Source organism: Typopeltis vanoorti, chromosome 1, assembly GCF_054136105.1.
Source record: "Typopeltis vanoorti isolate ZY-2024b chromosome 1, IOZ_Tvanoo_1.0, whole genome shotgun sequence".
Classification (NCBI taxonomy): Eukaryota; Metazoa; Arthropoda; class Arachnida; order Uropygi; family Thelyphonidae; genus Typopeltis; species Typopeltis vanoorti.
The window spans coordinates 76462323-76584218 of record NC_143549.1 but is presented as its reverse complement, the minus strand read 5'-3'; the positions used below and the strand labels follow the sequence as shown (position 1 = coordinate 76584218).

The window sequence follows — 121896 nt, the reverse complement described above, 5'->3', positions numbered from 1 at the left end:
AAATTGGTTACTTCCACTTCTCTTATGCTGCCTCCACAATGCCCTTTTTCTGTGTATTGCATGCTTAATCTCTTTATTCATCCATCTCACACCTACCTTATTTAACCTTCTCACCCTTGGAATACATTTAGACATTGAATCTACTAGATAGTTTTTGAAAATCCCCCAAGCTGCATTGATCTCTTTCACAGCTAACTCCTCATTCCATGCTACCCTTGCAAGCTGTCTCCTGAGCTCTTCATAATCACCCCCCTTGTAGTTCCACATATACCTTTTTTTCACAGGGGTCCTTGCACTGCTGGCAACCACCCAAGTAATCACCTCATGGTCACTTTCACCGATTGGTGGATGATTTGATACCTCATTGATAATTACATCCTCCGATGAGATGACCAAATCCAAGACCCTTAATCCTCTTGTGCCCTCTGTTACATACTGTCTGATGTAGTTATCCCTCAAAAACTCAAGAAACTCATTTTCTTTACTTCCAGTTGCTATCTCTTCATTCCAGTCTATATTGCCATAATTAAAATCACCCATAATGATCACCCTTTTCTTATTTGCTTGGCTTATTTGACTATACATTTCTCTATCACCACCATCCACATTACCAGGTCTATAACAACATCCCACCAAGTATTTGATTCTATTCACCTCTATCTCACACCATACTGCCTCAAAACCACTGGCCCCGTTTCCCTCTTGCATCTCTACCTTGTATGGACATAACTCTTTCTCTACCATCAATAGCACTCCCCCTCCCTTTTTACCCCTTCTATCCTCACGAAACACATCATACCTTTCCATCTCTATTCCTGTCAGGATGTCATCCTCATCTAACCATGTCTCACTTATTCCGACAATCTCTGGGTGCACAGATGCAATTAGTGCAACCATTTCATCCGCCTTGTTTCTTATACTTCTAGCATTGGTATACAAACACAACAACTCATTTCTGGATCTACAGCTAGTTCCACTGATACCACTCACTCGATGTGATCTCTCCATGCCGGACTGGGGCCATTTCCCTTTCTGCTTCTTCATTTTAGAACCCTTTGCAATTCCATCTGTTTCCTTTTGATCCCTGATCATCCCATTACTTTCATGCCTACACATGCTCTCACCTTCTCTTGGAGCATCCACCTTTCTCACGCTGTGTATCCCTGTCCACCCTGAGCCTCCCCGTTTCCCTGCTCCTCTTGCACACCCATTCTCTCATTTTCTATACTCATACCACTCACTTCCCCATTCATTTCCACTTCTTCAATCTCTCCTGTCTTACTCTCCTGCTCTTCCACATCACTCCCCTCTCGATCTGATTCATTCTCTCTATTCACTTCTCCACTTTCCAGCAACAGTCTCTCCAAGCGACTCACACCATAACCACTCAAATGCAGTCCATCGCTCCCATTCAGCTCACTTCGTCCCTCAAACTCATTCCACACATTAACAAACTGTACTCCCATCTCCTCACGCATTTCAGCCAGAATATCATTCATAATCCTTGCTCTCTGCCTCATTTCACCACAATCATACCTAGGCAACACACTGACTACCCTTCCTGTCACACTATTCTCCTTTATCCTTCCAAGCAGTCTCCTGACATTCATTTTGACATGCTCTTTGTTCTCTCTCAAATCATTTGTACCAATTAATACAATTAACTCTTTTGCTCGTTCCCGCCTCATATTCAATGCCTCAATCACTCTACTAATTTTACCGCCTGGAAAACATACCTTGTGCATTTTATCCTCTAGCACACCTTTAATAATGAAGTCGCCATACAACGCCACTCGCTCATCTTTTGTTAACTCTTTCATGCCATCATGATTTATTTTAATAGTTTTGACCTGAATTCTCTTAATTTCATTCCGCATCCATTTCATTTCTTGACTCATCCAATCCAATTCACCTTCCGAACCTCGCGACACATTCTCTCTATCATTAAATCTTTCTAACTTTCTAACTCTCGACCCCATCTTCTCACTTTCCCTCTCATTCATCCTTCTTTGTTTCCGTATTTTCGGTCCAACATACGTCCAACTTTCACTATCATTTTTCTCACTTTCACTCTCACATATCTTTCTTTGTTTCCGTACTTTCGGACTAACATGCGTCCAACTTTCGCTATCATTCTTCTCACTTTTACTGTCATTCATCTTTCTTTGGTTCAGTACTTTCGTTCCAACATGTGCCCAACTTTCGCCATCAGTCATTCTTTTTTCGCTATCATTCATTCTTTCGATTTTTTTTACTTGCAATTTCTGCATCACGCCATTTCTACTTTCATTCGTTCTCTCAATTTCGTTTCTTTCCGCCTCACTTTCGTCCCTTTTAACATCCATTACGGTTGTCAAATCGCTCTTTTTCTTTTTTCCTGATTTTTTTAACATTTTTTCGCCTGTCTTCTCACCATCCTTCTCTTTCAAACGTGCACTCGCGACACAATCGGTACTAGCACTTTCTGTCATCAACTTCATATGTTAAGGAGATGAGATTTTTGACTTAATAAAGTAGATGGAATAAAGAAATTAAGTGCTTCTATTTCTTATTTTTTAAAATAAAAAGAAAAATACCAAAATTCATTCCTTTCTTCTTTTCATTTGTGATGAATTTCTGTTAATGTTAGTGTATATCTATAAAAATCAATTTTTTCTTTTTTTTTAATAACAACAAATTTATTTGAAACGAACTATATTTTTCATATACATTCATATAATTCATCATACATGAAGCTGTAATTATTTACACTTTGATTTCAGCAATGTTCTGCTGTTAATAGGTTGAACTGGGCGATAGTTGTCTACCATCCGCTCACCATTTGTATACTTCAGTTTTCGGAACTTTTGAAGCTTTAAAAGAACAGAAGTTGTATCACTATATTTTTCTTGTTATATTCATTAACCACCCAACCAGCCACATGGATCAAATATATCAAAAATATATGCTTCGTATCCATATGATTTATTCTATAATATCCAATGGTTATATTAACTTCAATGGATACTTCACATCCATGCAATTATGGACACATCCAGGCCAGTAGAATGGTTAATGTAAAATTTTCAAATATAATGGTAAAAATTTTAAATTACATAATTTTACATTTATTCAATATTCCTTTCAATTACAAAACATAAGTATTTGATAGAGAAAGCTATTTTGCTTGGTTACTAAGTATATTATAATAGACAAGAAATTAAATTATTATTATTATTAACATCTGACTTCCATGGAGTCAGAGACTCATTGTGGGAAGCACACACTATTGCACACAGTACTCATCCAACCATGCTTTAAACTGAATCTGCTGAGGAGTGTGTAACAGTCACCTGCCAAAACAATTAGCCCTGAAAATGGATGGCACCCCAGTGTTGAGCCGTACTCGGCCACTGCCACAGATAAGCTTGACTCATGTGGAAGTGAGTAGCAGGATCACACAGCACCATGCATGGAAGGTGCCAGGGGTAAGCCCACCTGGAGCCACCATTGGTGCAGATCTTGGTGGTAGCAGCAAATTCTCAAGTGAGAACCTTCAGGTGGAGAACGTTTCCTTGTGAAAAGCAGTTGAACATGGGTTAGTTGGTCCAATAGAGAAATCCATTCCAAAGAGGGACAGTGCAAAAAAAAAAAAAAAAAAAAAGTTGGTCTTGCCAGTAGAACAAAAGTGAATCAGGTTAACATTCTCAAACCTGGATGCAGAGATTGGTCCCTCTGGGGGCTGCTTTTCTTTGTAAGGGTTTAGCTCCCTGGAATTGGTTTGTCTGGAGATAGAGATGCTATCCCCATAAAGCACCATGCCTCTTGCAGTGTCTGGATTGGTCCTGTTGGACCTTGAAAATCTGAGGGAGAGAGAGTCTGATTTTCATATCAGACTATGCCCATATCTGCAGCAGGTCTCCAAGGTGAACAGCCTCTAGTCAATAGAGTAATATAGGTAAGGTCTGAGGACTGGGCCAGTCGGGCTGGGGTCTGAAGTGGGTATGGACACCTCACTGGGCAAAACTCTCCGGTGATGGAACAGTTGATTAAGATTAAGATTAAGGCCCCAGCTTTGGGGCCTTCTCATGTAATGCCTCAGCTATGCGGCATGCTGGATGTCCCGTCTGATGCGACTATTTTGTCCGGTGACTAACAGCCAACTCAGAACTAGCAGAGACCAGGGGAATCTGACTCTAATTAAAAATTAAAACAATTTGATGTTATGTTGAGAGGTGTTGCCACCAATATGCTTCCTGGATAGTATTTTGAATGCTTCAGTGAAAGAATATCAGTCAAAGTTGGGAGTATATGGTGGGAGCAAACATGACTCTCACCGAGAATAATTTATCCATCTGATAAATAAGGTGTATTAAATTGCATCTAAGAAAATCCTAAGCAGAAGACCAGGTCTGGCACGCCTCTTTGAGTATCTCATAGAGAGAGAGAGAGAGAGAATGCTCAGTGCTACTCTTAAAAATGTGGGAACTTTTATCCCACCCGTGCACCTATGCACCAAGCTATTGTAGGGAAATTGGCTATCTAGCGACCATCGTTTGATTTTCCAGGAGGTGGTGTACTCCAATCAACTCTAACACCCTGCCCTAGAACAGCAATTGTCATTAACCTTCTTGTCTGACTCTCTAACGATGGTTATCTCGTTGGGTCGATTTGGTGGTTCAATAGCAAGAATATCATTTGTCTATTATAAATTAATTTGTACCAAGCAACAAACTTTCTACACCTATCTCTAATTCAGAGTATTATAATAATATGGTTATCCACCATGTTTCTATTTTAAATTAAAAATGCCAAGAAATTATATTCTTGGTCCATCCTTTATCCACGTGTAAACAAATAAAGTTTGCAGGTGAAATAACTTCACAAGTGGGTAACTCATATATAGAGGCCAATGACTTCACATCACTTGTCTTAATACCCCATAATGCAAAGCACATATCCTTATGGACATGTATAATGCTCTGCATTATTGGACAGATCACTACTCAGACTGGTTTCACTATATAACGGAAGGGAAGTCTCCAAAAACTCAGTTGATTTCCCCAGATCACTCTAAACTCAGTAAGTGAGAGCAACCCAAAAGATCATTTTACTCACTAGTGGTTCCACTCGGTGACAGGCCTACCCTGCCATATAGAGGAACCCTCAACATTGGCTCCGCCCAATGGCAGGCTCACCCCACCACCGAGCAGAGCCATGAACTCGGCAGTGGCCTCACTCAGAGACAGGCAAAAACCTACTTCAAGCAGAGCCACTCATATCTAAGTGTAGCAACTACTTCTGCAAGAAAGCACATCAGTGAGAGACAGATCCAGAAGTGATACCAAGATTGAAGTAATGTAAAAGTCATATTTCCATATACAAGTAACCAAAAGGTGCCACACCTTATTACTAAAGTACTCTGGATTAGAGATAGATGTAGAAAGTTTTATTGCTTGGTTATACTATAAATTAACGATGCCAAGAAATTATAGATTTGGTTTAATCCTTTATCCAAGTGTAAGCAAACAAGTTTGCACCTGTACTATTTTCAGGACTGCAAAAACTCATAAAGTAATGACTTCACATCACTTGCCTTAGTGCAAGTATTGTATCCCATAATGCAAAGCACATCTCCTTATGGACATGTATATTGCTATGCATTATGGAAAGGATCACTATCTAGATCAGTTTTGACCTTTGAGATGCTGTTTAAATAAAGACCTGTCTAAAAGTTAGGCAGTCCCCAGACTACTCCGTATGAGTGACCGTCCAACTCAGCATTGTTCCACTCAGTGACAGGCTGAGAACTTCTCAGCACTGGCTCTACCCAGTGGCAGGCTCACCCCACCACCCGACAGAGCCATAATCTCAGCAGTGGCCCCACTCAGAGACAGACAAAAACCTACTGCAAGTCGAGCCTCTCATACCTCAAGGAAATGGACCACTTCTGCGCTAAAGCACATCAGTCAGAGCCAGACTCAGAAATATGAGTTCTATGATACCAAGGTTGAAGTAATGTAAAAGATATATTTCCATGTGCAAGTAACCAAAAAGTGTTACACCTTATTACTAAAATACTCTGGATTAGAGATAGATGTCGAAAGTTTTTCCACTTGGTTATATTATAAATTAAAGCTGCCAAGAAATTATATTCTTAGTTTAATCCTTTATCCAAGTATAAGCAAACAAAGCTTGTGTGCAATGTTTTTATAATTTTTGTCTATCATAATTTAATGGGTACAGTAAAACCTCGAAGTTAAGCAGTAGGTGGGACCAACAAAAAGCGCGCAAGTCGAATTCGCGTAACTCTGGGTATAATTTCGCAAACAAAATATATACAAACATACAAAATATTTGTATGTTTGTATATATAAATTGGAACCAAAGGTTAATTAGAACCTTTGGTTCCAATTAACAAAGGTTTTTGTAAACCTTTGGAACCAAAGGTTCACAAAAACACGTATGTTTTTTAAGAAATATAATCATAATTGTAGTTTTCTTGTACATAAAAAAAGGAAAGTTATTTCGATTTCGATGGTTTCATAAAATCTAATAGATTCGTCTGACGGCATAATGTCTTTTTCTTTTCACACAAAATTTCTTCATAGCAAGCCAATGATTTTTTTTATTCCTTGCGTTGTGGTCACAATTCGTTCCTCATTAGAATCAATGTCCTCCAAAATCTGTAAACCTTTCTTAATTAAGCTGAGACCTGTTAATTTGTGCTTTTCTAGTAGAACTGGATCTGAGGTTTCGGTCTCTTCAGTAGCGCTTTGCTCACGCATCTCTATGAGCTTGTCGGTTGTAAGCTCCTTGTTCTGTGAGTCTAACAATTCGCTGACATCTTCACTGTCAACTTCGAAATCTAATTGCCTGGCAAGGTTGACAACTTCTTCTATTGTTACCTCAGCAACTTTATCAGTTTCTGGCAACATTTCCGTTTTGCATTAAAAAAAGGATGGACAAAGTTTTTTCCAGACACCATTTAAGGTTTTTTAGGAAATTTCACCCCTACAATCTCTAATAATCCTAACAGCATCTAAAACATTAAACTGTTTCAAAAACTCTTTAACAGACAGTTGCTCATTTTGCCTCATAGCTTCATACTTGCAAACGAACGCCATGTGTAGTACGCTTTGAATGTTTTGATAACTCCTTGGTCCATCGGTTGAAGTAAGCTGGTTGTATTTGGAGGCAAGAAAACAACTTTTACACGTGGATCAAAATCAATTAAAGTTGCAAGAGGGTGACCAGATGCATTATCAATAATGAGCAGTGGCGGCCCATACATAAGCACTGCAGCACCCCAAGGAAAAAATTACAAATTTAAATTTTGTTTGTGTTTATAAATAATAACAATGCTTACAACATTATATAAATGCAATACAACATGTTCAACGTTACAGCTTATGTTTTGACATTGATTGAATAGTAAATAATTGGAATTGTTCAATTAACACTTTAGATTAGGAAATAGATGCACTGCGATCTAACGCCGGTATTCGTTTGCGCTTGTCATTGCATGTTACGTCATTCCCATAGTGCCCAAACGGCAGCGTATATTTAGTATCCTTACGCACGTTTCTGTGAGATATGAAACGTTTATTATTGGTGAGTTTTTGTGGTGAACTATTTTTTGTCAATCTTATTTTATTTTGCTAAAATAACATATAATTATTTATTATAGATACAAGGCTGAATTATGATGAGTGTCACTGTTGAAAATATGAAAAGCATTATATTTTTTCAATTATCGTTACACGAAACAAATACACTGTGATCTAATGCCGATATTCGTTTGCGCTTGTCATTACTATTTTGCTATTGATACGAAACTTTTATCATTGGTGTTTGTTCGTGGTGAGGATGAAATATTTTTAATAAAGCAATTTTTAATATGTAAAATTCGTTACTGATTGGGGGAAAGAAAGGTTTTTTTTTTTTTTTTTTTTTTTTTTGTATATGCAGCACCCCCAATTAAAATTTTCACCGGCCGCCACTGATAATGAGCATAACTTTAAACTGAATTTTTTTAAACTGGTAATAAGTTCAACTTCAGGTATGAAGTGGTGACCAAACCAGTCATCAAAAATAGAAGCTGTCACCCAACTTTAGAATTTGACTTCCAAATCACTGGCAAGCCAGCTGTAGATTTTTTTTTAGAGCTCTTGAATTTTCAGAGCGATAAATTAAGAGAGGTTTTAACTTGCAATCACCAGCTGATTTCCACCAAGCATTACTGTCAACCGGTCTTTGGAAGCCTTAAAGCCAGGAAACATTTTTCTTCACATGTGATGAAAGTTCTCTCAGGCATCTTTTTTCAGAACAAGCCAGTCTCGTCTACATTAAATATGGTTTGACTGCTATAGCTACCTTCCTCGATGATAGCCTTAAGTGTCTCAGGAAAAGAAGACATAGCCTCTTTATTAGCGCTTGCTGTCTCTCCACGCTTCGCGATGCTGTGCCAGTTACAGCGATTTTTGAATCGGTTGAACCAACCATTACTGGCCACGAAATTTTCTTCTTTGGCCGCTTCTCCAGCTTCTAATTTTAGCCTCTCAAAAATCAGCTTGGCTTGGCTACATATTGTCGTTTGATCAACTGGACAATTTTTTACTCTCACTTGATTATCATACCATAATTTAAGCATCGTTTCCATCTCACCAATAATCCCACGACGTTTACGAATTATGCTTGAATTCATTGATTGGGCATTTTTCACAGCAGCAAGAATTCTTTCTTTATCTTTTATGATTGTTCTTACTGTGGATTCCTATATATCGAACTTCTTTGCTAGTTCACAAATTTTCATTCTGCCTTCAAAATCCTTAATAATGTTAAGTTTTGTTTCCAAAGTCAATGCTTTTCTTTTCTTGCTAGCTGTAGAAGAATCAGACTTACTTCTTTTGGGTGACATTATTATTTTTTATGTGATAAAATTTTTATCAAGAACATAACATTAAACAATCACAAGGTTTGTAGACTATCAAAATCGTGTATGAATGGAGATCACGCGAAACACGTCAGTGCTTGTTCACAGCATGTGCGACACTGGCGAATGCGACCGCATCGGAAAGATATAACTAGTGGTGAGGTGTGAACGGGGGACAGGAATACGGACATATAAGAAACCGTATAACTCCGGATTCACGTAAGGCGGGGTATTACTGTATTTGATATTTAGCTTGTGTTTACATTTATGTGACCAGATGTACATTTACCGGTCCTGTACAGCATTAGTATGTGTACAGCATTTGAAATATTTTATTCACATTAACAGAAAGAGTAAACTATGAACACATACATTAGTTGTTTATTCTGAGGAACCTTTTCATGTAAAATTATTTTTTTTGATTATATGCCAAACTTTTTTAAGTTCAACAAAATTATCATCGTCAATCAATATAATCTAAATTTATGTAATACCAATGTTTTATGTTTTGTTTTTATTTCTACTATAATTTACATAGTGTATGGTTGTGCAGCTCACATAGTTCACAATGCCATTCAAACTGCTGCTGATCTTTTACTACTAGACAGAGTCTATTGTAACAAAAATTTATACCCATTTTTACATTTACACTGTCAGGGTAGAATCTTTAAAAGAACTTTGTGAAGAAGCAGAAGTTGAATATCACAAAATACTGGGCTACAGTAAAACTAGATGGCTAGCTTTAATGCCTGTGATTCAGAGGATTCTGAAATTATATAGTCCATTGAAGTCATATTTCTTATCCCTTGATTGTATTCCAAGGATGAGAAGGTTAAATAAGGTAGGTGTGAGATGGATGAATAAAGAGATTAAGCATGCGATACAGAGAAAAAGGGCATTGTGGAGGCAGCCTAAGAGAAGTGGAAATAACCAATTTCATGAGGTCTACAAAGACCAGGCAAGGAGGGCGACTTGGTTGGTGAGAGTAGATAAAGAGAGGTATGAACAGCAGTTAGCTAATGAAGCCAAAGAGAATCCTAGGGAGTTCTTTCGATATGTAGCCAGCAAAAGAAATAATGATTATGGAAGGATGACACTGATTTCAGAAAATGGTATAAAGACAGTTGTTGCAGAATGTGTGGTGGAAATACTTAATGAGCAGTTCATAAGGTTGGTCGATTGGTAGAGCCTCTGCTACTAATGGCTCAGTTAAGTAAGTTTGAGCATGGTTAGTAGTTGGAATCGTTCGATGCTGTTGGCACACTCTCCCTCGATGAGTCTTTGGACTCCCTGAAGGTGTCAAATAATAATAATAATCTTGAAAATATGACTTCATGGAGAGATTGAGAGCAGTTGATGATGGGGGAGAAGAGACTGACTGTAAGTGAGCAAGTGGTGTTTGGGGAGTTGAATAAACTAGATGTAAATAAGGCTGTGGGACTTGATAATATATCACCACGTATTCTTAAGGAATGTGCCAGAGAGTTGACACCTGCCTTGACATATTTTTTTAATACGAGTCTTGCACATGGTCAAGTTCCTAAGGAGTGGAAGGAGGGCAAGATTGTGCCACTTCATAAAGGAGGTGATTGAACTCAAGCATCAAACTACAGGCCTATCTCTTGTGTCAGGTGTTGTGGTTAAGTTGTTGGAGAAGATTGTGAGAACAAGGATCCAGAGTTGGGTTGATAACAATGGTATTATCTTTGATGGACAGCATGGATTTGCTAAAGGGAGGTAATGTTTTAGTAATCTACTTACTTAATGCAATAAAGTGACTGCTTCCTTGGACAGAGGAGAAGGATACACAGTAATATACTTGGATTTCACAAAGGCTTTTGATAGAGTACCTCATGATAAGTTGACAGTCAAACTAGAGCAGATGGGGTTGGATATTATATTAGTGCATTGGATTAGAGACTGGCTATCTGATAGGTATCAACAAGTTGTGTATGGGGGTGCGATATCCAGGAAAAGGAAAGTCACTAGTGGAGTGCCTTACGGGTCTGTTTTAGGGCCATTACTGTTTAATTTGTATATTAATGATATTGACAAAGATTTGGATGGAGATATTCAGTTGTTTGCAGATGATGCAAAGTTGGGATGAAGCATAAAGAGTAGTGAAGATGTTGTGGCCTTGCAAGAAGACAGGAATAAATTGGGTGATTGGGCATGGAAATGGGGATGTGAGTTCAATGTTGCAAAATGTAAGGTTTTAAAATTTGGAAAACAAAGATGGGATGCAGAATTTATGCTTGGTAAGAATATATTGTTGGAGGTAGAGAAAGTAAGAGATCTGGGGGTGATAGTGGATAAGGATCTAAAATTTAGGGGACACATCACCAAAATTGTGAAGACAACACAAAGGCTTCTTTGAATGATGCAGAGGACACTGACGTGTAGAAGTAGGGAGATTCTTGTTCCGTTGTATAAGGCTTTGATTAGGCCACACATGGACTATTGTGCCCAGATTTGGTCACTGGGTTTTCAGAAGGATGTAAGAGATGTTGGAAAGGGTCCAAAGGTGACTGACTAGGGTAGTTTCTGACCTCTGGAATGTCAAGTATGAGGAAAGATTGAGAAGATGTAATTTGCAGAGTCTGGTGGACATGAGGAATAGGGGAGATATGATAGAGATCTGCAAGTTGGTAAGGGGTTGTTATAGGATCAATGGTGGAGATGTTCTACAGAGAATAGTGGGAGAACCAGAGGTCATCCCTAGAAATTGTATAGAGGGTGTGAGTAGGGGAGTGTGAGGCAGGTTTTTTCGTGCAGAGTTGTGAATGATTGGAATGCCTTGCCCAAGAGTGTGGTGTCTGCAAGGAGTTTGAGTGTGATTATGACACAGTATGATGAGATGTGTATATGTGATAAAAGGACCTCCTAGATGAGTCTTTGACTCCGTGAAATCTTGGGGTAATAATAATAATAATAAGTGTCCAAGAATAATTGAACTCTTTTTCAATGATAATACCTCTCAGTTGTGGTTAACATTTTTTCATTGTCGGGCATCAGTATTTGAGGAAGTAGTCAGAAACATTGAAGGAATTGGTTGTACAATAACAGAAGTCTCAGAGGAACTTGATATGCTAAAAGCAAAATACAGAGAATGTCTCGAATTAAACTACGTTCCTATTGGCATAAGAAGAGATTTAAGAATTTTAGAAAATGAGGGAAGCATAAAAAAAATTGTTTATTTCTCATGTTAAAACTTTTTACAGTAACTGTTTGGAATATTTGGACATGTGGTCATCACAGTTCCTGGAAATTAAGACATTTAAATGGGTTAACCTTAAAAGTAGGATATCATGGCATGATTTTGAGGCATCATTGGAGTATATAGATTCTAATTTTGGAAAAAATCATGAATACATGAAAATAACCTTTCTGATGAGGTTTCTTGTTTAAAGAAGTATATAATTGACTCAAAACTTGAAGAATGGAAGGAGAAAAAAACTCCTACAGGAGATAGATGGGGTGAGATATTTGCATTTTTTGAGAAACAAAAAGTGCCTTATGGTAATATAAAAAAACAGTGAAATTTGCCCGTTGACCTGGGACAAATGCTGTTACAGAAAGAGTATTTTCAGTTGTGAATAAATTATCGACTGCAGAGAAAACACAATTAAAACTTCAGACAATAAAGGCCATTCTTATTGTGAAATATAATATGGTTGATTCTTGTGAAGATTTTATGAATGAAATATCAAAGGATGATGAATTATTGAAAACAATTCATTCTTCCAAAAAATATGTTTAAATTGTTCATTTGGAGAGTTTTAAGAGATATTCATTGTATAAGATAAATAAGTTTTGTGTAATATTTACTTTTGTATATATTATCAAGAATTTAAATAAAAGTTGCTTTTAATAAATATCTATTCATTGTATAAATAAGTTTTTTTTTGGGGGGGGGGATATTTACTTTTGCATCCACTATTGAGAATTTAAATAAAAATTTCTTGATAGTTTAGCAGTAACAATATTATTAATTAGTAATAATAACAAGAATAAAAGCAGAATATTTTATTGAAAAGGTATGATTATGTTTCTGTTGGGATAAGAAGAAATACAGAAATTTTAGAATATATACGCCTGGAGAGAAGGCAAACCTGCAAAGCAGGAAAGAAAGTTATGCAACCAGTGGAACATGTCCAGCATTGGTCATTGGATAATCTGGTCACCATAGTTTACATTAGCAGTTTACTAAAAATAGTAAATTGTTAATAATAAAATGATAAGATGACACACATATAACAGGAATCCATTATAACGAGAGTTCTCAAATAGGCAGAATAAAATGTTGCTACTGGATATCAATTTAGAAAGCTAAACAAATGAAAATGGGGTAAAAACTAAAAAGAACAGTCAAAACTAAATGCACTGTAATTAACTGAATGCAACCTTAATGGTGGTGATTGTGATTAAGAGATGATTTCAAGTGATAACAGCATTCTTTTTCAGCTTAACTTTAATTGTGAATCAGAAGTAATACTGCAGTTTGTCTCATTATTTCTACATGTCTAATCACAACAGAAATGTATAAACATTTCTTATTCTGTATTGCACTGTCAGGTTTTTCAATACCTGACAGTTCGTAAGCTCTCAGATCAACTTACAAAATTTTCATAGTTTCTACAAACATTTGTCTTTGAAATAATGTTGGATATAGCATCCACTTTGTCTATGTAATTTTACATCAAAATGAAGCCTTATAGCTCTTCCTTTAGTAATTAATAATAATATATGAAAAACTATTACAAACGTTGGAGCAAATGGAAATGGATATGAAGCTCCTGCGATTCATGCAGGACTCTGCATGGATGGCAGGAGGGTGGAGAGAATGACAGACACCATATGATAGAGTGGAATCTAGGAAAATTAGGGTGACTAGTGGATTACCTCAGGATTCTGTACTAGTGCTACTAGTTTTTAATTTGTAAATCAATGATATAGGAAAAGATTTAAGGAGGAGGGGGGGATATTCAGTTGTTTGCTGATGATGCAATACTTGTGGTGATGTAGATGCAGGATGATTTAAATAAGTTGGCATCATGAAGAAAGGATAGCGATTGTCAATTTAATGTTCACAAAATGTAAGGTTACATACTATGTATCACATTGATGGCACCGGACTGTAGGAAATTGATGAGGATAGGGATTTGAGGATAATGATGGACCAAGGGTTGAAGTTCAGAAGGCATATTACAAACATTGGTAAAATAGCTCAAAGGATTATGTTGAAAAACCTGTTAAAATGTGAAGATGGGGAGGACTATTATCAAGATGCAACTATGATTTAGTTGCATCTTGACTACTGTGCAGAGATTTATTTGGTCGCCTGGGTTTCTTGGGTATCAAGGGTAGCAGAGAGGATTCAGAGATGAGTAGCCAAGCTGGTGACAGGTCTGTGGAATGCTCCCTATGAGGATAGATTGCAAAGTTTAGTCGATAGGCAAAAAAGAGGGGACGTGATAGAAACTTATAAGATATTAAAGGGGGTTTTATAGGATTGACAGAAAGGATATTTTTCGATATGTAACAAATAGAGAGAGAGTAAAAGTCATCCATGGAAGTTATGTAAGGGTGTATGTGCAGACTAGATTTTTCAAATGAAGAGTAGTGAATGAGTGGAACGGATTGCTAGAATTTGTTGTGCCCAGACAGTGAATGAGTTTAAGGAGAGACATAATTGGTTTTGTGTGTATAATAGTTAGTGTGGGTCTCCCACATGAGTCTTGCACTCCATATAACAATAATATTAATAATAATATCAAAAATGTTTTATTCTTGTGTTGGGTCGTTAGGTAAATATTGTCTCTCAGGCAATATTTTCTCTTCTAAATGACCTGCATTTATACAAATAGTTATTAAATCCTTGCAAAATAGTTATTAAATCCTTGTGAATCTACAGCTGAATTGTATCAGATGAGCAATTTTTTATGACTAATCTTTGCATTTCTAGTTGCTTGTAATTCAAATTTTGGTTTACAATCTTTATCTGTCATATTGAATAGTTGATTTATCAAATCAATACTCTTTCTATAGTTTTTTTCTATAAAATGTTTCTTTAAGAACTTGATTATTCATCCAGCTTACTCCATTTATTTTTAAATTTATTCCTAGGGATATATTTAAACCTTAAATTATTCATGATGTCCCTCTGTACTATCCATTTTGCTTTAGTATCTTTCATTAAATAACATTTGCAAAACTCTGAAAATATGTGTAGTGTGTAGCCTCCCTCAGAGAGGCCACATACTACATCTGACTCTCTGGAGGTCACTCTAAATAATAATAACAACCAGGTGTTCAATTATAATACAGTATATTTTTCAAGGCTAGATAAGCATCTAATATGCCATTTCTTGCTAAAATAAGTGCATCATCCAAAATGCTGGCTCTATCTGTTGAATACAATTTTCTTTTCCATTCATCGATGAATGAAACAAGCTCATTGCTTTTTTAATCACAGCACAAGAATGTCCATACTTTACTGCTGCTCCAAGAACAACTGATCATAATTTTTTTTTTTTTTTTTAAATGGGTACCAGTATCGTCCTCTCCTAATTTTAATCATAAAACTACTGTAGGTTTTAGCAAATGAGCAATATATGTTCAAGCTTTTCTGTATCTTTGGTTCCCTGCAATAACTGATCTAATATGGAGAACTCCCTTAAAGCAGCAATCCAGGGACTATAATCTTCTTCTTTCTTTAAATAGAATGCGAGATCCAAGGCTAGATAAGCATCTAATATGCTATTGCTTACATAGAAAGTGGAATGCATTGCTTGACATGACACTATAATGCACATATGTTGAATGAGTTTAAAGCAGAGTTTGATGAGTGTGTGCAACAGTATGTACCTCTGCAATGAGTCTGATTCTATGGAGGTCTGATGTTAATAATAATAAAAACATACTGTATTTACTGTATAAGAACCTTCTCCTAACTCTCTTGGTTATGCTCTCCTTATACAGTTTCCAGGGGTTGCCTGTTGTTATATTCTCCCTCTTTTCCAATTCAATGAAAAATTTCTTACACATTAATCTGATAAAAGCCCCTTACCAATTTAAACATTTCAATCATATCCCTTCTCCTCATCCTGTTCGGTAGGCTTTGCAAATGGCATTTTCTCAATCAGTCTTCATACCATACATTCCATTACCAGGTTACTACGTGTCAATCTTCTCTGGACCCTTCCTAATATATCCTAATATCCATGAAAATCAGGTGTTCAAATCCACACGCACAGTAATCCATGAGGCCTGATTAAGTCCTTATACAATGGATTCATAACCTCTGTATTTTGAATGTTAAGGTCCTCCTCATCATCACCATAATCCAATGTGATGATTTCACAACTTGTGCAATGCAACCCCTGAAACTCAGGTCTTTGTCCACCATCACTCCCAGATTTCATCTCCTCTACTTCTTTCAAAATTTCCCCATCAAGTATATACTTTACATCCCATTGTTGCCTACCAAATTTCAGGATCTTACACTTTGCGATTGGAATGATAATTCCACACAATTGCCCACTCGTATAAGCTATGCAAGTCCTTTGTAAAGCCACAAGATGATGAAATTAATCTTTCAATTTTGCATCATCTACAAATAGTTATATATATATATATATATATATATATCACCAATTACACCAATATCATTAATATAAAAGTTAAACAACAATGATCCCAAAACAAACCTCTGTGGCACATCACTAGTGACTTTCTCTTTCAGGATACTGCATCCCATACACAACTTGCTGTTACCTATCTGATTCACTAATCTAGTGATCCAACTTCTCCATTTAGTTAACAACTTATTGTGTGGCAATATATCAAAAGCTTTTGTGAAATGTAAGTATTGAACATTATATTGACCATGCATGAAAAAACAAGTAAAAAATGGACTTCTCGCAATGTGGTGTTCTCAATTACATTGGTCTTTTACTGTACATAGTTAAGGGAAAATTATATATACTTTACCTCTGTTTTACTGATGATACATATAGCCTTCTCAGCCAGTATCCAAAGTACATTCTCCGAACAGGGTGGAGTCGTTAAAGAACCATTATAAAAATAGTATGGCTTGAAGTCAGGTAGTATCTCCTTCAAGTTTATGCCTGAGATTGATACTGAAGTGCTTGGATTTATGATACTTTTAAGATTGTCTGTAACGTGTTTCAGTGGCTCAGATTTACTTCTGCAACCCTGACAATTAAAAATACTGAAATTAGAATGAAAATCAAACATGCAATGTTAATATTATTGTTATTATGACTCTTACGGAATCTAATCTAACAAGTTACAGTAATTACTGAGAAGCTACTTGTTGAGATATTATTTGAAACTTTAAAGAAAATTTATTGTGGACAAAACTATCATTGCTTCCTATAGTATAATCAATTCTCCAATAAATGCTTAAATTTTCATTGCATAACATTTTGCCAGTTTTCAATGATAATCATTGAGAAGATTACCTGCAGTAAAAATTTATACTAATCTTCCCTTACTCCAATATACTAACAAAAGATGAAATCGAACCTACAGTAATTTATCATTTATCTCCTCAGGACTAAGGCAAGATGAATAGATGAACTAATTAAATAACAGGCTTGATATCCAGTAGAATGTACTTATGAAAGAGGTGGTAATCATTATTCATGATGTCCCTCTGTACTATCCATTTTGCTTTAGTATCTTTCATTAAATAACATTTACAAAACATTTCCAATAATTAATAAATGTTATGTAAATCAAATATAAATGCTAAAACTTTCAGGTTAAGGCTATTAATTATTATTTAAAAAATTCAAAAGACACAGCATTATATCACTCTGTAGTGAATAAAAGGAAAAAAATATCACCTTTCTACCATCTGCATTCACATTCACTAACCTTAGTGAATGCAGATGGTAGAAAGGTAGACAGATGTAAAAGAAGTAGTTGACTACTAAGCTACCATACTACCAGGAGTCTATTTAGTTTTTTTTTTTTTTCTTTTTTCATTATCAATCTCATACAGAAGAGGCTGCAGAATCTAACTGCTTAATAACTTTATTGAATAGCTGGAGACTGTAGGATTTGAGGAACACTTGGTGAAGAATGCTGTTCCATAGAATAAAGATAGAAAATATAAAAGAGGAGGAGGAGAAGCATGTTCAGTGGTTTTTGTTTGAGTATGAATAAATGAATGCAACCAGTCCTCATGCTATTAGTCTTGACAGAAAGTGGAGGAATAATGGATGTCAATTTATTGAAACAGTAGTCAAAGTCAATTAACTGAATTACCCTTTTCTGGACAGTATCAAGAATTTTTAGAGAGCTTTTAATTGCATCACTCACAAACATGAAAATGGTATTGAAGAGGTAAATGTGCCAAGAGAGAGATCTGATCTTGTATGGCGATCTGCATATTATTAAAGGTTTTACTAATACTCAGATTTTGGCTGTGTTGCACTAAAGATGACTAGGTTGCTCTCATTCCAATGAATGGTCGTGTGAAGATCAATGTTTAAAGCATTAGCTGTAGAATATCTTGAAGCTAGAAATGTTTAAACATTGAAAGATTCATTAGATGAAAAGGAATGGTGTCTATTGTCATCAGAAAAATTATGGATAGGGTTTGAGGCTAGTGAGAAAAGATCATTCATTTACATACAACAGAAAGAGAGTATGTTATAAAGTTCAGAAACTCCTCCACTGACAGAGAAATTTGAAGAGAGGAAGCTGTATATAACATGAAGTAATGTTATAATGGACAGCTAAACTAAACTATAGCGAAAAGAAAGAAAACTATTATGCATCTAATGTTCTGTCTCATATAGATTTGACAGATTTTTCTTCTGGAAACTCGAGTCAAATTTTTCATCTTGCAAGACGGGCCAAAAGAACACATGCAACTGACAGACACCATACGCAGAACTCATAGCTTTAGATGTTTCTTCCATAATTGAAAACATCTCAAACCCCACCCTGATGTAGGCACAGATGAGTGGATAAAAGCATATGAGTGAAGTATACTAGAGATAATGCAAACATGGAAGTAGATGAGTCAGTATGCAGTAAGGTGCTAATGTTCAAGTAAATTGGTAATGTCATTATTCTCATTGTTTAATTTGAATCTTAACACAAGCACGATACCAAAGGAATGGAAAGAAGCTAGATCCCAGTGAACAAGGTATTGCCAAAGGAGCTGATCATAGAAAATTATTATTATTATTATTACACCTTCCATGGAGTCTGCAGACTCATCAAGCGAGGTTCATTCAACTGACAAGATATTTATCATATAGAATCTTAAAATCCTTAACAATCCTTGCATTAACAACACATTCTGGTAATGCATTCCATTAACTGATAATTCTCCATGTAAAAAAAATCTACTCCTCACACTCCTCTTCACCCCACTTTTACATAACTTTCAGGGATGACCTCTGGTTCTTCCCCTCTCATTCTACTCTTTTTATAATCCCCTCTGGATTAATCTGATAAAATCCTCTCACTAACTTAAATGTCTCTATCATATCACCTCTTTTCTTCCTATCCACCAAACTCTTAATCCACATTTCTTCAACCTCTCTCTCTCTCTCTCTCTCTCTCCATAGCCAACATGCCAAAGTCCTGACATTGTCTTAATCACTCACCTCTGGACCTCCCCACCTCCTCCAATGTCTCCACACCACACTGAAACCCAGGTGACCAGATTTGAGCACAATAGTTCCAAGTGTGGTCTGACCAGTGCCTTATACAGTGGCACAATCACTTCCTTATCCCTACATGTTAGAGTACTTCTTATCATAGCAGCACTACGATGTGCAGCCTTTGCAACACTAGCAATACGCCCTCTAAACTTCAGCCTACTGTCAACCATCACTCCCAATCTCTAATCTCATTCACTTCCTGCAGTATGACACCATCGAAAGGTGTTGCATTTCTGCACTCCAAAATGCAACATCTTGGACTTATTGATATTAAAACTACAACCCCACTCCTTTGTCTAAGTAAAAAGTCCATACAAATCTTCCTGAAAGGAATTAATATCAGCAGTACTGAGGTTTTGGCCCTGGTCAATTTATTTTTAAATTATTAGTGTCATTCCTATCTTTCTTAAAGGAATAGAATAATAAACAGGAAGGAAGAACATTGCTAATAAAAGCAGAAGAATTATGTCCCTCCAGAGGAGAGGACAAAGAATGGTTTTGAAAGTATTCAGTGTGATGCAAAAATAAAAAGAGCAGGATTATTACTATTGTTATTATACAGGTATCTCCATAGACTCATGCACTGATGAAGCACCCACAACCACCTCTGGCAACCCATTCCATCCATTCACCACCATCCAATCAAAAAATCTAGTCCTAACATCCTTACTAACCACATTCTTACACAACTTCCACTGGTGACACCTTGTTCTTTACCTTCTTGCCATGTACTGAAAAATGTCTTCAGTGCCAATACTATAAAAACCCCTTTAATAAATTAAATTCTCCTATCATGTCTCCTCATTTTTGTCTCTCAGTTAATTTCTGAAACCTATGGAGCATCAATCTATTTTCATAAGGAGCACTCCACAAACTGCCGTAATCTCTGTCATTTGCCTCTGGATCCACTCGATAACTTCATCCCCACAAAATCCAGATCTTTGCACTGTAGTACACATGCTTTCTTAAATCTTTGTATAGAGGAACAAGAACCTCTCTCCTTGTTTGTTAGTTTTCTTCAACAACCACATAATCTGATGTTCTGTTTTGGTTACCTGTGCAATATGTCCTATAAACTTCAACTCCCTGTTCATAATGACAATCAAGTCAGTGTCCTCATCAGTTTCCTGCAGTTCAGTACACAGCTTCTGATCTCTTCATGAAGTGCATCACCTTACACTTGGTCACATTAAACTGGCAGCCATTTACTTTTGATCATACTGCTGGTCTGTTTAAATTTTCCTGCAGATCTCTGTATCGCCTTCATTTACCATTGCTCTTCCCAGTGTAGCATCATCAACAAACATTTGATTACACTAAACTGGGAAGATCAGTGTCCTGTCAAATCATTTCATATATCATTGATATATAAATTAAACAACAGAGGACTAGAGAATCTTGCAGATTGGGATATTTGAGTACTTCAAGGCTTGTCAAGTGAAAAGATGAATGAAGTGCACTGTCAGCAACAGAGTATGGATAGGACTGGAGGCTTGTGAAAGAGGTTATTTATGAAGAGACAAAAGCATGTCGACAAAAGTAATAAGTAAAGTAACAAATATTACTGATGTGTTATAGGTTTTAAATAGTCCCATGAAATACCACTGGTTACTTGCCTTCTCCTAGACTCAACTCCTCCATAAACCACTCTTTGATATCTCTCCCTCAGCCACCCTCTAATCCAAATCACCACATTTGTATCCATTCCCATTTGCTCCAATATATGCAATAGAGTTCTATGCAGAATCTTGTCAAATGCTTTTGCAAAGTCTAGCAATATCACTGAATAGACATTTCCCCTTATCCAACTCTATTGTCACTTGATTATAAAAATTAAGCAAATTACTAAACCAAAACCTACCTTTCACAAAACCATGTTGTCACTTATAAAACATCACATTCCTATCCACCCAGTCCTGAATTTTATTTTACCAATTTCTCCAACACCTTAACCACCTCTCCTGAGATGCTGACTAGCCCATAATTTGCTACTTCTGTCTTGGAGCCTCCTTTATGCAATGGAACTATTTTGTAACTTTCCACTCCATTGGCACTTTCCCAGTACTGAGACTTAAATTAAACAGCTTAGTCAGAGGAGCTGATAATTCCCTTGCACATTCTTGTAATACACAGGCCTATATGACATCTAATCCCATGGCTACGTTTGTGTTGGGGGTTCTGCAATATTTTAAGCACTTCCATTAATTTAGAATTAATTCATTAATTCTAATTCTCCTACCAGTCAATGTCACATCTGGCATTGGAATGTCACCACATGGATGGTACACTCCTGCAAAATGTTCACTCAGTAATTCAACTATTTCGTTTGCTCTATTACCAACCCACCATCAGCACCTTTTAAAGTCATCCTTCCATAGTCATTGATCCTTTTACTTGCCACATCCAAAATAACTCTTTAGAGTTTCTTTTGATTTTTGATCTCATCAGTTAGCTTTTTTCTCATAATTAGCTTTAGCCTTCCTTACCATACCAATCACCCCTTCTTGACTGCGCTTTATATTGCTCATGGGCATGTTGATTACCTTTTTCTTTATAATCCATGCACAATCTTTTATTTGTATGCAACTCCTGTTTAATGAAGCTACCTCATTTATCCTTCTGACTCTAGGTATACATTAAAATACTACTTTCTTTAAATACCCCTTGACCACCTCCCTTGAATGAACATCTCTCATCTCCACATTCTTATGCTATGGCACTGTTGAAAACTGACTCCTCAGCTTGTCATAATCACCTGCTTTGTAATTCCACATATACTCCTTTTTAATAGAAAATTATGGGGGACCTGAAGTAGTTACTGAAATGTTTGATTCCAGAGCAAGGTTCTGGTTCCCCCCCCCCACCAAACCTTCAATATACAGCATGAGTGATACCCTTCAACGACATGCCAAGCATGCTGCAGGAATCCAGTACCTCCTCCACTTTCGGGGGGGTACAGCAGTAAAGCAGTTCTGCAGGATGGCCACCAGTTAGTGTATGGGACCGAACCAGATGGTAGCACATCTTTTAGGAGGTTTCCTAATCAAATGGCATATAATCTTTCTGCCAACTATACTGCCAGATCATGCCTGGAGGAAGTCCATGTAATGGTATACATGGGAACACTGCTCAAGTCATGTTGTGGTTGAAAACTGGATATTCTCTACAAGGGTGGCATGTTCAGGAGTCCATTTTCTCCCACTGCATATTTTCCTTCCCTTCTTTGTAATTCAACAACAAAAAATAAACCTCCCTCCAAAATCCCCCCAAAAAATTTAAATTGTCTGATTCAGAAAATGAGGGGGGGGGGCAGGAGTAGAAATAAGAGGTCATCCCTTCACATTTTTAAGGGGAGTGGGAACAGAGGAATGAGGAAAAGTTTTATTGCATGGAGAGTGGAATGTACTGTCTGAAAGTGTAGCAAGTGAGGAAACAGTGAATGAGTTTAAAGCATGATTTGATAATGAGCTATGTGCATGACAGTGAGGAAGAACAATGAGGAATATGGAAGGTTGATACTAGCAATTGCTAATTTTTTAAACAGCTGAAGTGATTAATTACTCTTTGTTAAGCACAGATCCAGAGACAAATGATTATTATCCTAATGTGGCATAAGATTATTTCAAATGCATAGTATATCCACTTGTTTTTTCCATAGGCAATGCATGGCATTTGAAATGTCTTGTTATAATGTTATAAATACTGGTTAGTAGAGCATTGATCAGCCAAGTCAATCTGCATCAATTCATGATAAATTCAATAATATTATATTGTCTTTTTTAACATAGTTAACAGTATATAAAAATAAAATATACTTCTGACTTATAAAACTCAATGGACTTACCTTGACTCTAAGAAATAGGCCTACAACAGCTAATTCATTTTGATCATTACTGTGTACTAAATGAATCTGAAAAAAAAAAAATTATTATCATGATTCCTAGTTCACTGAGCTCATAAAATAAGACCCTCTTTAACAGATAAAGATATTGGATTTATTTAGAGCAAGAGAGAGAGAGAGAATAAACACACATTGTACTAGTGATTCCGAGATTAGGGGTGTGTTGATGAAATCATGTTTTCCTAGAGTGGATCATGATGTTAGTTATGCTGTTAGAATGCAAAGAGAGAAAAGGAAAAAATACCGATAGATTTGTCAGGTATACAGTAGATGATATGAAAGGTGACAACTATACAATGAGAAAGGATATGAAACAGTTATGGGAAGAAGTGAGAATAAAAGTGACAGAGAGTAATAACTGCAAATGAGTCAATGTTGTGTAGAAGAAATTGTATGTGGTTTGTTATAAATATACTGAGCGAACCTGGTGGAAGAAAGGACACACACAAATATATTGACTGATTAATTACACTCCAGAGAGTTTTATGTCTGAAGAAAGTGCACTGCCAATGAGAAGCAATGAAGAGCATATTCAGAGAAACTAAAGCTACTGGGGGGGGGGGGGGGGGAATATAGGTTACCATGGGTGCAGGCAAGAGAGTGTGAGAATGGGAATGATCAGAGAATGCTGAATATACTCATTACTGAAAGAATGGACTTTGGTTTGAAAGTGAGAGTAGTGATAGAGCATGTGACAGGATTGAGAGAGAGAGAGAGGGAGAAGGGAAGTAAAAGTGATAATCAAAGGAATAGTGGTATGAAAGATGTAAAACATTGGTCATAATGAGGGTGATAATGTGCCAGGCAAGTGATTCAGCTGAGATCAGAAAGAAAGAATTGTAAGAAAGGAGAAAAAATGCTTGATTAAGTGAAAAAGGAAAAGTAAGGAGAGAGAGAGAGAGAGAGAGAGAGTCTTGTATGACGATTCCATTATATGAAGTGTGCTTGATGAGAGAGAGTGTGACAAAATCATACTTTCTGAGTGCAGAGATTAACAATGTTAGCAAGGCTATTAGAATGCAGAAGGGCAAAGTGAAAGAGTTGATTTCTTTAGCTGGAATGCATGATTTTAGAGAAGACAAGTATGATATGAGGATATCAAAGAGTCATTGAAAGTAGCAAAAGAGAAGAGTATGAGAGTTAAGAGTGAAAGTAAAAGTATAGAGCGAGAGAATGGTTTGACTGATAAAAAATAATGAAGAGTTAGTTGTAATGAGGGAGGTTGCATGGAGTGATACAATAGGGCAAAGCAGTAGCTGGAGCAATTACAAAATTGTCTACCGACTGCATCAGTTAACGGAAAGAAGCAAATGCATGATAAGAAAATTGAGAGCATGATCAGAAGTGAAAGAAAAATTAAGGAGCGAGTGTTGTACAGTGATTCAATAGTAAAAGGTGTAATAGATGAGAGTTTGACAAAATCATGCTTTCCGGGAAGAAAATTAATGATGTAAGTGAGGCTACTACAGCACAAAAGCATAGGGTGAAAAAGAATAAGGTGAAAGAAATGATAGTAGTGGCAAGAATCAATGATTTAAAAGGTGAAAAATGTGCTATGAGAGAGGACTTTAAGGAATTACTAGAGGTAGCTAAAGAAAAGAGTGAGAGAGTTAAGACAGTGAGTCTGTTGCCATGGTATAACAGAGTAGAGTTGAGAAGGAGGGCCATAATTGCAAATGACTCTAAGTGCAGGTTATGCAGGAGAAGGAGTGGTGTGGAGTTTGTGGATCTGTGGAGTGAAAACTCACTATATGATTTTGTATGAGTTTGATGGGTGAAAAGACTTATACATGAAAAAGTTTGCATCTGAATGGATTTGGTGTGCGGAGACTGGAAAAAGTATTGCTGAATGAAGTGAAAATGGATGTGCAGAATCCGGGAAACTAGAGCTGTTGGGGGGGGGGGATATGCAGACATCAGTGAGGCAGTTGAGTGTAAGAACGTGTATAATATGCCTCAGCTAGTATGTAGGACAACAAACCAGAATGGGATAGTTAGTAGAAGACATTAAGATAGGGGTGGGACTAACAGCCTTTGCTTCTGCACTTTATGTATACTAATGCCAGGAGTATTAGGAACAAGAAGGAGGAATTTTTGGCCTTGATTGGCTCTTCTTGGCCGCAAGTTATTGGCATTAGTGAGACATGGCTGACAGAAGATGATATAGCTAGTGGGATAGAATGTGAAGGGTATAGTGTGTTCAGGAGGGACAGAGAGAGAAAAGAATGGGGGAGAGGAGTGTTATTGATGATAGCTGATGAACAGCAACCAAGGAGAATAGAAGTTGAACTGCAGGATAGTGAAAAGAGCACAGTTGTGTGCTGCTATAGACCAGGTGATGGAATAAATGATGCATAGGTAAATAGACTCAATGAGTGGAAGATGGGTAATTATTATGGGGGATTTCAGCTATGGTAATATTGATTTGAAGGAGGAGAGGACACATGGGAGGAAAGAAATGGATTTTATGCAGTTACTAAGGGATAACTACCTGAGACAGCATGTAATGGAATATACTAAGGGTTCGAGAGTGCTTGACCTAGTAATTGCATCTGAGAATTTGACTGTAATGAATATGACCACGTTACCACCAATTGGTGAGAGTGATCATAAGGTCTTGACCTGGGAGGTGGCTAAATGTGTGGAATTTTCAATTAAGACAGGGTACATGTGGAATTACCAGGCTGGTAAGTATGACTAGCTTAGGAGATTGCTTGGTTCAGTGCCATGGCATGTAAAACTGCAAAGGCTGGATGTTGATATTGCATGGAAATGGTTAAGCGTTTGCAGGAGGTAATGGCTGACTGCATACCTAGAGTCCAGATAGTAAATCAAGTGGGGGTTAAATGGATGAATAACACCATTAAGCTTGAGCTGCAAAGAAAGAAACAACTGTGGAGGGAATTTAAGGAGAAAGGTGACCTGCAAGCCCACGAAAAGTATAAAGCACAGGCCAGAAGGATAACTAGTGTGGTAAAAAAAGCAAAAGCAGACTATGAAAGGGAATTAGCAACGCAAGCTAAAGAGAATCCCAAATAGTTTTTTTGATATGCTGCAAGTAAAAGAAAAAATGTATACGGCAGAATGATTTTAAGAAATGCCGATGGTAAGGAGGTAACTGAATCAGTTGAAATAGTGGAATTACTGAGTGAGCACTTTTACAAGAGTATATTATCCAGGTGGTGATATTGCAGGAATGAATAGCTTATACAAGAATTGAGGTGAATAGTATATTCATCATCATCACGAACCATGGGTTCACTGCCCGTTGATGTCTGATGCATGTTTCACTATCTTCTTCCACCTTTCTTTGTCCAGTGCACAGTGTCACAGCTTTTGTACACCCATTCCACACCATTCTTTTATATCGTCTATCCATTCTCTGTATGGTCTACCTCTTCTGCTTAAACCATCCAAAATACCAAACATAAATGTCTTTATCTTCCAGTCCTCACTCATTCTACAGATGTGTCCAAATAATTGCAGCTTCCGTTTTATAATCTTCTGCATTAGATTCTGTTTTGGTTGTATCTTCTGATAGAGCTTTTCATTGGTGATTTTCTGTACTCATCCTATTCTCAGAATCTTCCTTTAACAAGTTCTTGCAAATGCCAAAATTCTTTTTCTTGATTCCTTATTTATTACCCACATTTCAGATCCGTACAGTACACCGCTGAAGATGCATGTTTCCAGTACTCTTAGTTTTGTTTGCAGACTGATCACTTTACTTTTCCAGATGTTATCCATGGCCTTCAGATTTGTTCTTCCCTTTGCAATCCTGAACTTTATTTCTTTTTTACAGTCCAAATCATATGTCAGTATATTTCCCAAATATGTGAATTGTTCTACATTTTCTATATCAGTTCCATCCACTTGTATCTTTTGTTTCATGTTCTTCTCACCAAATACCTTAATGTGAATACATCTGTGGGATTGGATGGTATACCAGCTCGGGTCTTACATGAAGTGGCAAAAGAATTGTCAATGCCCTTGACCATTTTGTTTAATTTGAGTCTCAGGTGTGGGTTAGTCCCGAGGGGGTGGAAGGAGGGGAAAATAGTTCCATTGCATAAAAGGAGCCTCCAAGACTGCTGTTGCAAATTACCAACTGATCAGCATATCAGGAGTCGTCAAGATTTTGGAGAAAGTAGTCAAGAGAAAAATACAGGAATGGATAGATGATAATGGGATACTGGATGGGGGACAGCATGGTTTTGTGAAGGGTAGATCATGCCTCAGTAACTTGCTCATGTTTTATAACATAGTGATGGCTGAACTAGATACGTGGTTTACAGTGATACTGCTGGACCTTGCTAAGGCCTTTGACAGGATACCACATGGAATTCTAATCAGTAAACTGCGGCATATGGGAACGGATATAGGGTTGGTGAGATGGATAGGAGGGTGGTTGATGGAGAGATATCAGAAAGTAGTTTATTCAGGAGTAGAGTCCAAAAAAAGGCCTGTGACTAGTAGTGTGCTGCAGGGTTCTGTTCTTGGACCACAGCTGTTTAATTTATTATTATTATTATTATTATTATTATTATTATTATTCAGGCCTCCAAGGAGTCAAAAGACTCATCCAGGGAGGTCCTTCCTAAGACATAAATTCTGTCAAGACTCATCGAGGGGAGGTCCCCCCCTGAGAAACACAAAGTTTATCATACCACTCTTTAAAGTCACTGACCGTTCTCGCTCCCACCACTCCATCAGGCAATGCATTCCACGGCTCAACCACCCTCCACACAAAGAAACCACTCCTTACCCTCTTGCTTACAGTTTCCTTTCGTAACTTCCAGGGATGGCCTCTTGTCATCACTCCTTCCCGCTGATCAACCAAGCGAAAGAACTCCCCAGTGTCAACCCTGTAACCACCTCTCAACAGTTTAAAAGTCTCAATCATATCACCTCTCCTTCTTCTATCCGCCAAACTCTGCAGTCCACATTCTCTCAGCCGATCCTCATAACTATCCTTGTACGGTCCTGAAACCATCTTTGTCATCCGTCTTTGTATCCTTTCCACAGTTAATTTATCCCCTTCAAATCCTGGGGACCAAATCTGAGAACAACAGTCCAAGTGTGGTCTGATCAGAGACTTATACAACGGAATGATAACCCTCTTATCTCTGCAGGTCAGTGTCCTTCTCATAATAGCAGCAATCCTCTGTGTTACCTTCACCACCTTTGCAATATGTCCCCTAAACTTCAGGTTTCTATCAATCATCAACCCCAGATCTCTTGTCTCCCCTACTTCCTCCAGTATAACTCCTCCCATAGAGTATGCAGCATCCCATCGATGTTTCCCAAACCTCAAGACCTTACATTTTGCTGCATTAAACTGACACCCCCATTCATTTGCCCATCTATCTAGCGTATTTAAATCCTCTTGCAGGGCTACCACATCTGCACTATTACTAATAATCCTTCCCAGCTTCGCATCATCCGCAAACAACTGAATATCCCCCTGCAATCCACTGGCTATGTCATTGATATAAAGGTTAAACAATATAGGTCCTAGTACTGAGCCCTGTGGACCCCCACTTGTAACCCTCTGCCTCCTGGAAACTGCTCCACCATACACAACTCTCTGATACCTATCAGACAGCCAATCCTGAATCCAGTTGACCAATCTGACATCCAGACCCATGTGCTGCAACTTAAATATCAGCTTATCTTGTGGCACCCTGTCAAATGCCTTCGCCAAGTCTAAGAAAATTGCAGTATATGCCTTTCCCTCATCTAATGCTCTTGTAACTTTATTATAAAAGGCTAGCATATTGCTAAAACAAGAGCGTCCTTTCACAAATCCATGTTGATTCTCACAGATAACATTACCCTCATCTGCCCAATGCTGTACACGGTCCCTCACTACTTTCTCCAAGATCTTAACAACTACTGATGACACACAGACTGGCCTATAATTAGACACTTCCAGTCTGTTACCACCCTTATGCAATGGCACTATCTTACCTTCCTTCCATTCCCTGGGCACCTTTGCCAAAGCCAGACTTTCATTGTAAAGCCACGTTAAAGGTATTGTCAATTCGCTAGCACATTCTCTCAAAACTCGTGGCGAAATACCATCCAGTCCCACAGCTTTACTGACATCCAGAGTACTCAGTATCTGAAACACACTCTCCTCCTGTACCTCCAGACCTCGTACCAGTCCTATCCCTCTAGCATTAAAACTGACTCCTCTAGGATGAAATACTCCAATAAAGTGTTCATTGAACAATTCCACTATGTCCTCTGCATCAGTCACTCTATTCCCATTTTTATTTGTTCATTAACAATATAGGAAAGGATCTGAGAGGAACTGTTCATTTGTTTGCTGATGATGCAAAGTTGGATAGAGCAATAGTGAATCCACATGATGTCAAAATTTTGCAGGATGATTGGGATAGATTGAAAGACTAGGCTAAGGAGAATGGATGTTGGTTTAACGTGGGAAAGTGTAAGGTTATGCATTTTGGGGTGAAAAGAATAGCAGCAGTATACCATATTAGTGGAACTGTACTCCAGGAGATTGATGAGGCCAGGGATTTGGGAGTGTTGGTGGACAGGGAGTTGAAGTTTAGGAGGCACATTGCAAAAGTGGCTAAATCAGTTCACTTGATTATTGAAGAATACTTTGACGAGCAGAGACAAGCAAGTTATTATTCCTCTTTATCAAGCCTTGATAAGATCCCCATCTTGACTACTGTGCCCAGATCTGGGTGCCAGGATTTCTTCTTGATTGGGAGGAGGTAGAGAGGATCCAGAGGCGAGTGACCAAGATGATAGCTGGTATATGGAATGAACCTTATGAGAACAGGTTGAAGATCTGTGGGTTGCAGAAATTGGTTGATAGGCAGAAGAGGGGTGATATGATTGAGACATTCAAATTACTGAAGGGTTTTTACAAGATTAATTCAGAAGAAATTTTTCAGAACAGGTCTGGTGGTGAGAGAACTAGGGGCCATCCATGGAAACTGGGCAAGAATGTGGTTAGCAAGGGTGTTAGAACTAGGTTTTTTGCTTGGAGAGTGGTAAATGAGTTGAATAAGCTGCCAGTGTCTGTTGTGGGTGCCATGACTGTGAGTGAGTTCAAAGCAAAGTATGATAGATACTGTGTGGATGCTGAATAGTTGTTCTGGACATGATGTTTAGGGCCTCCCTCCCTCGATGAGTCTAAGGACTTCTTGGAGTTGCCCGTAATAATAATAATAATTATGCAGGAGGAATGATGTCGAGTTTGTTCATATGTGAGTTAGTCAGATGATGAAATGACTTATACAAGGTAGATGAATGGATTGCACTTCAATGGATTTGGTGTTTGGAGTTTGAAAAAGTGTCGTTGAATGAAATGAGATTGGAGGTGCAAAATCAGGAAAATTAGAGCTGTTAGGCAGGAAACTGTTGATACCAGTGAGGCAAATGAGGCAAGAATGTGCAAAAACTTCATAAGTTCATACTGCTATTAACAAAAACCAGAATGGGATAGTTAGTATAAAGCATAAGAAGAGTGGTAGGCATGGAAGGAGGGAGGGGTATTGTGCTTTATGTACACTAATGCTAGAAGCATCCAAAACAATGAATAAAGGGGAAGGAGATTTAAGAATCGACTAGTTTTTCTTTACAAAAGTTATTGGCATTAATGAAGCATGGAGGACAGAAGAATGATATAACTAGTGGGATGGAATGTGAAGGATATAGTATTTTCAGGAAGGGTAAAGTAAAAAGGTAGGGGAGAAACATGTGAAGGAAATTGAAAGAGAAAGGTGACCAGCAGGCACGTGAGCAGTACAAAGCACAGGAGACAGAGGGATCATTGGTATGGTAAGAATGGCAAAATCAGAGTATGAGATAAAATTAGCAGTGCAGACCAAAGGTAATCCCAAAGAGCTTTTTTAGTATGTTGTAAATAAAAGAAAAAAAGATTATGGAAGAATAATAGGATGATAGGCTCTAAAGGATGATCTAATAGACTGTATGACTGGGCTAGTGGGTGGTGCAGTCAATTCAATGGGACAAAACAGCATAAGGCTTTAAAGTTGATAGGATGAGATGCAAAATATAAACTTGGTGCGGAAATTTTGAAAGGGAGAAATGAAGGATCTAGGAGTAGTGATGGACAAGGATCTTTAGTTTAGAGATCACACTGCTCAAGTTGTGGCAACGATGAGGAGGATCCTTTTATGAAGATGTAAGGAGGTTATGGTTCCATTGTATGAGGCCTTAATCATGCCACATATGGATTATTGTGTACAAAATTGGTCAATGGTTTTCATAGGGATGACAGGGTATATTGGAATGGGTCCAGAGAAGATTAGCTAAGATGGATTTTGGTCTATGGAATGTGGAATATGAGGGGGGGGATTCCATTTACAGAGCATAGTGAATAGGAGGAGGAGATATGATTGAAACATATAAGTTAGTAAGGGATTGTTACCTAGCCAAAGTGAAACAGATTTCTCATAGAATAGAGGAAGACAAGGAAAGAACAATTCCTGGAAACTTTATAAGGAGAGTGTGAGCAATTGAGTGAGGAGTAGGTTCTTTGTATGGAGAGTAACTTGTGAGTGGAATGCATTGCCTGTGAGTGCAGGGAATGAGTTTAAGACATGATTTGATGAACTTTGTGTGTGATATTGGGGGGGGCCACTGATAATAAGTCTTTTGACTCCATGAAGATTTGGTGCCATGAAGGCTTTTGACTTCATGAAGGTTAATTTCATTATAAATAAAGCAATTTATTTCAATAGTATTCTACAATAATAGTGATGAAATACCCTATGGTCACTGAACTAACAAAGTATCTCATACATCTTCTGAGGATGTATACCCAAAAAATGTCAAAGATGATCATAAACCATCAGAAATTTTCCAAAAAGGTCTAAAACTGTTCTGTGTATATGTATGTGTGTGTGCCACTATTATGCAGTATTTAGAATATACCTTATTTCAAAATGTGTGTTTTTTATGCGATTGCCATTTTTTTTAACTTTAATTTTTCTAAATGTTATAATTCCTTAAGATACCATATATTGCATGAAAAATTTGTAGATAAAAATTTTGGATAAGGGCTTAACATTACAGAGTATAGAATGTTACAAAAAATTGTTTTAAGTTAGAGACAAAAACTTGACACAAAGACTACCTTGTTCAGCAGAGTAGACCTGCAAACCACAAAAATTATACATTCTCCCAAGTTTCAATGTGAATACACAGTTCATCTTTTCAGTTGAAGCTATAATGTCTTATATCAACAGCCTAATTTAGCAGCTTGCAACTATGAAATGTAGGGGGTTATTGTGAGATTGACACAAAACGTTTTAATACATGAGTAGGAAGAGAATAAGGAGTCACTCCTGGAAGTTGTGTAAGAGTGTGTGGACTAGAGTTATTGCTTGGAGAGAGTGATGAATGAGTGGAATGAATTGCCAGAGATAGTTGTGAGTGCCCTAATAGTGAATGAGTTTAAGGAGAGCTATGCTAAGTATTGTGTTAATAATGGTTAGTATGAATCTCTCATGATGAATCTTCTGAGTACATGGAGATATCCATATAATAATATAATAACATATATATGATAAAAAAACCCACTACTCCCATTTATAAATAATAATGAATGATTGGTTAGTCGTTTTGTGGCACATGGATTATTGTGCCATACTTGGATAACTATATGGTGCATAAAGTAATTCCTTCAGCTGTGGTCAATGATACAAATAATAATAATAAAGCATTTAGTTTTAAAATTTGGTTAAAGCGATCATCAGCAGACCACAAAAGATCTAAAACTACAGGATATTGGAAAGACAAATCACTTTGAAAATTAATTTCATTTATAATGACACAAATAAATAAAGCAATTTATTTCAATATCCTACAATTACAAACAGCAATAGAAAGCAAAAAATAAAATAAATAAATAAATAAAATAATAATTAATTAAATTGGAGGCCTTTAAGGAGAAAGTTCACATTAACAATAACTGAGAACTAAATAGAAATCTCATGTTGTATTATCATGTTTATTTCTGCTGTAAGCAAATAGAAACTACAGTTATGGAATAATAGAGAAATTATCTGAAACACAAAAGTAGCAATATACAAGACCGTGTTCAAACCCATTTTAAGTTATGGATCTGAGAGTTGGGTTAGAAATAAACCACAAGTAAAAACTAGATACCAGGGATATGAGAACTTTGAGAAAAATTACAGTATCAATGGAAGAATTACATTGGAGAGTTCTTTCACTCGGTGGAATGACGGGAAGGAGCAATGACAAGGGCCCATCCCTGAAAGTTACGAAAGGAGGCTGTGCACAAGAGGGTGAGGGGTGGTTTCTTTGCGTGGAGGGTGGTTGAACCTTGGAATGCATTGCCTGAGAGAGTGGTTTGGAGTGGGAATGGTCAGTGGGTTCAAGGAGTGGTATGATAAACTTTGTGTTTCTTAAAAAGACCTCCCATGATGAGTCTTTTGACTCCAGGGAGGCCTGGATAATAATAATAATATTAAACATGAAGACATTAGAAAAGAACTTGACATTGTCAGCATTCAAGAACGTGTGTGAGCAGAACTAATCTAAAGTGGTATAGTCACTTAAACAGAATAGGAGAAGAGAGGTTAGCAAACTAGGATCAATTGAATTGAATTAATCCACATAGCAAATTAGGTGGATTGTTTCAATTGGAAGTGACCTAGAAGACCAAAATATTAGATAAGACAATATCATATCCTATTGCTTGTCAGTGCTGAAAAGCATAAGATTCATTTGGAGGAAAATTGTTGATAGGAGATTAATAATGTAAATTTAATCATGTAGTACTGTCATAGTAGACAGTACATTCTTTGAGGGTATATATTCGGAAATCAATGTTGGACTAAATGGAACATTAGCATACCCAAAATTCATTTCCTACCTGAAGTCGTGAGATGTCTTTCTCTAATTGCAGGAAAATGGATGCAACTATGCAACATACAATTCTTGAAAGATTTAACATAATTTCATAGAGGAATAACAGACAGATATCATATTAGGAATTTTGAGAATGTCAGTACATGACATTCAGCAGCAATGAAACATTTCAATGTCCACAGCTAGGAATGTGTCGAAGAAATGAAAAGATACAAGTGATAATAATATCAAGATATGAACAGGGACCTAAAATACGGATTGAAAGGAGCCAATATTTCTTGAGAAAGTTAATTAATCTTCCTATAAGAATTCTAAAGAATCTGTGTTTGGAGATGAAAAAGCCACAGATAATTCCGTGAGAATTTTCACTATACACAGAAAGCTGCATGCTGTGAATCTGTGCAGAATAGTTGCAGCCCACAAGTCCTATTATCATGCATTTGTTGTTGTGCTGAAAATGCATTTTGTGTGTGAATTATTCCATTAAAGTGCAACGTGAATACAATAATTATCCATGTCACAAAGCAATGATTACAAACACACAGTGCAAAGAAAATTACAGTGGTGGGGAGAAATTTTGAAGTGAACCTAGTAGAATATCTGTGGGAAGAACTGGAATACAGAATTTGGGCATAGTCAAGATAACCTGCTTCATTAGTAGAACATACAAATGTGTTTTTTAATAAATATATAGGCTAGTTTATATATGTATTTGATATTTGAAGCAAGATTTACCTACCTCCATGGGATAGGCTTTATGGCCAATAGTATGTTCTGATCCATGAGAATTATCGTGGCCCCAATGGAAGTGAAATTGAATCAAATTATATGGGGGTGAAGGAAGACGTCCACCAGATATAGAAGGCCTTTGTTCGCCTTCCAATAACACCTTTGCTAAAACAGAATGTATAAAAATTAAATAAACTACATAGAACAATTTTTTGTATGACAACAACATACAGACCACTAATAAACAAAGTGAAGCCATCTGCAGGATGGTTCCATTTTCTAATTTTTGTAAGAGGCCTGAATTATACTGTTTTATATATAAATGAAAGAAATATTATTATTTTCATCATTTTACTATATATATATATATATATATATATAAGGGATGATTTAATAATTTCTCAGACTGTGGCAATAAAACAAAACAGGATGAATGTTCCTCCTAGTGATACTATCACATACATTTCCAAGTCTGAAATCTCATGAAATGCCATCTCTTGAAATAAATTGCCAGGTCTCTCACTTTGGGATGATATTCATTTTTAAGCATCACATTTTCTTTAATTGAATTCAAAGCCTTAAAATCCAGTTCTTAAGAAATTTTCAACTTTGAGATTAGGAAGCAGTTAAAAGATACTATATCATCTTCAGTCCTCTAAAACAGTTTGAGATTTGATAGAAGGATTTTCTTCTGATCTTGTATTAGAATCTTTTTTTTTTGCCAATATATATACAACATTTCAAGTACTGTTAAAATCTGCAAGCAAGTGCCATATCCATTATAAGACTTGAACAAGTTTCTTCCGTTTTAACTGCCATGCTAACAAGATCACTTCTGATAGGTTGGACATTCTGAAATCTAGACTTCCACAAAAGCTCTGTTACCTGACACCAATATTCATTACTAAATACTATTTTAAGCAGTTTGCAAGTCATCAAATATGTTTTACTAAGCTTCAAAAATTAATGTACACACATGGTGTGGTGCACAAGCATCACTACTGACCACAAGTAGACAAATACAATGCAAAATCTGACTGAATTGCTGGTAGTAATGAGTGAGGAATGTAAAGATAATTTAGTATATTATACAACTATAATGGAAAATCCTATTTATTGCACAGTATCATAAAATGCTTTAAATTTATTTACCATCTGCAATCTCACCACCCTCTTAGACGATGCAGTCAATGCAAAAAACCTGCTTCTCACTTTGCTAGAACACTTCCAGGGATAGTCCATCTTCTTTGTTTGTCCCATTGAATAATTGAACACCAGTATTCACCTGGCAAAAACAACTTTATATATCTCAGTCATATCACATCTCATTTGTCATTCTCTGCTGATTACATGCCTTCAACTTATCCTCGCAGCTGATATCATTTTTGATACATGCAAGCAAGTGCCATATAATGATATGGCACATGCACATTGCCTCCGTAGCACAATTGGAAAAGGCCCGAGTTCGATTCTCATCATGACAAGAGATATCTTTATATGAATTTTTTTCAAATGAAGGTGAGTTAGCCAATCTCCTATAGAGGTAACAATGTTTTTCTCCCAGAAATTCAGGTTTTTCATACTGCATACAGACAAATCAGCCTTGAGAACATATGCAATTTACAGACAAAAAATACTGGTGGTGGTGGTGATTATGGTAGGCAGTAGATAGCATTGGTGTAGGTGATGATGGTAGTAGCTGTTTGCTACTACCATCATCACCTGTAGTTGGTGGATTAAGCGATGGAGACTGAGAGTTGTAGAGTATTTGTCCTCCCTCGGACTCTTTGGAGACGTCATGTAACAATAATAATATTAATACTTCCTCAAAAGATTCGTCGCCACCCATTTCCAAGAGGCCAGATCCATGCTCAGTAGTTGACATGCTATCTAATGAGGATCTTATAAAAGAGGGCCACCACAATCTTATCTCTGCTAGTCATCCTTTATTGCTATTGCAGCAAGTTGTCTTCACTGCCTTTGCAATATGGTCTGCTAACTTCAACTCTCTACCCACCATTACCCTGATAGTCCATTAACTCCTTCACTTCCTCCAGTATAGTGTGACTAGTAAAACATACAGCTATTCATTTGTGAATACCTAAGTTCAAAATCTTACATTTAGCAATATTAAGCTGATATTCATATTCATATCCTCCTGAAGAACCCACTATAACATGAAAGTTAAATTATAATGGTCCAAATACCAAGTACTGTCAAATTCAATTGCAAACTTCCTTCTTGTTAATAATGCTCTCCTATACAACAACTCTATGACCTATCAGACAGCCAAGTAACAATCCAATCCACTAGATCTAATATTATTGCAGCTTAAACAGCAATGTATGGTAACCTTTTGTTTATTATTATTATTCTTATCAGATGTCCATGCAGTCCAAAGCACAATAATGGGAGGGTCTGCTATGACACACACACACACACACACACACACACACACACACACACACACACACACACACACACACACACACAGAGTTCATCAAACTTGTCTTAAATGGATTCAGTTTCTCCACACTCATCAATGCATTCCACTCTCCATGCAAAAAACCTACTCCTCACCCCCATACTCACACTTTCCTTAGACAGCTTTTGGTTGGCCTATTGTCCCCCTCTGTCTCTCCCATTGTATGAAAAACCTGATCCACATTGATTTGATAATAAATAAATCCTTACCAGATTATATGTCTCAATCACATTCCTCTTCTCCTCCTCCTCCTATACACTGGATGCTGCAAATTACATTCCTTCAATTTATCTTCATATTCAATATTGACAAAAGAGACCAAAACCACCTTAGTCAATCATCTCTGGACCTTATTATTCATGACACCTCTAAGGAGTCCGAAGACTCATCACGGGGAGGACACCTATTGTACAACTCTCCATCTCCACCACTACACTGAACCTCTACTACCAATCATCTACATCAGTGACATCTACTGCCCATCACCACAGCTAGTATTTTTTTTTGTCTGTAAATTGTGTGTGTTCTGAAGGGCCAATTTGTCTGTATGCGGGATGAAAAACCCAAGTTTCCAGGAGAAAAAAAACCTGCTACCTCTGGATGAAATCGGCTAACTCACCTTCGATTGAAAAAGTCCATATAAAGATTCTTCCCTTCACCTCCAGTATCTCCTCATCCTTTTGAAAGCCAGTTGACCAAATCTGGCACAATAATCCATATGTACCCTGATCAAAGCTTTGTATAATGGAACCATAACATCCTTACTGCTACACATCAGTGTCTACATCATTACTATAACCCTATGCTGTCCGTACAATTTTAAAAATTGTGTTCCCAAAATTTCAGATTCTTATCTACCATCACCACAGATGTCTCATCTCTAAGATCTCCCTCACCACTGCATAATCTACATTCCATCTATGCTTAGTGAATTTTAAAACTTTACATTTTGCAACAATAATGCCACTCATTTGTCCATTCAGCCAGTCTATTCAAGTCATCTTGCAAAGCTACAACATCTGTGCTACTCCTCATAGTACTTCCCAAATTTGCATCATTTGCAGACAACCACATACCACCATTCAAACCTTTTCCAATATCATTACCATACAAAATAAAAAGCAATCGTCAAAAGCAGATCCTTGGGTTACACGACTAGTGACTTTCCGGGAGAAAACTTTCCTGCCTCACACCCCTGGTATACAACTTGCTAATATCTATTAGACAAGCAATCTCCAATCAAGTGCACTAATCTGCTATCGAACCAAATCCTTTCCAATTTAATTACCAGCTTGTCATGTAACAATTTATCAAAGGTCTTTGCAAAATCTATACTACTGTGTATGCGTCTCCCATGGTCAATATATAGTATTTGTCACCTTGTTATAATAGACTACTAAATCACAACCTTCCTTCAGCAAATGCATACTGTCCATCAAGTAGAATGCTATTGTTATCAACCTAATTCTGAATCTTGATCCTGAATTATCTCAATGGCACTTTAATAAAACTCCAAACTCACAGATCAGCCTATAATTCAAAGCCTTAGCTTTATTATATAACTCCCTCTACCTTTATTATATAGCTCCCTCATGAAGGGGAAAAATTTTGTTCTCCTCCGGAACACAACCAATCTAAGATTCATGTTTAAAAAAAAGTATGGCAGTGCTGTTGTTGTTAACTCTCTGGAACATTCCCTCAAAACATGCAGTGATATATCATCAAGCCCTATGGTTTTATTCATATGAAGTTTACTCAGTTCCTCGCACATCTACTGTTGTTTCCTCACCATTGAACCCCCCCCCTCAACTTCCCAGTGAACTCAAGTTCTGTATGATGTCACTTTCATGAGGGTGAAATACTTTTATGCCAGTTTTCCATCTTATACCATCATATACTTAAAGTATTCCATTCTTGTGTTACAATCACAAGGATGGAATACTTCAATTAACTGCTCATTAAACACCTCTACTACATCCTCCTCAGTGTTTATCATTCTCCCATTATCACTGACCAGCATCATCCTCTCATAATCATTCTTACTTCTGCTGGCCACATATTTTAAAAACTCCCTATCTAGGATTTCTTTTAGCATCATTTGCTAACTGCTGCTCATACTGCACTTTTGTTGCCCTTACTAAATGAGGAACCTTCCTTACTTGCTCTGTGTACTCCTCATATAACTGATTATCTTCACTCATCTTGTGCCACCTCCAGAATGCCTTTTTTCTTCCAGATTGCATGCTTCACCTCTTCAGTCATCCGTTTTAACCTATCTTATTTAAACTCTTGACCTTTGGAATATACTCAGTCACGGCCTCTGCCAGATACTTCCTAAATAGAGACTAAGTAGCACTGATTTCCTTCCTATTCAATTCCTCATTCCATGATATTGCTGCAAGCTGAAACATGAAGCTGCCTCCTGATTATATATTTCCACATATAATCCTTTCTCAAGTCCTGATAGGGTGACCATCACCCAAGTGATCACTTCATGGTCATTTTCACCAACTGGAGATGATGTGACACTTCATTTACAACAATATCTTCTGATGATATAATCAAATGCAATACCTTCGATTCATGTGTGGCCTCTGTTATGTACTGCTTAACCCGCCGTTAGTAAAGTGGTGGTGTCAGTTATTTCTTTCTATATCTTTGGGGTCTGTGACACCCCACCTTACTAACACCGGGTTAAGGTAATTATCCCTTAACAACTGAAGAAACTTTCTCTTTGGTTCCTAATGCTGTCTCTTTATTCCAGTCTATATTACCATAATTGAAATCATCCATAATGATCACCCTTTTCTTATTAGTCAGACCAATTTGTCTAAACATTTCCTTCTCACTGCCTTCTACATTACTAGGTCTATAGCAACACCTTACCAAACATTTCATCCTGCCCACCTTCACTTCACACCATAGCTTCAAAACCACTATCAGTATTTGCTCGTTGCATCCCCACCCTAGATGGGCACAACTCCTCTCCAATCATCAAAAACACTGCTCCCTTTTTGCCTTGTCTGTCTTGACAAAACAGTACATATCCTTCCATCTGTATTCATCCTCATTCAACTATGAGGATGAGTCCTCATTCAATCCTGATTCATCCTCATTCAATGTCATCCTCATTCAACTATGTCTCACTTATACCAACAATTTTGGGGCAGATGAACTCTATTAAGCTACAATTTCATTCCCCTTATTTTAAAGACTTCTAGCAGTTTTAAACATACACACTAGCTCACTTTTGTTTCTATAACAAGTCTCACTGACCCCACTTCTTGGATATGACTACTCCACCCCCATCCATTCCTATCTATCATCACTGATATTACACCCCCTCCCAAGGATGTGTGGGTGACTATCTTAATCCTTTCTTGCACACTCACACATCTACTCCTGAAACCATCTACACTTTTCACACAGTGTCTCCCTGTCCACTCTGACCTCCCCTGTTTCCTTATCCACTCTGTGTTCCTTCTCTCTCATTCTCTTTACTTGTGCCACTCACCTCTTCATTCACACTCACCTACATTACTCTCCTCCTCAGTTCCATGAAAATTCGTCAAAGAAACAGTTAATCGAAAGACAATTCATTGAAAATGCAATTCATCGAAAAAACAATTCACCAAAAATTAGGTTTAATTTTTGGTGGATCTAAAATTTCATTAAATTGATCCAGCCAAAGCGAAATTGCTAATATCATTTCAAAACTTTTTTTCAAAAATGTTATGATAAAAATGATCCATTTAAAACAAAAACTGAACCGTGCAGACAGCTTCTTGCAGTCTGCACAACTGACTTTTTGTAACAGAATTAGTAGAAGTTGTCGGTACGTCTTGTACCAAGAACTTCTACTAATTCCACTAAATCAGAGAGTTATTGTAATACATAATTTGGACACATTATTTCTTTGTTGCCCCAAATATAGCTGAACCGAAAACTGGAACAGTTCGACATTTCTTGTAAAAGTTTCAAATAGCGAACCTGAGTAAAATTCATCCCATAATAATTGCTGTGTTGAAGTTGCATATTACTACTAGTAACAATAATAATATGGAGCCTGCATAGGCTGGGCTTTTCCTCCCCAAAACAGGCATGAAACAAACAAGATAGACAATAAGAAACCATATTGTTCTATAATTATTCCCTATTAAAGTAGCATTGCTATCTCATTCTGCAAGGTTCAGTTTTTGTTCTAAATGGATCACTTTTATCATAACATTTTCAAAGTTAAATTTTCGGAGAATTGTTTTTTCTATGAATTGCATTTTCGACAATTTGTCGTTCAATGAATTGTTCATTTGATTAATTGTTTTTCGATGAACTCTCCAGATACCCTCCTGCTCTTCCACACCACCTCTAGCTTCCTCAGATCTTACATTCACTTCAGTCATTTTCTTTTGCAGCAAATTTCTCTGACTGACTCGCATCAAATCTATTCAAATTAGCCCATCCCTTTTATACAGCTCAATCCACCTCTACTAGCATATCATTCATAATCTTTGCTCTTCTTCTCAGCTCATCATTATCATACCTGGGCAACATTCTGACTACCTTATCTACCACACTATTTTCTTTCACTCCCCCTTAACAGCCTCATGACATCCCTCCTTACATTCTTCTTGTTACCAATCAAATCATTCATGCCAACTACCACTATCAACTCTTTTGCTTGCATACTCCTCTTATACATTGCTTCAACCACCTGCTCATTCTACCTCCTAGAAAACAGATCTTGTGCACCTTTTCTGACCCTTTTTCACTCACCATCAAGTGGTTGAGAATGTACTGTCAGTGAATAACTTTCACAAGTATTATAATTACACTGACCTGCAGAGATAAGAGGGTTATCATTCCGTTGTATAAGTCTCTGATCAGACCACACTTGGACTATTGTTCTCAGATTTGGTCCCCAGGATTTGAAGGGGATAAATTAACTGTGGAAAGGATACAAAGACGGATGACAAAGATGGTTTCAGGACTGTACAAGGATAGTTATGAGGATCGGCTGAGAGAATGTTGACTGCAGAGTTTGGTGGATAGAAGGAGGAGAGGTGATATGATTGAAACTTTTAAACTGTTGAGAGGTGGTTACAGGGTTGACACTGGGGAGTTCTTTCGCTTGGTTGATCAGCGGGAAGGAGTGATGACAAGAGGCCATCCCTGGAAGTTACGAAAAGAAACTGTGAGCAAAAGGGTAAGGAGTGGTTTCTTTGTGTGGAGGGTGGTTGAGCCGTGGAATGCATTGCCTGATGGAGTGGTGGGAGCAAGAACGGTCAGTGAGTTTAAAGAGTGGTATGAGAGACTTTGTGTTTCTCATGGGGAGACCTCCCCTCGATGAGTCTTGACAGACTTTATGTCTTAGGAAGGACCTCCCTCGATGAGTCTTTTGACTCCTTGGAAGCCTGAGTAATAATAATAAATAATAATAATAAAATAATTAGAAGTCTGTGAATAATGGTTAGTATGATCTTTCCATGATCAGTCTTAGGACTCTATGGATAAGCTGTTATCACTAACTGTTATCACCACAGTTAGTGATAACAGCAAAATATTTAATGTGCAAACTTTTGTTTGCTTATGCTGGAGTGATGGCACAAATAATCTTTATATGGACTTTTTCAACTGAAGGTGAGTCAGTAGATCTCATAGTAAGAAGAAGCATGGTTGTTTCTCCTGGAACCTCAGATGTTTCCTCCCACAAAACAGGCAAAAGTAGGCCAGGAGAAAACATGCAGTTAGCAAACAAAATGTTTTACTTGGTAGAAGAAAATATAGTGCAGACAATGGATTCCACATGTGTGTGTGTGTGTGTGTGTGTGTGTTACTACCGACACAACACCTTCATCTCTGTGTAGCTGTCGTATAATATAAAATTATATGATATGATATAATATTGTTATTATTATTATTATTCGGGCCTCCATGGAATCAAAAGACTCTTCATGGGAGGTCCTTCCTAAGAAACACAAAGTCTATCAAGACTCATTGAGGGAGGTCCCTCCTAGGAAACACAAGGTCTATCATACCACTCCTTAAACTTATTGACCGTTCTCGCTCTCACCACTCCATCAGGCAATGCATTCCATGATTCAACCACACTCCATGCAAAGAAACCACTCCTCACCCTCTTGCTCACAGATACCTTTCGTAACTTCTAGAGATGGCCTCTGGTCATCACTCCTTCCTGCTGTTCAACCAAGCAAAAGAACTCCCCAGTGTCAACCCTGTAACCACCTCTCAACAATTTAAAAGTCTCAATCATATCACCTCTCCTTCTATCCACCAAACTCTGCAGTCCACATTCACTCAGCCAATCCTCATAACTATCACTGTGCAGTCCTGAAACCATCTTTGTACCCTTTCCACAGTTAATTTATCCCCTTCAAATCCTGGGGATCAGATCTGAGAACAATAGTCTAACGTCGTCTGATCAGAGTCTTATACAATGGAATGATAGCCCTTTTATCTCTGCAGGTTAGTGTCCTTCTCATTATTGCAGCAATCCTCTGTTACCTTCACCACCTTTGCAATATGTCCCCTAAATTTCAGGTGTTCTATCAATCATCAACCCCCAGATCTCTTGTCTCTCCTACTTCCTCCAGTTTAAATCCTCCCATAGAGTATGCAACATCCCATCCACGTGTCTTACATTTTGCTGCATTAAACGGAAACACCCATTCATTTGCCCATCTATCTAACCTATTCAAATCCTCTTGCAGGGCTACCACATCTGCACTATTACTAATAACTCCCTCCCAGCTTCACATCATCCACAAACAACTGAACATCCCCTTGCAATCAACGGACAATGTCATTGATATAAAGGTTAAACAATATAGGTTCCAGTACTGAGCCCTGTGGAACCCCACTTGTAACCTTCTGCCTCCTTGAAACTACCCCACCATACACAATTCTCTGATACCTATCGGACAGCCAATCCTGAATCTAGTTGACCAATCTGAATATTTGCACTTGAAAACAAAATATTTTGATTATAAAAAAAGAAATAACAAAAAAAGTTAAGATTTAATTTTTGCATTTTATAGCCCTAGTCATAAAACAAGAGTAAGAATTTAGGGTCTGACATAAAAAACTTAAAACATTATATAATTTTTTTACCTGTATAGCCAGTATTTTCAAGTGTGAGATCACTAAGGACTTGGTCGTAATTATTAAACTGTATAGGCTCCAGCCTCTCTTTTCTTGAGTTAGTTAAGTCAATAGGTGACTGCATTTGACCATTACATGTTGGGCAGTTGGTTATCCAATAAGGAGGACCTGCAAGATAGATAATACATTCTTAAGAATATCATAAATTATGAACTAATATATGTGTAACTAATCATAACATAACAAAAACATACTATAAATAGGGGAGGAGAGAACTGTGTTTGAGGTTTTGATAAACTGCTGATAGTTACTTAATAGTATGCACTTTTTATGGTAATTCCATACAATTCAGTAAGTCATCCCACAGTAAATTAGTCAACACCACCAACAGTTACTCAACAAATGTGACTATCTCTGAAAACTGATCTGTCCAAAGACAGCTGCACTTTTCAAAACATTGAAACCTTGTAGACGGTGTTTTTCTCCATTTTAACCAAGTGTCAGAGCTCTACAGAGCCAGAGAGTGTTATGTCAAATGCTACATTTCTTCATATTTTCCATAACATTATCCTCAGAGATCTTCTACATGTTCATGTTCTTTCTCTCCATCAGTTCTGAAAAGAGCTTTTAAGAGGTAGGAATCCAGGAAAATTGTTTGGATGATCAGTACCTCACTAATTGGCAGCTAGTTTCAGCTAAGACACACATGTTAATGTGCCTATCTTTTCAGTAAATCTTAAGGAATCTTCAATGGTACTGTTGGTGCCTTTAAAGAATAACCTGCTGAACTACCATCAAGGCAAGAGTTTATTGGTATGGTACATTCATTCAGGAATAATAAATCCCTGAGTAAGAGATAAAGTTCCTGCAGCATTCTTGAATGCAGGAGAAAAGAAACTTGAAGACAAAATATATAAATTTATTTTAAACATCAGAAGAAAGAGCAATGCCCAAGAGAATGGAGAAAGAATCTAATATGCCTAATACTTTTCTACTTTTTGTTACTTTAATTTCAAAAACCACATTAAAACTATATATAGACAGGATAATAGGTGTTTACCAACAGAGGTTTCAGAAAAGGCAAACCAATTGATAAGATAGGTACTGTTAAAAATAATTTTTGGGATTTGATATAAATATTCATAAGAAAATATGCATATGATAATATTAACAAAGAAAATACACAACATTGTTATACACTACCAAATAAGCTAATAAGACTTACAAGATTAGCAATATAAAATTCAGAAGCACCATTAAAATACAATGGGATTTAATTTACTTTTTTTAACTTATCTCTGGAATATATTATTTGAATCCAGTAGTTATTAAAGGCATTTTAATAAATAAATCAGCACAGACTGTAGCTTATGCAGACACTAACATCATGCTGAGATGTTACAAACAGAAACACATTTGGAATCATATAAATTAGCACACAAAAAAGGTTTAAAATTTAATCAATGAAAAATAAAATGAGAATAAATACCAGAAAGAATCAGTTAATTGATACAAGTTCAAAATTTTGAAACCCTGAAATTGAGTAAGTGGAACAGTGTAAATACGAGTATTTAGGAGTAATGAATACAAGCAACTGTTACCTGTGGATGCAAATCCTGGATATTTGCAATGCAGGTAGACGATTTGATTTCAGCTTTTGAAATGAAAATCCCTTTGTTCCAATAAAATAATGGTCTCTGGAGAATCAGATACAATTAAGAGTTATACCAATTCTATAAAGAGCATACACTCTGTAGCTTTTGGTTTTGACAATGCCCTTTGCATGGAAAGATCTCAGTTCAAATCTCATCTGTGATGAGAGGAATCTTTATCAGGGCTTTTCAATTAAATGTGAGTTAGCTGGTTTTATACAGAAAGTTTTTTCTCCCTCAAAACCCAACAAATTCATTTCCTTTACTTCTGGGTGCCATTTCATCATCACATTCTGTATTATTATAATTAAAATCGCCCATAACAATCATTCTTTGCCTATTTAATACATTTCATTGTCACTGCCTTCTACATTACCTAGTCTATAGCAACATTCCAATAAAGTTTGGATGTTACTATAGACTAGAATAGAATACCATGCATGGGTAGCTCCTTCTCTATTATCACCGGCACTTCACTTACCTTTTAGCCTTTCCTATCTTCATGAAAAACATTCTCCCATCTCTATTCCTCTCAAGATGTCATCCTCGTTGAACCATGTCTCACTTATTCCAATAATTTTTGACTGAACACTGTCAATGCAACAATTTTGTCCCCCTTATTTCTGATGGTTCTAGCATTTGTATACAAACATAACAGTTCATTTAAGGATCTACAGCAAATTTCACTGATGTTACTTCTTGAATGTAACTCCTTCCTGCCTCCCCCTAGCCATTCCTCTCTTCTTCATTACCCATTCCAGAACACTCCCCACCACCACACACACACACGTTCCAGACTTTCATTCCTCTCTTATGTGATGTTTACTCACATACTCGCTGTGGACGTACCTAAGAAGAGCTCCTGATTCAGATAAGTTATTCTAGGAATAATTAATTATATATGCGTAATTGTTTGAGTAAGAGAAGCTGTAAACGTTGTGCACTACCGGTATTATTAGTGAAGGGGATTTTTCTTGCCTAAACTTAATTACAAAATCGTTATTATTAGACCTAGTAACCTGCAGGGAAAAAAAAAAAAATGGTGGCGGCATCGTCATTCCATGATTTTAATTTAGATTTCAGCCGTTTCGTTAAGTGTGAGGTCTGTTATATGTATTCCTTCGATTACATAAATGATTTGTGGATGTTTAGCACAGATGGAAGAAGGGTGTGTGCGAAGTGTGACCTGAATGAGGAACTGATGAATGCAAATATGAAATAGATGACAGAAAGTGTTAGTAACAATTGTGTCGCGAGTGCACGTTTGAAAAAGTAGGATGGTGAGAAAGAGAGGCGAAAAAATGTTAAAAAATCAGGAAAAAAGAAAAAGAGCGATTTGAAAACCGTAACGGATATTAAAAGGGACGAAGGTGAGGCAAGAGTGGTGGAAAGAAACAAAATTGAGAAAACGAATGAAAGTAGAAATGGCGTGACGCAGAAATCGCAAGCGAAAAAAATCAAAAGAATAAGTGATAGCGAAAAAAGAATGAATGATGGCGAAAGTTGGACGCATGTTGGACTGAAAGTATGGAAACAAAGAAAGATAAATGAGGGTGAAAGTGAGAAGAATGATAGTGAAAGTTGGACGTATGTTGGACCGAAAGTACGGAAACAAAGAAGGATGAATGAGAGGGAAAGTGAGAAGAGGGGGTCGAAAGTTAGAAAGACTTAATGATAGAGAGAGAGAATCTGTCGCGAGATTCGGAAAGTGAATTGGATTGGATGAGTCAAGAAATGAAATGGATGCGGAATGAAATTAAGAGAATTCAGGTCAAAACTATTAAAATAAATCATGATGGCATGAAAGAGTTAACGAAAGATGAGCGAGTGGCGTTGTATGGCAACTGAATTATTAAAGGTGTGCTAGAGGATAAAATGCACAAGGTATGTTTTCTAGGCTGTAAAATGAGTAGAGAGATTGAGGCATTGGATATGAGGCAGGAGCGAGCAAATGAGTTAATTGTATTAATTGGTACAAATGATTTCAGAGAGAACAAAGAGCATGTCAGAATGAATGTCAGGAGGCTACTTGGAAAGATAAAAGAGAATAGTGTGACAGGAAGGGTAGTCAGTGTGTTGCATAGGCATGATTGTGGTGAAATGAGGCGGAGAGCAAGGATTATGAATGATATTCTGGCTGAAATGTGTGAGGAGATGGGAGTACAGTTTGTTAATGTGTGGAATGAGTTTCAGGGACGAAGTGAGCTGTATGGGAGCGATGGACTGCATTTGAGTGGTTATGGTGTGAGTCGTTTGGAGAGACTGCTGCTGGAAGGTAGAGAAGTGAATAGAGAGAATGAATCAGATCGAGAGGAGGAGTGATGTGGAAGAGCAGGAGAGTAAGACAGGAGAGATTGAAGAAGTGGAAATGAGTGGTATGAGTATAGAAAATGAGAGAATGGGTGTGCAAGAGGAGCAGGGAAACGGGGAGGCTCAGGGTGGACAGGGGTGCACAGCGTGAGAAAGGTGAATGCTCCAAGAGGAGGTGAGAGCATGTGTAGGCAGGAAAGAAAAGGGATGACCAGGGATCAAAAGGAAACAGATGAAATTGAAAAGGGTTCTAAAATGAAGAAGCAGAAAGGGAAATGGCCCCAGTCCAGCATGGAGAGATCACATCGAGTGAGTAGTATCAGTGGAACTAGCTGTATATCCAGAAATGAGCTGTTGTGTTTGTATACCAATGCTAGAAGTATAAGAAACAAGGCAGATGAAATGGTTGCACTAATTGCGTCTGTTCACTCAAAGATTGTCGGAATAAGTGAGACATGGTTAGATGAGGACGACTCTATTCCCTGACAGGAATAGAGATGGAAGGGTATGATATGTTCCGTGAGGATAGAAGGGGGTAAAAAGGGAGATGGAGTGCTATTGATGATAGAGAAAGAGTTATGTCCATACAAGGTAGAGTTGCAAGAGGGAAATGGGGCCAGTGGTTTTGAGGCAGTATGGTGTGAGATAGAGGTGAATAGAATCAAATACTTGGTGGGATGTTGTTATAGACCTGGTAATGTGGATGGTGGTGATAGTGAAATGTATAGTCAATTAGCCAAATAAATAAGAAAAGGGTGATCATTATGGGTGATTTTAATTATGGCAATATAGACTGGAATGAAGAGATAGCAACTGAAAGTAAAGAAAATGAGTTTCTTGAGTTTTTGAGGGATAACTACCTCAGACAGTATGTAACAGAGGGCACAGGAGGATTAAGGGTCTTGGATTTGATCATCTCACCAGAGGATGTAATTATAAATGAGGTGTCAAATCATCCACCAATTGGTGAAAGTGACCATGAGGTGATTACCTGGGTGGTTGCCAGCAGTGCAAGGATCCCTGTGAGAAAAGGATATATGTGGAACTACAAGGGGGTGTGATTATGAAGAGCTCAGGAGACAGCTTGCGAGTGTAGCATGGAATGAGGAGTTAGCTGTGAAAGAGATCAATGCAGCTTGGGGGATTTTCAAAAACCACCTAGTAGATTCAATGTCTAAATGTATTCCAAGGGTGAGAAGGTTAAATAAGGTAGGTGTGAGATGGATGAATAAAGAGATTAAGCATGTGATACACAGAAAAAGGGCATTGTGGAGGCAGCATAAGAGAAGTGGAAGTAACCAATTTCATGAGGTCTACAAACACCAGGCAAGGAGGGTGACTTGGTTGGCGAGAGTAGCTAAAGAGAGGTATGAACAGCAGTTAGCTAATGAAGCCAAAAAGAATCCTAGGGAGTTCTTTTGATATGTAGCCAGCAAAAGAAAGGATGATTATGGAAGGATGACATTGATTGGAGGAAATGGTATAAAGACAGTTGTTGCAGAATGTGTGGTGGAGATACTTAATGAGCAGTTCATAAAGATCTTACAATCTCTCCATGTGACTTCATGGAGAGATTGACGGCAGTTGATGATGGGGAGGAGAGACTGACTGTAAGTGAGCAAGAAGTATTTGGGGAGTTGAGTAAACTAGATGTAAATAAGGCTGTGGGACTTGATAATATATCACCGCGTATTCTGAAGGAATATGCCAGAGAGTCGACACCTGCCCTGACATATTTTTTTAATACGAGTCTTGCATTTGGAGGTGATCGAACTCAAGCATCAAACTATAGGCCTATCTCTGTGTCAGGTGTTGTGGTTAAGTTGTTGGAGAAGCTTGTGAGAACTAGGATCCAGAGTTGGGTTGACAACAATGGTATAATCTTTGATGGACAGCATGGATTTGCTAAAGGGAGGTCATGTTTTAGTAATCTACTTATTTATTACAATAAAGTGACTGCTTCCTTGGACAGAGGAGAAGGATACACAGTAATATACTTGGATTTCGCAAAGGCTTTTGATAGAGTACCTCATGATAAGTTGATAGTCAAACTGGAGCAGATGGGGTTGGATATTATATTAGTGCATTGGATTGGAGACTGGCTATCTGATAGGTATCAACAAGTTGTGTATGGGGGTGCGATATCCAGGAAAAGGAAAGTCACTAGTGGAGTGCCTCAGGGATCTGTTTTAGGGCCATTACTATTTAATTTGTATATTAATGATATTGGCGAAGATTTGGATGGAGATATTCAGTTGTTTGCAGATGATGCAAAGTTGGGAAGAACCATAAAGAGTAGTGAAGATGTTGTGGCCTTGCAAGAAGACTTGAATAAATCGAGTGATTGGGCAAGCAAATGGGGATATGAGTTCAATGTTGCAAAATGTAAGGATTTAAAAGGAAAACAAAGATGGGATGCAGAATTTTTGCTTGGTGAGAATATATTGTTGAATATAAGAGATCTGGGGGTGATAGTGGATAAGGATCTAAAATTTAGGGGATACATCGCCAAAATTGTGAAGCCACATTCCCAAATTGGGAATCGCCATCATTCCCAGAAATCTTTGTGAATACAAAGACTTCTGGGAATGATGCAGAGGACACTGACGTGTAGAAGTAGGGAGATTCTTGTTCCATTGTATAAGGCTTTGATAAAAGGACCTCCCAAAAGAGCCTTGTTCCATTGTATAAGGCTTTGATTAGGCCACACATGGACTATTGTGCCCAGATTTGGTCACCGGGTTTTCAGAAGGATGAAGAGATGTTGGAAAGGGTCCAAAGGCAACTGACTAAGGTAGTTTCTGACCTCTGGAATGTTGAGTATGAGAAAAGATTGAGAAGATGTGATTTGCAGAGTCTGGTGGAGAGAAGGAAGAGGGGAGATATGATAGAGACCTACAAGATGGTAAGGGTTGTTATAAGATCAGTGGTGGAGAAGTTCTACAGAGAATAGTGGGAGATCAGGGGAGAACCAGAGGTCATCCCTGGAAACTGCATAAAGAGGATGTGAGTAGGGAGTGAGAGGCAAGTTTTTTTCGTACAGGGTTGTGAATGATTGGAATGCCTTGCCTGAGATTGTGGTGTCTGCAAGGAGTTTGAGTGTGTTTAAGACATGGTATGATGAGATGTGTGTGTGATAAAAGGACCTCCCAAAAGAGCCTTTGACTCCATGAGGTGTTGGGAAATAATAATAATACTCACTTCTTCCAGCATCAACCTTTCTCATGCTATGCCCCCCCCCCCACATCCAACTGACTCCTTCTATTTCCCTCTTTGTCTTGCACTCCTTTCATTATTCTTACTCATGTCAATTACTACTCCATTCATAAGAACTCCTTCAAGCCTTTCTTACTTACCTTTCTGCTCTCCCATATTGCTTCTTACTTTTTCAGTCTATTTTCTGCAGTCATTATTCTCCATTCTACCAGCAGCAGCCTCTCCAAATGTCTCATACCAAAAATCCTTCAGATGCAGTCCATCATTCTTACACAGTTCCATTTGGCTCTCAACCTCATCCCACACATTTAAAAACTTTACTCCTTTCTCTTTACACATTTTCACTAACACGCCATTCATGATCTTTGCTTTCCAACTAAACTCATCACTCTCATACCTAAACACACACACACACACACACACACACACACACACACACACACACACACACACACACACACACACACACACACACACACACACACTAACTACCTTTCCTACCACACTATTATCTTTTATTCTCCTCAACTCCCTGACAAACATTTTTATATTCTCCTTGTTCCTGACCAATTCATTTGTTCCTACTACCACTACTAACTCTTTTTGCTCACTTACTCCTCATATCCAACAGCTCAACCACTCTGCTCATTCTATCTACAGGAAAACAAAACTATGTGCATCCTCCAGGTTATAATTATTAATAAGTAAATTTACATCTTAAAAAATTTGCTTTATTAAAAATATTATTTAAAAATAATATTTTTAATATTTTGATATTATATATTAAATTTAATTTAAATTAAGGGGATAATAAATCCCACATTGTTTTAAAACCGAATAAGAAACTCAAAGATTGGAATCATTGAGTTTCATGCCGAATATAGTAAACTATAAAGTATCGGCGATTACTAGCACGAGCTAATGCAAGTAGTCCTAGTACTCTCAGCAAAGGTGGGTAAAGTTCTGATCGCTATTCTTGGTTATTATTTTCCATAATGTAAAAACACATTTCCTAGGAAATGTATGCTGTATAATACCAAGAATAGCGATCAGAACTTTACCCACCTTTGCTGCGAGTTGCCCGAGATTGTACTACGTACTAGGACTACTTGCATTAGCTCACGCTAGTAATCGCCGATACTTTATAGTTTACTATATTCGGCATGAAACTAAATGATTCCAATGATTCTCAACCTCATCCCACACATTTAAAAACTTTACTCCTTTCTCTTTACACATATTCACTAACATGCCATTCATGATCTTTGCTTTCCAACTAAACTCACCACTCTCATACCTAAACACACTGACTACCTTTCCTACCACACTATTATCTTTTATTCTCCTCAACTCCCTGACAAACATTTTTATATTCTCCTTGTTCCTGACCAATTCATTTGTTCAGGAACAAGTTTGAGTTTCTTATTCGGTTTTAAAACAATGTGGGATTTATTATCCCCTTAATTTAAATAATGTTTATATCGCCGAAATGAAGCCTATTGGCTCTTTATATTTAAGTATTAAATTTAATAAATTTAATTAAATTTAATAAAAATTTTAATGATATTTTTGCATGCAAGCATGCAATTATCTGTAGCGATACTGCTCAATGAACAGTGTCGGATTCACTTGTTATGTGCAGTGACAAGTGCAAACGAATATCAGCGACTCTAGCCAGAACTGACCGAACGTGATGATTCCGACACTGCGTTAGATCACAGTGCATTTGTTTTGAAATCTAAAGCGTTAATCGAACAATTCCAATTATTAACTATTCAATCAATATCGAAACATAAGTTGTAACATTTAACAGATTGTATTGCATTTATATAATGTTGTAAGAATTATTTTTATAAATAATAAACACAAACAAAATTTAATTTTTTCGTTTTTTCCTTAGGGTGCTGCAGTGTCACAGTGCTTATGTACAAGCTACCACTAGTATCCTCTCATTCACCAAACCTCTAATAGTCAAATCAGTATACAATGCTCTTGCAAGTTTGAGCAAACAAAGTTTGTATGTAAAGTATCTTCACAACTAGGCTTGAGGCTGTTGACTTCACATCAGTTGCCTCAGTACCTCATAATGTAAAGTGCACTTTCTTAGAAATGTATACTGCAATGCATTATGGAGAGGGTCATGACCCAGACCAGTTTCGACCTTCATACAGCTATCATTCATTCCAGTGTTCTTCACTCTTCCTTATATACCTATGATTCTCCTCATTTCTCTCCAGATTTTTTTTGTGTTCGAGGTTATATGGTGAGTGGTCGGTGTAATTTAGCACTCGTGTAAAATTGGTGATTTTTGGTGTTTTTTGTGTGTGTTTTTCCTTAGAAAATTGGTTTTACAGTATATTAGAACGATTTTCGTGTTTTTAGAGTATTTTGTATGTCTTTATAACATATTTTATTGGGGCTGTCGCCGCTAGAGGGATTCGTAGTGTGTAGTGTTCGTGAAACCTCCGGATAAGATAAGTATTATTTTCAGTTATTGTTGATAAATTTATTTAATATTGTGTAGTTTTGTTTGCCTTGTATCTCTTAGTGCATCTTTTTGTGTGTTTTTGGTGTGTTATAATTTATAATTTGATAAAATACGTTGCAAGTAAGTATGGCTCCAGTACGAAGGAAAGTGGTGGCCAGTAATGATGGTTCGCCATCTTTATCAAAGAACGGTAGTATAAAAGAGATGATTCAGTGTACTAGCTGTGAAATGTACGCTTTGCGGAGTGTGGTCGGAGTGTGGTTAGATGATAAAAAAAAGTGAATGTGTGTAGAAAATGTAGGGAGAATGAGAAATTGAAGAGTATTTCGGATCATGAGTGTGATATTTTTGTCAAACTTCAGAATGAAGAAAATAGGGATATGACAAGAAACGGCGAGGTTGTACCAGAGAATTGTGAGAGTGTGAATGTAGAAAGTGTGAATGATAGTATTAATGGTTTTACTGAGAATAAAAAAGATGAGATAGACACAATGAGTGAGATCGCGTTGTTGAATGGTGCGATACAAAGGGCAAAACAGCAGCTAGAGCGTATGAGCAAAAGTCGATTGAATGAACAAGCCAATAATAAAAAGTATGACAGGAAAAATAGACGTATGAGTGTGAACATGAACAAAATGAAGGATAGAGTGCTGTATGGAGACTCGTTAGTACAAGGTGTGATAGTAGAGGATTTGACAAAATCGTACCAACCTGGTGTGACCATAAAGGATGTAACTGAGTCTATTAGAGAGCAAAAGGAAAGGGTGAAAGAAATGATTGTTGTGGCAGGTACGAATGATTTGAAAGGAGACAAAATGGAAATGATAGAAGACCTGAATGAATTGTTTGAGGTAGCAAAAGAAAAGAGTGAGAGAGTTAGAATGATTAGTCTTTTCCCACGGTATGACAGTGAAATGTTTAAAAGGAGGGCCATAATTGCGAATGACTTTATGTGTGGGTTATGTATGACGGGTGGTGTGGAATTTGTGGACATGTGGAGTGAGTTTGATGGGCGAAAGGATCTATATAAGATGGATGGCTTGCATTTGAATGGTTACGGTGTAAGAAGACTTGAGAAAGTGTTGCTGAATGTGGTGGATGTGCAAATTCAGGGAATCTAGATTTATTAAGGGGGGGGGAGTAGATATACAGTCCTTAGGGAGGCAGTTGAATGTAAGAATGAATATAATATACCCAAGCAAATAAGGACAACAAATCAGAGTGGGATAGTTAATATAAGGCATCAAGGTAGGGTTGGGGCTAATGGGGGTCTTAAATTCATGTACACTAATGCTAGGAGTATTAGGAACAAGAAGGAAGAGTTTTTGGCCATGGTTGGCACTTCAGACCACAGGTTATTGGTATTAGTGAAACATGGCTGACTGTAGATGATATAGCTAGTGGGATTGAATGTGATGGGTATAGTGTGTTCAGGAATGACAGGGAGAATAAAATGGGAGGAGGAGTATTGTTGATGATAGCTGATGAGCTGCAGCCAAGGAGAATAGAAGTTGAATTGCAGGATAGAGAAAAGAGCACATTTGAGGCCATTTGGAGTGAGATTGTGGCTAGCAGAACTAAATATACATTTGGGTGCTGCTATAGACCAGGTGATGGAAAAGATGGTGGTGACAGTATGCACAAGCAAATAGAAGAAATGAGTAGAAGGAGGGTGATTATTATGGGAGATTTCAACTATGATCGCATTGATTGGAGTGAGGAGAGGACACACGAGAGGAAGGAATTGGATTTTATGCGGTTATTAAGGGATAACCATCTGCGACAGCATGTAATGGAAAATACTAGGGGGGTCAGAGAGTGCTTGACCTAGTAATTACATCTGAGGATTTGGCTGTAACAAATATGACCACATTGCCACCAATTGGTGAGAGTGATCATAGGGTCTTGACTTGGGAGGTGGCTAAAGGTGTAGAATTTTCAATTAAGACAGGGTACATGTGGAATTATCGGGCTGGAAAGTATAACAAGCTTAGGAGTTTGATTGGTTCAGTCCCATGGCATGTACAACTGCAAGGACTAGAAGTCGATAGTGCATGGGAGGTAGTTAAGAAGTGTTTGCATGAAGCAATGGCTGACTGTATACCTAGAGTCCGAATAATAAATCAACTAGGGGTTAAAGGGATGAATAACACCATTAAGCTTGAGCTGCAAAAAAAGAAACAACTATGGAGGGAATTTAAGGAGAAAGGTGACCGGAAGGCACACGAACGGTATAAAGTGCAGGCCAGAAGGGTAACGAGTGTGGTAAGAAAAGCAAAAAAGGATTACGAAAGAACATTGGCCATGCAGGCTAAAGAGAATCCTAAACAGTTTTTTAGATATGTAGCAAGTAAAAGGAAAAATGTACATGGCAGAATGATTTTAAAGAATGCTGATGGTAGGGAGGGAACTGAATCAGTTGATATAGTTGAGTTACTGAGTGAGCACTTTGCAAGAATATATCATCCAGGTGGTGACATTGCAGAAATGAATGAACCAGTAGATTATACGGGAATTGTGGTGAATGAAGTGGAGGTGAGTAGTCTATTGCATAACCTCAATGTCAATACATCTGTGGGATTGGATGGTATACCAGCTCGTGTAGTACGAGAAGCAGCTAAAGAACTGTCAGTACCCTTGACCATTTTGTTTAATTTTAGTCTCGGGTCTGGGTTAGTTCCGAGGGGGTGGAAAGAGGGGAAAATAGTTCCACTGCATAAAGGTGGTTCCAAGACTGCTGTTGTAAATTACCGACCGATTAGCATATCAGGAATCATTGTCAAGGTCTTAGAGAAATTAGTCAAGAAAAGAATACAGGATTGGATAGATGAAAATGGGATATTGTATGGAGGACAACATGGTTTTGTGAAGGGTAGATCATGCCTCAGTAACTTGCTCACGTTTTATAACACAGTGACGGCTGAACTGGATAAGGGTAATGGGTTTACAGTAATACTGCTGGACCTTGCCAAGGCTTTTGATAGGATACCACATAGAACCCTAATCAGTAAACTGGAGCAGATGGAGATAGATATAGGGTTGGTGAGATGGAGAGGAGGGTGGTTGAAGGAGAGATACCAGAGAGTGGTTTATTCAGGAGTGGAGTCTAAAAGACGGCTTGTGACTAGTGGAGTGCCACAGGGCTCTGTTCTTGGACCACTGCTTTTCAATTTGTTCATCAATGATATAGGAAAGGATTTGAGAGGAAGTGTTTACTTGTTTGCTGATGATGCAAAGTTGGATAGAGCAATTATGAGTGCACAGGTTGTCAAAATTTTACAGGATGATTTGAATAGTTTGGAGGACTGGGCTAGGAAAAATGGATGTCAGTTTAATGTGCCAAAGTGTAAGGTTATGCACTTTGGGGTGAAAAGAATAGCAGCAGTATATCGCATTGGTGGAACTGTACTCCAGGAGATTGATGAGGCCAGGGATTTGGGAGTGTTGGTGGATAGGGAATTGAAGTTTAGGGGGCACATTGCGAAAGTGACTAAAACAGCTCACCAAATCACTTGGCTTCTGAAAAATACTTTAACATGCAGAGACAAGCAAGTTGTTGTTCCTCTGTATCGATCCTTGATAAGACCCCATCTGGACTACTGTGCCCAGTTATGGGCACCAGGGTTTCTTCGTGATGGGGAGGAAGTGGAGAGGATCCAGAGACGAGTGACCAAGATGATAGCAGGTCTGTGGAATGAACCTTATGAGAATAGGTTGAAGATTTGTGGGTTGCAGAAATTGGTCGATAGGCGAAGGAGGGGTGATATGATTAAGACATTCAAATTACTGAAGGGTTTCTATAAGATTGATCCAGAAGATATTTTTGAAAATATGACTGGTGGTGGGAGGACTAGGGGCCATGAATGGAAGCTGGGCAAGAGTGTAGTTGACAAGAGTGTTAGAGCTAGGTTTTTTACTTGGAGAGTAGTGAATAAGTGGAATAAGCTTCCAGAGTCTGTTGTGGGTACTACGACCGTGAATGAGTTCAAGGCAAGGTATGATAGATACTGTGTGAATGTCGAATAGTTGTTCTTGATATGATGTTAGGGCCTCCCTTGATGAGTCTGTCAACTCCTTGGAGTTGCCCGGAACAATAATAATAATAATAATTTGCTTATCTCTTGCCTTGTCTTCACCAACTCTGCTTTCAAATCTTGCAACACTTTTTTTGCTATAATTTTCTCTCACTGTCTTACCATCAGTTACACGTGCTTTCTTTGCCATTAGCCCTGCTCATTACCTTACCCTCAACAAAATTTTGTTTTCACCATCAGTCTCTCAAACTTTCTTTTCCATCATATTTACATACTTTCTTAACATTTGCACACACTCTTTCTTGCCATCCATCTTGTTTACTACACCATGTTCCATACTCTGATTCAAACAAGCCTGATGGCAAATCAGTATACCAATTATTGCATATCTACACTTGCTCATCTCTCTCTTATTCAACCTCTCCACATAAACATTTGCATCTCCTCCACACACACATATTACATTCGTGGCACTGCATGATTCTCAAAAAAATCCATGCCATTCACTTTATTTTTCTTTCATGCAAACCTATGTGATGGTCTCCCTCTCACCATCATTTTGTTCCAGTGTGATGAACAAGAAACAGAGAATTTAAAATAATACAGTATAAAAATTTTAACCAAACACCACAAACCAATTACAACCATCACATTGCCACACTCAGTCTAAAACTATACAATATCGTCACACAATAAATATAAAATTAATCTATCTCACTGCAGTCCTTATGATGATCTTCTTACATTAGTGGCAGATCTGACATTATATGAATGTTAAAGATACCAAGCTATTTTAAACCTGGTTTTACTCCATTTCCCAAGTAAGCAAACAGTCAAGTTTGCACCTGCAAGTATTGCAAGTCAAGGTGATCCTACACGTAGTGCAAGACCAAGGCAACTCATGGTAAAAGGTGAATAAGCTCTGATCACTATTCTTAATATTTACCCTTAATGCAAAGCACATCTCCTCTAGGAGATGTATGATGCTATGTATTAAAGGCAAGGGGCCACTACCTAGACCGGTTTCGAAATTTATTGAGGTCTCATCAGTGGGAGCCAGGCTAGAAATACCAAGATTTTAGTAATACAGAGTTATAAGTATTTTACCAGAACAAGTTACCATAAGGTGTTTTAACCTTATTAAATAAAAATCTCAGGAGGAGAGATAGATGTAGAAAGTATTTTACCTTGGGTATAATAAATGTTAAAGATACCAAGCTATTTTAAACCTGGTTTTACTCCATTTCCCAAGTAAGCAAACAGTCAAGTTTGCACCTGCAAGTATTGCAAGTCAAGGTGAGTTGCCTTGGTCTTGCACTACGTGTAGGATCACCTTGACTTGCAATACTTGCAGGTGCAAACTTGACTGTTTGCTTACTTGGGAAATGGAGTAAAACCAGGTTCAAAATAGCTTGGTATCTTTAACAATTATTATACCCAAGGTAAAATACTTTCTACTGACATTATATGGTATATTGACATATAAGTTAATGAGAGGATTTTATAGGATAAATGCAAAAGAAATTTTTCAAGATATGGCAGTGGGGGGGGGGACAGAGAGAGAGAGAGAGAGATAGAGGGAGAACAAGGGAAGTAGACCTATGGAAATTAAATAAGTTTAGTGAGCAAGGATGTGAAGACTAGATTTTTCAGTTAGTGTGAAACATGTGACATGGGAAATGGGTTATAGGAAGATGTGTCAGGGAATTAGTTTAAAGAGAGCTATTAGGTTATGGGTTATGGATTGAATCCCACTGAGCATGCATGGATGTTTATGTCCTTATGCATGGCAGATATATTTAACTGTCAGATGTATGACACCACCCTATTTAGTGGAAGCATGAACTTGTTTTATCTCTAGACTGGGGATTACAAATTATCCAATCCTTAGTCCACCTACAGTGCTAATGCAGATATGTTCACAACCTTCTGTGGGTAGGATTTTCATTAAAAAAAATAAGTAAATAAATAAAAATAATATATATATATTAGTTTAATTAATACACTTACCAGTTGGTTCTGTATAAGACCAATTACAACCACCTCCTATGGGAGAAAAATAATATTTGAGCATCACATAACAATTAAAGAAAACCTCACTAAAGAACAAAGAATGGTCTTTATGCAAGGGATGTTTGAAAACTAGACTAGACAATTTTCTTTTCAAGTCAAGATCTGTTCACATTACTTATTTTTTCTTTTATCACTCCATGTCCTTCTCAAAATGCTGCAATTTTGTTTTGGGACATCTTATATTGGTGATTTGCTTCATTTTTAAAAGTGTTTGAATGAAATTTTTGTCTTCATAGCTTATGTCCAAATGCTAGAAATCACATAGGGTTTGAAATGTTTGAAATGATATTCTGCTAATAGTCATCAGTGCCATATGCATGCATTGTGTGCAGCTATGCATCATGTTAAAGAAAAATCACAGTTTTATCAATAACTTTGGTCTATTTTTCTGAAAAATGCATACTGCAAATGTGGCATAAGTGGTGGTAGTTCAGCATGATATTTATCACTCAGAGGTTACTTCTGAGATACTCACTGGCAAAGAACAATTCTTCTGGATCATAAAAATAATATTAGTATCACCTTTCCAGATGAAGGTAATAGGCAACATATTTTGCCGAGGAAACAGGATTTTGTGTTTCCAAATCTTTGATTACTCTTTCAATGCTAAGTAATAGTGTCTAATTTAAGACTTATCACAAGTGATGAACAAAAAAGGCAATTCGTTCAACAGTCGCATTTCAATGACAAAACCTCAACATGCATTCCTTTTGTTCATCAATTAAATCATAGGACCATCTTGCAGATATGCACACCAGTCTCATTTAATCTTGTCACAAACTTGTCTCGTTTAAGTCAAGCTTAGCAGATAGCTTGCAGCTGTAGAATAAGGAGTTGATAAGCAAATAAATGCTGCTTGGGAACTGAAAAAAAAAATACATAATGACCTTTGGAATGCATTCATACATCACTGTATGAATGTATTCCAAAGGTCAAAAGGCATAAGGTAGGTAGGTATAAAATAGATGTGTGAAGATATTAAGCATGAAATCTGGAAGAAGAAGAAGAAGAAGGCATTTTGGAGGCAGCACAAGGTGAATAATTGTAATAATCAGTTGTATGAATGTCAGTATGATGTGCTGCAGGGGTCAGTTTTGAGACCACTGTTATTTAATTTGTATATTAATGATATTGGGATAGGTTAAACTGGTGATATAGAACTGTTTGCAGATTACAGTAAACCATGAATAGATTGTACGAGTGGGCAACAGTATGAAACTGCCAATTCAATGTTGCAAAGTGTAAAGTTCTGAGATTTGGTAAGCAATGATGAGATGAAAAGTATACACTTGGAAGGGAAATTTTGGAGGAAGTTGAGGAGCTAAGAGACCTTTGAGTGGTGGTGGACAAGTATCTGAAGTTCAGAGGTCACACTGCACAAGTTTTGAAGACATCATATCATATTATGGCAACGATGTAGAGGACCTTAGCTTGCAGAAATAAAGGAGCTTCTGATTCTGTTGTATAGGACCTTCATCAGGCCTCATATGGATTACTGTGCACAGATTTGGTCCCCTGGTTTTCAGGGTGATGAGGATAATACAGAAAAGACCGAACAAGGTCATAATTGGCCTTTGGGATGTGGAACAGATTAAGGAAATTATTAACCAAACATCGTTTTGGAGTAGAAAGACTGATTACAAGAGGAGCACAGTAACGTTCATTCACACAATGCCTATCATACTAATCTTATACTGGCATTTACTGAAAATGCACTCAGATCCACTACTGATAATTTATTCCTCTGTAATCACTCTCAAAGTAAAAAAAAAAAAAAAAAAAAGAAATTTTCATGCATTTAAATATTTATTATTATTTTTTATTTACATTTATTTTTTATGTCTCACCAAATTTTTTGTTCTATAGATTTTTTTTTTAGTTCAGAATAAATTTCGACATAATGGAGACGACAAAAAATTATCTGGAGCTGCAAATAAAAAAAAGAAAGAAAGAAAAGCGGCAAAAGAACTTGGAAAAAAGAGAAACAGAAAGGGCATCTAACTAAATTTCTCAAAAAAAAAAAAAAAAAAAAAAAGCCTAAAGGTTTATCCACGTACCTCATAGATAAATTAAAAGAGTTAAATTTAGATATTAAAAATTTGTGGAGATAAGGATACGATAACGGGACGAACATGCGAGGAAAACACAGTTGCATTCAGAGACATCGAATATTAACCCTTAAGCACTCTTGGTCCCGTGCCCAGCACACACAGATCATATTTAGTGATCGCTGATGCCGCTAAAATGAATAGTGAAACAGTGAAGTTTTTTTTTTTAAGCACTACACAAGAAATTTATAATTTTGACTAAACGATGGGATGTACTGTCAAGTACAGCAAATTTGCAATTAAAACTTTATCAGATACTAGGTGGGAAGCTAGGATTGACGCTCTTCGTTCGCTTAGATATAATATTGGAGAAGTTTTAGATTCTTTTGTGGAAATTTATGATAATAGTCATATTGACAATAGTACAAAATACGAAGCAAAGACATTAGCTTTGAAAATTAAATATTATGGATTTTTGTGTTCACTTATAATCTGGTATGAATTTTGTGCAGGATCGAGGTATTTATCGAAGGTAAAATACTTCAAAATCCGAACACAAATTTAAGTGAATCTATAAACGCGTTAAATAATGTAATCGACTTTACTAAAGAATTTGGATAGGATGAAAATTTTAATGTTATACTTGAATTGGCAAAAATGTGTTAGCATTAGATTTAGAAATTTCTCCTGAGTTCAAAAGCAGTACGCTACTCAGACATAATAAGAAAAGATTGTTCTGTTATGAATGTTCGGATGAAACGCCAATTGATCCGCGATATATAAAGTTACCTAAATATAATGAGCCAACAGGCTTGGATCTAATTTCCCCTTAATTTAATTAATGTTTATATCGCCGAAATGAAGCCTGTTGGCTCTTTATATTTAAGTAACTTAATGGGTGCACCTTTTGGACAACTCGTACAGCAGAGTATATAAGTTCTTTTCGCTATACCCTTTGGTATTAATTTGGTCTAGCTACTCACTGATGAAGCCTCAAAAAATGCTGAAACCGGTCTGGGTAGTGACCTCCCACCATAATGTAATAACAGCATACATTTCCCAGGAAATGTGTTTTTACATTATGGAAAATACCAAGAATAGCGATCAGAACTTTCCCCACCTTTGGAACGAGTTGCCCGTGTTTGTACTACGTTCTAGGACTACTTGCATTTGGCTCACGCTAGTATTCGCCGATATTTTTATAGTTTTTTATACCATATATTCGGCATGAAACTCTGATCCAATCTTTGAGTTTCTTATTCGGTTTTAAAACAATGTGGAATCTAATTTCCCCTTTATCTAATTAATCTTTAAAGTTACATTTTTCTTCCAGTTGTGGACACCATTATTAATTCTTTGGCTGAAAGGTTCGATCTCTTGACAGGTCACTTTAGCATATTTCAGTTTTTATCCAGTTTCAAGGACATTTCCAATATGGATGAGGACAGTTTAAGAAAACTGTGATGATTTACAAGTTGCGCTGACTGATGGTGAAGAAAAGGATATTTGTGCCACCGAATTATATAATGAAATACAAATTCTAAAGGACATCGTAAACTCTAGAAAATCGACCGTAGTACTCACATTATTTCAAATAGTAACACATCTTGTTAGGGTTAGGTAGCAAGAGATGGAAGCACTTGTTTGCTAGCCTCTTCATCGGTGGTTGCTATAATTAGTGATAGACATGGGCCAGCTATCTCTGATTGGCTACCGGGAGAGATTGAACTGCCCACTCAGTCTCCAAAAGCTAGATGGGGTATAAAGGCCTCGCCTTACCGATATCCCATGGCAAAAAGAAGTAAAATACCTGGGAATAAAACTAGATAACCAACTCAACTTTAACTCCCACATCTCCCATGCCTGCAACAAAGCTAACTCAGCAATAACTCAACTCTACCCTCTACTCAACCGAAGAAGCAATGTCAGTCCAGAAAACAAATTAAGAATATACAAAGCAATCGTCCGACCCACATTAACTTACGGATCACCAGCGTGAAGCCATACCTCCCCTAGCAACAGCAAAAGATTACAAATAATCCAAAATAAATGCCTCCGAATGATCTTCGATGCCCCATGGTTTGTAAGGAACATTCTCCTCCACTAAGACGGAAACCTGCCAGACATACCTACGTTTCTCTTCCAGATAGCAGCCAAGTACTTTGCTCAGGCATCACTCCATCCCAACTCATTCGTGAATCATCAGATTACGATGAAAACACAAACGCCCAAAGGTGGCTCTGATCACATATTGAAATAATTCTATACAGCCCTAATTAGGGCGAGCCAGGTGCTCAAAAATTTCTTTCATTAAATAATTAAAACATCGTTTACAGGATAAAAATCCAAGGGATTGATGTCCATCTTGCCATAGAAGTCAACATAAGGGAATAAATGGATTGATTCTATGCCAAGTGATTACCAGCAGAGAGTTTTGAGGGTGAATGATTGAGGATATTTAAAGTCGACTACTACTGTAATGCAAGTATGATGTGAAACTCTGGTTTTGTAGTGTAGCCGCTAGATTAACGCAGAGACGCGATTATAGTTTTCAAATTATATACAAGAACAGCAAGTTAACAACACAGGTAAGTGGACTGTAATTGCGCGATTCGATAGGCCTAACCGCCGTTTGGAATCACCATTGTTGATTAATTACTAAAAGCAACTGAATCGTAGGCTCACTGCCCCACGTCGTTGAGCGGTTTTTTCGTAGCCCTTACATAACTCCAGGAGACCCCCCCGATTGGTATGGAAGGCATCAAGGAACAGATTAAGACTCTAAACAAGGAGGAGTCATTAGAAGTTTTAAAACTTATCATGGCAAAGTTTGAGACCAGAAGTAGAGGATCAAGAATCCCAAGGGGAATTCATAACTGTTCTACCATCTAAAAACCCCCGTCATAACAACTCACAAGAAGAGCACTCCAACAAACGGAGAAGAACAGCAGACGATCTTATGGAGGACGACTCACCCACACAGGACGCGCCAAAAAACTCGGAGAAGGTCCCCCCCCCCAGTTATTCTACGGGACAAGGAAAAATGGATTTCTGTCATATCAGCCCTCAGGGAACAAAACATCACATATTCCTGGGCAAAAAAATCAGATGAGGGAGTCAAAATCCAGCCAGCCACCGTCACTGACTACAGGCAGATGCCAAGGCTACTGGACACCAAAAATCTTCCTTACCATACATTCACTTTACCGAGTGAAAAGACCCTAAAGGTGGTAATACGTGGAGTCACAGAAGGAATCGCTCCAGAAGAAATCTCAGCTGATTTAAGCAACCAGAGCCTGACCCCAATCAAAATAAGTATGGTGCTCAGGTCTGATAAAAGGCCAATGCCTTTAGCACTCGAGGAGATTGATAACACCCGGAAGAAAATGTATGAGCTGACTGCAGCCTCAGAATTACTATGGAACCTCTAAGAAAGAGAGCGTCAGCAGGACAGTGCCACAGATGTCAGTGGTTTGGGCATGCCCAAAAGCTATGCTGGGCCAACTTCAAATGCTTAAAATGTGGCGAAGGCCACCAGACCATATGCATCAAGCCAAGATCTATGCCAGCTAAGTGTGCAAACTGTGGAGGGCCTCACCCCCACCAACTATAAAGGATGCATAGCACACCAAAAGAACCGCAGGTCTCCCAAAACCGCTCATCCATCACCCAGCAGTGATACCCTAGGCAACTGTGCAGATTGCCATCCAGTTCAAATAACCTCCACCTTGACAGCTCAGAAAGGAAATCAACCTGAAACCAGGACCAAAACATATGCTAAGGCTGCACGATCCAAGAATACTTCCTCCAACGAATTTACAAGCTCCAACCTTACATCAGTTCTAACTGCCTCACTAGCTACCATGCTTCAGGAATTCAGCAAAACAAATCCTACACCATTCTCCACGAAGAAATTCCTTCAAGGTACCTATTCCATTCTGACAGCCCTTAATCATGAGCAATAGGAAATATAAACCTAACTCCCTTACCATAACTGCATGGAATGCAAATGGATTGAACAACAAAATCCTTGAACTACAATAGTTCACTCACAGATACACTCCTGATATAATTCTAGTAAATGAAACACATCTCAGAACAGCTAATAACCCTAAATTACAGAACTACGCAATGTACAAAACAGACAGACTCACTGCCAGTGGAGGAGGCACAGCCATATTCATTAAAAACTACATGAGCCACAATGTACTGACCAATCCACAAACCAAGAACCTAGAGATAACAGGCGTTGAAGTCCATACAAACAATGCTGGCAGTATCAAAATCTATGCAGTATACAACCCACCCAGCATTCTATTACTGGTATCTCCATTCTCAGCTTCAGACTCCATTATCATGGCTGTAGATTTCAATGCCATGCATACATCTTGGTATAGCTCCACAATCAATGACAAAGGCTGCACCCTAAACCATTACTCAACGCAAAATTCTATTGTTATAGCCGGACCCACAGAGTCCACTCCTCGTAGTCCAAATGGAAGCTCAGACGTACTGGACATCACAGTCTTCAGAAACATCAGATACCAATACAACTGGAAACTCTAAACGAATTATCATCTGATCACAACCCCATTCTGCTCAAGCTCGGTACACAAGAACAGTTCTCTCCTCCACACTCCTTTATATCATGGGAAAAGCTCTCCAAAACTCTCTCAGACCACATTGGCCCAGCACCCATTATCCATAACAAAGAGGAGATAGATATAGCTGTCAACAACCTCACTTACCAAATTAAAAAAGCACTAACTTCAGTCACACAAACCACAGTTTTTCATTCCAGTGGTCGGATCCTTGAGGAAATTATGGACCTGATCAGGCTGAAAAACAGCCAGAAAGAGGTACCATAACACAAAAGCCCCACAAGATAAAACAACTCTGAATAATTTAAATAGACAAGTCTGGGAAGCTCTACAAAAATATCGAAATCAAGATTGGGAAAACAAACTGAACAATCTGATCCCAGAGGATAACTCCATCTGGAAATTCTTGAGAACCCTCTGCACTAAAAGGCAACTCATACCCCCAATTCAGACCAAGAAAGGAGCAGCTCACACTGACTAAGAAAAAGCGAAAGCTTTGGTTGACAATTTGGAAACTCAGTGTAACCCCTCTTACGAGAATTTAAACATCAATCTAATCTACAAGATTCACTGCAGAGTCAGGCAAGTTATAACAGAATAAAAAGGAGAAGGCAGAACTCATCACACCCACCTCTCCAGCAGAAGTTATAAATATCATAACCCACTTGAATAACAACAAGGCTCCAGGTCCAGACGGAATCACAAACAGAACAATCAAATGACTCCTCAGAAAAGCCATCGTGCACCTAGTCAATATTATCAATGCTGTCCTCAGATTCAAAATATTTTCCCTTAGCATGGAAAACGGCTGACATCACGCCAATCAAAAAGACTGGAAAAAACCCTCAACTCCCCGAAAAGCTACAGACCTATCAGCCTACTGTCCAGCCTAGGTAAGGTTGCAGAAAAAGTCATCCTTACAAGGCTTCAATCAGCAACATATAAACTAGGTATTATCCCTAATGAGCAGTTCGGATTCAGAAAAAACCATAGCACCACACATCAGATACACTGACTGGTTGAATTTATCACCACAGGTTTCAACTGGAACCTCCACACTGATGTGGTCATTATAGATGCGGCGAAGGCTTTTGACAAGGTGTGGCACCAGGGTCTTCTCTACAAACTCATCAAATTTAACATGCCAACTAATCTAATAAAAATCATAGATAGTTACCTTAAAGACAGATTCATGCAAGTAAAAATAAATGAAACCGTATCAACCAGACGCAAGATCCTGGCAGCTGTGCCGCAGGATTCTCTTCTGGCTCCCCTGCTGTTTTCTATTTACATAGCTGATATTCCACAAAATCCAAGTTCAACAATCACAGCTTTATATGCGGATGATACCGCTTTATTAGCAAGATCTCTCAGTCCCAAACTAGTCATCAAAGTACTCCGAAACAGTATTCACACATTGGTAAATGGCTGATGGACTGGAGGATCCAAAGAAACCCACTGAAGAGTTCAGCCATCCTGTTTACCAAAAAAGAAGTTTCAGATCAAGGAAGACATACACCTATTAGGTGTCAAGATCCCATGGCATAGTGACGTCAAATACCTCGGTGTCATGCTTGACAAAAAACTCCAATTCACCAATCAAATAAAACATAAGCTCGAAGACCTCCAAAGCAATCGCCCAGCTCTACTCCATGATCAGCAGAAGAAGAAGTCAACTGGATATCCAGAACAAACTACTGATATACAAGATGGTAATACGCCCAGTCATCACTTACTCATCTCCTGCATGGAACCACACCTCGAATACAGATATTCAAAAACTGCAGAGGATACAGAACAAATGCCTGAGAATGATGCTGGATGTTCCATGGTTTATCAGAAACTCCCAGATTCACCGAGAAGTCAACACTCCCTACATCACATCCTTCCATGATCTAGCAGCAACGTTCTTCACCAAGACAAACAATCATCCAAACCCGCTGATCAAGCAAGCTTCAGACTACGATGAAACATAATTCTACAAATACAAAAGGCCCAAGTCAATTTTATGCTCAGCTGACCACAGCTAATCTCACTGCTCTTCCTGGCCGAGCTTAACGCTCAATAACTCTCCACTCAAAGAACTCCCCCCTCAGACAAAGGGGAATATGAAAAGCATTTATGATTCACCCATCAAGTCAGCAACGTTGCGTATAAGGGAATTAAAGGCGTTAGCTGATTTATTATTTATTTATCATACAGGATAGTGACAGTTTAGACCCACTGAAAATATTGCAATGTATATCGCAAATAATTTATAAAGCATCTTTATTAATTTAACAATTTCTCTTTGAATATTTTTGACACTTCTAATTTCAGTAGCAAGTGGGGAATGATTATTTTCAAGACTCAAACTAATTTAAACATATCTAAGATCTAGTATTTCATAGGAAAGACTGGTTGGACTGTCAACGATCGCAATAGAAGGTGATGTCTAAGAAACTAGAAACAAGTGAAATTTTGGATGACTTTGCTTCCATAAAATCAAGAAAAGTAAACTTTTAAATCATTTCATTTTTCATACATTTCTTTTTTCATTAAAAATTAAACGAGTCTCACTTTTTCTAGTTTGTACATCTCTAGTTATAATAACTCATAGTAATCGGTAACTTATGTATCTGTGTTTCTAGTCTTTGTGTATTTTTGTATGTTTTCCGATTTTTACTGTGTTGATCACATATATTGTTTTCAAAGTACATAATTTTCCATTAAAACGCGTTTTGATTTTCTAATCTTCAGATGCCAAAGTGATATTACTGAAGAAGGATCCCTTTACTGGTGATTTGGATAACCGAATGTAGCAGTGGTGACTTTAGTTATTTCGTTTATTTATTTGTTTTAAACTTATTTAGTTTAGTTATTATTGTTATTTCAAAATAAAACTCTTTTCTCCATCTAGGACCATCAGTCATTGGAAACCTTCGACGTATTTCTGCGTCTTCATCTAACACGCTTCTATTGCTATCCCGTAAAGACTGTAAGGCTCGCAAGGCAACTGTCTTTACAGATATGTAAAAGTTAGTCATAACAAAGGGATAGCCTTGAATATTCTTATGAGTGAGTTGCAATGGTTTCGGCTTTGGAAAAGTGGATTAGAAATTATGTTTTGGTTTTGTGAATGAATAAGTCACCTTTCGGGTTGTGGCTCTAGTTGTTGTTGTTGTTATTATTATTATTATTTAAAAATGTGTACTAGTATAAGCCGTTTTGCATTCGGCATACTTAATTGCTACTTATACCTGAAACTGAGGTATTTCATCCTGTATACAGTCAAATTGTCCAGAGTATAAACACACACACAAATTTACAGAGAGAAAGTACTATTGAAGGCGGTAGATGGCGATGTGTGTAGATGGAGAATTTATTTATTTATTCATGTGGGTTCTCCTTTTCTCCCCGTCCCTTTTTTTTAGGGGAATTGATTCCTCCTAATGCGGGATTAGGTATATATTTGATGACTGTAAATCTGTGTGTGTTTATGGGGCCAGTTTGCCTGTTCTGAGGAACGAAAAACTCTAGTTTCCGGGTGAAAAAACCTCCGTAGAGACCATATAAAGGTTCCTTATGTCATGGACGGGAATCGAACCCAAGTCTTTCCGACCAAAGAGCTTCGTCTATACCGACTGAGCTACGGAAGCTTAATGGAGAATTAAGTAATGTAGACTGAGGGCAGTGTAGAGTGGAGTACCTTCCTGAGATGAGTCCTTGAAATACGTAGAGGTATCGCATAATAATAATAATATGTTAGTCACGACATTTAATCGTCAATTCCAGGTATTAACAATACTGTTTGTTCTATGATATCTTACAAAACAGTTTCACCAAAAGATAATACGCCGAAAACAGTTAATCGAATGAAAAATATATCGACAAACAATTTATCGGACAACAGTGAACCAAAAAGCAATTCATTGAAAGGCAGTGTCTCAAAAACATTCCTTAAATAGCAATTCACCGAAAATCCAAAATACATAGAAAAATCACAATTTATAGAACAAACAATTCGTCGAAAAATGAATTGTAAAGCAATTTATAAAAACCGGAATCAGTTTGAGAGCTAAAGTGTGAATGAACTATAATAAAAAAAAGAAAGAAAAAGTATTCACATTAAATAAAAAAACAGAGTAACTTTAGTATAACATCGCTTCACAGGCAAAGAAAACTTCTAAGTTATAAATGTGCCATGTACCACTTCACACTGTTTCATATCAATTGTTAACTACGGAGTTTAAGCCATCACGTTCAAGCTTTAATGGAGTATAAATGGCACTGGGAAATGATTAAAAACTATTTGAATTCTTCCAACACTTCGTCTCAGTCAGAGAGACATCTGTACGGAGTACAAACTTACACTTGCAATACACACACCCACACACAGAGGCAAGACAATATTAAGTGAAACACGTGGATATAAGACTACAGTCCTATCTAGATGAAGCGCCCTCTGTAGGCGTGTGTAGGAGGCCTCGGTGGTAAATTGGGATCTCGAAGGATTAATGTTTCCCATATTTTGAGAAATTTCTACATCTGTATCTATTTAAATTAAACTGATTTATTATGGCAGCTGCAGATTCTAAACACAGGATTTCTTTTGTAAATTGGTAGTGATGGAGCATAGTGGGTTTTTTTTTTCAGTTTATCCCATGAGTAGTACCCAGTGCATGGTCCGCGAGGCCAGACTGACATACTCATTATTGCAGATGTATTTTTTTGTGTTGATCTATGCAGATGGTGATCTACCCATCTGCTCAAAGTATGCCAACTTGCAAATACAGGAGGCTTTATGTACGCCAGTAACTGAAAAAGCAGGGAGCTAGTCCTCTGCAGAACGGATAAGGGTTGGAGTTTTAGTTGGGGTCTTAAAAGTTGTGCAGAGGTTGTATTTCTTTAAGGACCTGGCTGACCCGGACATAGGGATGATGATGTCATTCCTGAATTCCTTCTAAATAGATAGTCTTAGATTGGAGGAATGGATTGATTTTTTTTTTTTTTTAATTCTGTAGGAATGTCGCCATGGATAAGAAGGTGTCGTGTATATGGTAGGGTTCTGTTTTGAAAAATAGGCTTTATCTGAACAAAGATTGTAGGCTCTATTGTTTAGAGTGTTAATGATGCAATATTATTGGAAGGGGATCATAGAGAAGTTTGTGAATGTATCTGTCTATATGAGTGGGTTTCCTGTAGATAGTGAAGAGAAAATTACCATTAGGAAGGAGTGTGACTAATGTGTGTAGGAAGGGGTAGACTATTCTTAATTTCCTTTTCCATCGCAAAAACTGGGTTCTTAGATTTAAGCTCTTGAGGTGCCAGAGGAAAGCCTAATGTTTCTGGACCATGAGACCAAATAAAGAACACATCGTCCACATATGTTAGCCAGAGAAGGTTTGATAGATATGTAGATTATGTGAAATGTTTCTTTACTTGCCCAGACAAAAACTCTTTCTTCCCAAAATATGGGAAACAATAATCCTTCCAGATTCCAATTTACAACCGAGGCCGCCCACAGAAGACGTCTCACCTAGATTAGTCTCTAGTCTTATATCCATAAATTCATTTAGTGTTGTGTTCCCTTTGTGTGTGTCTTATAAGTGTTAGTTTATACTCACTGAACATGTGTCTGCAATTGAGCCGAAATATTGAAAGAATCAAAATAGCTTTTAATTATTTTTTCATTGCTATTTATATTCCATTAAACCTTCAGTAGGATATCCTCCCAGCACTTAAGCCTTTAACAGACGGAGTTTATGCCACCTACCCTATAAGATTCATTCTGAGTTCTTCCTCGGGTACTGACTGAAGTAATAATGATAATCAGAATTCTTTGCTAACAGAAGTACGATTTTAATGGCTGAATGACTGCTAATTAATTGGCAGCCAGTCTTGTACATACCTTTTCCCAGTAGCATTATATTTGGCTTCATATGTCTTCTCGAACGAAGCAAATTCCAGTGGTTTACACCACATACTATTTGGTGTGAATTTTAACATTTCAGAGGAATTCAGAACCCATCTACTATTATAATTAAAAACGGATACAATACGACATAAAAAAACTACTAATGCAACAAGATTCTAGACAACCATCCATCACTCAAGAAACTCGTAACTACTGCCACTCTATTTCATTAAAAAATAATAATAATAGTCAACTAATAGAAATGCCTGATCTTGAAACAACGTAGCAGTTGGGTTTTTTTTTACCGTTTTTTTTTTACCTCATTTACTGTTCAACTAATGAATAAGGGCTAAATTTGTTACCCAGGACTGACTGGCCTCTCGGAAAAATTCCTTATGGATGAAAATATTAAAGATATAGAAAAAGAGACAATAAATTAAGGATTAGACTTCCACACAATGAGGAAGAAATATAACGCTGTTTGGCAGTAAACCAAACTGACAACTGCACACGGGAGTTGAAAGAGACATTGGAAATTCATCCAATCAGAGTAATAAAAAGCAAAATTTAATGCTCAGTCACATATGGTCTACTCTGATAAGAGAGTTTACTCAGCAGAGACGGGATATGAGAGGCAATATATCAGCGATATAAATAATAACGATCGCATTTGACTTCGTTAATATGAAGTTCAATTGTTACCGGAAGTAGTTTACTACGATCTTCCCCTTTAGAAGTGATAGATAACGCTTTGTATGATTAACATTTTGTTTTTGATTTTAGTGCATATGAAAAAAAAAAAAAACATAGATGCTAAGAGACGAGATTTTAAACTGTCTATCCATAAATAAAGTTTTACACCATGAAAGATCTTTTCTTTTACTACTAGCGAATACTGAAATTAGGCTTAATCCGTACATATCATCAGCAAGAGTCTTCAGCATGTCAATCTCATGAAACGTTCTGACTTGATGCTATTTCACCAAGTGGCTTGAGGGAATGTGCCAGGGAGTTAGCAAGAGCTTTTGCATATATTTTCAACATGAGTCACTCACTGGGTCAAGTTCCAAAAGAGTGGAAAGAGGGTAAAATTGCTCCAATTCATAAGGGAGGTGATAAGAGTAAGGCTTTGAATTATAGTCCAGTCTGGAGTTGTGGTTAAGGTATTAGAGAAGTTAGTTAGGACTAAGATTCAGAATTGAGTTGACACAGAAAAATACTCTTTGGCGGCCAGCATGGATTTACTAGAGGAAGATCGTGCTTTAGCAACCTGCTTACTTTTTATAATGACAAATGCGTTGAATAAGGGTGTTGCATATACAGTGGTATATTTAGAGTTTGCAAAGGCGTTTGATAAATTGCCAAATGACAAGCTGGTAATTAAATTGGAACGGATCGGGATGAACAGTAGATTAGTTCGTTGGATTGGAGATTAGCTGTCTGATAGGTAGCAGCAAGTTGTCTATGGAAGAGCGATATCACAGAAGAGGAAAGTTACTAATGGTGTAGCTCAAGGGTCTGTTTTGGGTGCATTGCTGTTTAATTTGTATGTAAATGATATTTAGAGAGGTTTGAATGGTGATGTGCAGTTGTTTGCAGATGATGCAAAGTTGGGGAGAGCTATCAGGAGTAGAGCGGATGCTGTAGTTTTGCAAGAGGACTTGAATACACTGGCCGAATGGGTAAATGAGTGGGGATGTCAATTCAATGTTTCAAAGTGTAACGTTTTGAAATTTGGGAAGCAGAGATGGATGTAAAGTACACAATCGGTGGAAATATCTTGGAAGAGGTAGAGAAGATGAGAGATCTGGGAGTCATTGTAGACAAGGATCTAAAATTTCGGGGACATGTTACTAAAATTGTGAAGACAGCGCAGCGGATAATGGGAATGATGCGGAGGACACTGACTTGTAGAACTAAGGATGTTATGGTTCCTTTGTATAAGGCTTTGATCAGGCAACATATGGATTACTGTGCACAGATCTGGTCACCCGGGTTTCAAATAGATGAAGATGCGTTGGAAAAAGTTCAGAGGCGATTGACTAAGGTGATTTCTGGTCTCTGGAATGTAGAGTATGAAGACAGATTGACAAAATGCAATTTGCAGAAATTGGTGAATAGAAGGAAGGGGGGGGGATATGATCGAGACATATAAGCTGTTAAGAGGTTATTACCAGATTAATGTTCGGGAGGTTTTGCACAGAATGGGTGAAGATAGTAGGAGAACAAGAGGTCATCCCTGGAAGCTGTATAAGGAGGGTGTGAACAATGGAGTGAGGAACAGGTTTTTTGCATGGAAAGTGGTGAGTGATTGGAATGCATCGCCCAAGAGTGTGGTGAGCGCAGAGATAGTGAATATATTTAAGCCGCGGTATGATAAACTGTGTTTATAACAGTGGATCTCCACGATGAGTCTTTGACTCCATGGAGGTTTTTATAATAATAATAATAAATTATTTCGTGAAACTTTAGGTACTTTTACCCACTCAATGTAAGGACGGCATGAGACTTAATTGTGAAGGTATTTCAGTAACCCATAACTATGATTACACAATTTTTGTGACTTTCTTGCAAAGTAATGCAATCTCCTTGTGTAACTCGATTTCTTGAGAAAGAGAATGAGACAGCTAATTATACAAATAATTTTCATTCAGTGTAGAGGTTTTCCTCTTGGTGATTTCCATGGTAAATGAAATAATGTACCAATTCACAACGACGAAACTCCGCGTCAAATGATTGGTATTCTACCGGCAGAAAGAGAAGGCCATGTTGCGTAAGTCAACTTTAGTCAATCATTGGAACGGCAAGTGAATCATTGTAAACACGATTAGGGCGGTATCGGGGATTGAACCAAACTAATAAATGTCTACATAACTCTCAATGAATGCGTTTTGTATAATCCTTGCTAACCAAATGTGTATTATTGCTAATACGGCACTTAGAGTGAAATGAGACAGTTTAGTTCTATTAAAAGTTAAAAAAAAAAAAAAATAGACCATTACAAAAAAAAAAGCCATTCAGAGATAGCTGGCCCGGCCCAAGAAGGCAGCAAGTGCCTCTATCTCTTAGTTTCTACTTCTAACATATTTGGAAGATTAATTTGATGAAAATATTTCATATTAAATATAATCACATTTCATCAAAAAACTAAATAACGCGCAACAACAGACCATGTTCGGACAATTCATCGTGGAGAAAATTCTTCGCAAGAAAATTTGAAATCCTACTTGTATTTCATGTCATTCCCATGTATGAAAAAAAAGAGAAATATTTTATGTATTGTTTATTATTTCGATTATATTTACGTTCTTAATTTTTTTTTATTCCGCATAAAGTTATTAATATTCTTTTTTACTTAGATACTACAGGCTCTGTAGATGGAATATTAATTAAAAAAAGGCACCATGTTTAAGGACATTTAGGGATAATAGTTATTTCCAACTAATATTTATAGTTAACAATTTGCATATTCCTATTAATAGTTATTATAGAGAATAAAATATTTAAGAATAGTTAAGGAGAAAGGGCACAATATTTAATAATATTTATTCTTCTAACCGTTCACTATTCTGCACATTTAGAATCCATCCAGGTGTGGTATATTTTTTTTTATCTGAACTAATTCAGAAGGTAACGTGTTTCAGTTATGGAATACACGTGTATTTTGAAAATCACTGTACTTTTCATGCATAGTAAAGATATCTTGTACGCTGCTATATTTAATCATACAAATACAACATTGCAGAGCTAGTTTAATATCATAGGTGCTCTTTGGGGTAAATATATTAAAGAAAAAGATAATAAAATTACATAAATTCTATCATCATTATGTAAATGCATAAGCTAAATTGCCATGTCCGGTCTGGGGTCTTTCCCCCAGAGGCAAAGCTACATGTCACCGGACGGGTCCCCAGGTTGCGGATCGGGGAATGGCCGCCAGAGATGATGGCTAACTGTGAATAGCCAATAAGCAGTCCCGGACAAGAATCGGCAATACTTAACAGGACGTGGTGGGTTAATGGACAACTCCAGTAACTCTATAAAATGCCACAGAAGTCCAATGACGGTACTGCGTCAAGGTGAGTTTAAGCCGCCCTAAGCCTAATCTATATGCTCCTTCCGATTCTCTCCCAAGCTCTTCAAGGAAGACTAAGGTTTTTGCCAGATAAGTGTCGATGTGCTGACAGTAAAAAGAAAACACGATTGAAATCTGATGTCAAAGTACAAGAAAAAAGACTCATGCCGGCTCGGACGTCGCCCGGTCAAACAAGGTCCGCGTCCCCAATCGAATAATCAGGGTTGGATCGAAAAATCAGTTACTGAAAACAAAGACAACAAAATCAAACTCAGGCCTGTAAAGGATGGAATATCAATTGGTACATGGAATGTCCGTATATTCTGGGCAACTGGAAAATTGCAATTGCTTCAAGAAGAAATACAGATGGGATATATTAGGTATTTCAGAAATGAGTTGGACATTGTCAGGAGAATCAAATGGCGGAAGAGTTCTCTGGTCAGGAAATGAAAGTAAGCATGAAGCAGACATAGGTTTCCTACTAAGTAACAAGGCCTATCAGGCAATGATAGGATATAAACCAGTTACTGAAAGAATAATGGTTGCAAGATTCAGTGCCCAACCATTTAATATCACAACCATTCAAATATATACGCCCACTGCAGATGAAACCTTCAGAGATTTTACAGGGATCTAAAACTAGTCATTGATGAGGTGCCGAAGCAGGATATACTCATCATTGGCGGAGACTGGAATGCAAAGATTGGCAAAAATAACACAGGATGGGAAAAGGGTATGGAAAAATTTGGATATGGAGAAAGAAATGAACGTGGAGAGATGCTTCTGGAATTTGCCACGGATAACAACCTGATGATTTGCAATACCAAATTCCAACAAAAAGATTGTCGTAAATGACGTGGCGCTCCTTCGATGGCAAAAACAGGAATATGATTGACCTATATTAATAGACCAAAAATGGAGAACCTCAGTTCAACAGTGCAGATCATTCCAAGGAGCTGATATTGATTCGGACCACAGCTTGGTGATTGCGAATATAAGACTAAAACTGAAACAGAAGTACAAAGGAAAGTTCCAGAAAGCTAGAGACATCTCAAAACTAAATGAAGACAGGCTAAGAACAGCATATCAGAACATATTGGAAACTAAGCTTAAGACCCCAAGTGAAAAACAAAATATAAATACAAGAGCAAAACGACTGACTACAGCGCTAAAAAAAGCAGTAGAGGAAGTAATTCCTAAAAGGGAAAAGATCAACAAGAAATGGATAACTCAGGAAACGCTAAAATTGGTACAAGAGAAATGAGAACGGAAACTTAAAAGAGATAATTCAGAGGCAGCAGATGAGTTATACCGTCAGAAATGCAATGAAGTATGGAAAGCAGCAAGATCTGATAAAGCCAAATGGTTGGAGGACCAGTGCAAAGACATTGAACAGTATACTATGGAGAACACAAAACTAGAGAGGTCTACAAACATATAAGAAATGTCAATAGGAAGTGGCAAACAAGATCAGCAGCAATCAAAGATGAAAATGGTAAAGTATTGATGGGCAAGACAGAAATCATACACAGATGGACAAGATATTGCAGTGAACTATATAAAAATCATGTAAATGAAACTGCAACAGAAGTAATCAAAGAAATAAAAGCACTCTCTCCACCAGCAGAGATCTTTGAAAATGACATCTTGGAAGAGGAGGTGAATAGGGCTATAAAACATCTCAAGAATAACAAGAATCCTGGAAATGACAACATAATAGGCGAGATGCTAAAATATGGGGGAGAATCAGTTGCAAAAGAAATACATAAGCTATGTAATGAAATATGGAGATCAGAGTATTCCTCCGAAGAGTGGAAAAAATCGGTCTTGGTTGATTTTCACAAGAAAGGCAGTGCTTTAGAATGCACCAATTACAGACTATTGCATTAATGAGTCATCTTGGCAAAGTGCTGATGAAAATACTAACAGAACGCCTGAAGATGTGCCTCCATATGCCCGTTCAGGCGTTCTGAACGGGCATATGGAGGATGAGCAAGCCGGATTTCGACAAGATCGAAGTACAGTGCAACAAATATTCGCACTAAGACTAATAGCAGAGAAAGCTCGAAGAAAGAACAAAAAGATATTGCTGTTTCGTGGACTTCCAAAAAGCATTTGATAATATTGACCAAAATATAACATGAGCTGTCTTGGAATCCTATGGTGTGGACAATAAATTGATCCGCCTGCTGAAAGATATAAAATAGCCAAGCACAAGCAAAAATCAGAATAGCAGGTGAGACTGGAGATTGGTTTGCCACTAGTCAGGGCACAAGACAAGGGGACCCAATATCACCAATCATCTTCATCACACATTTGAGAAGAACACTAGATAAGATTAAAGAAGAAGGTGGAGGTATTTCAATAAATGGCATGAGAATAAACTACCTCTGCTTTGCAGATGACATCGTCCTGATTGAAGAAGACATAGCAAGGCTGTAACAGACATTGCAAACACTATACACAGAAGGAAAAAGATATGGACTAAATATCAACTTTGAAAAAACTAAAACAATATTCGGACAACAGGAGTTACTGAACAGAGTTACGATAGACAGATTTCAACTGGAAAATGCGGAACATTTCACATATCTTGGATGACGCATGACTTGGACCCCAAAAAAGAGAGAAAAATGAGAATAGCCAGAGCAACAACTATTTTAAAAGCCATGGGCAAAATATGGAAGAGCCGAGCTATAAAGATGCAAACTAAACTGCGCATTGTAGAAACCTGTGTCTTCAGCAGCATGCTCTATGGATGCGAGGTCTGGGTACTCCTGAGAGAATCTGAAAGGAGGATATTGGCATTTGAGATGAAGTGCTATAGAAAGATCTTGCGAATAAGCTGGATACAGAAAGTGAACAATGAGGAAATCTAGACGAATACAACCAAAAGAAAACCTTATCCAGAAAATAATCAAAAGGAAACGACGCGTCTATTTGGCCATATATGTAGAATAAATGATGAGAGAAAATTAAAAACGTTGCTGTTTGGAATGATTGAAGGAAAGAACAAAAGAGGAAGACCAAACAGAGAATGGGGCGATGACATCGTCAAATGGTGCGGAAACTCTATACACAAACTGAGTCATCTTGCTCAAAACAGAATGCAATGGAAGAATCACATCAAGATGGCAGCAAATACCTATGGGCATTGGACCCATGGTTGTTGATGATGATGAAATTGCCATGTGGCTTCAATACTAGTCTTTACCTTTTCTTCCAATACTGGTATTTTATGACACAAAGAATAGCTGGCCAAGAATAGAAGACTAAATATAAAATTTTCAATTTTATATTTAGTCTTCTTTACTGAAACAAATCAGGGGCGAAAGCTGGTCTTGAAATTCACGCTTGCCCTTGTCATCATTCAGGGAGTGAGAAGTGTGATTGAAGTCTGATTAGCGGAATAATGAATTACTGACCATTTAAAACTATACATTTAGAAATATATGTACATTTAATCATACAAATATAACATTTATTTTACAAATGATATTCTATCATTTTCAATTTAGCTACCTGAATACAAATTCTACCCTACGGTTCTTCTTTATGAACTGGTCAATAACCTCGTCATAAAAAGTTGGTTGTAACTTAATTTTCCCAAGCAACACGCACACTTGTAAAGGTTGGCGGAAGCTCACTGGGTAGAGCTACTTTGACTGCGTATGGCCTGTGTTTAAGGCGACGTGAAGCGAGCGGAAATGGCTATGCGCGCGCATGAAATCACGGTGCTTCAGCAAGGACCTAGAAGCTCCTACAACCGAGCAAGCCAAGGTAGCTTTGACTAGACGAGCAAGCATCGGCCTTCGATACAAATCGCAAAAATTATTGACGCACAAGCTTAAGACGTCATCTGTCTACAAAAATAAAACCTAAATGGAATGCTTATAAATGCATGCATTTATTAACAAATAAATATTACTTCTGTCTCAATTAATGAGCTTGCGCAGCAAGCATAGCAAATTCACTCCTGAAAAAAAAAAAAAAAAAAAAAAAAAAAATATATATATATATATATATATATATTAGACCTCAAACTTACCAGATGTGCTGAGAACATTAAAATCTCAATTTTTAGAAAGCCTACTCATACTGACAGATACCTTCATGCTTCCTCCCATCATTATCCCCCACAAAAATGTGGTATTATTTCCACTTTAGCCCACCGAGCCAAATCATTACTTACAGAAGAAACAGAAATTATAAATGAACTCAGTTTTCTTAAAAAAACGTTTATCAACAATGGCTTCTCTCCAAAGAAGATTGACAAATTTCTTTCCCCCAGGCACTCAACTACTGCTGAAGATCCCCCCTCCCCCAAGAGCCTTCATCTCCTTGCCTTACATCAGCTCTCTTTCACCAAAACTGGCAAAGATTCTCAAGAAATTTAACTTCAAAACGTGCTACACTACGCTTCCAAAACTTCGTTCATTACTTTGCAAATATAAACAGAAACATCTTCCTACTCAGTTTCCAGGAGTCTACAAGATTTTATGTGATTGCGGAAAGCCATATTATGGACAGACTGCTAAATCCATCCTTCTACGTTTGGATGAACACCGTAGAGATATCTCCTATAACAGGACTAGAGCTAGCGCTCTCTCTAGCCACGTTCTCTTTTCTGCTAACTCAGACGAAGGCCGCCAGCACATTGTAAACTGGACTCAAACTGCTAATATCCATGTGTGCTACGATGAACTGGAAAGAAAGATTGTTGAATCAAGAGAAATTTCTCTAGATTCCTCTCATATCAACAACAGCCTGAGTTACAATCTCTCGGACGCACACGTTGCCTCTGTTCAGTACTGGCGCACTCGCGACAGCGCGTAGTATTCGTTTGTATGGAACTCATACTTGCAAACATGCTACTGTTTTTCACTTGTTCTGTTAGTACAATGTTAAGTCTCTGTAGTTTTTTATATACTTCTTTGAGTATGATACCTGATGATGTTCTTGTAACGAAACTAGTAAACTAGTAGTATCTTGTTAAATATATCTTGCCATCTTTTCTCTCGGTAATAGTAATTAAACTTATTTTATTATATATATATATATATTTAAAAAAAAAAACTATCTTTTGTGAAATTTATCTTGCCCTGCATTTACTTTTCATATATCGCTATCAATGCAATTTCAGTTTTCTAGCGAAAAACGTTTTCCACAAATTTTTTTCAAGATGAATTTTCCCCGCGATGAATTGGTCGTGAACCGCAATAGAAGACTGATGGAGAACTTACGGCATGCATGAGTCGATAATTGACGATACATTTATTAGCAAGACAGAAAATAATGCATCATTATTTCATCTATGTTTGTAAATGCTGATTTGTCCACGAGACTCTTAATACTTGTGAAATCTTGATTTCATAGGGAGACACGTGTTGTGTACACTAATAGAGAAAAACTAAATCGTGCATATGATATTACATGATGCGTAAGGAAGGAAAGAATGATCTCAGCAATGTTCCATCAATAAATATAAATAAACTCCAAATGCAATGTCACTTAATTATCATATAATACAAATTATTATTATCGGCATCTCCATGGAGTTCTGTAGCTCACTGGAGCCCGCAAACGCACGAGGCCACCTCTTCGTCTCCTTGTGAGACCGATTAACTCGCTTTTAACTCAAATGCTGTTATTAATGTTCCTCGACGGGATTCGAACCTAAGGCTTTTCAATTAAAAAGTATACTACATTAGGTACTTTCCTTCCTAATAATGATTCTGCTATTAAGAAGAAAATAGTATAAATAGTGTTTACAGCTAATTTATAACATAGGCTGCCATTCAGCGTGTGTGTAGGGGGGGGGGTCAGTCAGCTAACATAAAAGAATATAAAATCCTTAGGATTAAAGTATCCTAAGAGACATATTCAGTACAACAAAACCATCCGTGAGAACAATTTACGTATGGTCACCTTTAACTGAAGAGAAATAAGTTTTTCTCGGGCAGCAAGATACAGGTGATACAAATAACACTCATGTTGGACGCTATTACTAAAATCAGTGGTTCAAAAGTCAAAGCGTTCGTAGCGTCCTGTTTACAGTTGTCCTTCACTTGCAAAGACAAGGTTCGAATCCCATTTAGTACGCAAGAAATTTTATCAAGACCTTTCTGCTGAAGTTGAGATTGCCGGTTTCATAAGGAAGTGAATTGAGGATTTTTTTATTTCACAAAACTGGCAAACCAGCCATAGAACACAATCAATTGACCGACAATAATGCACGGTCTCATAGCCTTCATTGATTCGATTGTAATTACAACAGAAACAAATCTTAAGTGAAATGTCAAAAGTACTAAATTAAGTTGAAAATCAAAAGTACTAAATAAATAACAAACAGCAGATTGTTGTTCGTCTGCTATATATAAACACTCGAGATAATGTTTGGTCTCGATAACTATGTTCTTGGATTATCCCCCGATTATGGGACTGCATATTTTCAACTTTCGTGGGTGAGATTACTATTAAAAATAAATAAAATATAAACTATAACAGAAAGGTGGAGACAAAGTCGGTCCATATTACTGTATGATCTTTTCATCTTATAAATATAGTTGGGATTTAGACCTCGTAATCATAAAGAAAAACTTGGATTAAGTTAACTTCAGACAAAAAAAAATTAAATATTCTGTTTATTATTAATTTTCATTATTGTTAACCATCTACAAACAAACGTGGAAAAAAATAATAACAAATATTCTGCGATTTAATAAACATATTATGAATAAACAAACTTACCGGCTCCGTTTACAAAAATCAGTGAAGAAGCAAATATGATTGCAGCGAACATCATTTTGGCTTGTAAGTATAACTAGGTTTGCATTATGGCAATATGCATATATATAGGCAAGAATGATGTAAAAATCAGCAGGTATTTGCCTTTCATTGGCTGATTGTTTATGACATTCGCGCCACGTGATCTATCGGGTTTTTTACGTGCTTCCGTTTTCATACCGATACTTCAGCCGAATTATCGGCATTAAACTGTAGTAGCATTGCTATAAAACCTAAAATTGCTGCACAGCAATTAAAGAAAAAAAAAAAACTTAAAAAAAAAAAAAAAGAGCATCCGAACAGTTGCTGACATTGAGAAATAATGAACTTCGCCTTTACCGCTCTAACAGATGAATATTTGCGCCGCTTCGTGTCGTATGTGTTTTCACCTCTAGACGGAAATTATAATGCTATTCATCTTTTGCTGACTTTGCAACTTTATTGAAGCATTTATAATTATATTAAATGAGAACTGTTTTGTATATATATATGTGCAGAGAAAAACGGTAAACTTTTGTTCAACTCCTGTTTAAAATATAATTCAAGAAAACTCACAAACTTTTTTTTTTTTTTTCATATTGATAAATGAAGCTATTTCTTGCTTTAATGTCATGTTAAAGAAACTTTTATTGAGCTTTTAACCGGCATAATTACAATAATTACTTCGTCTACATGATTGGACATGTTAATAATATGATTGGACATACTAATAATATGAACTTGCATGAATTTAACCTTTCTAACCTGAAAAAAAAGAAAAAAAAAAAAGATACAAAGGCGGTCTAAAAAAGACTATGACTAAGTGTCTTTCTAAATAACATGAATGAATCATTCCCAATTTTACTCGGTTTCAGCTGAATAAATACAGTAAGTAGCATTGAAAAGTCATTGCATTTATTTAGTTAGTTTTGAACTTGGAAAGTCAAGGTCAAATTAGCTTCAAATCGATTTTTCTACCATGATTTGAAAACAATATTTCACGGGGCTGATTGCAGAATAAATACCAGAATAAACGAATGAAGAAATAGGTTGGAAATACAGAAGAAGAAGAAGAAGAAAATAATGTTATGGGAGGGTATCAACAGGATGATACGATAAGAATGAATGTGATAAAGTACTTGAAACTGAAACGTTTGGTATGGGGGAGAGAATATAGAATAAGAAAGAAATGCAGAGCAAGCTAAAAAAAAAAAAATCTTAAGATCCGAGACAGGTAGAACTAATGCTAAATTTAACTATGGAAGACTGAGTTACATTGCTGAAGATGGTAGTATTGTGAAAATTGCAGAAGCGATCATGAAAAATAAGCACTTTGTCAGCATATTCATATTAGAGGAAATATATTGGAATCGCATACAAAGGCGGAAGAATGTGAAATATTTGAAATATCTGAGCCAGGCTATGGCCTACCAGTTGGTATTAACGGTTAGTATTTCTCCTGGTGCTCTGGTTCTCCCCCCCCCCCATCTCCAATAACATGAACCCGATCTAGTCCACATATTTAAAAGTGAGAGTTAATGTCTTAGTTAACCTCTATGGAGTTAAGTCTCCTAGTGGAAGGCAAACAAACAAACAAAAAAAAAATGAAATAATAAAAATACACTACTACTACTACTACTATTAATAATAATAATAGCACTAGACTTCAAAGAATTGGCAGTATGTCTATTGCATAGCTGTTCAACAAGTCTGATGAAGGTAAAATAGTGAGTATATGAGATTGGTGGTTCGTATAAGAAGTTAACCCGATGAGTTTGGACGTGAGAGGACGGCATTTCGGAAAAAAAGGGGAGAAAGAATACATGGGGATCCACAAGTTCATGTTAGTACTATTTAACTTGCGCACAGATGATGATGCAGTTCAAGTATTGACAGAAAACACTGTTGTCAGCAGATGATGTAAAACTGGGAAGAGTTACGAAGAACTATTCTCATGTGAGAATAGTTGAAGACAATCTGATTAGACTGTGAGCAGATGAATGCAGATTGTTGCCAGATGGATTGTACTTTGTATTTGGTATGAAGTTAAGTGCATTTCATACTGGAGACGTCCAGGCTGCCAACTAAATAATTTGAACTTTGAACCTAGTAAATGTAATGTAGTGCACTCTATAGATGACAGTGGTGTGTAAGAGAGGAGAAGAGAATGCAAAGGATTTTTGGGGAGGAAGGGGGGGTAACTGTGGACAGGGATAACCGTTGTCGAACGTACCAGAAGAGATGAAAATGGCACCTAGAATTGCTCATGTAAAAAAAAAGATTTGGACTGCTGTGTATATACTGTTGCCTGGATTTCTAAGAGAAGAAGAAATTAGATTGATCCAGAGGGGAATAGTGCAGGTTAGTTGCCTCTGGAATTTGGTTGAAGGATAGGAGGATAGTAAATTAGAGAACATAGCACATAAAAAGAAAGAAAAGGGAAATGACACCTCCAAGGAGTCCGAAGACTCATCGCGGGAGGACACCCCACTATACAACTGTCTCCACTACTACACCGAACCTCTACTACCATTCATCGCCATCTACACCACCAACTAGTATTTTTTCTCTGTAAATTGCATGTGTTCTGAAGGGCCGATTTCTCTGTATGCAGGATGAAAAACCCGAGTTTCCAGGAGAAAAAACCCTGCTACCTTCGTATGAGATCGGCTAACTCACCTTCGATTGAAAAAAGTCCACATAAAGATTCCTCACGTCACGACGAGAATCGAACTTAGGCTTATTCCAATCGAAGGGCACAATGTACCGTCGTTCTTTCAATTGCGCTACGGAGGCAAAAAAAAAATTAATTAAAACAAATTAAAATAAATAATCCTAAATGTTAAACGGATTCCACCTACTCCCCTCGGAAAACAATATTGTCCAAACAAATTGTTCGCCAACTAACTTTTAAAAATCAATATATATATATATATATATATATATATATATATATATATATATATATATATATATATATATATATATATATATTGTATTTATATACCGAAACATTTAAATTACATTAAATTGTAAATTTAAGTATTAATTAATGAAAAACACGATACTTATTTTCTACAATGGTTTTTCCACAATGTGAAGCCAACAGGGGTCACTTAATATCTGTAACAAATTTTGAACTAATGAATTCAAGACGAATATGCTTATTATTATTATTCCATGGAGAGAGATAAATGAAATGCATTGAAATAGTAGCTGATGAGTGCGAAATGCTAACTGGGTTCCAATTACGATAAGCCTTGTAGCTGGAAATATAATATTAAATATGGTGCAAATTGAATATAATCGTATGCCGCTTAATATGCACGTATAACAGGTTTATATTTATTCTCGCATTTATAAATGAAAGTATGTAAAAATAAATACAATTTAGAGTTTTTCTTTTTAATTACAAAATTTCTAGATGTTCAAATTGTATGGACATTTCTTCTATGCGAATGCTGTTTTTATTCACCCAGAGAAAAAGAGAGAGAGAGAGGAAGTACGATAATGTTAACGCATCCGGTACAGCTGCCACTCCACGTGCTGCTCCAGAAAGACATACGGAAACTTTATCTTTTAAAGTCATTACGCTAAGAAAAAGAAGAGGGATTCAAAGTAATATTCAGTAATCGGCGTATGGAAAAATAATGCATTACAGAGAAACAACTTTATCGAAATATTTAAATAAATATATTTGTTATTTTTTTTATTATTTTTTCCGTGACTGTTTACGACTTCGTTGCTCGCTATATCTTTGTTTCAGTGATTCACTCTGAATGATAGACTATTTGTAGCCATTATTATTTTATCATTGTTAAAATGATTTCATTGAATCTTACAATTGTTAATTATTCAAACATTTTCGTTTGCGTAGCTCACGTAATAAGCGCTTTATTTACGTTATTGACGCACATAATAGGATTGCTTAAAAACATTATTAAACCATCATACCTCATCTTCAAATGGGAAAAAAAAAAAGTACTGATTCGTTATACGACGATAATCTGAAACCTAATGTGTCGTATGACCAGGGTATGCCTGTATACAAATGTACACTCTCCGCCTAGCCTTGATTGCTTTGATCCATCCCCCCCTGATCTATTCCCGAAACAACAAACACAACATAACGAAACCTCGGATTGCAGAGAAGTCCAACGTGACAGGAAAGAATTATAGAATTTTTTATTTCTTCATTTTTCTGAGAAAAATGAAGAAATAAAAAGGGTTCTCTTCAGAGACCACTATATAAGAAAAGAGTTATCAACGAGGTTATCAAAGGGTTATCAACGAGAGATTCGAAGGATCGTTTAACTCAGCGTTGGTTCCACTCAGTGATAGGCTCATCACACCATTGAGCAGAACCGCTGATATTCCAGGAAAAAGCATTCACCGACACAGCCCCGATAGAAGCCTCACCGGAAAACACCAATTCCCGGATGCTCAAAAGCTCTCCTAAGACAGAGACCTTAAGAAAGCCAAAAACTCTTATGCAGTAGTACTAAGGAACTTGAAATGTCAGAAAAATGTATTTTTCGTAAGCGAACTCTCGGTCGGTACGTAAAAGTAATTACTAAAATAAAGTGCCAAAAGGCTTCGGTTCGGCGATACAAAATTACATAAACAAGTTTTTACGTTTTTAATGATATTTCACTCCCTGCAAGGCAATAGAGGGTGCCTAGTATTGTAGCATCCGGTGTAGTATCGAGTACCACTATTGTTGTCCTGCAACAGCACGTGCATTAGTTAAGTACTAGAATTTTAACGGAAAATGACATGCTTCTTTCGCAATGAAACTCTAAAACATGCATATTTTATACTGTGTGACATAGCATTTGCAATAAATAAAACCAGCTAATTGCAGTAGAATGTAAAAGGGGAGGGGCTGGAGACTATTTGTATAGCGTTTTGCGTTCTTTCTTTTCAAAAGCTAAGCAGGCATTTAGATTATATTTGCTTAAAATTTCTCTCTCTCTCTCTCTCTCTGTGTGTGTGTGTGTGTGTGTGTGTGTGTGTGTGTGTGTGTGTGTGTGTGAGAGAGAGAGAGAGAGAGAGAGAGAGAGAGAACCTCGTCGCGAAGGGGGAAAGTGGCTAAATGTTTTGCTAAAAGGACGACCTTCTTCAAGGATTACCCTCTTCCTCGCACTGCACTTTTTGCCAAGTTGATAACTCATAGGAATTTAATTCAAGTCATTTCAGTCGGAGCCGAAATCATCATTTCTGATTACGTCACGCTACTGAATATAAAAGACACGTAATATTACCTCCCATACAGTGTTATTTATTTACGGAATAACTCTTTAAAAATCGTTCATTTCAGGAAAGAAAATGAGAAATAATTTTTCGCTAAAAAGGTATACATATATGCCGAAACATGCATTTGTTTAGAATTAATTCTGAACTGCAGCAAGATTGCAATCGGTGTAGATTCAAAAGAATACCTCTGCAGAATTCTGTTCAAGAAAATGTAATAGGCAGGGAATTACTCAACACGAAATACAAAGTTACTTAATATCTCTGAAATAAGACACACATATAAGATTTCTACAAAATAATGTATTTTAATGGGAATATTTAAGGTACATCATTAATAAGTATTGTGAATAACAATTTGGAATATAAAGGCATAATTTTTTTATTTGTTTTATTTTTCAACAAGTTTAATGCCAACTTTACACATAGCTCGACATTCATCCAATTCCTAATTCTGATGCGCTTTAATATATTTTTAGTTGCAATTACATCTCTAATATTATAGTGAAGTCATTTTGATGTGTATGTTTTATCCCTGCGTAACTTTGTAAGGGAGTAGCAGCGCTTGGCTTTCGATCCCACTTAGTAAATTCGTAGTCTTCTATAGTGTGACAATTTCAATAATTGGTAAAATACCCTGCTACTGGCGCCTTTTTGACACCAGTTTCCCGTGGCAATTTCCCCACTCCCAAAGCGGTCGTACGCCTCTACGAGTAGGTAAGGTGAGGAATACGATGCGATCAAGTGAATTGTTCCTATATTATACTTGATAGATTTATCATAAGCGAATTATCCGATGCTTCTGCTTCAACTCATCAGACCTTTAGAGTTCCCTCGTTAGGGGTCACGCCGAATTAATACAACCGGCACATCACTCCTCTGATGTATCCGCTAAGGGGAAGTATGCATGCGTGTCGATCGGCGTGATCATTGGACAAGTTTGGTTATTTTGAGAGATGAAAAATCAGAATTTAGGAAGAAAAACCAACCATTGCCTTATGAGACCGGCTAACTCGCCATTTTGATTGAAAAAAAAAAAAAAAAAAGATAACGATTCTTCATATCATAGAAGGAATTCGAACCCGGGTCTTTCCAACCAAAGAACTCGTTGATACCAGCTAAGCTTTGGAGGCTCGAATTAGCCTCCCTCGATGACTGATTTTTGCATATACTATAAAATACACCTTTTTTCTAATTTTCGCTATTTTAGTAGCTACTGATTAGCTGTTTGGTTTAGAATTTTGTGGAAAAACATAAAGTTCTTTGAGCAGATGAAAAGCTATTTCAGATTATTATAACCGTGAACAAAAATCCCACCATTCTTTCGTAGGAAACTTTTGTGTATTTCTGAACTGATGTGTTTGCAAAGGAAAATTGTTTATGTAATTCAACTAAACGGTTACGTTCATTCATTAGTCATCATTTCTATGCTTCCTCCATTGTTCTTCTACAATTTGCAATTTCTGCATTTTGAACAAATATAATAATTTCGTCAGGGTGGTTGAAAACATGAATATATTTAACTATCGACATATCAGATATTTTGATTATTAAATATGACACGCATATCCTGGTTCTGTAATATATTCCTATACATGCAGTGTCAACTTAAGATGCTAGTCACGAAGAAGAATACTATTCAGATTCTACTGCAGTACTTTATTTTATTTTTCAACAACTGCCAAGTCATGCAAGTTTAGCAATTAAAGTACTCTCTCACACATCAGATAATCGAGTTGCAAAAGGAATTATATCAGATTCGCGCTAATATGCTAATTGCTGTATTTCCTACATTCAGTGTAGCTGTCCCTCCCAAACTCAAATTTCTCATTATAACTATAACAATTAACATGACTTACGAAAATTAACCAACTGCAACCTTACAAAGGTAAACGTGAACTCCCAAACGCATACATATGTTTGAGAATTTAATTTAAAAATGGAATTTTTAGGATATTTTGTTAGAAGTATGCCAAAATATAAGCTTATCGAAGTACTGCACAATAAAAAAATCAAAAATTTCGGAACATATCTCTCCATTTCTTTCTAACCTTTCAAATTCTTCCTTCGTGTATCAGTTCAGGTTTCCCTTTTCTAGATCTTCCCTTATCTGGTGTCTCCACCTTTTCCGTGATCTTCCTCTTGTTCTCTTTCTCCGAAATTTCGCTTCATACATTCTTCTTGGTATTCTTTCTAAATTCGTTCTCGTAGATGTCTAAATCACTTCAATCGAGAGTTAATAGCATTTTTTCAATACTTTATAGTCTAAAACTATTCCTAATGTCCATCTTTTGTTTTATTCAAATCCTTCCTTGTTTTTGCCAACATTGTCCTTAAAACTTTCTTTTCCAATGTTTGTATTCTACGTATGTAGTTTTTAATTATTCTTCATGTCTCTGCTGCTTAAGTCAAAAGCAAAAAGTAACTTTTCTTAATCAAAAGCTGGCACTTAAGTAGGACCTCTCTGTCCCAAAGTAAACTACTCACACCGTTAAAAAAAAAAAGGGGGGGGAGGTTGGCCCAATGAAATCCTTCTCGTCATCTCCTGGTCTACACTTCCATCAATAGAAAGTATACTTCCCAGATAAAGTTTTAACTGCACTTCAAATCTTGCCTATTGCGTCTACCACGATTAACGTTTACCTTTCTACTGCGATTTGAAACCATGCTCTTACTCTTCCTACTATTAATATGTAATCCATAGTTCTGTGTCACATTATTCTATTTGTCCAGTTTCTTCTGTAATTCTTCTTCTGAATGTGCCCAAATCAACCTGCAAACACAGCTCTTTTCCCTTTCTAGTCATTAACCATATATAGCAGGGGTGGCCAGAGTTTTTGCAGTAAGAGCCATAGTTACCTACCAGAAATTGTTAAGAGCCACAAATTTACTTTTTGGAACATTTTTAAGGACAACATCAAAAACTTCCTTCCTTAATATCAACGCCACGAGTACTATCTTTTAATGCTATTAAATCTAATAATTCTTCTCGCGTCATTCCGTCCTCAAGAACGAAACCAATAAAAATTGCTAATTGTGGCTGGTCTGTAATGTCAGTTGATTCTTTTGTATCTTTTTAAATTTTCTGACAAGGTAATATAAATATAAATATATTGCCGAACAGCAATGCAGTTAATTGAAAAATTAAATTAAAAACAATAGAAAATTAAGAAAAATTATAAATATTTTTTTATTTGTTAGTTGAGCCGCAATAAAACTTAAGCAGAGCCACGTGCGGATCGCGAGCCGCAGTTTGGCCACCGTGGATATATAGGACGCTATTCATCCCCACAATGTACAGCAATGGAGATAACGCATTTCCTTTTCGCAGTCCATTTTTAAGCGTGAACCACTTAGAATTACTAAATCTAGTATTCACACAACTCTTAGACTTAACATACATTATTCTTTATCATGACATGATTTTTTCTTCTTTTTCTATGCCTATTTTTTCGAAACTTTCCGAATCAAGAAATGCCATAAACAGGCTTTTCCGAGTTCTCTTTCCATCATTTTCTCTTAAAGCAAAAATCAAATCAACGGTTGATCGCCATTTTCTAAAGCCAAACTGGTCTTCCCCTTCCTCTATTTTATCTCTTATTCTTATTGCTATTTTCCTTTCATAAATCTTTGCACAGTGACACAATAATGTTATTCCTCTATAGTTACCACACTCCTTTCTTGAACCTCGTTTATATATCGGAACAAGAATCCCCTTGGTCCAATTATCAGGTATCATCTTCTTTCTCCAAATCATTCTAAAGATGTCACATAACCATTCACAATCCTGTATTACCAGAGGCTCTGATCAGTTCAACAGGCAAACCATCTATCCTATGGTATTTTCCAATTCTTCATTTGCTTTCCACCTCTGCCAGCCTTATTCCCATATTACCTCTCTCATCACTATATCATCTCATCTCATTTCATCATCTCATCTCATCATCAGTCCCCATTCCCATTTACTAAAAAACCTGGAGCTTCATTTCTTCTTCTTCTCATTAGTCCATATAACGTTTTTGTTCCCATTAATATCTTCTTCCAACTTACCTGTAAATTCAACCCAGCTTTTTATGTTTTCCTCTTTAATATACAGTGTGTGTGTGGGGGGGGGGGTACCATTCATCATTTGATTTTGGGTTGAGTCTTCATAAACCTCTGAAAAGCTTTATTTTTGTAATTGACGGCTTCCTTAACTCTCTCTTTTCACGAGCGTGTTTCTTTTCCTTTTCTGAATACAGTTGTTCTTGCACGCACCCACGCGCGCGCACGCACGCACGTACGCACGCACACACACACACACACACACACACACACACACACACACACACACACACACACACACACACACACACACACACACACACACACAAAGTATTCTGCTATTCCTACTATTACTCGTCTATATTATCTGTAATTACCTCACGGGCCTTGCAACACCTAATCCAAGACTCAAATTCTCGCTTTTCTTCAAATTGTTTCAACGTCCATAACTTCAGCTTTCTATCACTCTTTTTTTTCTTGCCACTTCTTTCATATACATCTTAAAAGTGACTACAAGATTCTTATGATCTCCATCTGAAGCAAAGTGAAAGCAAAATTTTGATTTACATGACTACCTTGTTGCATTCTTTGTCAAGGATAAAATAATTCAATACTGGAACAATCGGATGGTGTTTTTGCTCACCATCCCAGAAGCTGAATCTTATGATTCTTTAGCTTTGTCTTTTTTTTTTTTTTTTTTTTTTTTTTTTTAACCAGCTGTTTCCGATGTTGAGATCATTTCTGATGCAAAAATAGATACACGTTGATGACAAATATTTTCTGTCTAACTAAGGGCTTTATGTTCTCTAATTCAGATTTAAAATCTTTCCGGAAGGCCATGTTTTTCTAATATAATATTCCATCATTGCCAATCTTCTTTGCATTCCTATCAGTACTATAATTAATATTTCTAAATCGCTACAAATAAATCAATGGTTGGTTTTAGTACCTTATTGATTACAATGGTTTCGAGTTATCGTAAGACAAGGAAAAACCATGAGACGTCGTTCATTGTGATTGTGTTTTGCATGTTCTCAATCCATCTTGTTTTTGTTTTGCAGTAGTCTTGCAGTAGTACGTTGGTTTTATGAGGAGAAGAAATTCTACTATCTTAGGTTAACTTATCTTTCCCTAAAAAATAATTTTTTTTTAATAATTTTGAAAAAATTTAACAAATGCTTCCATCACTGTGAGGGGGAGATGAAGAAAGTAATATGACAGAATATTCTTCAAATACGCTTTCTGTATTCAACACCATGTATGCTTATTGAGGAAAAATAATAGAAACCAGAGCTTAGGCATATAAAGTTTTTCAAATCATTTAAAAGCGCTGAACGCAGTGTTCAATTGCTACGCATATAACTAGAAGTTGGTCAAGGGTTAACTTCGTTCATTTATTCTGTTTTTCGTTTCATTCATTCTGTCACCTATACTGGATCATATCATTAAAATTCATTGCAAAGATAACTGAAACCACTTGAATGATCATGCAGTATGGGAGTCAGTTGTGTGTGTTATCGAGGAAAATAAATAAAAACCTGCGAGCTTCCAAAAAAGAAAGAAAGAAAATGGTAAAAAAGAGAAAAAAAAACTACATAAAATATCGAATAAATAAAAATATAATGTAACATAATATAATATAATCTATAATTAATATAAATAATATATAATGTGTGTGTGCGCGCACGCGCGAGCGCATTCACTACAGAAGCGCGATATGAAAACCATGATTTATTTATTTATTTTGGAAACCTAAAATCTCGTAACTGGATTCATAAATTTGGATTCTATGTACTTTTCGGTCCAAAAAAATCCTACTTCTTAATTAGAATTCTGGTTTATTCCACAATGCCCAAACGCTGCACGGTGTGCTATTTGGATGAAAAAAAAAAAAAAATGGTGAAAACCCAGATGTTTAATGGATTCTTCATCTCCATTTGTGAAGCAACTAATACACTGTAATGTTACCTGCAATCTCTTTTCTTCTGTGGGAAGGTGAACAACTACAGAAAACCTTTTTTTTTGAGGTTCTACTTTGTTAGGTTGACAGCCTATAGTCATTCTGTTGAAGCCGCTGTTTTCCAATAGCGTGAAGAGTAATACGTCTGCACGATTAATCTTTTGTTCGGATTCTGCACTTGAACACTGAGGCTACCTTGAAATCAGGGAAGGAAGTTGACCAGAGTATGTTTACACAGCTAAAAAAGAACTCACGAATGCTACCACCTTTTCAGTATCAGTGGAGCATTTTCGTGATTACATGGGAAAGGTGAAATAACACACATTACGTCAGAGACGTTTCCAAACTTTTTGCCCTCACACCTTTAGAGTAATCTTAATGTTCACACCTCCCCTAGAAATCCAAACACTAAAATGAACAATAAAAACGATACAATGAACTTTATTTCTAATAAAGACGTAAAAAATCCAAAATGTTCAAATGAAACAAAAATAATTATTTATCCTAAATAATTATAAAATAATAATAAAAAAATAATTATAATTCTTCGTGACCGCTTTAATGAGATGGATGCTGCAGCCTTCGACCAGTTAGGACAGAAAATCGAATAACAATCTTTGATAGTACTATTCGAATATGATGTCTGTCATCCAATAGATTTGTAAATGTTATTCGCAATGATGTTGAAAATCGAGATTCGCATAGATAAGTTATAGCAAATGAGGTTAAGGCTAAAAGAGTTGGATTTATCGTAACAGTGTCCAACTCTCCTTGAAAAACTCTGCATTAAGTGATCAAAGTAATAAACGTTATTTTAAAAGAATAAAATTGCACCATAAAATTTGGAAGTTTCACAAATTCAATGAGTTTTTCATAAAATTTAGTTGCATTATTATATGTAGCATTCAAAACCCAAAGGGAAAAGATTAATTTTCATAGTTTATTTCGTATGAATTCAGAATGGATGGAAACCAGAGTTATTCAATGTGGTGTGGAGAGGAAATGGCCTGCGTTTAGTGTTAAAAATAAAATAAAAGATAAATAAATAATTAAATAATTATTATTAACAGTGGCGGCTCGTGGCTTAAAATCGTGGGGGCGCTGCAACTTTCGAAATATACATACGCACTGTAAGTACAGTGTATACGTGTTTGGATAAAATATCAAAATTATGGTAAAAATTAAAAAAAAAATTAAACATGAAAAAATATTGTTTATTATCGATAAAATTATATAGTGTGGTATAATTAAAAATTACTTTAAAATAAAATCCATTCCTTTAATTGTAATTAAAGGAATGGATTTATAATTTACAATGGATTTACAACTTTAATTGTAATGTCCAAATATTTAAAGAGACGGAGTAAACACGATAAGCACTACGAACACTCTACTACTGCATATAAACAACAGTGGAACTGCGCGACGGACAGTGCCGCATTATTCTAATAGCTCGCATCTCACTATGACGTGCATATGCTCGGGCGCGTAGCAATATGACACTGTGGTAAACACAGTGCTGCTAGTGTCCTTCGCCCTCCTAAGTGCTACAAGATGGATTTTTATTATTTTTATACAAAATAAGAGACTTGAATAGGATTGTTGATGATAAAATTAAATATTACAAGAAAATATAAATAAATTAATAAATATATTTATATATCGAGAAAAATTGGGGGTGCTGCAGTTCCGCAGTGCCTATGCACGAGCCTCCCCTGATTATTAATACTTTCAAGGAGTACAATGACTCTTGGCAGGGGACACTACACTACACAACCCACTGTATGCATTGCTTAATCTCCATCAACATACTGTGTCACGTCTTCCATCTATAGATTTCGCCATAAATAATAATAATAATTCTGTACTATTACTGAGTTTTCAGTAAAATCTGTGCTCCTACATTGGCGAATTCTGTTAGATACATTCTGGTTTTATTCGCCAAGAATGAACCCTTTCTCGCCCACGGTCATACTATTGGATAACTGATATAGTGAAATAAAAAACTAATTGTTATAGCCTAAGTGGTACGTGAATCTTTATAAGAGAACTCGCGTTCCGACTGTAGATTTGCCTTTGTCAAGAGAAAAAGTCTACTAATCTAACAATTCTGTTGCTATTCAGAAAATCAATCGACCACTTCACTGAAACGAAAAGTGTTGGTGATTGCTTTCTTGAACTACATCTCATCAGAGCCACTGCAAGCATATATTATGCGCTCTGTGAAGACAAGAAGCCATTAAAAAATAATATATATATATATATATATATATATATGTGGGCATGGATGTTTGTGATTGTCTTTCACCTTTATACATTCCTTCACCCAAGTATAGATACACTCTCCCAATATGGACTGGGTCACCATGGGAGTAGTAGACCCAAAACCTCCTCAATGGGGGAGGCCTTCATCCTGCAGTGGGTAGAAAAATAGGCTGTTCATCATCAAATAGAAACCATTTGGTCTTTCTCTGTCCCTAAAAATAAATACTATGTAGTACGATTCATATTCCAACGTCACAGCTTTTAGACAAGTTTATGGTAAACAGTTATCTAACAAATGGCTGCCCATTCGGAAGGGGGAGGGGGGGGAGAGACTGGTAATTTTCATAGGTTTGCATAGTCGAAACCAGTATTCTTCTTCCAGAAGTCCACCTGCTATGTATTAATTAACAGAGTTAATGACAGAGACTATGTTTTTAAGGGGAACTTTTTTTTTTCACTCACTCTGAAGATTTATACAGAAATTTCTAAGGGAGTCCCAGATATAAATACAGTACATGATACATATACGAATATTACTGGAGTATAATCTCCGGTAGTATTCGTATTCCATATTTCGTATTTCAAATTGAAATTTGAAATATGGAATCTCCGTATTTGCTTTCTGGCAGTTCCAAATATATATATGTCAGTCCAACCAACCATAATAATGTGCTAGAGGTTTCTAATATTTCGTGGGTGGGTTTATAAAATAATAAAAAAAAAAATTTATCCAGAAATTTCGACGTAATTTTTTTTGCATATTTCCAGATTTTTTCAAATGTGATATGGATGAGAGTTAGTTGTAGCTGAAGTTTTATCACTCTTTTTTGAAAGGGGATTAAAAATTCCCCCAAAATATATACGTATATACTCGTACACTTCTTTTCCAGCAGTGTACGAGTATATTATTATTATTATTATGTGACACCTCCAGGGAGTCCAAAGACTCATCGAGGGAGAGTGTGCCAACAGCATCGAACTATACGTAAATAAAAACAAAAATGCACAATTTTTGTGTGTGTGTGTGTGTGTGTGTGTGTGTGGAGGGAGGGGGGGGGTCGTGTTTATTACTGACTTTCACGTTTATTCGGAAAACTTCATGCGAGTTGTTTTCTGTTTCGCTTGACAGATCGTGACGTCAACACTCCAGTGGTTACCGACACGTATTTTGTATCCGTTCGTCAACAAACGAATCCACGTGTACTATTAGTAAATACTCGGAAAGACCTATAAAATAAATAATTACTATACCGTACCACAGAAACATTGACAGTTATGAAACCTGAACTTATTTGTGTGGATAAACACACTCGAATGTCCTTTACTATCGCACGAATAAATCATCAAAGAAGGTGTGTGTGTTTTTGTAATGCAATCCATCCGTACTATCTCACCTACGTTTCCTGAATGTTAATTAGAGGGATCTTCATTCTAAGTACTGTTTTACGAAATGATTGAAGGGAGAGGCTATCATTGCAACGCTTATGAGTAATATAACGAAACACCTGCGTGCTGAGAATAAAAATAAAGATGACAGTGCAACACCTCCAATTCAACATTCGCGGAATTTCCTAAACCGACATTCCTCTCTATATTTATGGTTTCCATATCTTCATAATTTGAGCATGCGTCGAATACCAAAGTTCTAATATATTGTTAGATATAAAGATACATTCCCTAACAAATAAAGGTAAATAAATTAATTAAATATAATTAAAAAAAAATAAAAGATGGGATTTATTTTGGCTAAATATCAAGAATTCTCTCTCTCTCTCTCTCTCATGTTACCGTGACAAAAATGTTCAGAAAGTTGTACTCGCGTCTACCAGATGACGTTTGCAGGGTAGTTTTCGCCATCTGGAATGACCAGCAGTAACGTCAATGATTCAAGTTGTAAATCACTCGACTACTTCCAAACGTTCTGTTTTGAAGTCCGATTTATGCCACAAATAGGTGGACCGAGGTAGATCTCGCTATAATATTTATATACAAACAAATATGCGATATTTTCGCTCGCTAGCCGAAATTCTCGTTCTTAAAAAAAAAAATAAACCTATAATAAAAAGTTACGCTTCTTAGTGTGAGCATTATCAAACTAAGCCTGGATGCAAGCTGACTCTCAGTTTTTGCGTCCAGGGTAAAAATATTTCGATAACTATTTAACGAAATTATTATAAACAGGAATCTTCTTTGTATTTTTGTTGTTGTTATTATTATTTGGCTTCTCGGGAAAAATGCTCGGCACAGTTATAAAACATTGATGATTAACAAAAACATCTTTCATATATATACACTGCGTGGAAAGAAGTCAACTGACACCCCACGGGCAAGGTGCATCGTGCCATGTAACGAGGTACATGTGTGTGTGTAGCAGATATAAACTGGAGGAATATGATGCTCCCAAGTTAGTGCAACTACGTCCGGGGGAAAATGGATCCGAGAAAAAAGAACTGACGGAGTTTGAAACAGGCGTTGCTATGGGATGTCATGTTGCAGGCCTATCTGTTTGCCAAACTGAAAAGTTCAGCCATCCCAGGTCAACAATCAGTGATACCATACTAAGACAGAAGAGCAAGGAGTCAACTGCAAGTGCTGTTCGCAGTGGACGACTCACCACACTCACCGAAGGTGACCGTAGAGTGTCCCGAAGAATAATCAGTAAAAACAGCTTATTCATCGGCCAACAAGTTGAATGCGAAGTTCCAAGCATCGACTTAAACACGAATCTGCACAAATACATTCAGAACCGAGGCTCACAACATGGGTTTCCATGATACGATCGCAATATGCGATCGTGTCATGGAATATATCTTGTCTCCACATTACCCGAACCAACATGCCGCGTCATCTTCAGGTGCAAAGAGCGTATACAGTGGAACCTGGAGGCTTGGTAAACGGTGTTATGGAACGACGAATCACGCTTCACCCTCTACTGAGCAGATGGAGTGTAGGTGCCGCAGATGCTTGGTGGTCAGGGTTAACTATGAATTCGGAGGTGGTGCTGTGGAGGTGGTATTTTACTAATTTAATTATTTTACTTCGGACCTCTGTCTGTAGTGCCACGAACATTGAACTCCGAGAGGTACCTGAACAGTCTGGACAATGCAATGGTTCTTACTTTGTGGCGTTTCTACGTAACTGGCCATTGTCTCTTTCACCAAGACAATGCACAATGTCATAAGGCTGCTGCTGGAACTGCGTAGTTCCAGTTTTTGGACATGAATGTCACCATACTTGACTGGCCTCCACAGAGGCTCTGATCTCAATCCTATTGAATATCCGTGGGATAAACTGGAGCGTTGGGTGAGGTAAAGGGACGTCCGCCCCAGGAGAGTCCAAAAGATATCATTACATGCCTACAGGATGAATGGGCGAAAATTCTCATTGATCATTATCGTACGTTTGTGGAAGGTATGCCCCTAGGATCGTTGCAGTCATCGCAGCAAAAGGAAGGCCTACATCTTATTAAGGTGGGCGCATGGCTGTTTGTTTCTCGCACTATGGTGTCCGTTAACTTCTTCCCAAGCAGTGTATATACAGATGAGTCAAAACAATGACTCCCCCTGTCTCAGCGAACTGATGCATCCCATAGTACGAAGAGGGAACGAAAAACAACGGAACAGGCATATATACAGACTTGACGGCGAAGTGTATCAGTTCGCAAGTACGAAGACGGTAAAATGGGAAAAGGCAAGGACTTATTTAGTTTGCACGTGTAATGGTGAGTTTGTACGAGTAGAGGAAGGCAGTTGCCAGCATTATTGGCTGTTCGAGGCTACCGTAGTGAAGCTGTGACCGGAATAGTCCGAAAATGAACAGGAGTCCACTCAACATACTGGAAAAGGGAGTAGCAGTTGCGGTCAACATCGCTTGACATGCGGTCCGATGGGAGAAGCATTTAAAAATATATCAAAATACCTCATAGTCTTAGTTACTTCTGCCGTAATATCAAAACAAAGATAGCAGAATATTTCTCTCCAAGAGATTTGTAAGCTAGAGCAGCAATCATGCTACAAAAAATGAACCATTTTACTATTTCAGTTGTGTGTATATTGGCTGAACCTGGACAGCCTCAAGCCGATGGGACCCTTCCAATTCGAAAGTAAGAAATTTACAATCTGATAAATTTTTTCGAAAATTTTGCTGAAGAAAAAGCAAAAATACATAAATGAATGAATCAAAAATAAATAAATAAATAAATAAATACAAATAATTATAATTAATTAATTAAAAATACTTAAGTAAATAAAAGAAAAATATGAATAAATAAATAAATAAAATATATAATTAAAATTGATTTACATAAATAAATGCGTGTTTTTTTTTTTTTTTTGTAAAAAATATAATCAAGAAATATATTCTTTAATCTTAGTAGCATACTGTACTTTCCAAATACTTAATTATCTTATTAAATTAGTGGCCTCCGCTAAATGCTTCTAATTGAACCCTGTTTGCTCTTGGCGAGACTGTGGGGGAATCCCATGTCCACACATACACAATGCTAAATTTACCGTAAAATTATACATTTCTATCGCTTACTTTATCGTGTTCTAAAAGCTTGGTGTGATCTTAATTGATCCTATGAGGCTTTTAGAACACGGTAGAAGCAGCATATTTCTTGAAGCAGACATTTCTTGCAGCATATTTCTTGAAGCAGACATTTCTTGCAGCATATTTGAGAAAAGTTTCTCTCTCATCGATTGAACTCAAATCCGGACTATTCAAGTTTTTAAAAAAAAAGAAAAGAAAAAAAGGCTGCAAAGTTTATGGAATGTTGTTTCATGTTTTGTCACATAGGAATTTTTCAGAAATCTTATACATAAGATGCATTTCTGAGAAAGTTTGTATTGCTTGGCTACTTCTTTTTCACTATGTAACTAAAAGTATGTCCCGATTATATACACAAGCTCTTCCTAACGTTATGCATAACTGAAAAACGTTCAAAATGAAGCACAAAAAACGACGTTTTCAAATGGAAACATTCTCAAAATACTGAAGCGTTAGATATTCCGACCACTCATATACTCACGCCACCTACTGGTTTATTTCTCGTTAAGTTCTAAGCGAAAATACAAGATGCCTCAATAAAAATAATTACTATAAATAGATAAATAAACAATTTTTTAAAAAATGTTATTTTAATGATTTTGTTCGAACATATAAACGAATTTACTTTATTTTCAGAAGATTTTTCGTGATGGGGAAACACAGTCGTTAGTAATGTTTTCCTTTAAAGAGTAAATTATATCAGAGAATAAAAGTATAGCCTGTAAATGCTTTGTTTTATTTTTCAATGCATTCTCTTTGTGAATTCGATTAGAAAAGCCCTAGGTTCGATTCTCGTCATGACGGCGGGAATCTTTATATGAACTTTTTCAATTGAAGGTGAATTAGCTGATCTCATACGGAGGTAGCAGAGTTTTTTTTTTTTCTCCCGGAAACTCGGGTTTTTCATCCTCATACAGACAAATCGGCCCTTCAGAACACACGCAATTTACAGACAAAAAATACTAGCTCTGGTGGTTGTGAGCAGTAGATAGCGTTGATGTAGGTCAGTGTTTCTCAAAGTGTGGTACGCGGACTCCCGGGGGTCCGCGAAAGGTCTTCAGGGGGGATCCGTGGCAATTTTCGGCTATGCATCATTAACACATGGAATAAAATTTAAGTTTGAGATCGTAAAACGTTCCTATTGTATCACTGAATAAGGTACAGAGACATCTGCAGGCTGTGTAATATGTTTCTCAACAAACAGTGCAATTAGAGACAACTGGCACTAACTAATGAATCGCATGACCTCTCCCACATAAAATGCTGTATAGTAGACAATTAAAACCATATGGTGCACCGGTAACATATGGTTTTGTTTGAGTGAACGTGTTAAAACTAAGAAATATATAGTGAATGTGTTTCAGATATTATATAAGGAATTCGGTTGAAGAGAATTAGCATTTCAACTGAACTGTCGGCTTGCCTTTGTTAATTAGTAGCGTGATCTTTTGTTAATACCGCACCAATCATATGAACGTCTTCATAGCTGCTTTATCTCTACTGGCCTACCATTGCTGTCTGTTTCGAAGTTCTGCTTTCACTAGCCATTTGTTGAAGGACTGTTCGTTAAATACGGTAATGTTTTTTAGCTTTCAAATTCTTAAGTATGGATCACTGGTTAAAGACTGGATTTTTTAAAATGCGCAAAAGAGAGGAACATAGTAGATACAAGTAGCTGTCAGCAACAAGAAAATGTTGATATTGTATCTGGATCAAATGAAATTGATAAGTGTGTGTCGTCTGACATCTCTAAAGAACCAACTAGGAAGAAGATGAGAAAACTTCGTAAGTACGATATAAATTACTTGAAATGTGGATTTTCGTGGACGGGAAATGAAGAGGAACCTATTCCATTATGTGTAATTTGCGGTGAAACTTTAAAAAATGAAAGCATGAAACCATGTAATTTAAATCGCCATTTTGAATCGAAACATAATGAATGCAAGGACAAACCTGTCGAATTTTTTCAAAATAAACTAAAAAATTTAAAAGAATCTCAAAAAGTGATGTCGATCGTGTCAGGAGGTGAAAACATGAAGGCTTTAGAAGCTTCATATCGTGTGTCGCTATTAATAGCAAAAAGTGGCAGCGGAAACAATTGGTGAAACTTTGGTCAAGACTGCAGCAAAAATAACAGCGGGAATTATGATCGGAGATAATGCAAAAAGATCTTTTGATCGGATTTGCCTTTCGAATAGTACCGTTCATCGAAGAATCACTGAAATAGCTGAAAATATAAAACAAGCATTGTTATCCGATATACGTAAGAGTCGTTATTATGCGTTGCAGGTAGATGAATCCAGCGACATTACAAATTTTGCAAATCTTCTAATATTCGTTGTACGAAAAAAATCAAAAAATTCATGATGACCTTTTATATTGCCAACCCTTGCCAGAACATACAACAGGAGAAGAAATATTCAACAGTATAAATACCTTTATGCATCAAAACAAGCTTGATTGGAAAAGTTGTGTTGGAATAAGCACGGACGGAGCGAAATCCATGGTCGGATCTAAAAAAGGGCTTGTTTCAAGGATTCAAGGTGTTGCACCAAAATGCAAAGTCGACACACTGCTGCATACACAGGGAGGCTTTGACTACACTCATATGATGTCTACAGACCTAAGAAAAGTTCTTGATGAAGCTGTAAAAATCATAAATTATATTAAAGGCCGTCCTCTAAACGCCAGACTTTTCTCTCAACTTTGCAAAGAAATGGGAAGAAACTATACACAACTTCTTTTAAATACCGATGTTCGTTGGCTTTCTCACGGAAAAGTCCTTACTCGTTTATTTGGACTTCGGAATGAACTACACTTGATGAAAAGTTTGAATTGAAAAAGCATTTACATAATTGGAAATGGCTCAGTCAATTAGCATACCTGGCAGATATATTTACTGTATTGAATAGTCTTAATTTATCTTTACAAGGCAAGGAAATTTCTATATTTCCTCCAAGATAAAGTGAACGCCACGTTGGCAAAAATGAAGTTATGGCAAAAGCGGGTTGGTAATGGAGAATTTGACGCGTTTCCATCGCTTCATGAATTGCTCGCAAGCTCAAATGAACAAATTGATGATGTGAAAATTACTATCATGCAGCATTTAAAAAGCTTACAAATGAATCTAGAAAAGTATTTCCCTGAATTGGACATTGATATTGAGTGGATAAGATACCCATTCAATAAAAACAAATTTATGCCAAAGAGCCTATCGTCAATAGGAAAAGAACAACTTTTAGAACTAGCTTCTGATAGTTTCCTAAAAAATAAATACAACGAGAATACAGAATGAATTTCCTGAATTAACAGATAAAGCTCTAAGGTTCATTTTTCTATTTCCAAGTTCATATCTGTGCGAAGTTGGATTTTCGGCCCTTGTAGATATTAAGATGAAGAAGAGGAATCGCATTATAGATGTCGAACCGCATCTGAGATTGAAATTGACAACTATAGAACCAAATTTTGCTGAAATTTTATCTCACCATAAGCAATTTCACTCCACTCATTGATGATAAATTATTTCAAGTAAGTAAAACTTTATAGTATCTTTATAAAGTTTGTTCTATTAAAAATAAATCATATTTTTTGTTTGCATGAGCATATAAATTCAAATAAAATAGATATTTAATTTTTTAATATTTTAAGTTAATTTATTCATTTTAATTTATTTATTTTTAATTAATTAATTAATTTTTTTAATTATTTAATTAGGGGTACTTGGTAATAATAAAAATTTAAGAAGGGGTCCGCGGATATCTGAAGTTTGAGAAACACTGATGTAGGTGATTGGTAGTAGAGGTTCTGTGTAGTAGTGGAGACAGAGAGTTATACAGTGTGAGTCTTCGGACTCCTTGGAGGTGTCAATAATAATAATAATAATAATAATAATAATAATAATAATAATAATAATAAATCACTGGTTCTGAATTACTAATCCACGCGTTGCCTTACAAAGGGACCACCTTGAAAACTAAAAGTATTAAAATTAATACTTTTATTACAGTATTAATTTTAAAATTAATTAAATTGGGGATGGAAGTCTTTCTCTGCTTTTGTCATTTTCGGAAGTTAGTGAGATCTCTAGTCGACGCCAATAGACGACAGTGCACGAAGATGCAGCAGATAATTACTACATCTTATGTTCGTAATCCTAACTAATATTATTGTGTAAAATCCTGTGCTTTATGTGGTAGCTTTTTTTCTTATTTCTTTCATAAAAGAATCGAGATTTCCGTAAAGAATCGTAATTTACCTGTAAAAAAATAAAAAAAATAATAAAAAGCCTAATCTGGGAACCATCCTATCAAAAAAAATGTATGCTCTGAATTAGTCGCTCTTTGCCACAGGTAAATATTAAAATTATTTCTTTTTTACATAGTAGAATACAAATTGCATAATCATCTGGGGTATTAATCATTTAAAGCATAATGACTGTTTAAAACTAAAAAAGGCCATGAACAGGTTATCCTTAACACACTTTACATAAGGTAAAGAAGTTTAAATGTTGTAATAGTGTGAAGGGTGAAATATAAAACATTCACGCAGCAATTGGGTTACAGCACCGTAACCCAATTTCAAAATTAGCAGAATCATTAAACTATTTTGAAAACACTCTGAGCCGCTTGATTCCATTATTGATTTTTCTTGGAATTTAGCAATATGCGGAGTCTCCGCAGCTCAGTCTGTATCGACGATTCCCTTTGTTTGGAAAGATATAAAAGGGCTTTTCAACTGAAGGTGAGTTAGTCGGTCTCATAAGCAGGTGGCAGAGGTTTTCCTCCCAAGAACTCGAGAGTCTTATCTTTTATAACAGGCAAACCATCTAATAGAATACTCACAATGTAGCCTTAGTTGCTTCGGAGTAATCCACAACAACAACAACATTTCAGAATATGGTAATCCTCATAATGATACCTAGAAATTTGAAATCAAGCGTCGTATTACATTACTTTAAATAATAATGGTGTGTGCGTCCATAGCGCTAAGCCGTGCGAAGAAAGACTGTTCTAAGTTCGATTCTAGTCGCCAACTACAGGAACTTTTATAACCTTTATTCAACCAGCTCCCGAATTAGTCGATTTCTAGCGTGGGCAAATGTGCTTTTTTCCTCGGAATCTCTGATTTTTCTTCCCATAAACTCGAGGAAATCGACCGTAGAACCGACATTATTTCAAACAAAAAAAAATAGTGTCAGAATTAGGAAACACGAGATAGTGGCAGTTGTCAGCCGCGTGTCTTCACCAGATACAGTGTAGAATTAGTGATAGCTTTGGACAAGCTATCTCTGATTGGTTACCAGTGGAGACCGAACTGTCCCTTCCATCTTCAATAGTTGGATTGGTTTGTCGGTGCTGAAAGGCCTCACCTACTCTGGAAAAAGGAAAAAGGAGTTAGAGGATGTATTATTTATTTTTTAATAATAAGAAGAATAAGAGCATTTTAACATAAGGGTTAAGTGATCAGATGCTATACCATATTTTACCTCAGAGAGATTGGAAAAAAGTCCTAAAAACGTGCAACAGGACACAGATGATCCTCATCAAATTATTTTACTGCACAATAACTGATTTGAAGAATCTCTTTTAGCACTCAACCTTATTCCATCATGTCTATATTTAAATATTGATATTCAGTGTAGATAAATTTGAAGTTATTCAAATTTATCTACAATCCCCTCATTCAAGTTAATTCATCGTAATCTTCCTTCTTAGCGTAGGAATCCCTCGAATAAATATGACTTCCTGTTAAGAAGCTTTCTTTCAGTGAACTTCTTGATACACTGAAAGTACTCAGGAGGTTCGATTTTGGATGCGCGTCCTTGGGTATATCAATGGATTCATCCTCTACCCAACACAGTATCATTTTTATGAGGATTTATGCCACTGCAGAAAATGCTTTTATTTTGTGTAATTCCAAATGTGCACTAATACATTTTATATTAAAAAATATTTATATTTAAACTAACATGAGGCGAGCGGAAAGTGCTAAAATATACTTTTTATTTTATAATGCCTTAATTCAAAATAAGATTTGTAACTTAATTTAGGCTGAAATGAGAAGAAGTGGTACATATCATAACTCCAACAAAATATTAAAAGGGTAACATGTTGTTACGATGGAAATATTATGTCGCACATTTTTACTGTAAACGAAACATTATTATTTGTATAATATGTACACTGCTTCGAAAGAAGTCAACCCCCTCCCCCCATTGATAAGGTGCATCGTGCCATGTAATGAGTCATATGTTTGTATCCGGTATAAATTGGATGAATATGATACTCCCAAGTCAGTGCAACTGTGTCTGGATGAAATGGCTAGACGGAGGTTGGAAGAAATTTTGTAATAAGATGCCATGTTTCAGGCCTTTGTTCGGCAAACGGTTGACAAAGTGTGCCATTCCAGGTTTCCTGGAATGGCACACTTTGTCATGCGGGAGCTCCTCTTGTCAGTTCACGTAGACGTTATCGGCGAATTGCATCCAAAAGCTTCACAGCACGATGTGACATTCGCATTTTCACCACACTTCTAAAAATGGACTAACAGTACACTATGAGAATCCAAATCGACTGTAAGCATGAGCTTTCCTGCTGCGAAAATTGCTGGAACCCAGTTTTGGACTACTGAATAAACGCTTCCCTCCATACATTTCTTTATGAATTGGCTTTTTCAGGAAGTCCTTTTGCGCAGAACAGCACGCTGTTCAACAGTTATACTCCTCGCGTACGGTCTCCGTTTTATACTAAACTAAGGATGGGGATGAATAGCCATTTAATGGCTTTGCTACAGGAATGGTTGACTGATAGAAGGCAGCGAGTTGTGTATGCAGGCGCAATGTCCCAGTGAAGGAGGATGCCACAGCGTTCTGTTCTTGGACCACTGCTGTTTAACTTACATATCAATGATATAGTTCAGGATGTGAGAGGAGATATCCAATTTGTTTGCTGATTATGCTAAATTAGGAAGAGCAATGTCACAACGTTCTGACTTGTAATTGTTACAAGAGGATTTCAATAGGTCAGTGTTTTGGTACTGAAGGAAGGTGTCTGGTGAAGAAGGAAGATGTCATTTCAATGTTGCTAAGTGTAAATTTACGCAGTTTCTACAGAGAAGATGGAAAGAGGTTTACTATATTGGAGGTGCTTCGGGAGATGGACGAGGGAAGGCATCCAGAGATCCAACAAGATCTTAGATCAGGAGATACATTGCAAAATTTGTAATAATTACCTAGAAAATTACTGCTATAATGCAAAGAACGCCGACATGTTGACATGTAAGGATAAAGAGGTGATAATTCTACTGTATAAGGCAGTACTTTTTTATGTTGCTCTCATCCATGAAAGGTTATTTGCAAATTTTGGCACCGTGGATAAGCTAAGGGTTTTTTCTATATTTATCAATTTTATAAATGTTCGTATAATTTTATTTAATTTTACATAGTCCGGAGACTCTGCTCTAGAATCCAAACATGAAATTTTTTTCAACCGCTTCAGGCCAATAAGTGGAGCAGTGGTCTGACACGGGGCGATGACATTCATCTTCCATCTAAAGACAATCACAAACATACACAGCCTGTTGGTTGGAGAGCGGATACGCTAACCACTCGGCCAACCAGGCCAGCACTTAGGCCTTATTGGAATTTTTGTCCTTAGATCTGGTCATATGACTATATTGGTGATTGGAAAGAGTTCCGAGATTTGAGGGACAGATTCAGGGAATGTGATCATCAGAGTTTGGAGGATAAGAGGGGGGGTGATATGATAAATACATATAAGTTGGTAATAGGAGCCTATCGAACAGATATAGGGTAACTATTGTATAGGATAATGGCTGATGTTAAAAAGAGAGGTTATCACTGGAAACAGTGCAAAGGTCATGTTAGTAAGAAAAAGAAAAGGAGAATTTTTTAACTGGCGAGTGGTAACAAGTGGAATGCATTGAGTGCTCCAATACTGAATGATCAATCCAAGGCATGAAAGTTATTGTGGTCTGTGAGCGTTCGATTGCGATCAGTCTTCGAACTCCATACAGGCTTGGAAGTAATACTAAAAACAGCTACAAAACATGTGCATACACGTCTGCTACATGTATTGGTATCTTTCCCTAGACCAGGGATCGCCAAAGTTATTTGCCCGTCGACCCCTTCAAGAGTTTCTTGACTTTTTATCGACCCCCTATATTTTACTATTACGTAATTATAATAGGACAAGCAAAAAAAGACGCTTATGTGAGTTTTTTTTAGATTGTTTATTTTATAGTTACAGTGTTTATTGTATGTATAATATAGTATATATATTATTATATTACTACTACTATTACTATCACTAGTAATATCACTGGTATTACTAGTGATATTAATAAACTACTGGTGTTACTACCAGCGCTGCTCAACTCTTCAACATAGAGAAGTTTAGTTCGTGAATGAATAACGATTGAATTATAATATGTATGTTGATGAATTTTAGAACATTAACGCTCACTTGTATGTCGATGCGCAAAAATGAGACTGGGATCGAATACTTGTAAGTATCAGTAAATAAGAACCACGCACGTGTTGCAATCTCGCTCCCACTGCGCCGGCCGGCAGGAACCACCAACATCCGTTTATTGGTAAATACGTCATTTCGGCCTACTTGATTGGTCTCAGTAACTATTTTCACGACCTTACTCCATCTTACAGGTCCTATTCATGGACCTGTAAGATAGAGTTACTGATCCCACGATTCACTCTTAATTGCGTTGTCATTACCTCCATGTCTTTTGTCATGGCGGTAATCCAAGTTAACCGAATTAAATATTACCTATTCAGTGATGTCTTATATTTTTCTGTCGACCCCTGAGCCCAAATCGACCCCTAACAATGTCATATCGACCCTCAGGATGAATGTTGAAACCAAGTGAATGGTTTCAACATTCATCACTTCCAATTCATTTGTTCTGCATTCGTTTACGGGTTGCTTGCTGACTGTCCCCTTTGTCTTCATTTGAAAAATATCGCAAAACAGGATCGAAATACCAAATCGATTTTAAATGATAGACGATTTCACCGTCCAGTCGTGGAGGTTAAAATTATTGGAGACATGAAATCGTTTTAAAATATTCGAGCAGGTTTTGTTCAACATATTCATCGTACTAATGCAGTAACAACTTTCCAACCTTTTTTTAAAATAGCATTTTCATTATAAAAAAATAATAAAAATAAAAATAAAAAATGGCAAAATTGAACAAGAAAGATAATGTTTCAAATTTGAGTTTTCTAATTTCAAGTGTTGTCATTGTTTGTAGTTTTTATCTCATAGGAAAATAAAAGAGGGGAAATCCTCGTAATACAGATTTCGTAATTACTTACACTTATAATTTCTGATCTCTTTCCTAGTATATATTGCATCCAGGAAGGTAATGTCATAGTTTCAGGTTTATTTAATAAGCCTTTTTAGCCTATTTACGCTCTATTTTTGTAGTGTGTGTGGTACTCCTGCGTGGTTCTTAGATTCCGAAAGGAAAGAAAACAAAAGGAAGTACAAGCTATCTTGGATATTCAAACCTATTAGGAATGTGTATTTTTTAATTACAGGGTTTAACCCACCCAGCATCTCTCAGTTTCCACATCTACCAGCAACTATACAAGGTAAAAGATGACGTTAATCAGCATTTTTAAATAGAGAAATAAAGAATGAAAAAAACATTGCACGTTCTGCAAATAATGATTAAGCATATCTCTTTGAGTCCTTGGACTCTATGGAGGTGTCACGTAATAATAATAATATTTATTTAATAAATGCGTGCTTCGAGACCACAAAAGATGTGAACGCTGTGACACTTGAAAAGAGTGTTTCAAAATTGTGATATATTCGGGGAAGTATTCTAGGAGTGTTTGTGAGAAAAACTTTATTTACATGTATTCAACGTCAAACAGTTATTAAGCTACGGATGGATAGATTTTTAAAGAACCTCGTTTAAAAAATAAAAATGTTCGGTGTAAAAGGAATTAAAATTGGAAAAAATTACTAATCCTACATACATTACCTGGTACGATTTGCAACAATGCTTATTTGGATACGTTTTGAATATCAAAAAAAAAAAAAAAACTGCTACGTTGCAAGCAACTATCTGACATATCGTTTAAGAACAGGTGATTCCTGGATTCAACTAGCAACAATAAAAAGACCATTCTTGGTCGGAGAGGCCTAAATTAGAACCAGTTAATTAAACAAGAAATTTTTCCCGTCTCTGGCTGTTTTTTAAATGATTCTGAGTTACCTGTTGCAGCTAACGAGGGGTGGAGTTGAATTTCATCTATGAGAAGCAGATAAACTGACCATGAGATCATAATCTGTTTTAATATCAACTTCGACTATCAAAGTGTGGACGGCAGATGGCGCTGATAGTAGTTGTGTGTAGTAGGAGAATTAGTAGTAGGGAGACGGTTAGATATGTGTAATGGAGTGGAGTAGAGTGCTCTCCCACGATGAGTCTTTGGACTCCTTGGAGTATAATAACAATAATCATTCCATTTCACAGTGAAATTCAAGCTTCCACTTGTAGGTTGGAGAGTATAAATGCTCTCAATTGATTCAACTAGCAAGCTGAATTACAAAATAAGTTTCATAACTGGTGAGTCAAATTTATGATATCTAAGGTAACTTACCGTCGAAAAGTACCATATAGAAGGTCAGAATTAGAGTAAGGGCAAATGGGAATATTTTTTCTTTCTTCTGAACTAAAATTCAAAAAAGTCATTGATTCACAAACATTTAAATAAATAGATCCACTAATGCTTTAGTGGATATTCCCCATAGGGGATAGGCGAGGCTATTTTAGCCCTATCTACTAGGGCTAATATAGCCTCGTGGTCCTTAGCCCTAACGCGAGACAGTGGATTCCAGTTAATTGGGACACATCGGGACTAGAACACTTTGTCCCGATAAGCGACTGCCCCAAATATACGAAATTTTATGGAAAAAGTTAAAAATGTTTTAAAATAGACAAACTCTCAGTATACGTCTGTTAACCATGTTTTTATTTAAAAAACTAAACGTACACATAAGTGTCCGTATTCCTAGAGATGTTAAATATACATAGATATCTATGAAAGAAGCATATTTTCACCAACAATTATTTTGGAGACATTTATCGAGTGTACCCTGACTTGTTCTCTTTCCAGACTGCAACTGAACAAAGTCAGCAGTTCTTGATCTAATTTAGATAAAGGACTGCCTTCTTGCATAAAGTAGCGTTGCAATCCAGCAATAAATTTCTTGGCTTCCTGTTTAGTCACCCGCTCAAGTTTAAGTGAGTTATCTTTAAGGATGCACAAAAAATTGAACAAATTGCAACAAAACCGAAATATCCCCTAGAAAAAAGAAAGAAATTCGGCATTTTATTGCAATTTGTTCAACGATTGCATCCTCATCATCTTCATTTTAATATTGAAGGCTATTGTCAGTGAATAAAATCTCTTCGTAGTTTCTGCCATGTTGCAAAATGATTTCATTTTCCTTACCACATATCTGGCATTTCCTGGTGTGAATTCACAGAACCACAATGAGTAAATCAGTTTGGGATTATTTTGCTGCTTATTTCTCGCAAACTATTTGCAACACATTGTATTGCCTGTAAAATGGTAACCTTTCCGCTGATTTCTTTGTCCGTTTGAAGATGACGTCAGTAGATTTTCTTTATTTGTTTCAGGGATGTAGTGTACCAACCTTCAGCGATACAATGTCTTCGAAGTTTTTGATTCCCATGTCCAGTGGCTGTACCAGGGATCTGGTGATAGTAGGAAGAAATTCAATTTGAATGTTTTTCCTTGTTGAGAAGCAGAAGAGTTTTTCTTAAATTTCATTACAATTCTGCATCCGAACTGATTAGCCATTCCTGAAAAATAACATCCATGCATTCTTGTTAGTACAATACAGAATAAGCCCTTTTTCCAAAAACCAACAGCTTCCGTTTGTCACTTCCCTGCATGTTACAGCAGCACAACACGGTAACGCGATCAACTGTTTTTTTTTTTTTTTTTTTTAATTTGACAGCGCTGCAAGTTTATAGCTCAGGGAACCGTCTGGTGTGGCACGGTAAAACAGACCTGTTTCGCCAGCATCATAGATTTCATCAGGACTAAACTTTTGCTGCAATTCGGGTAGTTTAATTGATTCCCACTGTTCAGCGCTCACAGTATCAGCGCTGCCCTTCTTATCGTGTGCCTTCTTAAATCTTATTTTATGTCTGGTTGTCCATCTCAATATAAACAACCATCTGTAGCCTTAAAGCTCACATGGGCCAACTTTTTCGCTAACTCTTCCAATTTGGTTTTTAACATTCGACCATTAACACGCACGCCTCATACAGTTACAATGGAAAAACATTGATCGAGAGCCTCTACGTCTGGATTCTTGCCTTCTCCCTTCTGATTTGGGATTTTCCCTATTGTCCATCGCGCGATACCCATTCTTGTCGCAATTTGTCCTGCTAGACTAAGAAAACGTGAACTATCTCTGCCAGCTGACGATGATTGGGCTTTTTATTTTGTTAAGTAAAGCGATTTTATCTGCTAACAATCTTTCCTTGGCATCTTGATATGGGCCTTATAAAAACAAAAATAAAATTTCTGTATATATTATTATCTGAAATAATGTGGATTGTAAGGTCGATTTTCTTGAGTTTACCAGACCGAAAAACCCAAGTTTAAAGGGGGGGGGGAAACTTAAGGAGTGATCGACTGAACTCTGGAAAGGATCGAAGAAAAGATTCTAGAAAGTTCCTGAAGTCAGGGACTGCAATCGAACTTAGAACGTCTTTCTTGAGGTTTAGCACTGTGGAAACGCTTATGTCTGTGGAAATGGAGTTTCCACAGACATAAGCCACACAAATGTTTTATAAAAAAAAAATAATAATAAAAAGCAGAGTACTGTTTTTGTCCTACGTTAAGATTTATCTCCACCTTGTCGCGGTGTTGGCATTGCGTTCATCAATGTCCAAGAGAGTTATACTGGCGACAGCATACAGCTCCTAATGAAAATATTGTAGTGTACATAGCGACAACAGTCAAAGGTTACAGTCTGACTAAGAGTAGGCAATTGAACTTGGAGGAAGTAGTACACTCCCTCAGTATTAGCAAAAAAAAAAAGCTATAACGCTAATGAATGTGAACTAGCTTCTTAATGAACATATAGAGTTAGCTGTTGACAGCCAGTTATTTGGTTCTACTATAATATAGAAAGAAAGAAAAAAACTAAATGTTATTTTTTTCCCAAGAATCACTTTCTTCCGTATTCGAGAAATACAAGAGGAACGAAAACAAGCAACAAAAGCAGATTTGAAACTAACATAGAACAGGGCACTGTGTCCATCGGGGGGAGGGTACATCGCTATTCAGATCGTCACCATGCTAAATCTTACGGCAATGTTGGAACACGTATAACCTATGCTTCAAGTAGCTAAAGTCAGGAACATTAAATCATTAAATGAGAGAGGAGAAGGTCAAAAATTTCTGGATTATGTGCAAGTTAAATGGAAACATGATTACGTTTGGAGTGACAAAATCCGAATAGTACAAAGGTCATACTGTTCGGCTTATACTAGACAACATCAGAAAACATATGCCTGCCAATATGGAGCTACTATTTAATTATTTTCTGAAAAATAAATAATTTTTCTTAAGCCTATAAAATGGTAACAAGGCGCACTTGCTATTCTTAGTCTACTGCTTTTCAATGGCTTCAGTACTATCTACATTAGTCATGATTATCAGCAATTTATATTTCATTCGGTTTTTGATATATTTATATCCCATTGTACAACGGAAACGAGTAAATCTAAATGTTCATGTACTTAGACAGAGGTCAGTCACGGAAGGGTCGAAGGGTGAAGAATATATATACAGTGGAAGTTCATCTAGGGTAACCAACTGTCTTCTGTAATGACTAGTTTTTTATAAACGAAGATGGTAACACATCAACCTGTTTAATAACTGAATTATCTGACACACACGTTAAAACGCGGATATTGAATGACAAGTAAAGTCGACGAAACTGCTTTTTCTACATATTGGTTTGGAATAATGCAGTAATCGCACAACCCTGAATGATGCAGCTTTGGAATGAACTGATAGTTAATCTATTAGACTGTTGGTATTTAGGATTGCGTCAAGGAAGTTGAGACCACGAGAAGATTTTTTTTTTGTCAACTGATTGTTTTCTTCAGCCAATTTTTATACTTTATGCGAGGGATGAAGGATTAAAAACCTCGATTTTTATTTGCAAAGACTGTTATAAATATTCCTGGAATCGAACCACCTCTTTCCAATCAAAGATCATTCTTCCAACGCGATGTGGAAAGCCTAATATTCAATATTCAACTCTTTTAGCAATATATATTTTATGTATATAAACCTTTAAATTAGGTTACTGATGCAGGCTTTTACCTTCAAAACTCAATAATCGACTGTTAAGTGTGAGAACATGAACTGAGTGATCACAGTAGTAAAAGAAACTAAAAAAAAAAAAAAAAAAGCAGAAACTAAGCTACGTTACACAAGCAAACAAAAATTGCTTTCTTAAAACTAAAGTTAAAGCAATAAAAGGTATTTAAGTGACTCCAACATGATGGTTATGTCTTTTGCTGAAAGGTGTCCTTTTGGAATATGGGTCATGTACTACTACAGTGAAATGCTTAAGTTTCCTTTTATGTAAAATTGGTTTAATCCATTTCTTAATGACTTATTACATTGCTTCCTTTTCTTTTATGATGTACTTCTCTTTTTATTACGAATAATATTTGTTATCATTCGATTGGTGCAATTTGATTTACCCTGGTCGAAAATGTTATTACTATTTCTCCATTTTAATTGATAGTCTTATTAAACTATTAAATTTTGTATGGAATTTCAGTGAGAGTTTGGCTGAATGGGAATTCTTTAACTGATCTCGAAGTTTCAAAAACAAACGAACAAACAAATAATACTATTTACACCAATAAAACTCAAGGACTACTCCTTGAACGACTTTTACCCGTTACTGAACTATATCTTCTCCGCCGATTGTGGAGTAGATGTAGTTAAGGTAATTCTGTAACCCCCCCCCTTTTTTTTTTTTGAAAGGAACGCTCATCTTCCATTGACATGTGATCTATAACCCATCAGAAGGCAAATTGGACAGACCTTCTAAATAGAACCGAATTTGAAATCTTGTACGTGTAAATGACCAAGTTCCGAGAAATAGGTAAAATTCGGGAAAAGTAGGAAGCGCCGTAGAAAGCAGCTTAGATACCTCATTTATTCAATTAGACAATGCGAGATAGGTTTGAAAATACCATAGCGTATGTTTCCAAGCTTAGATTGGTTTTACAGTCGGGTAATTAATTAAATACGCACTTAGTTAAGAGAGCGGGAATGTTAAGGGATATTCGCTGTAAGTTTAGCTGGCCCATGTGCTCCATGAGGCTATCATGTGGCAGTCATAGATTTCATATAAAACTATCGATATTTAAATTCTGATTTATTGGGTATATTTGAATTCTGTCGAGTGGTTATGTGATTATTATGAACTATTTCAAGAAATTAAAACCAGTTATTTAAAAACAATCGCACAACTACTCGACAGAATTTAAATACTACTAAATCAGACATTAAATATAAAACACGGGTTTCACAGGAATAAAAATAACAAATGTTTTAACAAAAGTCTGTTAACACGCATTCGTATATGTCACGAATGCGTTTATTTAAATAAACTAAAATGCAGTTTCATTTTTGTAAGCCCACCCTCGTTCCCTGCACACGTGGACGAGGTAGTGAATGACCCACCACCTAAGTAGAGTCGCTTGTGCATAGGATAATTCGCCATGCAAGGTCTCCCACTGCTCTCTCTCTTCAACATCCCTCCCATTTAAGTAGCCATAAATACAGTGGCGTAGCCAGAATCTTTGGTACCTGGGGAGGCATTTTTTGGCGCCCCTCTCCGCCTCCAAAAAAAAAAAAAAAAAAAAAACATTTGTTTTAACTTTCAGCACACATTTTATTTTACATTCTGCGGCACTTAACATTTACGTAATGTTCAATAACTTTGTCAAAGTTTATGTCGCTGGCATAATTATTTTCTATAGAAAGTATGGATAAATTACTTAGTCTCTCTTTTGTTATGTTGGACCGCAGGTAACTTTTTATTAATTTTAATTTAGAAAAATTTCTTTCACAAGAAGCCACTGATACACAAATAGTTAAAAAAAATCTTAAATACAGTGAAATATTTGGAAGAGATTCCGTAAAATCCCACTCTACAATGAACTGTGATAATTGAAGAGCTGTCCATTTTTCTGCTTCTTGTTTGCTGATATTAACAGCTGTTAGATGTCGCTGAAGTCTTTTTATTTCAGGAATTATATCTTCGCTTTGAAATTCATCATAGACATTTGTTAAACTGAGGATGCAATTTTCGAAATATTTTTCTGTGCCATTTATTAAAATATTGAGTTGTAGAATCCTAAAAATCGTCATTATTTCATCCATTGCTTTGTTACGGCTACATAATTCTACAAAAAAGCGATCGAGGCACACAAACATTGATCTTCTCACCTCCTCTTGAAGTGTAAGACCAACATCATCCAACAATTATCCAGGCATTTTCTTTTCAGCCTTTTTCTGCCCCTTTTTTCTATAGGAATGTCCAATTTATCGCATGTTTTTTTTGTTGCATATTCGATTGCTCTATTCACCATTCCTTCTCGTTCGTTTTCAAGAAAGAGTTTCAGATTTTCAAGTCTTGCACTACATTTTTCTAAACTTATCCTGCTAGTTTGCATGTATTTTTGAGTACCATTTACTTCTTCTAAAACTTCATTCCAAAACGACAGATAACACAAAAAAGTAAAATCGCAAATTGCACCAAGTAAATTTTGAGCTGATTCTCGTGTGTCAATATTTTCTTTTATATCACATACAGCTTCTAAACTTAAAATTAACTTTTCGATATTATATCTTGCGGTATGAACTGCTTCATAGTGAGCCCTCCATCTTGTGTATGTTAATCTTTTTAATGTTAGTCCTACATTTTCCTTCAATGCTTCCCAAAGGTGAGTTGAACTTGAAAGAAATGAATATAATTTTTCCAAAACTGCAAAAAATATTACACAAGTAGAAATGCTTCCAAAAGCATGAACTCCAAGAAGATTAAGCGAGTGATTTGCACGTGGCATAAATAACGCTTTACAATTGATACTTTTTATTTTACGTTGAACTCCACCATGAATTCCAGACATAGTTGCAGCATTATCATATCCCTGGCTACGGCATCGGTTGATGTCGAGTGTGTCCTCTTCTAATTTCTTCAGAATGACAGAAGTAATATCATTTGTATTTTTTCCTGAGATAGAAAAAAAAACCTAAAAATGACTCCCTTACTTCAACTTTTCCATTTTCAATGTGCCCGTATCTGATAACTTCACACATTTGATCCACGTGAGATACATCAGGAGTCCTGTCGAAAAGGATCCCGTACTATTTAGCCTCTTTTATGTCTGCCAATATTTTGTCTTTTACATGGTTTCCTAGTAAATTTATGAATTTATTTTGGATTCTGGGATATAAGTATGAGCTGTCTCTCGTATTATGTAACGCAGAATGTTCAGTTCTTAATAAATGCTCTTTTAGAACAGGGTCATAATGAGATAGAAACTGAATTAACTCCAAAAAATTTCCTTTATTTGTCGCTGACGAATCTTCTCTGTGACTTCGAAGAGGAAGATTTTGACAAGCTAAAAAGAGAATTCCATCCAAAACATCCTTCATTCTTGTCTTTTCCTTAATAATTTGATCTCGAGTAACTTGATCTATAGTCTTACTCAATTTAAACCTTGTTGTTCAAGTTTTTCACATTTCTAAGCAATTAAGATGTTGTTCCGAAGTTTCATGTTGCCAAATCTTTGGATTTAATTTCCATTATTTATTAAAACCATTCGCAAAATTCGATAATCTAGTTGTATCACCGCAGGCAAATAAACGGCGACAAAAACAGTATAATTTTTTTGCTGTCTGAGAATAAACATCCAAGTTCTAAGAACATTTTCGCCATTTGGTAGTTCTTTATAAAACCATGATTTTGTAAATTGGCGACGATCTCCTTTAATTCCTATTCCAGATCTATCTGTTGCATCAGAAGGTGCATCTTTATTTGGAAATACTTCCCTTCCTTTCTTAATAATATCAATTTTAATTTCATCTGCTACTGGGAATGACCAAGCAGCAACATCGCAGAATATTTCATTTGTATTTGTCCATTCCGTTTCCTTACTATTGACGTTCTTTACTTGTTCTATTGCTTCTGTCGTATTGAGTTCAATATTCTTTTCATCATCAATATTTTTCTTATCCCTCTGGACTATTTGTTCCAAAGTATCTTCCATTTCTTGCCGTTCTTCCGCCACTATTTCATCTGCTATGGTTTGAACGGATGTCGCTGGCATTATGTATTTCATAATAGCTCCCGACATATTTGTAACAGCTTCTTCTTTCTTTCTTTTTTCTTTTTTTTCTTCTTTGATATTCACTTGGTCTTTGTCGTTTCATGTTCTTATAATTTTTAAATAGGGTTTGCTTAGAGTTTGACTAGTATAGATTGTATCGATCAGAAGCCAATCAACAAATAATAGTGGAAAAAAGTTTTAAATTTGTAGTTTTAAAAATTGTACTTACGACTGTATCAGCTGTATGGTACAAACACAAAAATACTTCTTCCAAGTTTGTTTATAATCGGCCTATTTTCAATATACAGTGATCAATCACCGACTATAAACACAAAAATACGAATGTGTACACTTCGTATTTTTGTGTGATTTTGCTATGAAATTGTTCCGCTGGTCTTCGGCTTGCTTTGATTGGCTTTAAAACAATAAAATTTTAAATTTTAAAATAGTCAAGTTTATTGGTTGTTTTCAAGGTCACGCGTGTTTCTGTCTTAACACCACACCACACCACATCACACCACTTCATCCCCACTAACTGTAAATTAGAATGTTATACGCCCTCTAGCTTTGACGTTGCAATACTACAAAAGTAACTAAACAAAATTCGCGTGTTTTGATTTGAATTCGAATTAACTATCTACATATTGCATATGTATGTCGTATTTAGCACCAAATTATAAAAAAAATTATTTACGAATATCAATATTAAATAATTTTTAAGAACTGAAAATGATAAAAAACAAATGTTTATACAAATATTAGCGTGTGTAGCTCAGCAGATGGCGTTTGTACACCACGGCGCTTGACCGCACAAAGGAAGACTTTGTTTCGAATCTAGTCGTCGACTAGAGGAAATATTTCTAAGCCTTTTTTCGACCGATTCCCGAGTTAGTCGATCGCTGGCACGGGCAAGCGGGTTTTTTCTCCCGTAAATTCGGGTTTTTCGCTCCGTGAACTCAAGAAAATCGACCGTAGAACCCACATTATTTCAGACATTAAATATATTGTGTTAGGGTTAGGGATCACGAGATGGTGGCACTTGTTAAGCCGTCTCTTTTCACTGCGAGCTGCTTAATTAGTAATAGCCGTGGGCCAGCTATCTTTGATTGGCTGCCAGTGGAGATTAAACTGCCCACTCAGTCTCCAAAAGTTAGATAAGACTAAACGGCCTCGCCTATTCCCTATATGGAAATAAAAAGGCGTTAGTTGATTTTATTTTATAGAAATATCTGGTGAATAGCAATGCTATTCCATGCTCTTGTCCCCCATTTAGCTTGGTGCCCCCCTCCCCCCCTCTGGGTACGCCACTGCATAAACCACTCAAATAGAATTAACCTGTTAGCTGCGTAAAACGAACTGCAGACCAATCATAAGAATTACATAACTTTACACACGACGTGTTATGGGACGCGTCGTACTTCGAATAACGTGGCGACCATCCTTACGA

At 36.7% G+C, this 121896-nt stretch overlaps 1 protein-coding gene across 1 annotated transcript; it reads right to left on the bottom strand.

The window, feature by feature from the left end:
- Nucleotides 1–2662: 2662 nt before the first annotated feature.
- Nucleotides 2663–84020, bottom strand: LOC150110106 (carbonic anhydrase 7-like). The gene is made up of 7 exons (XM_090391444.1): nt 83903–84020; nt 60470–60505; nt 44769–44927; nt 35166–35320; nt 23468–23533; nt 16907–17131; nt 2663–2852 (listed from the first exon to the last, which is right to left on the bottom strand). Exons 1-7 carry the CDS (start codon nt 83955–83957, stop codon nt 2742–2744), a joined length of 807 nt encoding a protein of 268 aa, XP_090247570.1. The 5' UTR covers nt 83958–84020; the 3' UTR covers nt 2663–2741.
- Nucleotides 84021–121896: the final 37876 nt, after the last annotated feature.

What these genes read in the sequence shown, in the direction of transcription:
- LOC150110106 (XM_090391444.1), bottom strand. Translation starts at nt 83,957, where the DNA reads ATGATGTTCGCTGCAATCATATTTGCTTCTTCACTGATTTTTGTAAAC. An exon ending in GTCTTATACAGAACCAACTG is followed by an intron (nt 44,928 to 60,469) that starts GTAAGTGTATTA and finishes TCTATCTTGCAG; the next exon opens with GTCCTCCTTATTGGATAACC. An exon ending in ATAAAGCCTATCCCATGGAG is followed by an intron (nt 23,534 to 35,165) that starts GTAGGTAAATCT and finishes TTTTTTTTTCAG; the next exon opens with ATTCATTTAGTACACAGTAA.